General features: G+C 54.4%; 1 protein-coding gene across 1 annotated transcript; it reads right to left on the bottom strand.

Annotated features, from left to right (window-relative positions):
- Positions 1-37366: 37366 nt before the first annotated feature.
- On the bottom strand, positions 37367-84866 carry KHDRBS3 (KH RNA binding domain containing, signal transduction associated 3). Its single transcript, XM_084864741.1, has 9 exons — positions 84357-84866; positions 67152-67270; positions 58600-58716; positions 55456-55602; positions 53180-53319; positions 50726-50921; positions 45170-45252; positions 38192-38250; positions 37367-38024 (listed from the first exon to the last, which is right to left on the bottom strand). The coding sequence occupies exons 1-9, from the start codon at positions 84442-84444 to the stop codon at positions 37933-37935; spliced, it is 1041 nt and encodes a 346-aa protein (XP_084720867.1). The 5' UTR covers positions 84445-84866; the 3' UTR covers positions 37367-37932.
- Between the last annotated feature and the right edge of the window lie 57681 nt (positions 84867-142547).

Below are 142547 nucleotides of genomic sequence, written 5' to 3'. Positions count from 1 at the left end.
CGCCCGGCTGTGGCTGCGGCGGGAGGGGGTCACTACCTCCCCAGAGAGAACAGTGACTCTCCGGGCGGAGGCCGCCTGGAACACCCCCCCACGCCTGGTGCTCCCTCTTCTTCTGTGACATCCTCCCTGCTGCCTTCAAGGACTCCTCTTCCTTCCCGTCATCTCCACTCCAGCCGCTCCCTCCCGCCCAGCGCCCAGTGGCTGCAGAGACAGAGGCACAGGGCGGCGTCACAAAGGGAGCTTTCTCAGGATCCGCTTCCAATCAATTCACATCGGCTTCGCAGGAGTTCCATTCAGAACACGGGAGAACGAAATGGCACTGTTCTCCCTTTCCCTTTCGTGGCTAATGCATACTTCGCTACAGAAAGCCAAAGCTATGCGTGTGAGTAAATAGGAATAATCTCTGAGTTTTATGTTGAGTATGCATTTATACAGAAAAGGAGCGAGAGAAGGATTTGTTACAGAGAAATGTGTTTTAGGTGTAATATAAAAATATGCAGCGGAAAACAACAGAACAATATAAAATATGCAGTGGAAAACAACAGAAATGTATTTTATTCGTAATATAAAAATGTGCAGTGGAAAACAACAAAAGCATGTGTATGCTGGTAGTCAGGTGTAGGAGCCCGGAGAGGCGTGTGACGTGAGTAGACACAGTCCCCGACCTCAAGGCGCTCAGGAAGGGAGAGAGACACACGTGACCACTAAAGAGGTCACACAGAGTCTTAGACCGGGCTCCTGTGAGGGTCAGAGGTCAGACAGAGTCTTAGACCGGCTTCTGTGAGGGTCAGAGGTCAGACAGAGTCTTAGACCGGGCTCCTGTGAGGGTCAGAGGTCAGACAGAGTCTTAGACCGGCTCCTGTGAGGGTCAGAGGTCACACAGAGTCTTAGGCCGGCTCCTGTGAGGGTCAGAGGTCACACAGCTAATGAGTGGGAAGGCCGTCTGGCATTGTCCACTGTGTTGGCCACTGGCTGGTGCAGGGCAGGGTCAGTGTTCCTGAGAGCATGTGAGGATGCTGGGGGATGGGTAACAGCGTAAAGTCAGAGGGTAACGAACGTTTAACAAGAGGAGACAGGATGTGACAAACAGGATGGGAACGTTCTGGTGTTTGTCATGGCATCTTGTTATCAGCCTCTGTCTATAAACAGCCCAACAAGCAGGACTGCAGAGGATCGTCATTTCTCTCTTTCCCTTTGGGCTTCTTCCACCGAGCAATCCAAACTACACACACACACACACACACACACACGAATCATGTGACCTCATGGCCCCTGAGTATGCACTCACCCACGCGCTCCTATCGCAGCCCTGCAGGGGGCGCCGGAGAACAAGCCCCAGAGGACCATGCTCTCAGCCAGGGAAACCCCGTGGATGAAGCTCCTCCAGGCTGAGAGGTCAGAGCGGCCTCTCTCCAGGGTAACACAGTGTGTGTGTGGGGGGGGGGAGGAGCGTGGCCTCCGGGATCACAAAGGACCTTCTACACGGAAGTCGGAGCTGCGTTTCCACCCCAAGTGGCATCGATGCAGGGCCAGGGCCGTGGAGAGCAAGGCCGGCCGTCGGGGCAGATGGTCTGGACACTCGCAGGGCTGGAGGAGGCTGCAGCGGGAGGAGAAAGCCAGTGCTCTGGAGGGGCGATGCCCTCTGCACACGGTCGGCTGTTGCCAGCAGCTTCTGAGTCCCCACCGCCCTGCGGGCAGGCACATGGGGAGCCCGGCCGGCTGGGCTGACTCATTAACAAGGCCAGGAGACGGGCGTCCGAATGAATGGAGTCAGGAAGATCGTCCGTCTGACTCTGTGATGTCTACCGAACAGGGAGCGAGGGACTGTAATGCAGCCATGACGGTCACCATTCCGAGTGTGAGAGTAAGTGTGAGAGTGAGTGTGAGTGTGAGAGTGAGTGTGAGAGTGAGAGTGAGAGTGTGAGAGTGAGTGTGATTGTGAGTGTGAGTGTGAGAGTGAGAGTGTGAGAGTGAGTGTGAGTGTGAGAGTGAGAGTGTGAGTGTGAGAGTGAGAGAGTGTGAGTGTGAGAGTGAGAGTGAGAATGAGTGTGAGAGTGAGAGTGAGAGTGTGAGAGTGAGTGTGATTGTGAGTGTGAGTGTGAGAGTGAGAGTGTGAGAGTGAGTGTGAGTGTGAGAGTGAGAGTGTGAGTGTGAGTGTGATTGTGAGTGTGAGAGTGAGAGTGAGAGTGTGAGAGTGAGTGTGAGTGTGAGAGTGTGAGAGTGAGAGTGAGAGAGTGAGTGTGAGAGTGAGAGTGAGAGTGAGAGAGTGAGTGTGAGAGTGAGTGTGAGAGTGTGAGAGTGAGTGTGAGAGTGAGTGTGAGTGTGAGTGTGAGAGTGAGTGTGAGTGTGAGAGTGAGTGTGAGTGTGAGTGTGAGTGTGAGTGTGAGTGTGAGTGTGAGTGAGAGAGTGAGTGTGAGTGTGAGTGAAAGAGTGAGTGTGAGTGTGAGAGTGAGTGTGAGTGTGAGTGTGAGTGTGAGTGTGAGTGTGAGTGAGAGAGTGAGTGTGAGAGTGAGTGTGAGAGTGAGTGTGAGAGTGTGAGAGTGAGTGTGAGTGTGAGAGTGAGAGTGTGAGTGTGAGAGTGAGAGAGTGTGAGTGTGAGAGTGAGAGTGAGAATGAGTGTGAGAGTGAGAGTGAGAGTGAGAGAGTGAGTGTGAGAGTGAGTGAGAGTGAGAGTGTGAGAGTGAGTGTGAGTGTGAGAGTGAGAGTGTGAGTGTGAGAGTGAGAGAGTGTGAGTGTGAGAGTGAGAGTGAGAATGAGTGTGAGAGTGAGAGTGAGAGTGAGAGAGTGAGTGTGAGAGTGAGTGAGAGTGAGAGTGTGAGAGTGAGTGTGAGTGTGAGTGTGAGTGTGAGTGTGAGAGTGAGTGAGAGTGAGAGTGTGAGTGTGAGAGTGAGAGTGAGAATGAGTGTGAGAGTGAGAGTGAGAGTGAGAGAGTGAGTGAGAGAGTGAGTGTGAGTGTGAGAGTGAGTGTGAGTGTGAGTGTGAGTGTGAGTGTGAGAGTGAGTGAGAGTGAGAGTGTGAGTGTGAGAGTGAGAGTGAGAATGAGTGTGAGAGTGAGAGTGAGAGTGAGAGAGTGAGTGAGAGAGTGAGTGTGAGTGTGAGTGTGAGTGTGAGTGTGAGTGTGAGAGTGAGTGTGAGTGTGAGTGTGAGTGAGAGAGTGAGTGTGAGAGTGAGTGTGAGTGTGAGAGTGAGTGTGAGTGTGAGTGTGAGTGAGGCAAATGCAGAGAGAGACTGGGCAGCCTGATGCGACGGGGCGGGAGGAGGGGCTTTGTGGCCCGTCTGTGCTGTTTAGGGCAGTCAGTCCCGCACTCAGAGGGCCTGGGCTGAGCACCCCAAGGCACCTGTGAGGAGGATGTCAGGAATACACCCAGGGCCAACTGGAAGTGAGGTGGGGAGGGGGGAGGGGGGCGGGCATTGCTTCCGGAGCCGCCCAGGGCCGGGGGAGGCTGAGGGCACGGCCCGGGCAGGAGCGCTTTCTCAGCGGCACGGTGTGGAGTCCGCACCCTCGCCTGGCATCGGCTCTGGAGCGGGCTGAGCAGGGATGAGGGGTGAGGACCGTTTCCGGAGGCCCCGGTAGCGCCCAGTTTCCAGGGAGAAGCGAGCCGTGTCCTAATTGTGGGGGAGCGGGGCGCTTGTTGTCACTCAGCGTCAGCCATGGGTCCGCTAATGAGCTCTGACGATCGGGTATCTATGGCAACAGCTGTGTGTTCATCCTCAAAATAGACAACCACGCAACCGAGTCACAGACATAAGGATGCGAACGCAAGCCCCGTTCGGCGATGCCTGCCACACGTGGCGTGGGAGGAAATGGCCAGAACTTTAAAGGGAAAAAACCAGCAGGAAAGTGAGAGAGGCCCGGCGAGGAGGAGGTTGCCGGAGGCGAGGGGATTTGCTCTCTGGCTCTGAGGACACGTGCACCGGTAGCTCCCTCTGTCCTTTGTGAGGGAGGTGGCCCCTGTGATGCCATATGTGTTCTCGGCCTGCAGGCCTGGGCCTCGCTCTGTTGTCCAACCCCTGCCCCGCAGGAGCCCCGGGTGGCTGGGGAGACAGCTGTCACAGGAGAGGCGTGAGCAAGGCATGCTGGGAGCGGAGGGAAGGGCTCTGTCGATGTGACGGTTGATCTGGGAACCAGAACCACAGGGAGAGGAGAGCTGGCATTGGACCGTGGCCTCGGAGCCCCAGAGCTCACACGGGTGCAGAAGCACAGCCGACTGCAGTGTGATGTCATCCGAGCTGAGGACAGCGGCCGTCATTGTGTTCCCGAGTCAGGTCACAGTCTGAGGTCCGAGGGTAACACGCCAGCCCCTGGGTCTGGGGCACAGCACCGAGAATGAACAATGTGTCCTTCAGGCTCAGCCCCCCAGGCATTGGGAGGGTGAGAGAGGCCCAGACTCCAAGCGCACGGCCATGGCCAGAGCCAGCAGGACCCGGGGACACAGGCACGGGCGTGTCCTGCCGCCTCTGAGAAGCCTTCCCGGGGCCAGCAGCGTGCCCTGTGCTGCTCTGCTGTCCGTTCCGTGTGCCATAGGCCTCCTCCACAGACCATTTACTCCTGCTCTGCGCCCACTTCATAAAGTAAGGCCGAGGCGCCAACGGTTGGCTTCCCTAGAGTCCCACAGCGGTGACCTGGTCTCAAGCACCGTCCCAAACGCCTGATCAGGAGTCAGGACCGAGTGCCTATAACTGGGACAGTCTCCCCTTTGTCAGTCTTCCACCCATGACAACATTGCAGGCCTGTGTCACCTTCTGGGGACTGTTACCCGTCCGTCCCACAGCCTGAGCATGGCCCGTGTAACCTGGCTCCTCTTCCCTCCTGTGGCCACACCCCCTCAGCCTCAGGCCCCCTGAAGCCTGCCTGTGTCAGGGCCTTCCCTGTCTCACCCACTGGAGGGTCTCGGTTCCCTGTCACCCCTTCCAGGTCCCCTGTTGTGGAGCCAATCGTACTCCGTGGCACAGGCCAGTGTCTGCAGGAAGAGAGCGTCTGTTTCACCCACAGCTGCAGCCCCCGCGCTCGGCACCTAGGCCAGGGCGTGGCACCATAGGTGTGCAGAGTGCACGGGTGACAGCGAAGTAATTAAGCTCCGATGCATGCAGGCCGTCCTCTGGGTGTTTATCAGAAACTAGAGGCTCTGTGCATGAAATTCGTGCAAGAGTAGGCCTTCCCTCCCCCAGCCTCCGCCACTGGCTTCCCTCACAGCCCAGTCTCGTCTGGAAGGTCGTCCCAAAGGACATCCAGTCTAATTAGCATATTATGCTTTTATTATTATAGATATAATGTGTCGGCTTCCGTGGGCCCGTGATGTGGATCAAACAGTTTTCAAATTTCAGAGCGGGACACTTGGCAGCCGTTTCTTGAGTGAATTACTGTGTGGGTGGGTGGGTGGATGGAGAGGTAAGAAACAATGAACAAACAAATCAATCATCATTTAACTGATGACAGACAAGCAGACGCTCCCCCGCTCCTCTGTGAGCGCGGCTGAGCAGGCTGCGGCCCGCCCTCTGCCATCACTGTGACAGGAAGGGCTCCGGGTGCCCTGGTCCCTGATAGTCCTCATTATACTGTACCCGCCCCCCCCCCCCCCATCCCCCAGGGCTCCAAACAATGAAGATCCCGCTAACTCTGTCTAGCAGGCAGGTGGGAACTAGGGAAAAAAGGAACTTGAACGTGAACGCTAGGTTGCCATTGAAATAACTATGGTCTCCCCAAACATGAGCTCCTGAATAAACACGGCAAACACATCTATTAGCGGGAAATGAAAAGGACGGTATTTATGAAATGAGTAATTTGAATCTGATTAATGTTTATAGAGGTGTTTACCTATGAATTAGATATTAACCTATAGCTTGAAAGGGTTTAATCAGCCTTGGAATATTGTTTTGGAGCACAATGAAAACTAACCAATTCGCAGAGGGAAAGGGACCGTGTATCTGCATACACAAATGAGGTCAATTAATTAAGCAATTTGCATACATTTGGATGTTATTTTCAGGGCCACTTTTTGTCTGACATCTGCCTCTTCTATTCCCATCGCGTGTTCTATTTATACAGACACATCCATCACTCAGCCATGCGGGCACACGCTGATGGGCCGAGACAGTCATCCCTGACACAGCGCAGACCACCCCTCGTCCAGAGGAGCACGAGTGACGAGCAGGGGTCGGGGTTACCCGGGCTCAGGAGTTTGTTGTAGAACCAGAAAAAAACGGGGTTCACAGCGAAGGGAGGGGGTACAGCAGAGCTGGGTAATCACTTCTTTCAGGAGTGAGGAAGTAGATCTTCAGGAATCATTGAGCGCAGTGGGTTTTAAAGATCACACACAAACAAATAGCCCGAGCAGGTTTGGCTCAGTGGATAGAGCATCGGGCTGGGGACTGAAAGGTTCCGGGTTGGAACCCCTCATTCCCTTAGACAGACTCAGTCAGCATGTCCGCAAATATGAAAACACGGTTGATGGTCTAACTCAGTGGTCGGCAAACTCATTAGTCAACAGAGCCAAATATCCACAGTACAAGGATTAAAATTTATTTTGAGAGCCAAATTTTTTAAACTTAAACTATGTAGGTAGGTACATTATTATTAACTTAATTAGGGTACTCCTAAGCTGGCCTTTGCTAAAAACTCAAGGAGCCAAAGAGCCGCATGAGGCTCACGAGTCGTAGTTTGCCTACCACCGGTCCAACAGGACTGGCGAGATCACCTCACTGAGACAGATTCACCGGGGGGCACTCTCTGGCTACTGGTGATCTTTCCGGTCTCAGTGCGTTAAAAAATGAAGCTCAGATATCCCAAGGTCTCGGGATCCACGCCCCCCAGAGCCAGAGACAGGGCCCTGTTGGCCGGTTCCCTGGCCAGGATTCCTTAAAGAGGCAGATCTCGGGAGTTGTGTGGCGGCTGGGCCTCCTGCTCCCCTCACGTCGGCCACCTCGGAGCCATGCAGGAGCGCGCTTCTGCAGTTACCCGCACAATACTCGGGAGCTGTGTGCTCAGTCCTGGACGTCTCGAGGAAAAGAAGTTGGGAAAACATGCCTCATATTTTCTCCCCCGTGTCAGACAAATTGGTGTTCTGTTGCTCTTGCTTTTGAAATATCTCGCCATTCCGGCCGTTAGAGAGCAGAAGCACTTATTTGTCATCATTTTTCTGATGATGCTTCCATGTGCGCTGTCGGGGTGATTTCTCAGACATGGTGAGGCCTCGGAGAGCCCCATTTGTGTTAGTGTGTGTATGACAGCCGGGGCCTCTCCGAGGGCCGGTCCGCGGGGTGTGGAAGCCAGCAGGGGCGGGTCTGCGTGCGGCCAGCAGGACGGGCGCCGTTTCCTGTCGGAGCTCCAGCCCCGCGTGGATTGTAAGGTGCTCACCCAGACGGGGCGGCGAGTGCTCACGTGGCCAGGCTCCTGTCTCAGGGCCCTTGCAGCCTGTCTCTTCACAGCAACGCCGGGCTTACGTGTCCGAAGGCTCACCATTTCTCACCATTACTCTGCAGTGAACGCTGACCCGCCATGAGGCTCTTCAGTCTTTATTTATTTCGCTGGTGTGAGTGGGTCTGTGGTTTACTACAGCATTCCTCACTTACTGTCTGTCCCTGACCGCTGAGGCCATGGCCTCTCTGAAACAGGAAGGAAAGAAGGCAGGCAGGGAGGGAGGGAGGCAGGAGGCAGGGAGAGAGAGGAAAGGAGGCATGGAGGCAGGGAGGGAGGGAGGGAGGGAGAAAGGAAGGGAAGCCAGGAAGGAAAAGGGAGGGAGGGAGCGAGGCAAGGAGGGAAGGAGGGAAGGAAGGAGGGAGGGAAGAGAAGAAGAACTTTTCAGTCCACAGGCCGACACACTGTCCACTGAGTGACACCAGCCAGGGCCTAACGTGCTCTCTTAAACTTACCGTGTTAGAGATATTTCCGTTGGACATTTTTCTCACGGTCTTAGAACCCGGGGCCGTGGAAGGGTCATAGCTGGTGAGCCAGGCACCGTCACAGTGGGCTTTGCGTGGCGGTCCACCTCGTGTTGCTGCAAACAGTGCCGCAGTGCACACCTGAACCATCATAGGGGGTGCAGCCCCAGCCTTAGCGGGAGCTCCCAGCAGCTCCTCTCACACGGGGCCGGGGGTATCTCCTTAGGGGGCATCTCCCAGGTCTGAGCCTCGTCTCTCCCAGCTCTGCGATCCTCTTACTTCTCTTTTTCCTTCTCTTCTCACCCACGTCCGTCTCTGCCTCCCCAGCCACGGGACACGGAAGGTGGGCATCAGCCCTCCTGGTCTGCTCCTCGCTCAGAGCTGCTCCCCCTGGTGGTGGTACCAATAACACTCCCCTGGAGGGTGAACACACAGGAATCACAGGCCAGGGGCAAGGACACAGACCTCGAGGGTGACATGTTATCTAAATGCACAAATCCCAGCTGATCGGCAGGCATGGGCGGGATGGGGCACTGAGCTGGAATTGAGCCAGAAAGTGAGTCTGGGTCTGGCCCCTGCCGGCACTGCGTCCAGTTAGAAGCAATCATTCGCTTTACACGAAGGTGTCCCATCGAGAGGCTGGAATTTGCAAAGGACTCTGGGAAATCTCGCACGATAATGAACTTGTCTAAAGAGAGTCGCTGAGCTTTGTGGAGGGAAGCATTCTCTGCTGCCGGGCTGCGTGGCAGGAGAGCCGCCGGAGGTGGTGAGTGAGTACAGGTGTCGGAACCCGGGAGCGTGGCAGCGGGCCCGGCCCGACAGGCTGGCAGATGCCAATCACAATGCCGCTCATTAGCATCTCGGTCACAGCTCGGATTCCATGAGGCGCTTTCTATGTCCCAGACATCTCGCTGAGCATCTTACAAACAGCGTCTGATTCCATCCTCTTGATCAAAGGCTGGCAAGCAACCGCCCCAGGGCCAGACCCGGGATGTGAGTTTGCCCGCCTGCTGCTTTCAGGAGCGCAGACCAGAGCGCTGGTCTGCCCGGCACCCTGCCGCCTCCCCGGCCGCCAGCCCTCGCTCTACCCGCTCGCCCGGCCGCTCTCCGCAGCCACAGGCCTCCGATGGGCGGGTTTCTCACTGCGTCTGCCACCGAGGAAACACTCTGTCCGATTTAACCCATTTTCCCCAGAAATAGCTCTTACTGGGGTCGGCCACGGGAAGTGAGGAGGTGAGCATGATACGTAAACGGAGTCATGGGCAGAACTGCCCACCTCCAGGGGCTGAGCCAGTAACACGAGGTCTGCCCCTGGGTGAGATGGAGATGGGAAGAGCTGTCAGCCCGCCATGGGGCGGCGCCTGCGGGAGGCAGAGCAGAGCCGGAGCCTGTAGAAGCCGCCTTCACCATGGAGCGCAGCAGCAGGGATTCCACGGACGGAATGATGGGCATGATGGACTGAGTGACAGGCATGACGAGGGACAGTCTAGGGAGGAAAGGCCCCAATGGCTGCGGCGGAGCCAAAGCAGAGCGGTCCGAGGAGCGTGGAGGTGGTCGGGATGAAAGAATCGGATGCAGATGGAGGCGGCAGTGCTGTGAGGTGCCGGATGCATCGGGGTCCGCAGCAGCGGGTGGCGGAAGGGGTCTGAGGACAGAGTAGGACAGAGGCCCGGCGCTGAGAGCAAGGCCACGGACACGGGAGCACCTGGGGGGGACCAGTGGGCAGGAAGCCAGCAAACAGGGCGGTGTCTGCGGGCAGGGACAGAGTGGGGAGGTGAGCAGGCAGCCCTGTACGGCTGTTGGTAGAGCCTGTGACGGATGCGTAATGGCGTGAGGGTCCTCCCACACATGGAAGGTTCGCTGGTTCAATTCCCTGTCGGGGCACATGCCCAGGTTGTGGGTTTGGTCCCTGTTTGGGTACTAACGGCAACAACCTGTGCCGCGCCGGCACGGCCAAGGTGACCCTGAGAGGGGGCGGCTGAGAGGCTTAGGACAGACAGACAAGGAATGGAAGCTGGGTCTCGGTGGGATGCTGCTTCCTGAGAGACAGCGCCGCCGTCCACGAGCTGTGCCTTTATTTTACAGCCGATGCCCCGAGGCAAAGTGAGGGCGGGCCAAGATGTTCACAACATCCTCGTGGGTTTCAATCCCTCTCCACCACATGCACCTGAACCCTATCAAGCCCACGTCACTCAGGCACGTGGGGCCACACGTTTGGACCACAGGTTCACGCTCACAACCACAGCTGCTGGCTATGAAGGCTATAACCACTGCGCCCTCTTCTCAGTCCGAGGCTGGAACCTGTCCAAACTCTGTAGCTGCGCCCCACAACAACCAATTAATATTTCTTTTTCATATCAATGTTTCCCACAGAGAGTGTTTCTCCCTCTCTGTCTCCCTTTCTCTCTAAAATCAATAAAAACGTGTCTCTTAAATAAAGGATTTGAAGTATTATTCTGTAGACCCCGAAGCAGCTGGTGGAGAGAATTCACAGGATGTGGCATGCCCACATTTGCATTTTGAGGCAATGTCTCACCTCCGGGGGAGAATGGGTGCGGGGAGGGGGGCAGCAAAAAAAAATGCAAAAGCCAAAACCATGCATAAAGGCAGCCAGTGACAAGATATGAGCATGAGAAAATCAAACTCCCTTGATATGAGTTAGATATGGTTTTGTGTTTATAAATTTACATTACTATTCCTTTCTGTCTACACTAATAAAAGAGTGATATGCAGATTGACTTCACAACACCCACCAGCCAATCAAGAGTGAGTATGCAAATTAACCCAACAAATATGTTGGCGGCTCCGCCCCACAGCCGCTCTGGGCCTCTAAGCAGCATGCGTGCAGGTGCAGAGCAGCCTGGCATGGGGGGACCCCTGCTGTGAGCAGGGGGGCTGAGGGAGCTACAGGAGCAAAGACGGAAGGCAGCGGCAGAGCAAAGGCCTGGTTCTCAGGTGCCAGAGGAAAACTGGTGCCAGCAGCCAGGGGAAGGAAGGTCTATTGCATGAATCTTTGTGCAACAGGCCTCTAGTTACAGTTACAGTTGTTATATAGTTGTTCCCAGCCAAACTAAGTATTAAAAGGAGCAGCATGAGATGATCCTTTGGTTGGATAAATGCAATCCAGCACCCAGTCTTGTTGAAGGAAGCTCCTGTCCTGCCCACCTGCTGCTCCCCCTGACCACCTGTCACTCCCCTGCCCACCTACTGCTCCCCCTGCCCACCTGCCCCTTCCTCTGCCCACCTGCCGCTCCCCCTGCCCACCTACTGCTCCCCCTGCCCACCTGCCGCTCCCCCTGCCCACCTGCCGCTCCCCCTGCCCACCTGCCGCTCCCCCTGACCACCTACTGCTCCCCCTGCCCACCTGCCACTCCCCCTGCCCACCTGCCGCTCCCCCTGCCCACCTGCTGCTCCCCCTGCCCACCTGCCGCTCCCCCTGACCACCTACTGCTCCCCCTGCCCACCTGCCACTCCCCCTGCCCACCTGCCGCTCCCCCTGCCCACCTGCTGCTCCTCCTGCCCACCTACTGCTCCCCCTGCCCACCTGCTGCCGAGGCTGCAGTCCTCCCCGGGCAGCACTCTCCGGATTGTGCCAGGGAACAGCTTTGCCATTGATTAAATGCCTCAGCTCACCTGCAGCCGTGAATCAATTTCACCAGCTGTTTATCGCTTTATTTACTACAAAGGAAGCAGGGTAATCCCTGTAAACCTGATACCTCTAAATTAAGTGCATGCTCAGGAGCAGCCTGGGGAGAGTTACTGCTCCTGGCTCCGGGGACAAAGAGGAAGAATGAGCACGGACCTGTGACAGGCTCCGGTTTGCTCTTCCATGTCCGGGAGGGCACCTGCTCGCCCTGGCCTCTGTTAATGAGGCCTGTCCACAGCGAGTCCAGGGACAGCTCTCCACGTGAATCAGCCTTGCCCGCCATGCGTCCGAGTCCCTCTGGCCTTCCTCCCCACCCTCCCCGTCTGCCTCCATGGCCTCCCATTCCCCATCCTGTGTAGGGTGTGTCTCCTTCAGGATGCACATATTCCCCACGCTCCTCCTGTCACTCACAGTTCTGGTCGTGCTGAAACTGCTTATATTTGCTTACTGACCTTACACGCAGCCCAGATCCACTGGGCAGCCCCCGAACACAAGGAAGCCAGTCCTGGTCTATGCCAGGTGGCGCTGGAGCTTGTATGCCCCTGGATGCTCTCTGATCTCCAGGACACAAGCTGTCAGTGCACACACATGGCTTAGTCTAAAGCTAAGGAGGCCCAGCATTGGAGGACGAAATAGTTTGCCTAACACAGTGGTCAGCAAACTCATCAGTCAACAGAGCCAGATATCAACAGTACAAAGATTAAAATTTCTTTTGAGAGCCAAATTTTTAAAACTTAAACTTCTTCTAACGCCACCCAAATGGAGCCCAGGACCCTTCTGTCCACAGGCCGACACTCTATCCACTGAGCCACACTGACCAGGGCTATCTAGAGGTTTCAGTGGGGCTCACTCATGTCCACTGTCCAGAGGGTCTCAGCACCACATTCCTCTCCCCAGGCTGCATCCTGGAGAGCAGCTCTGGCATCAGTGGTCTGCAAACTGCGGCTCGTGAGTTGCATGTGGCTCTGCATAAGGCGTTACCCTTACCCAGAAGTTTTGACTTCAGGTTAAAGACATTAGTACATTGTTAATATGTTTTTTAAGTGTTTTTCCCTAAGGCAGTGGTCGGCAAACTCATTAGTCAACAGAGTGGCAAATCACGGCTCACCAGCTGCAGTTTGCAGACCACTGGGCTATGGGAACGTGGAGAGGGGGAGGAGACTCAGGGTGCCTGGGTCCAGCTTGAGGGTCACCTGGGGGTCAGGTCCTCGGGATGCACCCCCAACACTTCCCCAGGTCCCCCACCTCTGAATCTCCCTCTCCCTCTCTCCTGCTGCTGCTTCCCATTGGCCGAGTTCAATCTAAAGCAGGAGGCAAGCAAGGGCGGTAGACAGCCCTCTGGGGTCAAAGCAGACGGGGGAGTGGGGAGGGTGTGAGGGGGCCATCCAGCACGCAGCCCCTTCAGAGATGCTCCCACCAGTGCCTCCTGCCGTCCAGTAAGTAAGGAAACATCAGAGCCACCGAGTCACTAGCCGGTGCCGAGGTCCTCCGAGTCCTTCAGATGCCCGTGTGTGGGTCGTGTCTTTCCACAGCCCTGCTCTCACGGTGCATCCGGGTCAGCACACCCTTCAGGAGCCCGTGGCTTTATTCTCTCTCATTTCCCCCCCCTCCAAAACAGCAAGTGAAGCAGCACTGACGGAAAGAGGTCCCTGTGCCGCATGTCTGCATTCAGAATCTGTGCTTAGGGACCAGATAGCAAATAAACCGTGTCCAAGCACATTCCCGATGCTCAGCCCAATGCAACCCCCGACCCAGGACAGGCTGAGGGTGGCTGTGTGTCAGGAGGTGAAGGAGCTGCGTGTGACCCCTGCCTGTCACTCAGGGGCATGTGACCCCGGGCAAGCCACTTCCCTCTCTCCATCTGATCCCCTCATCTTCTCACAGAAATCAGCACAGCGACTCTTTCGATGCTGTTATGGATTGTCTATAAGGAAATGGATAGGGATGCACTTTAGAAATTGCAGAGGAGATATGAGGACTTATTGATTGTTGATGGACCATTGAACTTCTTGTAACTGAATAGCAGATTCTGAGAAGTCTCAAATGTATGTACCAGTTTTGATGGGGGTGGGGGAGGCCATTACAAACGTTACCTTGCAAGAATTATTCAAAAACTATAAGCAAGCACCATTGCCTGAGTAGAGTAATGATAATATTGCATTCACACATCTGCCTTTTCACAGCGCTGGGCCATTTTTGCGTGGTTCTCTGAACAATTCGGAGAAGCAGGCAGGTCACATGATTTTTTCCCACTCAGTAGAAGAGAAAACGTGCGGGAAACCTTGTGAACAGAATGCCTCGGGTCCTAAATAAACCCATCCTGTGACGCCACCCAGGAGGATTAGTGTGAAAAGGGAGCTCCCTAGATGTCACCACCACCGCCGTACCCGCCAGCGCAAAGACCCGGCTCAGGCCCTGGGTCTGTCCCCCCCGGATTGGCAGGTTCCACCAAAGCCACGCTCACCGACCGGATAGATTTTTTTTATTTTTTATTTTATTGATTTTTCACAGCGAGGAAGGGAGAAGGATAGAGTGTTAGAAACATCGATGAGAGAGATACATCGACCAGCTGCCTCCTGCACACCCCCCACAGGGGATGTGCCCGCAACCAATGTACATGCCCTTGACCGGAATCAAACCTGGGACCTTTCAAACCACAGGCTAACACTCTATCCACTCAGCCAACTGGTTTCAGACAGATATGAGATTTTTAATGAAGTTGTGTGTAGACACGTGTAGCGCAGTTCCTGGCATGTGCGGGTGATGACCCTCGGGGCCTCTGAGTGAACTCTTACTGTGACCTGAGGATTCTGGGATATTTCCCAGACACCGTGACGGAGCCTCCTGGACGCTGGTCCCACTTTCCTTTGTACTTCTTTCCAAAGATGTTTCCAGCTCAGCCGCCTCTTCGCGGAGGGATGCACGCCAGGCTCTCAGCGGCAGGGAAGGTCGTCATGTGGCCAGAATTGTTCTAAAAGCACCGAGGGCGGAAGCTCCTCTGCTTCTGTGAGTTACTACATCTATCATTGGGCTGAATGACAAATAACCTTCATCCCATTTAACTTAGGAAAGCCTGGCGTGTGTGTTATCACTTCTGGGTGTGACAAGTAATCTGTGAAGTGAACCCATTCAGTCCCTCGCCCCGCGACCCCCATGTGAGCTCAGTGCCGTCCAGCGAGCGATACCGGCCCCATGCGGCTCATGGCCCAGCAGTCTGTCCCCGCCTATGACACAGGTGCGAGGCAGGTCTGGGGCTGAGCCCGAGTTCTCTCCGGACCCAAACGCTGAGCCTCCAACCACTGTGCCTGCGGCCAGTTCTCCCGAGTGACAGACAGCAGGACGGACAGCCCTCCCGTGGAGGCCCACCCAGGTCCAGCCAGGAAGGGGGAAGGAAATGCAGGAGAGGCACTGATGGAGTCAGAAGTGGCTACTTTCCCAAACACTCTGTTGGGTAAAGAGATTTATTTTTATTGGCCTCCTCCCAGATGAGGGAGACGCAGCTTTTAGTTGATGTTGGTTGATTGCTTATACACCTCTCCCCTCCCCCACACCCTACCCTCCAAGTCACCGGGAGGCAGCTGATATTGCTGAAGGAGTATCCTCCTGGGTCCCATCAGCTCTGATGAGGATGTGGATGCTGGTAAAGATCCAGATGATGACACTGATGAAGACAATGAGGAAGGTGATGATGATGAAGGTGATGATGAGGAAGGTGATGATGGTGATGATGAGGAAGGTGGTGATGAAGAAGGTGATGATGAGGAAGGTGATGATGAGGAAGGTGATGGTGGTGATGAAGGTGATGATGAGGAAGGTGATGCTGGTGATGAAGGTGATGATGCGGAAGGTGGTTATGATATTCATGCTCCTGCCATTTATGTCCCTCATCAAATTTGATTCCTCAAGCACCTTCTCCAACCCTCCTCCCCAGGTGTGTACTCTAGCCCAGTGTTTTTCAACCTTTTTTGGGCAAAGGCACACTTGTTTCATGAAAAAAATCACGAGGCACACCACCATTAGAAAATGTTAAAAAATTTAACTCTGTGCCTATATTGACTATATATAAAGTAATTCTCTTGAATAGGAATCAAATAAACACAAAGAAAGTATTTTATAATTACTTTATTATGAAATATTAAGTAAACAAAATAGTGAAAAATTATAAAATTCTTGTCTTGTCTGCACCTACGGCACACCAGGCAACATCTCGCGGCACACTAGTGTGCTGCGGAACAGCGGTTGAAAAACGCTGCTCTAGCCTCCCTGTCCTACTTTATTTATTAGAGGTTGTCCTCCCTACTTGTCTTTGTGCATGTTTTGTTTACGATGCATGTGTCTTATGCTGGGATACAGCCACATGGGGTCAAGGGCTCCCTGTGTCGATGACCCTATAACAACCCTACCCCCAGTGAGGTCACCTCCAGTGCATCTTCCTTGGGGCACAGTCCCGCCGTAGCAGACGGAAGGCAGTCAGCATGGTGGGACAAAGGCTAACGAGGGCGAGTGCAGAGCCAGGAGGCCAAGACGCGGACAGGTGGCTACCTGGAAGGACTGGCTAGGATGACACGGCCGAGGGTGGGGGTGGGGTTGGGGGGCAACTGGGCCAGGCCCCCTGTGCCCTCTCTGGTACCCCCCCACTATCGAGTCCTGGGCAAGGAGAAGGGGACACACTTAGGCACTCGCTCTGGTTGAGGATTCGCTCAGCAGACTTGAAGGTGGAGACGGCCATTTCTAAGGACCGCAGTCATTTCCGGGGTGGAAGGCAGCCATGTCCGAATCCCCATCACTCCGGGGTGCCCAGCGTAGGAGAAAGTCCCAGCACGTGAACAGGGAGGTAGCGCGCCCCTTAAGCAGCACCCCATCAGTCATTTGGACGGGAGTCTGGCCACCCAGATGCTGGGGTCTGTCCTGCATCTGCATCAGGAGAGCTTAGAACCCATGGAAACGCCCTCCCAGGACGGCCACGCAGAGCAGATGTTTGCAGATCACGCGGCCTGCCGGTGATGAATTGGTTTTTAATGGCCTTCCCTGCACTCGCCATAAATCATTAAGCGACCAGCAGACTGTCTCCCGCCTCACAGACGCCATGTGCTCTCCTCAGAGGCCGGCCCCAGTGCGGCCCCATGGTCATGGCGGCCCTTCACGCCTCTCCCTATCCCTGGGCTCTGCCCACTGCCGTCCTCCTCCTCACCTGTCTCCTTCCCCTCCCACCTCATCCTCCCAGCCTCTCCCCCGCCCCTCACACCCTCCCCGCAGCTCTATCTCCTCATCTCTCTCCTCCCTCACTTTCCCCGACTTCTCTTTGTACATCCCCATCTTTTGTCGGCATTAAAAGTAAAAAGCTTATGATAAGCTGAGGGAGAGCCACATGCTGACACAGTGTGATTCTTAACACCAGCAATAAATTCACGGTCAGCTCTGCTGGACGTGCAGGAACTTAGAGTTGGAGTGTGTGTGTGTGGAGGGGGGAGGGGTTTTGGGGAGAAGCGAGCCTGAAAACAGGAAGCTCCCGGCCATTGCCCAGGAGCTCCCGGATGGGAGACGGTGCCCGCTTGGCCCTGGAGCAAGGCCGTGGCCTCCTGCTGGACGGAACCCGCGGGAAGGCTCTCAGCCACGCCTGTGCCACCTGCCAACCAGAGGGGTAGAGGAGAACTCAGGAAATCCGGGGTCTAAGACATGGTCAGTAAAAGATCCCAGCAAGAGGGGTTTTTAAAGAAACTATATCCTTGTCTCTTGTTAGTGTCTACTGGGGAGTTAGGAGAGAGAGGAAAATTTGAGACAAGATGTGCCAAATTCAATGAATGTTGAAAAGAGCCATTGAAATGTGCGGTTGCGTGTTCTCATGCGAGACCCTGGGTTCAAAGCTGTTTGCTTCTGCGCCTGCCCCAGCCTGTCCTGGCCGAGGCCGCTGCTCTGTGAGAGAGCGAGGTGCCAGGCACGCCTGGTCTCACACGTGGGAGGTCCCCCATGCAGACCGAGGGGTGGGGTTCAGACTTCACCCACATTCCATTCAGAGACCCCACGTGGCCCAGGCCCGGCCCTGAGGGGGAAGGAGAGGGGTGCAGGTAAGGCCCAGACTGTAGCCACACTCGTCCATTTTGAAGTGAATCAGATGCTAAGGATGCCCTTGCCCGACCCCACAGCAGACAGGCCTGGCTATCACTCTTGGTTTATTTCTCTGGGGGATTAACTGCTTGGATTCCTTTGAAGTTTAATTAAATTGTCACATAACACACATAATAGCAAATAAAGGAGCCTTTCCCTTTGTCCCAGTGTCAACGTTATGTCATCAAATTGTGTGGCTCGTGAGCCACCCGACTCGGCTGCCCAGGCACCAGGGAAGGCCGAGGCCAGCCCGCCGCCATGCTCCTGCTATTCCCGTCCCGGGGCCATGGCCGACCGTCAGCTCTAACGTGTGCAGATGGAGGCTGGAGGCGTGGGTGGCCATGGTGAGTGACAGCTGGGATGCAAACACCCAGTTCCAGGACCTGGTGTAGACATCACATTAAGGGTTGGCAACCCACCCTCTGCCGGCCAACTGACCCAGTGCCTGCTGTATAAATAAAGCTTTATTGAAACTCGGCCATGCACATGAGCTCACTTGCCATCTGCAGTTGCCTCCACACGACAGTGGCAGGCAGGAGCAGCTGCAGCACGGTTGGTGGGGGTTACACATGTTGACATATCTACCCCCGGAGCCTCCTCCACAGAAATAAAAGGCGAGAGGTGAGGTCAGAGAGGCCGGTTTTATTCCTGTTTCTGCCAGCTGCTCAGCCTGGCCCTGCCTCCTCCTCTGCCCCTCGGCGTCTTTCTCTGAACAACAGGAACAGTCCTATGTTTGCCAGGGCCACGTCCATAGGACAGTGAGCCTTCCCAGCGTGGGGTCCTAACTCCTGGCCCCAGGAGGGAAGGGTGCTTCCGAAAGCCAGAGCTCCCACTTCCTCTCTCCATGAGCTTCCAGGCAGGAGCCGAGTGTCACAGGCACCACGGTGGCTGCCTCCCGGGGACAGTGCATTTGCAGAATGGCACCTGCCCGGCACGGGACTGCCCTCTCTGGCACCCAGGTGCCCCCCTCATGCCCGCCACATCTCAGAGACCTGGTGTCATTCCTCACAACCATCTCGCCCGGGGTTCTTCCACGTGTGGCGTCCGCCTCGGCGCCCCCTCTGCCAGAGATAAGCGAGAAGAGAGAGTCACTGCCCTGGCCACGTGCAGAACAGCCGTCTGGGCGGAGTCTGCAGCCCGGCCCGGTGAACCCCCTGGCCCCGACCATCATGTCTCCGAATAAATCGTCACCACCCGCCTTCTGTGTGCAACATTCTTCCCCATTGACTCCAGGAACACATCTCCGTAAGTCTGAACATTAACATGCAAATGAATGGAAATCAGGCCCAAATGGGGTAACTACAGGGCTGTGAGGGAAGCTGGCTTCTGTATGTGAGCACATAAACGCTCTCTACGAAAACGCAGCTCCTGATTGTTCCTCAGCTCCACGAAGCCCGCCCCGAGGACACCGCCCCCACGGGGAGACCTACCCACCGCGGGCCGGCCTGCTAGCTCCCTCCGCGCAGTGCCAGACACAGGCTGACCGGGCCACTGGAGGATGGTGCCGTGGCTCTGTCGGGTCCCAGTAGCCAGAACACAGACGGTGCTCAGGCATCCGGAAGCCTGACTGCAGGAAAGCAGAAAGGACGTCTGTCAGGAGCTGGCTAAACACATCAAGCCCTTCACTGCCTTCTTCCATACATAAGGGAGCTAAGGCCCTGGCCCTGGCCCTGGCCGGGGTGGCTCAGTTGGGTGAGCGTCGTCCCATACCGAGAGGTCACTGGTTCGATTACCAGTCAGCACACATACCCAGGTTGCGGGTTTGATCTGAGCACCTCTCAGCAATCAGGTGCACGCATGGTCATCGGTGTCCTGGCGTGCGCCTGGCAGCCCCCAGGAGACCGAGAGTGTCCTGCTCACCCTCGTCACCAGCCCCAGCACCACGCCTGGAAAGTCCGGGGCTCAGTGACTTGTAGATGAAGGGGAAATTAGACACGGCGTGCCCTTGAGTGAGTCACATGACCTTTCGGGTCCAGTTCTTGGCCTTTGGAATGAGCGTTTGGGCTGGAAGGCCTCTAAGCTCCGTGGGGTCAGTGGCCTCCTTGTGGCTCTGAGCACATTCCGTTCCTCCTCGTCAGTGAACTTGGGAGATGCCCTCACTGTCATTCAGGCTGGTGCCCCGTTGGCCCGCGAAGAGCTGCGGGAACAGAGCCTCCGGGCGCAGGGACAAGTGAGCACAGATCCGGCCCCGCCTCGCCCTCCGGCTGAATGGCTCCTTCAGGGCTCCGCTCCCATCTGGGTGGCCGGGGCCTCCGCACCAGCTCCGGCCATTCACACAGCACAGCTGCCTGGGCCGTGAGCACCGGGCTTTCTGAGATGCCAAGCGTGTTACGTGGGAAAAAGACTTTCGGGTCAATGTCACCCGATGCTCTCCGGGCTCACAGAGTGTCTCCTGTGCGCACAGCTGGCCGGAGGGAAAGGCGGGTGCAGACCCAGAGGGAGCGCCCTGCAGGAGCCCCGGCCCTGTTCCTTTCCCCAGATTCTCTGGTTCTTGAGTTCTTTCTGCTTCAGTCTCGGGTTGTTTATGGACCGTTTTCCCTCTCGGGGAGAGGAGGGAAAATTCCCTTCTTACTGTGGTAGCCTGTTCAGTGGTACATGAGCTGCTTTCACACAGGTCAGGCAGTGCAAGGCGACACTGTGAGCACAAGAACAGGGTGACGGTTGTGATTGCCACACAAACGCTATCATTTTAACATTCCGATGTGGACCTCGGAGTTTGGGGTGTTCTAAAGCGCCCCGTCCTTAGCAATGATTCCGCGTGCTCCACCCTTGTCCACTCCTTGCTTGACTGGACCGGACAGCTCTAGTCTGTAGAATGGCCCTCGGTCCCATTCAGAATGTGTCCTCACACAGCCTTCTGCGCGTCCAGTTCAGGTCAGCTCTTGTTCTCCAGAAGCTTCTCAGGAAGTTGTTCCTATGCCTTGGCAGCTCGAGGTGCTCCTCAGAGACAGATCCCAGTCCCAGGGGATCGGACTCAGGGCGCTGGGTCCAGGCCCTTTCCTCCTGTGTTATCTGGCATTCCTGGCCGTCTCAATCTTCTCCTGCTCCCTCCTGGCCAGGGACCCTCAAGCTTCGCTGTGGCTGCTGCTCCTCCCAGTCCCGTCCCCAGGGAGGCCCTGGCTCCTTGCAGTGCGGGCTGCCCGCCTCCTGATGGGCACAGGTGACCCGGCCCCGTCCAGGCAGCGTGCTGGATGTTCTTAGACCCAGACTTAAACATGGGAAGGGCAGGAGGGAGCTGACACGCCTTTGGCCCAAGCCCCTACCTTCCCACATGGACACACACGAGACTGTGGGAGCTCATGGGGGTGGCCACGTCTCCGGCAACATTGCCCTGCAGATCAGGGATTAATTACAGAAACGCCCTCCCTCATGGAGACTGAAGTAAATGTGTAAATCCACCTCAACACTCAGCATCTCAGCTGATGACGATTCCCCTGATGTCAGGCCATGGAGTAGAGCAGAAAGCGGCTTCCATAATATTGTCACCCAGTTCCTTTTGGCAAGTCAGCTCGCTCGCTCTCTCTCTCTCTCTCCCTCTCCCTGTCCCCCCTTCCCCTCCCTCCTCTCACCATTGATCCTATTGATTCTGCTTCTCTGGAGAACCCAGACTAATGCAACACTTCCATTAAGGAGGCAATGGTGTAGCTTGATTCCCAGTTAATGAGGCCATCGCCAACTGATACCTCCCTCCGCCATGCCTATCACCTGTTCACACGTGAGATCCTCATTTCCTCTCCCCGGATTATTTCATCTGCCCGTTAATGGTCTCCCTGCTCCCTTTCCCACCCGCTTCTAACCCATCTTCCTTATTGTTATCAAAACTCATTTGTCTAGAACAGTGGTTTGCAACTGGTGTGCCATAAGAGTGTCTAAAACATTTAGTCAGGGGCACTGGCCTCTTTTCCTTTAGATTGTCAACTTAAAAAAAAAAATGACAACAGCCAGCACAATAGCCGTCCGGTGTGAATGCTCTGTCTTGATCATCTATATACTGACATATAGAAGTCTAAGCGACAGTCCAACTGTCCAACTGCTAGCTATGACACACACTGACCACCGGTGAGCAAAAATGTGGGAGATCCGGGTCCTGTCTTCTGCTTCCGGGAATTAGCAAATGTTCTAAAAAGCAGAGAGAGCCACGGACTACACAGGTGGGCGGGCTGAGGGCTGAGTGGGGTTCAGGGTACAGACAACTGTCTCCCGGCTGAGTGTCCCACAGGCAATGCCTGGCCGGTGTCAGAGAGGGAGCTCCAGTCATCAGTAACAAGGAAGCAGGCCGGTGGGGCCTTGGCCTCCACGCTGTTCTGCCCCTGGGTGCTAGGGACGGGACTCCCGCCGAGCCCAGGAGTGGGGACACTGCCCCCAGTGATGCTTCAGGCACCTCTCTGCCTTCCATTGGACACTGTGCCTTTAAGTCACCTCAGTCCAGTGCACCAAGCAAATGCAGTCACAGAACCCCGGCAGCAACATCCATGTAAGTAAAGGATGGCTCTCCTCCTCGCTGCTGTCGGAGAGCTCGTCACACCCCCACTCGCTGAGCCAATTTCACAGGCCGCGCTATCTGGCTGGTAATTAAAGCTCTCGTGTTCCCCAGGCTGAAGTAAGGCATGAGCGGAAAAACTGTGCAAATTGTTCTGGAAATGGCATTCTTTCTAGATTAGTTGTGAAATGTACATGGAGTGTGCGTTTTGAATGAGCGTTATTCTAACTTAATTAGCTATGTGCTAGTCCCAGAAAAAGGTACTAGTCAGGAAAGCAGGGGATGGGACATGCACAGTGTCTGTGTTCAATAACTGCTCAGTGATCGCATCGGACCCTCCATGCCAAGCCACCCCCGCAGCTCCGAAGTCCAACGTGCCGGCTGTCCTCTGCTGGGGACCCACCCAAAGGACAGTCTCAAGATTTCTTTTATTATTTTATTTTTTTAATATATTTTTATTGATTTCAGATTAGGCAGAGAGAGATAGAAACATCAATGATGAGAGAGAATCATGGATCGGCTGCCTCCTGCACACCCCACACTGGGGATCGAGCCCGCAACTCAGCATGTGCACTGACCAGGAATCGAACCATGACCTCCTGGTTCCTAGGATATGCTGGCCAGGCTCTCCTGGACGTCTCCTAAGGGAAACAGGTGGTGAGATTGTGAACGTAGAGGAACCCTGCTGATTCCTGCTCATCCGGCTACAGCTGACTATTCATCCCAGCAGCATCAATACACAGAGATTCCAGTTTCATCCTGAAAAACAACTGTCAGCCAAAACAACCAGAGAAAAAGGCAGATTCGTTCCAGGAAGAGCGAGGAGACCGTCGGCAGACTTCTCGTCAGCAGCTACAGATGCCAGGAAGCGATGAGATGCTGTCTCCGACATCCCGAGGGAAAGAGGGCTGAGGACTCAGAATTCTAGAGGCGGGGCAATCGCCACTCCAGACTGGGGTGTTTATAGATCACGTCACCTGGGTTCCTCCTCGAGAATGCAGCCTCTGAAATGCATCCCGGGATGGGGAGGTGGAGGGGTGGAAGGAGAGAGGGGAGGGCGGTAGGTACAGGTGAGCAGGTAAAATCTGTGCCTCTGCGGGTCTGAACAATGGTTTCTCAGGGGGCCACCTCACTCTAGGGGGGTGAACTCCCCATTTGTCATGTATCTTAGGAAAGCGTCTGAGCCTTGCTGTGACTGTCAACTTGGCAATGTTTGGCTGTTTGCTTGCTTGTCCGTTTTCCAGGTAGCAACCCTCTTTTAAAAGCCCGTGCCCCATGTCAGATACAGTACATTTAAATTGACAGTAATGGTAAGGATTAAAATGTTGAGGATGATCATTTAGATTCATTTAAAAACAAGGTGAAACTTATACACAGTTGATTGCATTATGTGGGAGCATACAAGTTTTGATTCACTTCAGACTTTATAAAGAACGTTTAATTCAATTGAAGAAAGCCATGAAATAATTGTTATATAAGGAAAGGAAATAGATTCAGACAAAATTCAATCTTTCTGGAATAAGGTAGAAAACGAGAGAAACTATGCAATAAAAAAAAAAGTATAAAATGCAAAGTAAGGTATATAAATAAGTCCAAATAGCAGCCTAGTCACAATAAATATTGGATTCTTTGGTTTGATTTAAAGATATGTTGTTTACCCTAATTCATACCCAAAGACAGAATTTCTTGTTTCAATGGGTATTTATTATCCATCTGCAAGCCACTGTGGATACACAGATGAATGCCTTATCTCTGTGGAATTTACAGTATTTTAGTTGCATGCAGTGGTTGTAAACAAACAACCAAATACATAGCATCGAATAAAGTACGTCTGTAGTGGGTTGCAGAGGGTCCCCACAAATTCACCGAACCCCTGGGTGTGACCTTATGTGAAAATAGGGTCTTTGCAGATGCCATGAGTTAAGCTAACGTGGGATCTGGATCAGGATGGGCCCCCAATCCCAGGACTGGTGTCCTTCTACGAAGAGCAGATTGCCCACAGAAACACGCACACAGAGAGGCGGCCACGTGCGAGGGAGGCAGAGACAGTGATGGGTCAACAAGCTCAGGAACAGCGAGGATTGCCAGCAACCCCTGAAGCGAGGACAGAGCACGGAGGGTTCTCTTTGGAGCCTGAGGAATGAGCATGACCCCGAGGACACCCTGATTTCAGAGTCCCAGGGAGGGAGCGTGACCCCCAGGACACCCTGATTTCAGATTCCCAGGGAGTGACCGTGACCCCGAGGACACCCTGATTTCAGATTCCCAGGGAGGGAACGTGACCCCGAGGACACCCTGATTTCAGAGTCCCAGCCTCCAGACTGTGAGCGAACGCAGGCTGTCTCAGCCACTTCAGACAGAGATGTGAGTAAACGTGACTCAGGCCACACAGCTTGTAAACCACACGCTGTGAAAACTACAAGTAATAGCACATATAAATAGCTTAGGAAATGCCTGGCTGTGGAGAGCGGCCACAGTGTTTGGACAGGTTCAAGCCTCGGACTAATGAGCTATAGCTGTAAGCTTGACCTTATGGTCCGAACCTGTGTTCCCATGTGGCTGAGTGATATGAGCTGCGGGAGGTACAGCCAGTAAACAAAGCTTGATCAGGTGCATGTAATTGAGTAGATTCGAAACCCGGGAGAACACTGTAAACATCTTGACCCTGCCCTTACTTTGCCTCATGGGACTTGGCTATACAATAAAGACTCGGCTTGCAGGCCACAGCACTGTCACTCTAGTCAGAGGGCAGCATACCACCTAGCCCCAGCTTTATTCTATTGTCTGTCTTTTCTAATCCTTCAACCCTCTCCCACCATCAGGTTCACCCATGGCCATGATGGTGTGGCACACCTGGCATGTAGCATGTGCAATAATATTTGCATATTGACTTACCATGTACAGGGGTAAGTGTGGTATCACGGGCATGTGCCTATGTGATGGCATCTGTAAAGTGTGTATGATGTGTGTGGTCACTTCGGATAAAAACCAAGTTCTAAAGTAACATCCGAGAAAAAAAAAATGATGGAAGGAAAAGCCAGGAAGTGTTCATGAGGAGTATGAGGTTTGACGAGGAAGGAAAAATTCATTTCATTGTATGTTCTTCAGATAGCTTACATGCTTTAGCACGTGCAGGCGTACTTTTATTAATCAGCAGAGCTCACGTGTTCCTTATTCGCTCTAGATCAGTATGCGGGTTTGAGTCTTTGCTCTAATGCCCTCAGTGGGAAAAGCCGTGACTTATAACTCAGCTGGAGGAGTCTGTGGCCTGGGAGAGAAGGTTACGCCATTGATGAACCGTAAAGCAATTAACCATCGGCTCTGTCCACTCTGAGAGCCTCCACCATCCAGAGCGCAGGCAGGGACCCCGTCTTCCGGGTTCCGTCTCCAGACCCTTCTCTGTAAACAATGGTGGACCGCTGACCTTTCAACCCACCGGTCCTCTTGCCCTGTAGAGTCCGGTTGGCGCCGAGGCCCCCTCAGCTTACAGGGGTCCCCGGGCACGTCTTCTCTGCAGGCTTCCGGGACCCCCCTGGGTACATGGAGATTTGGGGAACGGCTCTCCCGTTGCGCATCAGGTGTGCATGTGATGGCCATGTAGCTCTGTGGGTAGAACTGAGCATATTTAAGGTGAACGCTGTGATGCGTCAGACATAGGCACATGCCCGCGATGCCATCAGCATGGCCCTGACCATGACCTCGCTCCTGCAGCTCGGGGTGCAGGGCTGTGCGGTTGGAAATGTAAGAGGCTGAGAGCTCTCACCACACACACGAACGACACGAGGAAACTCCGGGGGATGTCCGTGTCCGGAAACTCTGACTAAGATCGTGGTCAGCAAACTTCGGCTCGAGAGCCACATGCGGCTCTTTGGCCCCTTGAGTGTGGCTCTTCCACCAAATACCACGGCCTGGGCGAGTCTATGTTGAAGAAGTGGCGTTAGAAGTTTATGTTGAAAAAATTGGGCTCTCGGAAGAAATTTCAATCGTCATCCTATTGATATTTGGCTCTGCTGACTGATGAGTTTGCCGACCACTGGGCTAAGAGATCCTGACACTGAGCATTTCTCTAGCCTGAGGTTAAGTCCTGTTATTGCTCTCAGTTTCAACATATGAAATGGAGGAGGTTTAGGGGATGGCGAGACAGTCAGGGTCCCAGCGCGATCCAGACCCAAGCCCAGTCCTGGCTTCCCGAGGCCATCCTCCATCCCACGCCACCGCCCAGGAACGCGAGCTGTCACCATTTGTAGAGTCGTCAAATCCCCTCCCGTCTGTGGAAAACGTGTCCGTGTCCTCACCCACTTCCCCCGCTCCTCCAATGTCTGCCCTGTCCCTGTAAAGCAGGCCTGGCTACTGCCCTTTCAGCCCTCCTGCCATCTGTGGCCCCCGGGGGGCACCTGCGGACCGTCTCCTGCATCCCCAAGGGGCTCCATGGTGTACATTCTGTGCTCGGCATTGAAATGATGAAGGATGCTCACCCCGAAGGAGCTGACAGTAGTGCCTAACCCTAACCCTCCCCCTCGCGCCTGCCCGGTCTGAAGCCTGGCCAGTCCTCTCCTCTCTGTCTGCACCCAGCAGCTCTCGGCAGCTCCCAGCGTGGCTCCGGCCCAGACTGCATCAGATTCCCCTTCAGCCGGAGCGATGCTTGCTCCTTCTCCGCCATGAGGGCGGTTCCATCCCGAGCAGGGCGCCTGGGGGCCATCTCAATTAAACTTTAATGGGTGTTATTATGCTCCCCGTCATTACCATTATTAATAATGTGCTTTTTGGCAGCGCCTGGAAGCCGTTCCCGCGGTGACATTTGGCTCCCAGGATAATGGATCTTCTGGGGGGCAGCGTGATGACGTGATGCCTGCCACTCTCGCCCCCGAGGCCGCGCTCCTGAGCTGGGGCGAGTCCCGGCTGCGTGGCCAGTGCGACCCAAACCTCCCTGGGCGACCAGGATGCCAGGCTCCCCCATAGTCGCCGATGGGAACAAGGAACCCACGCAAGTACGCATCCATTCATGCAACACAAGGTTGGTGCTCATGTGCGGACCATTCGTTTTATAGTTTTTTAGCCCAGCTGCGGCAGCTCCGTGGTTGAGCGCTGACCTAGGAACCAGGAGGTCATGATCAGATTCCCGGTCCGGGCACAGGCCCGGGTTTCGGGCTCGATCCCCAGTGTGGGGCGTGCAGGGGGCAGCCAGTTCATGATTCTCTCTCCTCATTGATGTTTCCATCTCTCTCTCCCTCTCCCTTTCTCTCTGAAGTCAATAAAAACATAGAAAAAAAAGAAAAAGAAATAAATAAAATTGGGGCCAGTTGCTCAGTGGTTAGAGTGCCGGCCCTCAAGCAACCCCACCCAGAGTTCCGTTTGGGCCTCGGGACAGCATGTGACCCAGGGAGGGCAGTTAGAGGACAGCACTGGCTGTGGTTGGAGGAATCCCAGGTGGGGGAAGTAGAGAGAATGGAGCCTCTGCGGTCAGAACACAGGCCCTGCCCCAGCGGGTCCCCTCACCCCCTCCCTGAGCCGCCCCGGCCGCTGCTTACACCCCGGCTCCTGCATTGACCCCCCAGAGCTGACACTTCAGCCTCCCTCCCCACCGCCCGGTGCTGCGTGCACAGTCTCTTTAGCAGAGTTTGCTGATTGACTGCTCCTGACAGACAATACGGGTCTCAACATTTACACGGAGCTGTCTGTCAGAATGCAGAGGAAAGAGGGCCCTATTTTAGGCCGTCTCTGTGCTTAAAGCGCGGGAGAGAGGAGAAGTCTCAGAGTGCATAACAGCATTATGCCTGGAGGCAGGGCTTGCCGGCGAGGTTGCTAATCAACTGCCTGGTGTGTGTGTGTGTGTGTGTGTGTGTGTGTGTGTGTGTGTGTGTGTGAAGGGGGGTGTTGCGGGGGGTGATGAGGTGGAAAGGCTCCAGGGCCTGGGCACCCAGGACACGCAGCGCCCTTCCCGCAGGACACGCTCCCCGCTCCCCGTCCACGGCAGTGAGGACCCCTCGAGGCTGATGGCGGGGTGAGGTTCCTCTCTGTGGCCTCGAAGCCCATAGGAGAGACCCCACAGCCCATGGGAGAGACCCCCGCAGCCAGGGCACAGCTGGCACAGGGCCCCGCCCCTGGCGTTCAGCCTGCCACCTCCTGGGCGGGCAGCAGACTCAGACGTGGGAGTCCGACAGCGCTCAGTGTCTTCATCCACACGCGTGTTTCCGCTGCAGCACGTCACACCGAGCGCCAGCCTGTCCTCGCCGCGCGTGCCACCGCCGCCGCCATGGTACACGGAATGGGTCTGCGTCTTGTCTACTGTGCCCCTCGGGTGCTCAGCTGGACATTGACCCAGCCCTGGGTTTGCTCACCTGTTCGGTAGCCTGTGGTCGCACCTGAGCCATCAGCCCCTAGGGGGCTCTCCGGGGCTCACCCCTCGCCCTCCAGTGGCTGCTGCTTGGGGCGTGGACCACAGAAGGGGGCTCCTATCTGCCTTTGTAGGAAGTGAGTGGTTCCTTCATCTGCTGTACTGCAGCTCAGTTCCAAGGTGGAGAGGAAGGAGGCCTGTGAAGACCCACTATACACCTTGCCCTGTGAGCCAGCTCCCAGAGGAGGCTTGTGCCCGACAGGGCGAACCCCAGGCTCTAACCAGTGAGCACCGGGTCAGCGAGGGCACCAAACCAGCCACCTCTCACCTCCATGTGACATGCAGACACGGTCAGCAGCGTGTGCTGGCCAGAGGGCGGGGGGAGGGAGGTTCAGGGGGGAGGGGGGTGCAGGGGGGAGTGGGGGATTCTGCACTAGTGTCACCAGTAAAAGTAAAGTGAAACCAGTAGTGACCACAGCGAGGAGTCTTTGGAGGAGGCCGCCTTATCACCTGAGCCAGGACTTAGGACTTAGGACTCCAGACCCCGCTAGGGCAGTGGTCGGCAAGCCTCGGCTTGTGAGCCACAGGTGGCTCTTTTGCCCCCTGAGGCATTGGCAAAGGCCGGCTTAGGAGGACCCTAGCTAAGTCAATAACAATGGACCTCCCTGTACAGTTTAAGTTTAAAAAATGTGGCTCTCAAAGGAAATGTCAGTCGTTGCACTGTGGGTATTTGGCTCTGGTGACTAATGAATGTGCAGGCCACAGCCCTAGGGTAAGGCGACCAGATGTCCCGCTTTGGGCGGGACAGTCCCGATTTTTAACCATTTGTCCCGCGTCCCGCAGCGTTTTAAAAAAGTCCCGATTTTTGGAAAGATTCTTTTAAATCTTTTGGATTTTTTTAAAATGCTGCTGGACTTGGGACAAATGGTTAAAAATCGGGACTGTCCTGCCAAAAGCGGAATGTCTGGTCACCCTACCCTAAGGACATACAGGACAGGGGGTGTGGCCAGTACAGTTCTGTTGAGCCCATAGTCCTGTCTGGCCCGGGGCCACTGCCACTGAGAGCAGGCGGGCTGGGCTGGGCTGGGGGCCCCACCGCTGCTAATTGGGCTTCTTAATCACAGCCCTCCCCCCGCCGCCCTGTGCGGGGAGCAGCAGGGAGTGAGGAGCAGCCCTTTCACTATTTTTAACAGCTGCGTTCTCTGGGGGAAGGGCGGCCCTTTTCCAGCCACACACCGGAGCCAGGGAGCGGGCCGGGGATGAAGTGGAATAAGAGACCGGGCCCTGGAGCCGGGGAGGGCTCTGTGCAGCCCGGGCGGGGAGCGCCCTCCGCCCTCCGTCCCTCCTTCCTCCTCTCAGTGGTAATTAGCGGCAGATAATGTGCCCGCAGCCCATTCCCTGATCACCTGCCAGACAGAGGTGACTGTGCGGTTTCTTTTTGTTGTTGGCTCTCTCTGGCCGCTTCCCGGAGCCCTCCCGGTGTGCGAGGGGCTGGGGGCGCTTTGTCTGGCAGTAACCATGGAAATACATGGAAGGACCCGGGCAGCGGGAGGTCCCCATGGCTTTTAATGACGCCAGGACTCTGGGCACATCAGGCGCCTTCACCTTCCCCAGATGCAGGAGGCGCATCTGGGGGGGAGGGGGCGGGGAGGGAGCCAGTCAGGCCCGGGGAGCCTGTGTCTGGCCTCGCCCTGCCCTTCCCGCGATGGCTTCCTTCTCTGGCATCAGGAAGGGCCCGGTGGGGTCGGTGAGCTCTGGATCCTGTGCGGCTCTGCATGGCCTCATTGAGAGGCAGGTGCTGTCCAGGGTCCTCTCGCCATTAGGACGGTCTTGGTGTCAGATAACTGACGCGGTTCCCAGTGCACCCAGACAATGAGGACTTCTCAAACGGCCGCTAAGAATGTGCGGTGCCGTGTGGCAGCCTCGAGGGGGACAGGAGAGGGAGGCTCTCCCTGCGGCGTCTGGTCTCACTAATGGAGTCTCAGAAACACCACTGGCCTCCTGATCGGTCTCCGGAAACCCCAGCGGCCTCGGGGGTTATCCCGCTGATTGGGAACCACTCTGGGCTCAGGTTCCCCCAGCGCCCCTCCCCCGTCGCCCACAGGGGCCAGCTCTGGGACCCCTCAGGGCTGCTGTGAGGGGCCTTCCTGCTCCAGCCCCCCTTCTCCTCCCCTCCCCGAACCCGTCCCTCCCCGGGAACAGGGTGGCCTTCCTTGGGCCCTGGTGGCTCTGCTCCCTCCCCACTGTGTCCAGAAGGAACCCAAGTCCAGAGTTTTGCAGGAGATCGGTTCCGATTCTTGGCGCCCCTGTGTTGTACACCCCTACATGCACCTTGGCTTGGGCCGTGGCTGTGTGCCTTTCCTAACCAATGGGTGCTAGTGAGGGAGCCCCGGGTGGAAGCTTGGGACGGGCTGGCCCATCTGAGCACGCCCTGGGTGGCTGCTGCTCCAGGAGGGAGAGCCACGTGGCACAGGCTGGGCCCCTCCGCCACCAAACGTGCAGAGCCCTGGAGTTACACATTCCCGTCCCCCAGGGTCAGTGCCCTTCCTCTGAAACACTCCCCCCCCCCCCCCCCCGCCACCCCTCTTATCCCTCACCCCCCCCCCCCAAACTGCTCCTGGGAGGCTCCGTTCCTGGCTGAGCTGACTTAGGCCAGACATTGAGTATCTTCTCCATACGTTCGATGATCCAGTCCTCTAAAGGGGTCAAGGTCTCAGACAGCCCTGTCTTCTCACCAGTCACCACGCCCACTGTGATCGAAGCCTGGGTGTGGTTACCATCTGCTTCTAACTGCCCGGTTAATTTCTCTCGCGTTTGCTTTTTCTCCCCGCGTGTTTCCCATAATCTTTAATGGCATTTCCTTTCATCTCCTTAGCAATAAATTTAGACGATAAAAGGAGGAAGGCTTCATAAACATTGCTTCCAGGAGCCTGTGGTGCATTATTTGTTTTATTTGAAACATCCCAACGCATCTTTTCAATTACAATTGACATGATGTCTTGCAGCTTTATCCACTTCTTAAAAAAGGGTTTTTATTGGTTCCAGAGAGAAGAAGGGAGAGAAGGTCAGAAACATCAATGATGTAGAGAAGCATTGAGCGGCTGCCTCCTGCACACCCCCTCCTGGGGACCGAGCCTGCAACCCGGGCATGAGCCCTGAGTGAAATCGGACCGTGACCTCCTGGGTCATGGTCATGGGTGGACACTCAACCACGGAGCAACACCTGCGGGGCTCAATCAACTTTTCTGTGCGCGTTTCTTTCACGTTTTCTTTGTGCTCAGGTTTCTCTTCTGACCGTCAACAACGTATGTCAGAACCCTTTAAATATCTCCGTGCCATTTGCAGCAACCTGAATGGAACTGGAGAGCATTATGCTGAGTGAAATAAGCCAGTCAATGAGAGAAAAGTACCACATGATCTCACTCACTTATGGATAATAAAGAACATTCTAAACAGATGAACAAAAAGATAGATACAGAGGCAGTAAAGCATCAAACAGACTGTCAAATTACAGCGGGGAGGGTAGGGAGAGGAGAGATCAACCGAAGGACTTGTGTGCATGCATTTAACCAATCGACACAAGACTCTGGGGGGTGAGGGCATGAATGGTAGTGGAGGGGAGGCAATGGTAAGATACGTACACATATAATACCTGAATGAAAAACTGAAAATAAAAATATTGTCTCCGTGCCCACGTGCAAGGCTGGATGGCTTTATAACGGCCAGACCACACGTCACCTCACAATCTTAAAGAGAGAGCTGGCTCGCGTGTGTAGAATGACGCATCTGCAACACAAGCCTGGAGGAAAGCGGTCCATGTCAGATGCGCCTCGCTGGCCAGGACTCAGCTTGGCGGAGGCAGCGCTTCTTCACCGGGATGGAGGGGACCAGACGCTCACAGCGCGGGAGGGGCCGCGGTTCGGTGTTTCCAGAGCCTGAGAGGCCTCGGTTCTCCGGGACGAGTGACGTCTTCACACAACTGAGTGGAACTCAGGGACACGCCACAGTAGTCCACAACGCATCTCACTTGGTTCAGTTACAGTCGCAGAGAGCGGTCAGTTGGCAAAAACACTTAAAATTTTCTCACGGGGTTTTCTGCTACGAGGAGTCCTCACCATCAGGCCGCAGGTCTGTGCGCCCAATTCCAAGTGCAGGCCCCCTGTCCGAATACAGCCAGGAGGTGTGTGTGTGTATGGGGGGGGGGGAGGGGCACACGTGCTGAGGCACAAGCTGCCCCTTTCTCTCCCTGCTGTAGCCAGTGAGCCTGCCTCCCAGGGAGAGAGGCCATCAAGGTGCATCCTGCTGGGCCCAGATCCCTTGGCAGCTGGGGTGGTCACATGACCCGACTCCAGCCAATGAGAGTGAAGGGCAAACACAGGGAGAGGCTCCTGCGGCCTCCTGGGTAAGAAGGTGCAGGTGCACGGGGAGGAGCCCAGCCCCACCTCGGTTTTCATCTTGTTGTGGGAGGAGCCCAGCCACCCGGTGCCGGTGCCAGTGCCAGTGCCAGTGCCAGTGGAGGGGACTTGGCATAGAGGAGACCACACAGGAAGATGACTACAAGAAGCGGCTCCTGGCTCTGCCCCATTAGGACCAGCACACTCCCTTCTGCCTTCCTTCATGCACACAACCAGCACTCAGCCTTCTGTGTGCCGGCAGCAATGGCATCCAGAGGTGACCACACAGTCCCAGCTCTCAGAGCGGCTGAGCTGCCGGGAAGCTGGCGTACAGGGAGAACCTGAGGAACAGCCCGCGTGAGGGGAATGCACCAGCCCACGGCCCTGCCGGTTCCAGAGGGTCAAGGCCGTCAGAATCAGGGGAGACCAGATCTGGGCTCCCTGTGCCCAGGCCTCTTGCCCCACATTGGGGGGCCCTTCCTTCCCCACTGAGCCCCCGACAGCTCAACCCGGTTCCCTTCACGTCCCATGTGCCTCCCGGAGCCACAGAGCCACGGAGCCTCGGACGATACTGTTGCTGAGGGTCACCGCATCCCCAGCGGTGCGAGGTTGCCAGGGGAACCAGAGGAATTACGGTGATCAGGAGGAAAATAATTACTGGGCCGGAGGAGCCGCTAATTGCCAAGTGATTGGAATTTGCAGAGAGCGGGGACTGCGGAGCCGCTAATGGCTCTTCCTGACGAGGCGTGAGGAGGCACCCTGCCCACTCCCGTCCCATCACTGCCATCGGGGGTGGGGGGAGGAGAAAGAGTCTGTGTCATGCCACATACATGTCTCCTGTCCCCACCCGCAGTGAGCGCGGCCAGCAGACAGGCCCCAGCGCGTGCTGGGCACAGAGGTCGCCCTCGGGTGCTGAGCTGGGACGAGGGCTGGCCCTGCTTCCGGGCTGACCCAGCAGCAGGCAGCTGGCACTGATTGCTCCCCCAGCGTAGCGGGGGCACAGCCTGAGGCTCCCGTGGCTCCTCCCATCCTGCAGCCAATCGCCTGGACTTTCCTGGATCGACACAACTGGGTTCTGAGAAGGAGCCTTCCAGGCAGAGAAGCCTCAGTACACACACACATTTAACAAGATGGCGTAGGCAGCCATCTTGTGAGGGCATGAGGGTCAATTTGCATATTACCTCTTTATTATATAGGATCTCCTCCCCTTTACATTCTCCCCTCTTCCTCCCCCCACCCCCATCCAAGGCTCAAATCAAAAATCCTCCTCTGTTTTTGGGTGTATTTTTCTCCATTTGCAACTACAGAAACCTGGTTTAACGCTGACTCAGCTGAGTTCCTTAAGCCCTGCAAGCGGCAACTCACTTGGGGGTGAAATTGAAAAGTCTCTGGAAATTCAGGCCAAAGCTCAGCACCAGAAAGGACGTAGGGCCAGAGTGTGCCGCTGTGTCCACTGCCGTTCCCTTTTGCTGACTGACAGTTACTGACAACCGTGATAGCCAACAGCTGTGGTTGTGAGCTTGAACCTGTGGTCTGAACACGTGGCCCCACGTGCCTGAGTGATAGAGGTTGCAGGTAAACAAGGCTGGATCAGGTGCATGCAGTTGAGTAGGATCGAAACCCATGAGAATGTTGTAAACATCTTAACGACGAACTCACTTTGCCTCGTGGAATCGGCTGTAAAATAAAGATAAGGCTGGTGGTCCGTGGTGCTGTCTCTCAGAGAAGCAGCGTCTCACTGAGACACAGCTTTCTTTCTCTTGTCTGTCTTTTCTCAATCCTTCACCGCCCCCTCTCAGGTTCACCCTTGGCCGTGCTGGCGCAGCACAGAACCCAGTGGCCCTTCACAAGGTCAAGTCTACTTCCTCAGCAGGCAGAGTCAAGGTGCTCCTGGCTTCTCCTCGGGCTTCCCGCTTCCCAGCCTCCTCGCCCCCTCCTCCAGCGATGCATTCCTGCTTGGACCCCCTGCACCAGAACCGAGGGTTCAGATAGGCTTCTGCTGGAGGAGGGAGGGCAGGTTCCAATGGTAAGATGCTCTCCTGCCCTTCTCCAAGGCGGGAGAATCCAGCACTAAGGGATGCTTTATGTTTTACTTGGAACAATGGACTTTCCCTTCCTACCCAAGAGACACTGATCAACATAAACATGTTATTTGCATTAAAAAAGCAAGCCTTATTATAAATATTTGTCACCTATGCCCTAAAAAGTGGCTGAGATGGAGGTTAATTGGACTTTTATCTCCTTTTTTCTTTAAACCTTCAGGGTTAAGTCCTGGGACACCCCTTCCCCCCTACACAGGGACCACAGACAAATCCGGGATCAGCCCAAGGAGTGAGACTGACTGAAGTGTAGCGCTATGACCTAGGAGTGACATTTCTTCTCCTCCTCCTCCCCCTCCTCCTCCTCCTCCTTCTTCTTCTTCTTCTTCTTCTTCTTCTTCTTCCTCCTCCTCCTCCCCCTCCTCCTCCTCCTCCTCCTCCTCCTCCCCCTCCTCCTCCTCCTCCTCCTCCTCCTCCTCCTCCTCCTCCTCCTTCTTTGTCTCTGCTAACTGTCCCACACGGAATAAATATCTGTAGTCAACTCAGAGGCCTCGGCATCACGTTGTCCTGTCCCTTTCCAGGCCACACATCACTCCGGCAACAGAGTCTCATTCATTCCCACAGCATCCACGCGGGACAGGCCTCCTGCTCACAGCGCTGCCCCAGGGCGAGGCCCGCGCAGGGGGCGGAGCCCACACCAAAGCACGTTAAAAAGATCCGACATTTCGGGTCTCAGGAGTGTTTCTGACGCTTGGAGACAAGCCTCTCTGAAAAGTGAGGCCTAATGAATGCCACCAGACACTCAGGTTTTAAAAATTTCATAATATTCGTATAAAAGCAACTATCTGTGTTGCAAATTTTAGAAAGGGTTGAAAATCACACACACACACACACACACACACACACACACAATCTTACTTCCACAAGCCTGAGGTAATGACTGTAAAAAATTCCCACTGTACCTGGCAATTTCTTGCCTACAAAGATATAGAGGACACAATCAGTTTTTTGTTTTTTTTTAAATTAAATTGGGATAATATCATACAGATCTCAAGAACTTGGAAAACTTTTGCATGTTATTGTCTAGGCTAGTTACATATATTTTTAAATATATTTTTATTGACTTCAGAGAGAGGAAGGGAGGAGAGAGAAATAGATCAATGATGAAAGAGAATCATAGATCAGCTGCCTCCTGCACGCTCCACACTGGGGATGAAGCCCGCAACCGGGCATGTGCTCTGACCAGGAATCCAACCATTCATGAGTTGAGGCTCAATCACTGAGCCACGCCGGCCAGGCGAGGCTGTCACATTTCTGTCGGAGGAAGGAACTGAGGGCTTCCACACTGTGATGGCCTCATAAACAAAGCTGGGCCGGTCTGGCTTGTTCACATTCCGAAGTTTCATCTCTGCCTGGACCAGTCAACCTGCTGCAAGCGCCAGCGCTGGAGAGAGGCCCCAGCGAGGGCACCTCCTGTGCGACTAGTGAGCGTGAAGTTGCCTTCATCTTCCGGGCACATCACAGCCGCGGGCACAGAGAGCGCTCACCTGCTCTGCGCTGGGGCCCCAGCCGGTCTTTCGACTTCACATCACGGCCATGTCTCCTGACAAAAAGAGAACACCTTTTCAGTCAGACAGAAGGAGAGCCCTCAAGAAATTTTAATAAAACTTAAACGCTTCACAAGCTACAATTTTAAAGACAACTTATGCCAAAAGATTAAAGAGTAACTTTATGAAATATGTGTGTTAAGTAGTGCCCTCAAGGACTAACCAAAGAATGTATTACAAACAACTAGTTATGACGTTTTTACATTTGTTTAATAGGGTGGTAATCGGCCCCAATGACACTGGCTACGCTAGGGCTTTTTAGATGACTAAGACGAATTAAACTTTTTTAAATGAGCATTTAGGTGAGCTGGCCACCCTGGTGGGTTTCTAGGGAAACTCCCTGCTTTTAGTCTTTCCGTTAAAGGTAACTTAAGTGAGATTAAAACCTTATTGGATTTATTTACCTTTGGCAACGAAGACCGTTTAAGGGCTACACACATCCTTGGCCTTGGCGCGGGCGACCCCGTTTAGTCAGTGTCTTTAAAAGCGTGGGCTCTATGGCTTCCGGCATGGGGCGAGGGGCGCATAAAGGCACCAAAATTCTCATTAAAAAAAAGAAAAATCCAAAGTGGCGCTAGTGAGAAAACGCCCGACAAGATGAAGACGGATCACCTCCTGCTCCCGATGCTCAGTCCTTCGTTTAAAACCAGCGTTTACGCGAGCTCTGGCCCGGACTCTCTACACAGCGGTTAGGTCTACCTACGTGAGTGGCCCTAGCATGGCGTGGTCCATTTTATACCGTTTTTAAAAGAAGTTGTGCGGTGTTTAGTGTGGCCCTCTTATGACGAGCATCATTAGGTGAGTTCTCTCCCTGTTTACGGCTATTTATGAGGGCCTTTTTAGGTCAGAAAAAGCATGAAACTTTTAGCTCACACACACGGGAACATTTCTTTCAAAAGTTTATTTAGCATCAAGCAAGAGGAAAGTTTGCTTAACACTACAGAACATTTCAAGACTGGCGTTACAAAAAGACCACAGTATTGCACTTGTTGTTGGCTTCCCTTTTTATGTAAGGGGGAAAAATAAAAATAAAAAACTGGCATATGGCTGACAGAGAAAATAACTAAACTCTATGGAAACCTTTACAATGAAAGGCGAGGCGTATGTTAAAGGATGGATTAACATGTTTATAAACCTATTTTTTGTTTGTTTAACGCTAGTTAACCAAAGGTGTGCGTGTGTGTGTTTTTTTTCTTTTCGTTTTGATGGCCTATTTTCTTGTTTCATATACAGATTGGAAATAACAAAATTTTACATATCTTTTTTATTTTTTTTTTCTCTTTCTTCCCAGGTTGGTGTCTCCACAAAGCAGTGTTAAGTTCCATCCGTTCCGGTTTTTAGGCATTTTGATTTATTTAAAAAGGGGGTTGTTCATAGAAAAAATTACTTTGCACAGTTTACAGGGCGGGTGGAGGTGGGCTAGTTCACAACATCGGAGAGTCAGTGCCGTCAGTAGCGGCCATACGGCTGGTCCCGGTAGACGCCCTTCGCCGTCCGCGTCGAGGGGGCCTTGTGTCTTGAGTTTGTCCACTCCTCTTGCCCTGAAACCAGCAGACGAACCACAGTTAGACCGCCTGCCACCGGGGCCGCAGGCCTCATCCTGCAGGATCTGACTCGCCCAGCGCCCACTGCAATATCACAGTGGAGATACATGGCCTGACCTACCCAGGAGACTCACTGAGGAAAAAATGGCAGCGGACTCACTCACCGTAGGAATCGAACGTCTCGTCGCTGAGCCCGTGTCCGTAGTCATAGTAGTCAGCGCCGCTGCGGAGACAGACAGAGGGAGAGATGAGTGCGGGGGCTGTGGGTATAAATCGCACCCCGTGAAGCGGTCCACACAGAGACACACAGAGACAGCCTAACGCACAGGCTGGCGACAGAGACCCCCTCCCACGGAGGCCGCAGGCTTCAGGGTGACCAAAGGCCCCGACCTGAACACGTGACAAACGTGCAGGTCTCCTGCAGACGGAGCAGGACTTCCCTTCCTCTGCGGCCTCGCCCGCCGGACGGCTCAGCTGTGCGAGCCGCGGGGACGGCCTCCTCCCACAGGCACCACTCGACCAGTCTCTTAGAAACTCAGCACTCTGCCCGGCGGCGTGGCTCAGTGGGTGTGCGTGGACCCATGAACCAAGAGGTCGCCGGTTCGATTCCCGATTGGGGTACATGACCCGGGACGCAGGCTGGATCCCCAGGGTGGGGCGTGCAGGAGGCAGCCGATGGATGGTTGTCTCTCATCATTGGCATTTCCACCCTCTCTCCCTCTCCCTTCCTCTCTGACATCAACTTTTAAAAAACATAAAAAGAGACTCAGCACCAAGTCAAGAGAACCACAGCCTGCTTGTCAGAGGCCAGAAGCCCCAGCTTGATGGCCCCGAGACAGATCAACCCTGACTTCCTGGGAGACTGATCTTCGTTGCACAAATAGGATGAGAGCAGCCCCTTCACCAAAGTCAAAGTGACGCCTTCCCTGGACAGGCCCCACTGCTCGCCGGGGAGCTGTCAGCGGCCAGCCCGTCCTCAGCCGCCTTCCAGTGTCCTTCACCGAGGAGCGGGCGGTAACGGCTCCGGTCGGCGGGCACCGCGCTCCCGCACAGCTCAGCCCGGAGCAGCGTGCGGACGGACGGCTCTGCCCTGAGCGGGAGGACAGAGGGGCGTCACGTGGCCCGGCCGCGGTTTGCTGATAAGACACTCTCCGTCCTGACAAGGGAAAACTTCCAGCTGACGTTTCCCGTCATTCTGCCCGGTTTCTGATGATTTGCTGCGAGACTGTCATCACGCCAGGAGCTGCGCCCCGCACGCCTGTCAGCCCGTCGGGACGGCTCCCCCCACGTTTCATTCCAGGGACCTCGGGGGTCTGTTAACCAAGGACGTGTCCTATTTCCCAAGGACACGCTGCAGACCCCGCCGTGGCGAAGATGGTGGAAAGCACACCCACCTCCTCACCTAGGCTCACAGCTGTTAGTGCTGATCGGAGGCGAGAAAGCACAGCCGGCCGCATACACCTCAACTCCATCGCGAGGTCAAGGTCAAGGGCGCCCCTCCCTCCACAGGTCAAGAGTGGGCTCCTCGCCAGGCGAGGCCGCGTCTCCTGCGTCTCCTGTCCTTCTCCACGTCCCCCCATGCCCGGGTCTGAGGAAGTCCACACGTTCGGCATAATTCCTGGCTCTCCCAGGGGCCCCGGTTCCCCATCAGAGTCAAGAAACATGCCGAGCATGGGGAGGAGACCAGGTTTACGGAGCAAACGGTGTCCCAGGACTGTCCACGTCTGCCCGGGCCTCCTCCCTCCACACGGTTCAAATTTATGCTCAAAGCATAGTTCAAATTGATTATTTGTTGGACCCATGAACCAACAAATTGTTGGTATTAATGGATTCACCTGGTTTGATGAGATCATAACACCCCACACCTTCCTGATCCCACCACAGGCAGAGCAGTGCCTTCTTTCCGAAGCGATCTGGCCTTCTAGTCGATGTTGATGGTTGACCTGGATCAACCCATAATTTTGTGCTTTTGGGATTCTCAACATAAATCCACCTTTCATCGCCAGTCACCATTCGATGCAAAAAAGACTTTCTTTCGTGCCGTTGAAGCAACATTTTCCTGATGACTTCTCGGTTTTGCGTTTGTCTCCTTCAGTTGAGGTGGCACCATTTTCCTTCAACACCTTTCCCATTGCTTGTAAACGCTCGGAAACTGTTTGCTGAGCAAAATGTTGCTTAAAAGGTTGCAGATGGGCCCTGGCCAGTATGGGTCCAGTGGTTGGGTGTCATCCCAGACATCAGGAAGCGGCGGGTTCGATTCCCGGTCAGGGCACATGCCCAGGTTGCAGGCTCTATCCCCTGTGGAGGGAGGTGCGTGCAGGAAGCAGCTCACAAGGTGTTTCTCTCTCTCTTTCTCTCTCCTCTCCTCTCCTCTCCTCTCCTCTCCTCTCCTCTCCTCTCCTCTCCTCTCCTCTCCCCTCCCCTCCCCTCCCCTCCCCTCCCCTCCCCTCCCCTCTTCTCTCTCTCTTCTCTCTCTCTCTCTCTCTCTCTCTCTCCCCCCCCCCTCTTTCCAAAATCAATTTTTAAAAAGGTTGCAGAAGGTTCTACATAATTTTTAAAAACTGTGGAATTTTTATGAGATTCTCAGAAAAAGGGAAAAGCACAAAGAAGAGTTTTGTTGGCAAGAGCCTCCCATTCGCTGTCCCTGTCTCTTCCCTGAACACAGCTGCCTCCCAGGCAGGGCCTCGGCGGCCCGGGGTCTCACAGCCACGCCCCGGGACTGAGCTGAGCGTCCGCGCAGAGCTAAGCGTGCTTTCCGTACACGGCCGCGCTGTCATTTTTAAGCAGGTTTCCTGTCTTACTGTAATCAGTTTGAAAGACAGGAGAGAATTAATAGTTAAGAATCGGGCTTTGGAGTCAAACAAACGTATTATCAGAATCTGGGCTCCCCGCACTTACTGTGCGCAAGCTTGGGCGAAGTTAATTCAATTTCCCGTAAAACGCTTTTAAAAATAAATCTCCAATAAGACCGTTGCGCGATTTAAATAAGATAGCGTACCACGTTATTAAGCTCTTACTCAAGGAGAGCTGTCATCCATCTCAGGAAAGCCAAGTTTTCGCTAAAGAAGCAGTATTTTGCCCAGAACGCATGCTTGGTGCTATGTAACCCTCTGTGCTTAGCAGGAGCGCCGGCCGCATCTTAGCGACTCACGTCTGACAACACGCAGGAACGGCTCCCTCCGGAGCGCGGGCTCCGCCACGTCATCCTCTTATTTAATGTTCGGGGAGGTGAGTCCTGCTTTGTCCACTCACGCCATCACTTAAACATGAGTTCCCTCGTGCCCTCGGCGAGCTCAAGGTCACATGCACGTGGCAGAGCTGGACCCAAAGGCAGAGGAAGGCCTGCCATTCCACTCTGGCTGCGGGGCAGCTCCTGGGGCGGCCACTCCAACAGCAAACCCATCCCTCAGGAGCACTCACTGCAGAGGACGGCTTCTTGTGAAGAAGCACCAGGGAACGGGTCCAAGTTTGTGACCGTTTTCCGGCAGAAGATGGTTTTTCAAAAGGTGCCGCCATGTGCCAACCACCCAGAGGCAAGTCGTTCCCCGTCAGTAGGTCCTGCTGCCCGACGCCCCCGAGCAGCTCCGGCTGTGCACCCGGGCTGGGCGCCCCCCGTCTTCCCCGATTCCCAGTGCCCCCTGGGACCCTCAGCCCCAGCAGCCCGCACCATGCCAGGCAGACTGCCCATAGTCCAGACTCATCCTGCGGCCACACCACAGCCTGCAGACGCCACCAAGCCCCCACCCCTCTCACCGACAGGACCCGCAGCGCAGGTCCCAGGACCCAGCGGGCTGCCCTGGAGCAGGGGCAGAGCAGGGACCCCTGGGCTTGCTCCGTCCTCGCAGCCGAGTCCATTCAGCCTCCCTGAGGCCTGCTTCCTCGGGGCCATGCCACCCGCCACTGCCCCATCCGTCCGGGACTTGCCGGAAGCGCCGTCTCCTTCTTCATCCACACGGCGGACCAGAGCACCTGTGCGGTCAGCGCGCTCCCCCAGACGCCGGGTCACAGGAACTGCACAGGACAGCCAGCTCCCTTCCCGGGGACAAGCCCAGGGCACCCTGACGCCAGTGTAACCCATCGATCACAAAACCCACGCTCTCCGCACCCCGGGGTTCCGGAGTCTGCACACTTCCCAGGCCTTCTCGGACCCCTGGCCCATACACACCGGGGTCTCAGTGGCACGTGCAGCTGTATTCGGTGCTTCTGGGCTTGGATAATCCACAAGGGACGCAGAGCAGGCGCCGGACCTGCCAGGTTCTCCAAGACGGGCAGCGATGATTCTAATCCCCTCTCTTCAGTCATCTGAAGTGTTTTCATGGAAATCACAGCGATGCAGGAGGATAGAGCTAAAGTAGGTACTTGAACGTCCGGTCAGACCCACAGCGCGGTGGGAAATTAGCTTGTCAGTGTTCCCCATCCAGACGCCAACGCCCCCATCACATGCTCACTCAGGTCCTTCCATGTGGGGGGGAGGTGCGGGGGGAGGGGGCAGGGGGTGGTTAGCACGTCTGTGAAACCCTTTTATTCCACTTTCTTTATGATCACTAGGGGAATCAAATATCTCCTCGGAGAACTTACCCTCTTCAGAAGCACAGACCAAAGTACCGTGATTTGTTAAAAATGAAAACTGTAGGTAAGTGTGAGCAGGGTCGGATTCACAGACAGAGCGGCATGATGGCTGTATGGAAGTGGGGCCATGATGACTCGACACGCAGAGAGCCAAGCTCACCGGCAGGCCTCCTCCCTCCGGCGCCTTTTCCGGTGTGAGAGCCCCCGAACCCCACTCTCTGAGCCCATTTCCAGCCGTCGGCCCCGCGCTCCGTTAACGAGAGCTGTCACGCCGTGAGCGGTGAGCGTCATCGGGGTCACAGATCAGACGGCCAACCGAAATGCACGCCGCTCGGCTTGGCGGGAAGGAGCACCTCGCCGAAGGGTTTGCCGGAGCAGAAACGACGATTTCTGGGAAGGCTCCGGTCCCGTAGGCGCAGGTCAGCGAAGGTGAAGGTTGTTCTCGCCTGCTTGTCCCCGTGTAGAGACCATCTCCACCCGCCTGGCAGGGACCGTGGCCTTGCCTGTCTCATTCAACCTTCAGGCCGCCCTCAGACACAGAACTACGTCACACCATCCACCAGCTGGGGCGTGCAGAGGCGGGGCCACTGCCCAAGGTCACCCCTGCAGTGAGCGTGCAAGTGGGATCAAAGCACAGGTCTGCAGATTCCCACCTCTATGGCGCGGATCCCCAGGCTTTTACACACACACACACACACACACACACACACACACACACACAGGTAAACGTTCATTTAGACACAGAGATAGGAAAAGTGAGCTGGGGAGAAGTGAGCCAGCTGGGCCGCGTGGGCTCAGGACCCAGGTTACAGCGGCAGAAGGGCCTCCGGAGCTCAGGAGAGAGAAAGCCAGTCTAGTGCCAGCCTGGGGGGAGGAAGAAGGAAGGAGAGCCGCAGGTGTGCTCCAGAGAGAGCCTCTGCACCACTTGTGTCTGTGCATCGCAAAGAAGGCTGTGGTTGAGCTGGTAACTGCCACTGTGCATGCGTGACGTGTGTCCTAAACCCTTAACAAGTGACAGCTCCTACACAGAAGGAAACATCAGAACAGAACGTTTGAAAGGCTGAGCAGGACCTGGCATTCCCTAATTCTTCCTGCATCTCGTGAGCTGACCTACCGACCCGAGGGCTTAGTAATCGTATACTCTGTGCCCTTCCTTCACCGATACTGCCACACACTCACCATCAAGCTGCTGGGCCCTCAGTGAGCCATGGATAAGCTCTTATCCAGAAGACACCCGTGTCAGCAGCACGGAGAGTATTAACAACCTCAGGGACACAGGCACCAGGCACCAGGCTTCCAATAAGTGAGTCTATTTTTAAAATTAATATATTTCTATTGATGTCAGAGAGGAAGGGAGAGGGAGAGGGAGAGCAAGAGAAACATCCACGATGAGAGAGAATCATCGATGGGCAGTCTCCTGTACGCCACGCACTGGAGATGGAGCCCACAACCCAGGCATGTGCCCAGACAGGTTCATAGGTCGATGCTCAACCATTGAGCCACACTGACTGGGTGAGACTTCCCCTACAAAAAAGGACCAGCTGACACAGTCTGAAGATACTAAACTGTTACAAATGATGTAAGAAAACAACCTGGAGCAAAATGGAAATACATTCTTAAATCACTGTCCACCTCGGTATCAGAATGAACCCGTCTGCGTCCAAACGTGAATGTACGCCCCATCAGGGTGACCACGTGGCCCCTGGTTTTAATGCTTCACCATGCCAGTGTGGTCTTTTGTGTTTGTCTACCTTTGTTCTCCACTTAGAATTTCAAATACAAAGCGAGAGGTTTCTAGGCATTTAGGAAAACATTCTGAACAGAATAAACACTGCTTTCAAATATCAAGGAGCAACCGGGCATGCCCTTGGAAGAGGACATTTGAAAGCTTTTTTTTTTTTATTTTTGCCTCCAAATAACATGCATTTCTGAATAAATGCTTCTTTAGAAAACGAATGGGAACCCACTCATTACTACCAGGAACCTGAGATTCTTAGAAGCCGGAAGGCGTCTGCTGCGGACGGAAATGTTCCGTGAACACAAACAAAACCTCTGCTCTCCCCCCGGCGCGGACAGAGCGGGTGCGGACACATTTCTCCGTGACCTGGGCCTCAGGACCTGAACAACCGGACTCCGCCGGCACTGCTCCTCCCCAGATTACACCACTTGGCTAAATTCTCAGAGTGAATAAAATACCAAGTTTTATCTCCCAAGCTGCATATTTTTTTAATTGATTTCAGAGAGGAAGGGAGAGGGAGAGAGAGACATCAACGAAGAGAGAGAATCATTAATCATCTGCCTCCTGCACGTCCCACCCTGGGGATGGAGCCCCCAACCCGGGCCTGTGCCCTGAGCAAGAATCCAACTATGATCTCCTGGTTCCTAGGTCAACACTGGACCCCTGAGCCATGCCCACCGGGCCCAACCCACATTGCTTTAAAGCTGCAGCCAGCGGCAGAGGAGGTACTGGTAGACGTGCTGGCTGGTCATCCCCATCCTCTCCCCAGCGCAGACCCGGGGGGAGGGGACGAGGAAGGCAGTGTGGGTTGCGGGTCCCAGAGGCGGGCTCTTACCTCTGGGCCGGGGTCCTGTAGCTGTTGTCATAGGAGTCGTAGTTCTGCTCGTCATACGCGGTGCCATAGCCGTCATCGTAGTCCTGCACGGAACGGGAGGGGGACAGAGACCGTCAGAGGGCGTCGGGAAGAGCGAGGCCTCCTGCGTGCTCTGCGCCTTCCCTCACGCAGCCAGCCCTTCGCCATCGGTCTGCTTAGAGGGCGAAGGGAGGTGTGACAGGGGCATCGATGGAAACCATGTGGCAAAGCCTCCAAACGCAAATGCAGAGAGAAGCTGGCCAAAGTGGCCGGAACCCACACTTTCCCGACGACGGGAGTGAGCCACGGCCTGCGGAGACCTAGGGAGCATTCACTTTTTTTTAAGGCTCCATCTTGGGTATGAACAGGGAGCTCTGTCATATTTTAACTTCCCACCCCTCGCTCCCAGCTCTGTGGGGATCTCACCATCCAACAGCCACCGTCACTATGGAAACCAGGAGGCTGGAGCCAATGGAGGGGGCGCAGCAGGGGGGAGCTGTATCAAAGCCCCATTCTCCAAGGGATGTCTTTCTGTGACATGACTTGGAGCTCATCCCGTGAAAACCCCCTCCTCTCCCGGGGAGTATGAAGAAAATGCTCAGAGGCCGTTATTTAAGGTTCCTGCTGCCTGTGGCGGTGGAAAAAAACCAGAGCCGACATAGGCGGCCAGGAAACAGCCGGGAACAGGTGTCCATGGGGGCTCGGGGAAGCTCTGATCCGTTTCTGGGAGTCTAGACGGCTGTGTGCACGCAGCGACAAGCACGTGCCCAGGAGCCCCGAGCGGGCCCTGAGCTCCCTCCGGGGCTGACCGCGAGGTTCGGCACAGGAAGGAGAGGCGACGCCAATGGCAGAGTCAGTGTAAGCTGGCTGGCTGGGTGGGTGTGGAAAACCCACTCTAACGGGCGCCCAGAGGAAGGGAGAAGGAGAGAGAGAGAAACAAGAACGGGGAGAGGGAACCTTTGATCGCTGCCTCCTGCATGCCCCCTGCTGGGGATTGAGCCGCAACATGGGCCAGTGCCCTGACCAGGAATGGAACCATGACCTCCTAGTTCATGGGTTGACACTCAACCACTGAGCCACACTGGCTGGGCTCCCAGAAGTCTTGATGATAGATCTTAGTTTCAAAAGCCCCACAGAACCAGTCTCCCGTCCCCGCTGAGCCCGCAGTGGGCCAGACACATCCGCCTCTGTCACTGCCCAGAAACGAGGGACACGGCCTCCCCTGCCCCTGGGGACAGGGCCCCGTCCTGCCTCCTCTTCCACACAGTCAGGGCACTGCCCTCTGGGGGCAAAGCCTGCCCAGCCCCAGGCCCGACCAGCATGGCTCTGGGGTTGAGCATCCACCTATGAACCAAGAGGTCACAGTTTGATTCCCAGTCAGGGCACAGGCCCGGGTTGCGGGCTCCATCCCCAGTGTGGGGTGTGCAGGAGGCAGCCGGTCCATGATTCTCTCTCATCATGGATGCTTCTATCTCTCTCCGTCTCCCTTCCTCTCTCTAAAATCAATTTTTTAAAAAAGAGGCATGCAGTAGTGTCTGATAAATGAATGAGTGAACGGGCGAACGAATCAAAAAACAAGTGGCAGGAAAGAGAGCAACAGCTTCTTCGAACGAATGCACATCGAGGGGACGCTGTGCCATGGACGGCCGTGTTCGGAAAGAGTGTCCCTTCCGACCAGCCCTTCCTGAACTCCTCTGCCACACGCTGCCCACCGTGCTCAGGCTCCTGCTCCAGCAGGAAGTTCCCCTTTAAGACGCCGGGTTCTATTTCTGCACATCAGAGCGACATCATTAACAACAGTGGACGAGAAAGAAAAATAGAGGAATACACGTCCCTGCCTCGTTAACAAAGACTCGCTCATGTTTTGCATCAGCTACACCTCTGGGCTGTTCTCGTCGATGAAGGTGTCTAAATGCTATTTCACCCACAGGGCGACCTGGCCACGGGGTCGGTGCCGGGGCGTCAGCAAGGGACACCTGTGCCACCCCCTGCCATTCCGACCCGCACACGCCGGACAGCGGGCAGGCAGGCCTTTGAAAAGAAGAGCTTTTCCAGCATAAAGGAAACAGCGTGACGTTTAATTCTATTTCTGTCCCGGGCAAAAGCAAGCACAGCCTCTCAGCTGGGAAAAACCATTTTACACAGACAGGAGGATTGACAAAAGACGGCGATTTTAAAAAATAAGGGTTCGGCTCTGGGTCCTTTTAAAAAAGACAATTATCCTGGGAAAGCCTCACCTTCATCAGGGAGATGTCTGATCATGGCAAAAGGCACCACGTTTTCAGGGGTAATGCAGCGCTCACCGCTCACGTAGAGCCGGTTTCACAGCGGCTGCTCTGAGTTTATCCAACAAACAGATTAGCTCCTTGGCCTTGGAGACATCCGTTTCTCTCGGGGCTTGGAGTCATAATGTCCTCATTGAGTGTCACCCATGACCATGAACACATCACACCATGTCACCACGTTCTCTCATCATTAAAGACAAATCACACTATTGCTGATCATTCTAAGTAATAATGAAAGCACACGTCCATTCCTTATTGCATATGTTGGACGCTGTGGACAAAGAGGCATGACCGCTGCCATCAACCCTGTGACTGTCATGGGGACCAGAAGACGGGAAGGCATGACCACTCGGCTGCAAGGTGAGCACCTGCCCGGACGTGTGCACACGGAGTCGGACCCCAGAGAAGGACCGCCCACAAGACGCAGAGGCCATGGATGGGGTTCCAGGACGGGACTCGGCTGCCTGGCTTCCTCGATGTGACCCACGTGAAGTCAAGGATGGCGTTCTGTGCTGCTGACCTAATGCTCCCGAGAACGGTAACACCAAGAGTCGGGTTCTTGAGGAAAACCCAGGGCTCTCCGCGTCCCCTGGGGGGCGCTCCACACCCATCACTGCAGCTCAGCTCGAGCGCAGCCACGGCCACGGGGCCGCCTGGGGGGGACCAGCCCGGCCGGGAAAGCAGGGTCTCCCTGTCTCAGGGACACCGACCGCCCAGCCCGCCCTCCCTTCCTGAGCCACTTTTTGGGGTTGTTTTGTTTAAAGTCAGGAGGGAAAAAATAAACTCCTCCATATTCATAGATTTAAATCTGAAATGACTTCCTCAAGTCTTGGGTTTCTAAAATAGGTCAATCTTTCACACGTTCAGAGAAGACATCGGCGTGTGAAGCTCCTGACAGACATTTCGAGTAAATTGCCTGCGACTCTGATTCTTGCTTCTGGTAAAATGAATATTTAAAAAAATAAATAAATAAAACAAAAAATCACAGAACCTTCCTCTTTTTGTCAGAAATAAAAAGGTGTCCCTAGGCTTTTCAATTCACATCTAAAAACGCATTTTCATAAATAACCTTTTCACAATCTGCACTCTGTTTTAATTTGTCGCCATGGACGACAAGGTAATGGGAGCAGCTGGGAGGTTAGGGAACTGTCACAGAGCGAAGCCGGCACCACTGCCGGGAGGTTCCGCCCTCGCTGCGGCCTCCTCAGCGCCGAGTCCCCAAACGGGTCCGGTAATTAAACCTTCAGGGGAGCTCTCCAGAGAACGGGGAGCATCACGTCACAGAATCTTCCCACAGAATCCAGGTTAAAGAACTGCATGTGCCCTGCCGGCGTGGCTCAGTGGCTGAGGGCCAACCTGCGAACCAGGAGGTCACAGTTCGATTCCTAGTCAGGGCACAGGCCCCGTTTGAGGACTTGATCCCCAGTGTGGGGTGTGCAGGAGGCAGCTGATCAATAGTTCTCTCCCATTATTGATGTCTCTCTCTCCCTTTCTCTCTGAAATCAATAATATATATATTTAAAAAGAACTGCATGTACATTTAATACACACACACACACTTTAACACTCAATTCTCACTCCTTTTCAGGCTTAACTGATTTGAAATAATGGGTGAAGTCAGACTAAGTTTGGAACAAAGAAAATTTATCCCAATGTGCAACATAACTTTTTTTTTAATGGTATACATTAAAGATAGAGTTATGGTACAAAACGGGCAACGGCGGACGAGTTGAGGGTGCAACCAAACAAGTGGGTTCTCGATGTTTGCTTGTTTCTGCTCTGAACTTTATCATTTCCTTCCTCCTGCTCACGTTCGGCTTTGTTTGCTGTTCTCTTTCAAGTGTAAAGTCAGGTTATTTGAGATTCTTCCAGTGTCTTGAGGGAGGCCTCTGCTGCTCTGAATTTCCCTCTCAGGACCCTCTCCCTGTGTCCCACAGCTTTCCCAGAGGGAGAGGGAGGAGAGAGGAGGAAGAAGGGCAAAGGGGGGACACACAGTGGTGGAAGGAGACACGACGTGGGGTGAACACACAACACAATGTACAGGTGGTGTGTTACAGAACTGTACACCTGAAACCTACTGTTATTAGCCAATGCCACCCCAACGCATTCAATTAAAAGCAAATACAGAGCAAAACATGAAGACCTATTGGGTCTTGCATCTCAGCCCTGCCACTGCCTCCCTCTCTGACGACAGTCACACGCTCTTCCTTTAAGACTTTCGGCTGCTGATGTGAAACACCGTCCACTGCTAGGTCCCTCCTTCAGGGCAAACCAGGCAGTGACAGCAAGGATTGAGGGGGTTTATTCTTCCTGCCCCCAGGTGCCTCTCAGGGTTCTATTTTCTTCGTTGTCTATTCAGCCAGCCTACAGACCCACCAGGGAATGACTGAATGGGGAACGAGAAAACCTGGTTTGCATGAATTAAGAAAACGGTGAGTTTCTGTTTTCTTCCCTGAGAAGATCGTCGGTGAGGAATCCACACTGGGCAGCAGAGGGTAAGGGGAAGCGCTTCCGTGGAAAGACAGCCTGGTGCGTGCAGGCAGCGCTTTTTTGTTTGTTTGTTTGTTTGTTTTGTTTTTACTATGATTTTATTTTATTTATTTATTTTTATTAAATTATTATCTGTGTACATATCTTACCATTGCTCCCCCCATACATGCCCTCCCTCGCCAGAGTTTTGTGTCCATTGGTTGTACTTATATGCATGTATACAAGTCCTTCGGTTGATCTCTTATCTCCCCTTCCTCTCCCTACCCTCCCCGCTGTAATTTGACAGTCTGCTTGTTGCTTTACTGTCTCTGCATCTATCTTTTGGTTCATCAGTTTATAATGTTCTTTATTACCCATATGTGAGTGAGGTCATGTGGTGTTTCTCTTTCATTGACTGGCTTATCTCACTCAGCATGAGGTTCTCCAATCCCATCCAGGTGGCTCAGGCAGCGCTTTTTAAAGGACTGGGTTGCGAGGAGGGCCCCGAGGTGGAGCGTGGAGGGACGTCACGGGAGCATCCTATGAAAGCGCGGAGACGCGCGCCCTGAGCCTAATCCTGGACTCCAAGCCCACCACCCAAAGTCATCGTCAACGGCTGGGCCTTCAGCCAGTGGGTGAACAGGCCCCTCCTCCTTCAGTGTCTGTGCTTCTAGCATCGGGCACTCATGGGGCACGCACACACCCGGGGGGAGCAGGCAGGAAGGCGCGCGGGGAGAGGGGATGTGGCCGGTACATCGGAGCTGCTGTGCGCCGTGTCACTTACGTAATCGCCGTACGTGTCCTGCGTCGGGGGAGGCGGTGGAGGTCTGTACCCGGATGGGGGGACTCCTCTTGCTCTGGGGGTGAGAAGGCCTTGTCCCCGACTCACCAGCCCTCGGGTGGAGAGGACTCCCCTGGACGCCGACGCCCCTCGGGGGGCCACGACGCCAACAGGCCGGGCGGCGGCGCCTCCCCTGCCCCTGCAAGCGAGAGGGACAGGTTAGCGGTGTCCGTCCGTCACGTTCTCCATCGCCCCCGTCCCCCTGACGCCTCAGAGGAGCGCACGGTCCGGAAAAGAAAGGAGGAGCGATACATGAAGTAGCAAGTGATGCAAGAGAAGAAGGGCGTCCACAGAAAGGGGTCCTCCGGGCAGCGCAACCCGCACCGGAGAACGGGGAACACCAGAGACTCTCGATGTCGCCGAGAACCCAAAACTGCCCTAATCAATAAATCACGTGTGTTTTTTTTAAAACACACACACACACACACAGCAGCATTTACCGAGGCAACCAAAGAAGTGAAAGGAGATGTTTTGGCGCACGGCTAAGAAAATACGTACAGAAACCATGTCAAAAAAACAAAAACAAAAACAAAAAAGAAAAAAAAAAACACGAAACTCTGACGAGAGACATGAAAGGAGAAACAGTCCACACTCATGGTTGTACGAGTCCATGGTGCTACGCTGCCCACTCTTCCCGACTTGACGTGTGGACTCAGTGCAAGCCCCAGCCAAGTCCCAGCAAGCTCTTCTGTAGATGGACCCACATGTTCTAACGTACACCAGGAAAGATTAAAAAAATAACAATGATAAAACAGAAGTGACAATACACCGCTGAAGAAGGAAACTGTTGGAGGACTCCCAATGCCTGACTGCAGGACTCACGTAAAAGCCACCGCAATCCAGAGAGCGAGGACTGAAGGCGAGACTAGACACACAGACCGAGGGGCGAAAACAGAGCCCAGACACAGATCCACAGAGAGTCAGGGATCACCGACAAAGGAGCAAAGACAGGGGAACCATTTTCACAAACGCCCGTCCCTCTGGACTGCACGGAAAGACGCTGTGATTTCTAGCATGCCGTGCTCTTCCTCTACCTCGGGCACACGCCTAGAGAAGTCTTCAATGCGATCAGGAGAAAAACCCAGTTTCCACTTGCAGTGTGTCTAACCCTCCGGTGACATTTCAGTTCATCTGTGTGTATTCCAGCCACCTTATCGAATGCCCCTCCATGGCCATCCTACTATATGGGCCACAAAACAGTCACCATGACTTTTGGATATATAAATGCATGTCTTTCAACGTGGTGAAAGACAGGCAATTATACATCTGAGAAGTTCACAGTTCCTCCCCATCATCATGAACTCTGTTAGATCACCATGGGGCATACGGAGTCACACAGAGGTGTCTGCCACAGAACGTCAGGCAGGTCTTGTGACAGGTGTAGCTCCAGACACTTCTCTGTGAAGGTGCGTTGAAGACTCGTTCTCAAGGGAACGGCCGTGGGAATGGAGTCGAGCAGTAGGAGCACGGCTTTAAGTGATACCTTGAGGAGAGGAAGGCGTGATGCCGAATGACACGGGACCACAAACACCCCATCATACTACAAAGCACTCACTGAATGCTACAGCCAGGCTCCGGGCAGAGCAGCGCTGGGGACTGGGAACGGAAAAGGGCTGTCCAGTGAGATGTACAATGAAAACCTTTTGCTTGAAACATTTATCCACTTGGATAGGATCAGGTGCAGCGCTGCTCTCAATCAGGACACCGAAGAGCAGAAAGGTAACCCCGAGCAGAAGGCTTCATAAGCGGGCGGGTGGGTGGATGGATGTGGTTCTGATGGCTCCTTCTGTTTATGCATTTTCAGCGGAGTGACCAGGGCTTCTGGCTTTGAACCTCCAGCGCCAGACCTGCCCCCGGAGAGCTGAGTCCTCCCTCCGAGGCTGCCGCTGTCTTCCTATTCGGGTGGTCGGCACCTTTCCCCTTTGTGTGTGTGTGTGTATCCAACCAAAAAAGCAGGAAAGGTCTTTATCACTTCCCATGGGGGCTCCGGGGCTCCAGGACTCCGGCACTGGCTTCTCCCTCTCTCCTAACAACCGCAGCGATGACAGAGGAGCCGAGGGAGGCGTGGAGGTCCCTTCAGGTCCGATGACCAGGGACTGCCCAGCATCGATGGGCGTGAGACATTCCATGATGAGTGTGGGGGCCTCTCGAGTGATCAGAAGAGGAACCAGTCCAGAACGGGGCATTTAAAACATGAATCTAGTTTCATCTTAAAAGATCCTGACGACGGTGAATCCCAGCTGGAAGAGTGGTACAGCCAGGCCCGGAAGGACGGCAGCCACGGTAACAGGACACACTGATTGGCCGGGAGAGCTGCCTGGCTGAGTAACGGACATGGGGTGGCTGCACACACCGTGTTCTGACGACAGGAAACACAAGCCCGCGGCGATGGCCTACCTGGCTGCCGTGGGGGTCGGGGCGCCTCTGGTGCGCGAGGCGGACTTCCCTCGGACCGCGGGGGCGTCCGCGCCTTCGGAGCCGCCGTTCAGGTAGGTGAGCTCCTGCAGCTGCGCCTGGCGGATCTCGTCGTTGTAGTCCTGGGGAGGGAGACACAGCGTCACCACCGCGAAGAGGCGGGCGTGGTCAGGGCACCAAGCACACGGGTTTTAACAGATGTTTTTATTGATGTCAGAGAGGAAGGGAGAGGAGAGAGAGGCAGAAACATCAACGATGAGAGAGACTCATGAATTAGCTGCCCCCTGCACGCCCCACACTGGGGATCGAGCCTGCAACCCGGGCATGTGACCTGACTGGGAATCGAACCTTGACCTCCTAGTTCATAGGTGGAAGCTCAACCACTGAGCCACACTGGCCAGGCAGCAAATTTTTTTTTTTTTTAACAGAAATAAAGGGTTAGGAAAATAGTTGACGTCAAAATACAAGAGTTGAGTTGGTTAAAATGAAAATGCATCAGTAAATTTTAAAAAGTGGGAAAGCGCAGTACTGTTCCCCGAGGTAAACTTGTCTACCATCAGCCGTCACTCTTCCCCCTCAGGATGAATTCCAGGTGGGGCATTTATAATGAAATTAAAGCCGCACGTGACAGATCCACTGGCAAGGCCACCACTGGCAAGGCCACCACAGCTCCGCTCCCTGGACGCCGCCAAGCATGTGTGATGGGCCCGCCGGGGAGCAGGAGGCAGACGGCAGCCGCCGGTGCCTGCACGCCCTTGGGTCCATTCCCGCTGGGAAGCCTGCGCTGGTGCGCCTTATGTTCCTGTCCACACGCCCCCTGAGGAATTCTGGGAGTCACCCCTGACTCCCCCCCTTTCCCAACTTCCTGCTCCGTCAACCCCCACAAGAACCATGTGTGCCGAGCAGAGAGCAGTGTGTGTAGCTCCAGTGAAAGGGACGTTCGGACATGCGTGACAGACAGGAGCGGCACCTCACTCAGCTGGAGGAGGAATAGGGATTTCTACAGTATCACCCAAGGGTGAGTGTCAACTACCTGCCAGAGAGGGGGTGCCAGTGTTCCCGACGGGGGGAGGGGGAGAAGGGGAGCGTGTTTTAAGACCAACAGATCGGCGTGTTGAGCTCCCTGCGAGCGGCAGGCGAGCTGAGGAGCAGGCCAGGGGTCACCCTACACACGGACGCTTTCTCCCACGTGTTCATGGTCCTGGGGCCCCAAGAGGCCCACTGGGATCCATCAGTAGCGCGACCTCTCACAGTCAACCTATAAATATGCTTCCCACCATGTGACTACAGCGTGTGAGGCTTAATGAGCTATTTGTAAAGCACACGCTAAATAAAACGTGCCACATGATGTTAAATGCTTGCAAGTGAGAGGCGGGGTGACACAGAATCGTCCGGGCTAAAAAGAGATCCCGGGGAAAGTGGACGCAGGCCCAATGCCCGCACACAGAGGGCACTGGGTCTGGGTCCGAGAGCAACGCACTGCCAGGGCGGGTCCAGGCTCACAACAGGGTGAGTCCCATGGGGACCAGGGACTGTGCTCTTTGACTTCCTTACTCGTGTGACCTCAGCAGCGTGACCTCATCTCTGAAGGCCTGTGGCCTCACAAGGAAAGGGGGAATGATGACCAGGCATTAGTGGGGACAGGGTGAGGTCCCTTGCCATGACGCTGGCAAGGCTCTGGGATAGACAAACAGCCCTGCAAGCACCAATGGCTGCCAACTCACCGAGGCTCTGAGTAAGGGAATGCCCGGCCGGCTGACGTGAGCATCTACCTATGACCAGGAGGTCACGTTCGATTCCCGGTCAGGGCACATGCTGGGTTGCGTGGTGAATCCCCATGTGGGGCGTGCAGGAGGCAGGCGATGTGATTGATGACTTTCTCTCATCATGGAAGTTTCTCTCTCCCTTCTCCCTTCCTCTTGAAAATCAATATAAATACACACTGAGTGGCCAGATGATCTCTGAACGCACAATAATCTGGCAACTCAGTGTATATTCTATATAATAAAAGGCTAATATGGAAATTGTCCCCTTGACCAGGAGTTCGACCAGCAGGCAGGTTGGCCAACCACCAATGTCCCCTCCCCCTGGCCAGGCTGGCTGGACCCCACCCATGCATGAATTCATGCACCGGGCCTCTAATACACACACACACTCTCTATGGGCAGATTATTATGCGTTCAGAGATCATCATAATCTGTCCACTCCGTGAACATTATTAAAAACACCCTGGAAGGAAGAACGGGGACTACGCTCACAGGGATGAGGAACTTCTTGATCTCCTCCAGCGCGTGGCCCATGCGGGCGTAGGCCTCGGCGGGCGGGGCGAACACCTCGATGAGGACGTGGAGGTCGTCGTTGAGGTGGAAGTACTTGGCCTCCCCGCTTTTCCTCAGCTCTTCCTCCTGCGGAAACACAAGGCGCGTGGAGGCTGTGTGGCCAGGAGGAAAGAGGGAGGTGAGAAAATCTGCCCCCAGCTCCTCGCACGCGGCTGTCCCCGAAGATCCTCCACCCCCAGCCAACACCACCTAAGGAAGCGTTTACAGTGTAAGCGGGTCCTGCCGGTCCCCCAGGCTTTTAGGAAAACACGAAGGTATCCAGCCGGCGCTCAGTCTCGGCTTCTGTCTCGGGCCTGGGAGCCTGGCCCCTGCCCTCTGCCCCACGCTGGGCTCCCGCCTCCTCGGGCCCCTCCAGGCTCCACACAGGCCACCTCTATGGAACTGGACCTGCAGCCCAGCTCGCTTCTGCACCGGTCACACTGTGACCCACAGCGCCCTGATCACGCCCTGACCAATCTCCAAAATACCTGTGCGCCCTGTCTGTCCCTCGCCCCTCTCCTGACTTCTCTCACTGCAGGTGCCCGCATGGAGCACAGACTGAGACGGCCTCTCCTGGCGCTGCAACCATCTTGTTCAGGAAAGTGCTTGGCACAGAGCAGAAGCTCAACAGATACTGACTGGGTGACTAATTGTCTCTTCATGTCTCTGTCCATTGGCTGTGGCAGGTGTCACTCAAAAGCACTGCCACATGCCAGGCCCTACACCCTCCCTGAGGACAGGAAGGTGAACACGATAAACGGTGGGCTTCCTTAGCTGACTGTCCGTCACCGTGATGCACGTTTTCTAACTGATCGGTTGTTGTTTGCACAATGAAATAGAGGGGGAAATGAGGAGGGAAAACAGATTGTTCAGGGACCAGTGATTTCACTACATCATCTTTATCTTTTTTTTCTTAAGATTTTTTTTTTATTGTTGATTTTAAAGAAGGAGGAAGGGAGAGGGAGAGAGAGAGAAACATCGATGTGAGAGGAACGCATCACTGGCTGCCTCCTGCGTGTCCCCCTCCTGGGGATCAAGCCACAACCTGGGCCGGGAATCAGACAGGCGACCTCTCCTTCCACAGGACAGAGGAGTCTGGGAAACACAGCATCAGTCAAGACGGGAACGCTCAGTGAGTCCTTCCACTGACTGGCGTGACTGAGAATTATGTCACACGCTGCCTGGAAGTTCACCTTAAGGCTCCGCCCTAAGGAGGCTGGGGTCTGGGGCATCTCCACTGTTAAGCAGCATCCCATGGGTGTCTGATGCAGAGCCATGTTCTCATCACGTAAGAGACAGACCCTCCCTGAGCAAGCAGGCCGTACCCTCAGATGCTCTGAATCAAACTTTTCTTACATTTAAAAGCAAGATTTCGTTTATCCCCCGTCATGTGTCCAAGGATGACATGGAGGAAGGCACACGAGATGTCACAGCGTGTCTGAACCACAGTGACTCCTCAGTAAACGAACGGCGGCTATTTTCACGCGAAAGCTGCTACTGAGACAGACTCTCGGGCGAGGAGGCTGGACTTAGTCTAAGTGACTTTCTTGTCTGACACAGCCATTGTTCCACCCGTCACGGTAAGTGATCACTAAACACAGATTTGGTTCTCAGTCACATCAGCCTTTCAGCAATGACAGAGCGACAGAGCGATGGGGGAGAACATTGGAAACATGAACGTTCTTCTCAGAACTTGTGTATTTTAGAAAGTGATTAGTAAAAATAACAGTAATCTTTGCTTATTAAAAAGGGAAGCATGCTGCCTGTCAGAATGGCTCCCGTCCATAAATCAACAAGCAAAGCGCCACAAGGATCCGGAGGAAGGAACTCTGCACGCAGCTGGGATGTCGGCTGGTGCCGCCGCTGGGGGCAGTATGGCGTTTCCTCCAAAGGTAAGGAGGGAACGGCCTTTGGACCCAGCGATTGTGGGGATTTACCCAAAGAGACCCGGAACAACAATTCAAAAGGATGTATGCACCCCTGTGTTCACTGCAATGCTATTTACAATACCCAACGTCTGGAAGTGCCCGTCAGCAGACGAGTGGCTAGAAGAGCTGTGGTACATTCACACAGGGAATGCCATTGGGCCATGAGCAGGAGGACAGCTCACCTTTTGCAACAGCATGGGTGGCCCGGAGAGTGTGGTGCTGAGGGAAATAAGCCAGTCAGACAAAGACAAGGACCACGTGATGTCACTTACATGTGGCATCTGATGAACAAAATAAACTAACAAGCAAAATAGAAACAGACTCATGGATACAGAGAGCAGACACACTGCTGTCAGAGGGGAGGGGTACAGGGCTGGGTGAAAAGGGGGAAGGAATTAAGCAGAACAAAAAGTAAAAGACAAAAAAAACTCTCAGGCACAGACAACAGTACAGTGATTGCTGGAGGGGAAGGGGGAAGGGGAGAGATCATACAATGGATGATGTAAAGGTAAATGGGGAATGGAAGGAGACTTGACTTGGGTGGCAAACCACAACACCACACACAGATGACGTGTTGTAGAACTGGACCCCTGAAAGCTAAATAATTGTATTGACCAACGTCACTCCAGTAAGTTCAATGAAAGAAATCAATCAATCTTGAAATTCTAAAAATAAAAAAGGAGGCAGTTCACATGAATACATCCAACTAGAATAACTGTGTGCAAGCAATTATTAAAGCTTTTAAAGTCAATAGTATTAACTTGACAAAATGCATAGGTGCCAAAGGAAGGGCAAAAAGGGCAAATAAACGTATCTACTTTATAAAGTCAACGAAGGACAAGACCCCAAGGAGCGTGTCTGAAGGGCAAACAGTCTCGGTGAGAGGACAGACAGCTCCTTGCTCTGCGTGACAATGTCAGTGTCCCTGTGCTTTCTGCAAGGTGACATACCGTTTCCTGAATCAAAACCACAGGTGCCCAGCTGGAGGGGCTCCTGAATTGAATGTCTGCCCAGAGGGCATCTCCTGTATTGAGTGTCTGTCCCCTGGTGGTCATGTGTGTCATAGCAACCAGTTGTTCAGTTGTTTGGTCATTCGGTGGTTCAGTCACTTAGGCTTTTATATATATAGATGTAGGGATACAATGGATGATCTTACCTTTGCCTTGTCTCTCATGGAGCCTTTGCCAAGGATGGACATTTTGGTCAAGGTCTCTTCTTGTAAACGCTTCAGAGAGTTGCCACGTGGACCCAGAAGCTTCCCCACAAAGTTGAACTAGGAAAAACACAGAAAGCAAACTTGTAGCACCCGTATCTGAAAGCAACGTCTTACTCTTGAATGCTAGGAAACACGGTGGTATGCTCCACATATCACTGATTAATCACAAACAGGTCAGTTCCTGCTACATGAATCACATTGCTTCTACACACCACAGGTAACAGGGCTAAACATGGTAAGATAAAATAACAATTAATATGTTTCTCTATACCAATCATGCCCGTGATGGCTGTATTTCACAACCTGTAAATGCAGTTAACTTCCTTGACAACAGTCACACACATTCAACACACACCATGGACGGACGGCGCCAGGGTTAGGACACGGGTGAGGGAAAATGCCGCTACATGCTACATGTCCTGCAATGTCCCCCGGCTGGTCATAGCACTGGGTTCTTCGACCTGGTCAGCGCTCAGCCTTGGCCAGTCAACCAGTGGAGGCTGACTTCCACATCTGGTGGCTGACAAAAGCTTTGCCATGAATCCACCGATCTCTTGGACAACTAGCTATGGCAATGGTTCTCAGCCTTCCTAATCCCTCAACCCTTTAACACAGTTCCTCATGCCGTGGTGATCCCCAACCATAAAATTATTTTCATAACTGTAATTTTGCTACTGTTATGAATCGTAATGTAAATATCTGTGTTTTCAGGTGGTCTTAGGCTTACAGCAGCAGTTCTCAACCTGTGGGTCGCGACTACCTGGGTTTCAAAGCTCGGCTTTGCCACTTGGCATCTGAGGAACTCTGGGCCAGTTATCCAACCTCTGCACCCCTGGGCTTCCTCACCTCTGCATACCTACTGTTCAACGGGACTGTCCTGAGGACTCAGCTGGTCCATATAAATAGACTAGAGGCCCAATGCACAAAATTCATGCAAGGAGCTCGGCCCCCGCAGCTGTAGTGGCTGCCTCTGCCTCGGCCCCCGCCACCACAGCTTTGCTGGAAGGTTGTCCGGAAGGTCATCCAGTTTAATAAGCATAGTACACTTTTATTATTATAGAAGATTAGAACAATGCTTGGTGCAACATAGGCAATAAGTATGTCTTGAGTGAAAGAATTATCCTTAGAAATGTCACACAATGCTTGAAGCCTCACTACAATGAAGCTAAACCATGTATACTTCTCACTCCCCCACAGAAGGGCAGCCTTGTTTGCTACCCAGAGAGCACCTGTCTGTCCTCTTAGGCACGCTTGTTGGTGACAATCTCATGCCTTCACCGCTCCGGTGCCGGCCACCGTACTGGGGCCGTTCCCCGGCCGCACCGCTGCTGTTTTTAAGAGAAAATTGTCCTCCATTTGCCTTGCTATGATAATTGAAGTCATTTTCCTGAAATACCCACTTAAAGGAAAATCAAAGTACTTTTTCCTTGCCCACTTTTCAGCTTATTGGTCTTCAACAAGACTCAAGCATCTATTTTTAATCTTTACATGCAACTTCGTTTTATTTTTAAATGTTATGCAAACCACTTTTCAAACTGTATCAGTAACACAGAGTTGAAAGCTACAAGGCTGGGGGGTCAGTCTCGACCCGGCCACCCCTTCCTGCTTCTCCGCTTTTACCTTCTTGGAAATTCTATTATTTGGATTCCAGAGTCCTGGGTTGGATCTCTAAGTTTCCTCTTTTTCCCCTCTTTCCCTTTCATCTTCTCTCTCTCTAGTTTTGGGGAGACTTCATTCCACTAAGCTGCCACACCTCTTATTCCTTCATTCCCTCAATCAGACGTTAAACTACTGACAGCATTTCCTACTCAATCGGCTGGGCCCCAGCAGCAAGCTAACCTACTAGTCAAAGTGTCTGCCCCCTGGTGGTCAGTGTGCATCACAGCGACTGGTCGAACGGTCAAACGAACAAATGGTCCGACACTTGGCATGCTAGGCTTTTATTAGGTAGGATTTCATTGTGTGCCTCCATGTGTACAGGCAAAAGTGTTCCCATACACACGACCACTGACTTTTCTATTACAAATATATACTACATCATAGGGGTTACCGTTGCAAATAGAAAGTTTTTCTGATGGTTATGAAGACGGCGAATCAGCATACGGTAAGACAGCTGAGCTCCACTGCGTGCTATGTACCGGCCAATTACCAGGCCCTTTGTCGGCGAGGCCCGGTGTCCTGAACCCGCCTCAGTGGATCTAAACTGGATCTGTGACCCGACCCTGCTCCTGGGGGAGCAATTAGCGATGCTGTCATTTCATAAACAACAAAGTCTCCAGAACATGTCACCGTCTCCGTCCAAATGAGTCCCCTAATTGGCTGCTCCCTGGAAGGCTGATTAGCCTGATGGAGGGCTGCCCGGCTGACCTCTGACTCAGCCCTAGAACTGAGCACGTAGCCTCTGCCACCGCGGGCCGAGCACGGGGTCCCGCCAGGGCACCCAGCCCAGCACAGGGCATGGCCGCCCACACCGTGACTCCAGCCAAGGGCCGCACAACTGTTCCGGAGTCACTGCCCCACCACCTGACAGGGCAGGCACTTACTAAATATTCAATGAGTTCATTACAGGTTGGCAGTCTGCATGTGGGCCCCCGCTAACCTCCTGTCTGTCTGATTTTAATGCTGAAAGACTCCGATTCCATAGCTGCACCCTAATGAAGACTGGTTAGGAAAAGACAGCGGAGCAAAGCCACTGGTCCCTTAATCAGGTGTTTTTTCCTCCCGATTTCCCTCCATTTCTGTGCAGCCAGCACAGACACCCTGGGCGGGCGGCTCTGACATACGCCTGCGATCCAGGCGGGGTCACGGTCATGTGTTCGGGCCACTGCGTGCATTTTCCCGCTCACCAGGGCCGAAGTGCGCCCAGAAACAGACCACGTGCAGGGCTGCGAGGCGTGCTGGGCCCGTGCCTGCTCCCAGGGTCCGACGGGCCCTCCACTCCCCTCTGGCACCTCCTGCTGTCTCCCGGGGACACTTTCCAAACCAGACTCCCGCCCATGTCCCTCCGTGTTGGGTTGCCGGGAAGAGGGGATGTGCTTCACACGGGTCTGAAACCTCCCCATCCCACTCCCGTCTCCGTTCTCAGCGCGCTCCGCACAGGCTCACGTGCAAAAGGCACAGCTGTGCTGAGTCAGCCAGAGCTGTGCTGAGTCGGCCAAAGCAGCCGAGTGAACGCACAGGGTGAAAGCAGCAGAGTGAACGCACACCGACTGCTGCTTCACGGTGAGGAAGCCGGAACCCTGCCAACACTATCAAAGCGGAAACCACGCTCTGGCCCGAGAGGCCACAAATGGCAAACGTTAAGCCCTCTGCCTACCCCAGCGCCCACGTGGGAACCCCGTAGGCCCTGGGTCCTGGGTGCACAGGGCCACTGGCCCAGGATCAGAAAACCAGGAACTGAGCAGTGGCACGTTATACTAGTATATATATAAATAATAAATATAAATATAAATACAAATACATAAATATAAATATAAGTACATCCTAGAGGCCCAGTCCATGAAATTCACGCACAGGTAGGGTCCCTAGGGTTGGCCAGTGATCAGGGCCGATCTGCAGGGCGACTGGAGACCCTCGCTGGCACCCGACTTGACTGGCCTGGCACCGCCCACTTGCTGGCCAGCCCCGCCCCCCAGCTGCCACAGCCTGTCACCTCCCTCTGTAGGTCTGTGGTCTGCTGGCTGGGGACAGTTCCTGTGTTAAGTATCTGCCCCCTGGTTTTTCCACCGTTTGGTTGATTTGCATATTAGGCTTTTATTATATATGATTATATATATTTTTAATTGATTTTAGAGATAAAGGAAGAAGGAGAGAGAGAAAGAAACATCAATGATGAGAGAGAATCATTAATTGGCTGGCTCCTGCAAGCCCTCCACTGGGATCCAGCCCACAACCTGGGCATGTGCCCTGGCTGGGAATGGAACCCTGGCCTCCTGGATCATAGGTCACCACTCAACCACTAAGCCATGCTGGCAGGGCCAGTGGCATGTCTTAATGCCACCCTGAATGCTGCAATCTATGCCTCCCCGTAATTAAATCATCCCAGCCAATAATTACTCTACGCCCCCCCCCCCCGCCCCGCCTCTGCGTGTTCACAGCCTGGACTAAAGTTAATTCCCCTGCGACTCTCTCCCCCGAATAACCCTCCTCACACCCGTAACGCCCATGGCGTCATCCCCTCCTGTGAATTCCGCTTTACCTGAATGACTTCGTGACATTCACCGCTTCTCCAGGCAGCGTGTGAATCCTGTGAGAGTCATTAGGACCCGCATTTGATTCATCACTTTTCCCACGTAAGAAAGAGTTTCTCAATAAGTAATCAGGGAACTAAAGTGGGTTTTACCCCCAAATCAAATGGCACCAGTCAGCCTGGTTGTTGATAGGTTCTGTTTGCTGCAGACGTTGTTGCAACGTATTCAAACTATATAGGTAAAGCCTTCTTTGCATTTATTAAGTTTCCCAACCACTCATCTCTAAGATTCCTGGTTGTGGGGGAACTGTTCGTTGTTGCTCTGCTAACAGGAATGTAGCCTCCCTTCCACTTCTGAATGGTCAGCGGCCCACGTCTCTGAGACACCAGCGACCCGGAGCATCAGCAGAGCGTGCAGTGATGCCTCCTGGAGCCGCCACGGCAAGATGAATACCCACGGGGCATATGCAGGGCATGGCCTGAGCTACCCCGCCGCATGTGCTTGCTATCTCTGTTTGCTCACGGCAGGACTACAGTCTCATGGGGCGGGGAGGGGTCAATGGGAAAACAAAGAAAACATGTAGAAGCTGAACGTATAGGGTTAGCATCAAGTCCACACCAAGCCGCCCTGTGCCCTCCGCCGGGCTGCAGAGCCATGCACCACCAGCCCCCCACCCCCAGCCCAGACTTCTACGGCACCAGCAGGAACACCTTTCCTTAGAACTGGTGGAAGTGCACCGTTAGCCTTTGCCCCGGCTGGCGGCCTGAGCCCTCGGTGCTCCATCATGCTAAACAGAGACGCCTCCCTCAGCATCCTGAAAGCAGGGTTTCCAAGCAGCCTGCTTCTAGCATCATAAATACTCGCCGTGGACGCTGTTAGACACGGAAACGACCATCTGTCTTCCCCTGCTCGCATCAAAGCTGACATTGCAAAGTGATGTTGGAGATTTTATCCCATATCCTTTACTGCATGCACTTACTCAGACACAACGGAGTATTAATTATAGACTCATCATCTACGAGGATACTCACTATGTGCTCACTCATACGCAGCAGAGGATTCATTGTAGACTGATTAGCTACGAGGCTCTGAACCATCTGAAGATGGGCAGCGATAAGATTGTCTACGGCACATCAAGCATACAGAGGCTGCTGTATAGTTATCATTTTACGAAGGTCTCCATGAGCCATGCTTCAGGTCATAATGACTCAATGAGAGGGTCCCAACAAATTTTGCTGAAAGGTTCTGTACATATGACTGAACTCCTAGCAGGCTGACTGTCTAGAAATAGGACCTATGACCTCTTAAGCTCCAAACAAAGTATAAAAACCAACTATCTGAAGCCCCAAGGAGACTGGTCAGAAACAAGAAAACTCTGGAAGAGAGTGAGACTTGGGAGAAGGGAATGGCCTGGGCAAATTTGCAGATTTTAGAATGTTTAGCCTCAATAGCAGACTTTCAGGCAACTACAGCGTTGAAATGTCAGAGAGGAGGAATACTAGAAAAGACAAGGTCAGAGCTGAGGAGCCCCAGTTTCATGGACAAAATCCAACGATATATAAAAGGATAATATGTCATTACTAGGTAAGGTTTAACCTAGGAATGCAAAGTTGGTTTAATTTAAACAAATAAAATCAATAAGATTCATCATGTGAAAAATCCAAGGGAGTAAAATCTTGTGTTCATTTCAATAGATGCAGAAAGGGCATTCAATAGCATTCATCACTTGGTCAGGATCAAACCCCTCAGCAAAACCGAAGTAGAAGTAACTTCCTCCAGCTCATAAAGGTCTTCTAATAAAAAACTTATGGCTGTTATCATTCTTAATGGTAAAATATTGAATGTTTCCTACATTAATTGGGATAAGAATGCCTAATCTTCCCATTTGTTTATGTGCTGCCGAAGTGAGCACTAATCTTCCCATTTGTATTTAAATATTATATTAGAGATACTAGCCAATACAATAAAGCAAGCTAAATACATAAAGAGCACACAAATTGGAAAAGAAGAAGTAATCTATTTATACAGATGATATCATTATGTATATTATGTATAATTTGTCATGTCCTAAAGCAGTGGTAGGCAAACTCATTAAAGCAACTTACTAGAATTAACAAGTGAGTTTAGCAAGGTAGCAGCATACAAGGTTGATATATAAAATTTTAATTAGAAGAAAAGAATTTTAAATATCCATTTTACAAGTGTCAAAACATAAAACTTTTAGGAACAAGTTTAACAAAAGACAAATCATCCCTTTATCCTGACAGGTATAAAATCCTGTTGATTGGAAACAAAAATCTAAAATAAATGGAAAGATATACCATGATCAAGGAAGGGCAGTCTCAGTATTTTTAAGATGTCAAATCTCCCTAATCTGATCAACAGGTTCAATGCAAATCCCTACATTATGATTGTTTAGGAACAATTCATATAATACTTAATTAACTTATATAAAATTGCAAAGGATCTATATCCAAGAAATCCTGAGAAGGAAAGACAAAGTTGAAGGGACTAAGTTACCTAATTTGATGTCTCACTACAGAAAGCTACCGTAATGAAGACAGTAGGGTAGTAGCATCAGGGTCCGTAAACAGAAAGTGTGAAAACAGACCTCGCATTCACAGTCATCTCATTGTCACCAGAGGTACACAATCCGTGGGAAGGAAATATCTTCCAACAAGTGGTACTGAAAAACTGAGTATCGGTATGAAGAAAAAATGACTTTTTGACCTTCTATTTCACACCACCCACAAAAATTAATTTCAGAAGCATCGTAGACCAAAAAGTAAAAGCTACAATGAAATACAGGAGACTGTCTTTATATTTAACAAAAGACTTTAAAATTTCCTTGAGCTTGGCAAAGATTTCCTAATCGGTAAAAGGTAACAATCAGAAAAGGAAATCCTGATACATCAGACGTGATTAAAATCGAAAACATCTGCTTATCACAAGGCTCCATGAAGAAAATAGTAGAGGAGTCACAGACTGGTCCAAGTATTCACAAATCACGTGTCTAACAAATATGTGTCCAGGATATATAAAAGCTCCTACAATTCAATGACAAGAAGGCATCCATCCCCTTTAGAATAGGCCAAAAATCTAAAGACACTCACAACAGGAGAGAAATGAATAGCCAATTAAAAAAAGCAGGCAAAACCGTTACTCACCAGGAAAATGCAAATTATTACCATAAGGAATGCCACCATATAATGCACCAGCAGACTGGCTGAAATGGACGTGATTGATAACATCAAAAGTTGACGAAGACCTGGAGCAATCACGACTGTGGGCACTGTCCCTGGAAATGTCACACGGTACATACAGCCACTTTGGGGAGGAAAGCGGGAGGGGAGTAGTATGGCAATTTAAAACTAAATGCACAGCAATTAAATGCCTAAGCATTTACTCAACATAAATGAATACATATGCTCACAACATGATTTGTATGAAAGCGTGTGTGCACTTTGATTTATAATAAGCCGCACTATAAACTGCCCAGGCAAATGGACAACTTGTGGTGTACTCAGGAAATGGATTATTATTCAGCAATCTAAAAAAAAAAACCACTACCGAGATCTACAAAATGTGCAGGAATCGTGTACATGGACTCACCAAAGAAAGAAAAACAAAAATAGCATCACTTTGGGCCAAATCTGAGGCCAAGATTTTAGCATTAGATACAAACTCGAAAGCACCTGATAGCACAAAACAACACTTGTGCAATGAATGAAAAACAGAACCTTGTCTATAGAACGGATAAACAGAATAAATAGTATTTTGAACACTGCTGTGCTGAAACCCCTCATTTCGTTTTTAATCCAGCCCTCCTCTGACACATAAAGAAACTAAAGTGGCACGAAGTTCAATGAGCTGGTCCTCACATCGCAGTGTACCCCGTAAGCGTGCTTTTAGGGCTCCACACCTTAGACTAGGGGTGTCGAACTCAATCAGAGAAGGGGCCAAAATCTAAAATCCAGCCTAAATCACGGGCCGAATGGTTTACTGAACAGTCATAAACTGACAATGTCATAAACTGACAGCGGAGTGCAGTGATGACAGCGCGGTGCGGGCCACATTGCAAGGCCTGGCGGGCTGGATTTGGCCTGCGGGCCTTGTGTTTGACACATGTGCCTTAGACAGTAAGGACAGGGCCACTAGGTCTGGACTTCGTGTGAGTCTGTGTGTGCCAGGGCGGGGCGGGCCGTGCTAAGGGAATGACTCCACGGGGAAAAGATCACACACAACAGAGACGCCGCTCCCTGCAAGCAAGCTCCGCGCCTGCCATGGGCCTCACTGTCTTACCTTAGGGAACTGTTTTACGGGGATTAACACTTTCTGTCCCAGCTTCATGTTCTTATTAATCACCACATCAATGTACTTCTCTTCGTCCTTTCCTTCTCCTTTCTGAAACTTTTCTATTTCTGTGGAGGAAAAAAGATAGCCATGAAGCGTGTGACTCAGAACGCCAGGGGTCGGGAGCCCTGGGCAGCTCTGCGGTGGCAAACGCAGGAAGGCGGGCTACCAGGTGTCTCCGTCGCCTCCATAATTCACCGCCAGGGCCGTGGGGAAATGCGCAGGCCACGTTAGACCTCAACTGCCCGTGCTAATGGAAGCTCGCAGACCGACACGGGCATCAGGAGAAGTTCCCTGGGGCCTTCTGGAACCCGGGAGCAAGGCTGAGCCAACAGCAGCGAGCAGCCAGGAAGGGTTCTAGGGCGGGGTTCATTGGCACCCTGCCCGGCTCTCCCAGGCCCCTCCCCTCAGGCACTTATTCTTCAGGTGCCTTTCAAAGCCCCAGACAACCTCCATCAGAGGCCTGCCCCCAGCCAATCTTCCCTCCTCTCTGGGTCCAAGATCAACGATAGCCCCGTCTTTGCCAATGCTCTCCTCTCCACCTGGGATGGCATCTGCTGCAGGACTTCAGCTCCACACACACCAGCATCTCCTTCAAGGTCCGACCACGGCAGCCGCCACTCTGCACGCACCTCCGGCCCTGTCCTCCTGGGGCAGTGGGAGCTGGAGAATGGCTCCCTCCCGCCCTGACACACACAAAGCACCTCACACACAGCGGCGCTGGCGCCTTCCGCTGCAGACAGCGTGTCCACCGAACCCTCCCCCCCCTGCCCAACTCATACACAGAGATCCTTACCCTCCACCCCAGATTGGATGCGATTTGGAGGTGGGGCCTCTGGGAGGGGATAGGTCATGAGGGTGGAGCCCTTGCGAGTGAAATTAGTGCCCTTACAAAACAGACCCCCTGCGAGGACACAGCCAGAACACCGCCATCTGTGAACCTGGACGCACCCGCACCGGACACCACACCTGTTCCCCGAGGACTCGCAGCCTCCAGCTCCGTGAGAAAGAGCTTTCGGCTGTCGGTGGTCTGTTACAGGAGTCTTCGCTGACTCAGATGCTCTCCCAGTGGAACCCACATTTCTCTTAGGGAACATCTGTTTCTTCATGCAACAAACATCCACTACTAAGCACCTACTATGTGCACGCTCCAGATCTTGGAAAACGTTCAGTATCATTTCCTTGAGATATTGCACATAGCATCTGGCTGTACCAGAGGCACACAGTAGGTGCTTGGATGGCTGCTGAATGGAGTGCACATGGGAGGATTCCTCCACAGACTGACCACCAGGTACCCAGGCTCTGAGGAAAACAGTGAAGAAACACAAGGGAGTCACGACGATTGAGCGGCTCGATTACAAAAACCAGCATACGCAGGCGCGGGGAGATGACCTGCCCTTGTTGGAGCCAGCCTGAGCACTGCGACCTGAAAGCTCTGGAATTATGCCTGCAGATCTAACATGCATGTACACATACACACACACACTGAGTGGCCAGGTTACTATGACCGCCCCATCACTACTTCGTTGGGCCACCTTTTGCCTTTAATACTGCGGCGATTCTTCTTGGCATCGACTCCCTGAGATGTTGAAAGGTGATGCGAGGAATTGGACACCATGCCTGATGAGTAGCCCTGTCTGGTTCTGTGAGATTTGATGGTTGTGGAACCAGCTGCCTGGTGGCTCTTAACTTCGTCCCACAAATGCTCAATTGGATTGAGATCTAGTGATTGTGGGGGCCACCTAAGCAAGGTAAAGTCTCCCTCATGATCTTGAAACCACTCCTGCACAATAGGAGCACCGCGGCATGGCGCATTGTCTTGCTGGAAGAAGCCATCTCCATTGGGTTACGCCATCAACATGATAGGGTGAACTTGATCAGCAATGATACTTAGGTATGTTGTGCTATTCAGACGTTGTTCCACACGGATTAAAGGGCCCAAATCATGCCAGGAAAACATGCCCGTCTGACAGATCACTGACTGTTCCCGGGTGGCTGGTCGGAAAGGACGCTTCTTACCCTCCACCATGACAGGTGCATTCACTAAGGAATTGTCTCATCTAAGCAATCCAAACCTAACTAACTCCTATTAGATTCAGCTGGAGCTGAAGCCACCAAAACCTGCCCAGACCAGAGGCACACAGCTCTCGGCTGCACTGTGCCCTTCCATGGACAGGAAAACATGGCAGAGGAGACACGCGTGTCGGTGTGTAATAAAGACCCATCAGCTCATCATAAACACACAGGCATGTGCCATCAGGGAGCAGGCAATGGTCTATTAAGGATGCCCAGAAGTGAACTTTGTTTTTTTTTTGTGTGTGTGTGTGTGTTTTTAAATATATTTTTATTGATTCCAGAGAGGAAGGGAGAGAGGGAGAGAGATCCAAACATCAATGCGGAGAGAGAATCACTGATAGGCTGCCTCCTGCACGCCCCCTACTGGGGAATGAAACCATGTGCCCTGTCCAGGAATTGAATCTCGACCTCTCGGCTCCTAAGGTTGATGTTCAACCACTAGGATTATCCCTAATATAACTCAACACATGGGTCACGTGAAGATTCGGCAAACCCACAGATTTAATCAGGAAAATGGAGCATTAGGTTAATTCAAGTTAAGGATGACTTAAGCCAGTAACTACTGGGAGTAGGGATGAGAATAACCATCAAAGGTTGGAAGGAGGAAAAATCGAATTTTTCATGGTAGCGCCCAAGGGTTAAAAACCACATTTCTCACTTTTAATTGAGAACATCGTTAAGCATCCAGCAAAAGACCAGCTATCTTCGACAATTATCGGGCTCCGGAGGTCACCAATTAGAACCCTGCAAGGATTCGAATTAAGGAAAGTTTGTGATTAGGTGAAGTAATGATCCAAGGGAGAGATTAGTCCTGTTCGGGCTGCGCTCATTATAAAACCCATTTCCTGCGTGTGGCGCTCGGAGTGTCCCGCGTGCCCTGCCGACGGGACGCCAGCACGCCCCAGGGCCGCTCGAGGGCTGTGCCGACGATGTCCTACCACTGCCGTGGGACACACACGCTCGGCTCTCCTGCGACGCCGAGCGAATATGTGCCATGCATGGATTAGACAGACAGACAGCAACACAGGCTGGAGGGTGTGAGGACAGCCCCAGTGACCCCCAGGAGGTCACGGTGCCACGGCTGCTCTCCATTTCCAGGCCGCCTCCATCGCCACAGTCATTCCTTATCTACGTGCAGAGCGTCAGAGCAATAATCCTTAAGACAATAAACCACAGTGTTCATCTGATGGTGATCCACAGGGTCACTTCCATGAAAAGAATTCCAAAAAGCAAAGAGCAAGACCACGGATAACAGAAAGGTCCCAGAGAGCACACCTACTCCACACACCTCTCCGCAGCCCCGGCCTGTGTGGCTCGATGGGCTGGACACCGTCCTGTGCCGTGCACGGAGAGGTCGCAGGTTCAGTTCCCGGTCAGGGCACATGCCCGGGCTGCCAGATCGATCCCCAGTAGGGGGCTTGCAGGAGGCAGCCAAGGGTGATTCTCTCTCATTATGGATGTTTCTCTCTCTCTCTCTCCCTCTCTCTCTCTCTCCCTCTCTCTCTCTCTCTCTCTCTCTCTCTCTCTCTCTCTCTCTCTCTCTCTCTCTCTCTCTCTCTCTCTCCCTCTCCCCCTCGCCCTTCCTCTCTCAACTAAAAGTCAACAAAAACATTTTAAAGATAAATGAATAAATAATAAAAGGCTTGTCAACAACACCATAAAAGACATGCTAGAATAATAAACACGGCCAGAAAAATGCAGCTTAGCGATAACAGTACAAAAACGTACAAGATGTCCCCAAACTATCATTATTTCCCTTATAACGCAATATCCTAAGCTTCCTGGAAATTGCCGAAGAGGCATAAAAACACCGTTTCCAAACAAAACTCAACTGCAACAGAGACACCTGTGTCTTCCCTCGGATCTAGCCACCCTAGAAAGTTAGGACTCTGATAAGATGCCATTTGCACTGCGTTCAATAGTCACAGCTTCTGAGGACACATCCAGCCACTGACGTGGGCGCACGGCCGTGCCCCTGACAGCACAGGAGCTCCGCGGACCCACTCAGGCTGCAGCACCTGTCCTAGGTCGCTTCTCCTCAGGAGCCTGACACTCTCTCTCGGGGCCATGCCCAGGGGGGTTCTTAGAGGGATCTGACAGGTGGGGTTCGGATCTTCCCATTCCGGAGCACGCTGTGCATGGGAACCATCCAGGCTCTTAGGAGAAGGGAGTACATGGAAGCCAGCCCATGGCATCTGCCTCTTTATGTCTTGTCCTTTGACCACGATGCGTTCAGTTAGCAGCGACGCACACCAGTGGGTTCTGAGTGTCACAGCGACCGACAGCTGATGGCTCTGTTTTGAGGCTGACGACACAGATAACAGTTACTTTATGCAACTGCCCCGCACAGGCAAATGAGACAGAACAAAAGGGCAAGGAAGGGCGTTCCTTTGGCTAAAACTTTGACCACAACTAACAATACGCATCTTGGGTTGATGCCTGACTCCCTCTGTTCTCTTGTCTCAAACACAGGAGGCTGCCCTGGCCAGTGTGGCTCAGTTGGTTGGGCACTGTCCTGTGCACGGAGAGTTCACCGATTCAGTTCCGGTCTGGGCACATGCCTGAGTGGTGGGCTCGATCCCCAGTAGGTGACATGCAAGAGGCAGCAGATCGACGTTTCTCTCTCTCTCCTTCTCCCTTCTTCTCTCTTTAAAATCAATAAGAACACACTTAAAAAAAAAAAAAAAGTAGAATAGTTTGTTGACCAATTCTAGGAAAGAGTAACAAACTAGGATGAGAACACTAAGACTAGGAATTTAGGGAAGTGTCTGGAGACCAGTTTCAAATATTTACCGACTGTTATGGCAACAATGGAGGTCCCACACCGCCCCCACCTCCTAGGGCAGCAGCACAAACAGACACACGGCAGACCTGAAGAATTACTATTTCATGAGAGAGTGTGGCTGCACGACTGGGGGGATTGTCTAAAAAGGCGCTGTGAGGGAGGAAGTCATGGGGAAAGGTTGGAAAGCACGAAGAGAAGCAACTGAAATAGCTGAGAGCGCTCGTCCTAACGGATAAATAATTCAGGAGAGAGCAGGACGTCAAAACAAACACTTGTGTGTGTCACCCAGGAGGGACGGCCCCTGGCTCCGTCGGGAAGAGGCCGGCGGCAGAGCCTGCAGGAAAGGGGCTGCCACCCCCAGGACAGTTCCTGGCACCGCGTTTCCCAGGGAGGACCTGGCGGCCTGGAGAGGAGGCTCCTGCGGAGAGCCCCGCCCAGCCCGGCCGCCCGCTCCTGGGGACCTGTCACAGCGAGCTCTTCCACACAAAAGGGTAAGTGAGTGTTAGCCCCACTTCCCCGGACCCAGCTCTGCACCAGGAATGCCACATGCACTCTCAGCATGGTTACTGAGCCCTGGTCCTGGGGCTCAGCTGCTTGAGCATCCGTCCCCAGCAGGACGGCCGGGAGGATGGAGGTGATACCACTGTGGGGCGCGGCTACAGTGTCTGGACAGGTTCAAGCCTCGGACTGAGGAGAGGGCGCAGTCCTCTTGTGGCAAAGCCACGTGCAGGTCCCAGCGTGGAGGGCAGAGCCTCCCAGCACAGCGATAGCCAACAGCTGTGGTTGTGAGTGTGGACCTGTGGTCCGAACACTGGCCCCACGTGCCTGAGTGCTGTGGGATTGATCGAGTTCAGGTGCAAGTAACTGAGTAGGCTCTAAGGCAGTGTTTCCCAACCTTCTCTCATGATGAGAATCACCTGGCGGAGTTGTTAAAATACAGATTCCTGAATCCCAACTAAGAAGTGCTAAACTAGAATTTTTGGGAACACATAGGTAAAATTGTATACTTAACTAGTGCTCTAACACAGATGTTATATACAGAGCACTAAGTTAGGTATGCAATTTTACCTATATGTTCTCAAAAATTCTAGTTTAGCACTTCTTAGTTGGGATTCAGGAATCTGTGTTTTAACAACTCCACCAGGTGATTCTCATCATGAGAGAAGTTTGGGAAACACTGCTCTAAACCCACGAGAATGATGTAAACATCTTGACCACGGCCTTCCTTTGCCTCGTGGCATCGGCTATAAAATAAAGACACGGCTTGTAGTCCATGGCGCTGTCTCTCTATCCGGGAGCACTGTCCCACCCAGGCCCAGCTTTCTTCTTTTGTCTGTCTTTTCCCAACCCTTCACCGCCCCCTCAGGCTCACCGAACCTGGCTGAGCCGGCGGGCACATACGGTGCCCTGGGCTGAGTGTGCCATGGCCACGCACCACCACGTCTGGCTTCTGAGCATGTGAAACGCGGCTGGTGTGTGTGTCTGACTGAGAAGTGAACTTCTAGTTCTAGTTCAGTTTAATTAATTACATTTAAAAGCTTCACGTGGCCAGAAGCTATGGCAGCACAGATCTGGAGCATAGCCAACAACTGAAGCGCGAAGGAAGAGGCGGGCGGGTGAGCTGCAGAGAGAGGCGGTGAAACAGGTCTTTTTTCATCCAGCCATTGACCGAGGCCTGCGGGATCCCGCCATGGCTCGCTAACGGGCCCCCGTGGCTCTGAGCAGGGGCCAAAAGGGGCGGACCAGCATGCGGTCCTCGGAGGCAGGTGGCCACGGCTCCATAAACGGTGGGTCCATCACCGCCTGATATGGGGACATGGACCCTGTGCTCAGGAAAGGCCACCTGCGGATGCTCTCAGCACAAAATTTAAACTTTGAGCTTTTTAAAAATTATTATTGACATCAGAGGGGAGGGAGGGAGGGAGGGAGAGAGGGAGAGAGAGAGAAAGAGAGAGAGAGAGAGAGAGAGAGAGAGAGAGAGAGAGAGAGAGAGAGAGAGAGAGAGAGAAACATCCATGATGAGAATCACTGCTCCTCTGCCTCCCCCATATCCCCCGCTGGGGATGGAGCCTGCAACATGGGCCTGTGGCCTGACCGGGAATGGAACCCTGATCGCCTGGTACCTGGGTTCATGCTCTATAAGCTTCACGCTCTATAAGACACACACACACACACACACACACACACACACACACACAGACACACGCATGGAGGATTACAAAACATAAAAGAGGCATGGAACGCCCACGGCCAAAGCTCAGGAGAACCTCGGGGTGGGTGTGTCTCCGGTGTGAGCTGAGGTGAAGGAGGGGGCGTGGCTCTGAGAAGGCGCCCAGTGCAGGGGTGGGCGGGAGGTTAGGGGGCAGAAGGATGCTCTGGAGACAGATCCCTGATAATGTCATCAGAGACCAGGGGCCGCAGCAGCAAGAGCCTCGGGCGCTCTGAGAAGGCAGTGAGGCTGCACGGAGGGAGGGACTGGCCCTGGGGGCACACCTGCAGCTCCTCTGAGCAGAGCTGGGAGGCAGCTGGAGCCAGAGGCCTGGCCCAGGCTGTGGCAGGGAGATGCCCAGCTCAGGGAGGGAGCAGAGTGCCGGGATGGCACTGCCCACGCTCTCTGTCCCAGGGGAGATTTAGTGTCCTGCATCGGGCTGAAGGCTCAACTGCTTTCAAAAACAAAGGTGCCACATACAGGCGGCACAGGGACAGAAAATGAGATTTTTTAAGTGGTTTGAGACCCTCAAAGGCCCCTGTAACGACTTATGTCAGGAGAGTGAAGCAAGATTAAACACCGCAGCAGTTCAGGCAAAGCGGCTGCGTAGACTAGAGCAGTGTTTCCCAACCTTCTCTCATGATGAGAATCACCTGGTGGAGCTGTTAAAACACAGATTCCTGAATCCCAACTAAGAAGTGCTAAACTAGAATTTTTGAGAACATATAGGTAAAATTGCATACCTAACTTAGTGCTCTGTATATAAAATCTGTGTTAGAGCACTAGTTAAGTATACAATTTTACCTATATGTTCCCAAAAATTCTAGTTTAGCACTTCTTAGTTGGGATTCAGGAATCTGTGTTTTAACAACTCCACCAGGTGATTCTCATCATGAGAGAAGGTTGGGAAACACTGGACTAGAGCATCAACCTGGACACGGAAAGGTGGGGGTTCGATCCCCATTCGTGGCGAGCACGGGAGGCAACCCATCAAGCTTCCCTTCCCAGACCCTTCCCCTTCAGCGTTGGGAAACCTACTTCTAGAATCTTCCATCCAGCCTGTCACGCCTCAAATCCTGACAAATTCAAGGTCTGCTGGTTACTCAGGGTCCCTTTTTATTCTTCGCAACAAAGGACCGTGAGCGGCACAGTGGGAAGCACCCAGGGAGTGCCCCAGTGTTCCTCCTTGTCACCTCAGCCCTTTCTGGACAAAAGAAAGAGGACGATGGCCACCCCGCTGCCCGGCCGGGGCGTGTGACGCCTCACAATGGACGGCGCCTCCCCGCCGGCCGCCGAGCCGCTCAGAGCTGCCTGCTGCCCGGGAGCCTTTGTCCACGTAGTCAGGCCCGAGTCTGCCGCCCTCAGCAGCGGTGGCAGCGGTGGGGGTGGGTGAGACCTGGGCTCTACAATTAAATAGCAAGACCCAGCGTCGTTCATATGAAAACAGGACTTACGATTAAACACCCTCAAGGACTTACGATTAAACACACTGGCCAGTGTGGCTCAGTGGGTGAGGTCGACCTATGACCCAGAAGGTCACAGTTTGATTCCCGGTCAGAGCACATGCCCAGGTTCCCGGCTCCATCCCCAGTCAGGGGCGTGCAGGAGGCAGCGGGTCAATGATTCCCTCTCATCACTGATGTTTCTATCTTTCCTTCCTCTCTCTTCCTAATGGAGCCCGTGGTCCTCCTTGAAGCCATTCATGGATACAGAGCCCTCAGGTTTCCCTCTAGGAGCACAGGACTCGAACCCTGGACCGCAGGGCAGCCCGGAGGAGAGGAAAGAAGTGGCCTCCCACCGCTGAGACTTAGCGCAAAGGGACAGGATGCTTCCCGCTCGGCCGTCACGGGGATATCAGCCGGCCGTGGCCCAGTTATGCAGAATAATAACCTATTTTCTGCGAAGCCAGATGAATAGGCCAAAAAGCACAGTCAATTTCCAGCCTTCTGGCCTTGGATGTTATTTATTCCCTAAGTCACGCCTCCCTCGCTTGTAAATGGAGAAAATACCGCTTACGTTTCACGGCTGAGGAAACAGGCTGAATGCAGAGCGGACGCCTGCCGAGCGCTGCCCCGGACGCTAAGCGGATGCGGGTAAGCGGGGCCTGCTTTGGGACACGTTGGCGTGAAAACACACCGGGGTCTCCTGGGACTCTCTCTTTATGGAGACCTGGCCTAAGGGTGGGCTGTTCGCCCCTTCCCAGCCCAAGAAAGAAGCCTTCGGGGTGCTGGGCTCCTCTGGGTGAAAGACAGAGAGACGGCCAGGCCGAGTAGCTGAGCATCGACCCAGGAACCAAGAGGTCACGGTTCGATTCCCAGTCAGGGCACGTGCCCGGGTTGCCCGCTCCATCCCCAGTAGGGGGCGTGCAGGAGGCAGCCAATGGATGTTGTTTCCCATCGATGTTTCTATCTCTCTCTGTTCCTCCCTCTCTCTCTCAAAATCAATAACAAGTATTTTTTTTATAAAAAAGACAGAAGAAGGTAATATGGTCAAAGGTAATATGGTCAACTTCATGCAGAAAATAAACATCTACAAGCCCGGAGCGCCTTCAGCACAGCCACGCAGACGCCGCAGGAAGGGGGAGAGAGATGCATGGGCGATGTGCCCGGGTCAGGAGTCCTCTGGGTGTGTGGTTTGGTGGGCACCCTGTCTTCTGAAGCCTCCATAGGGCACTCAGTCAGGATGGGAGGACTAGGGGTGGCAGGGAGGACTGAGGGTGACAGGGAGGACTGGGGATGACAGGGAGGACTGGGGGTGACAGGGAGGACTGGGGATCACAGGGAGGACTAGGAGTGGCAGGGAGGACTAGGGGTGACAGGGAGGACTGGGGATCACAGGGAGGACTAGGGGTGACAGGGAGGACTGGGGGTGACAGGGAGGACTGGGGATCACAGGGAGGACTAGGAGTGGCAGGGAGGACTAGGGGTGACAGGGAGGACTGGGGGTGACAGGGAGGACTAGGAGTGACAGGGAGGACTGGGGGTGACAGGGAGGACTGGGGGTGACAGGGAGGACTGGGGATCACAGGGAGGACTAGGAGTGGCAGGGAGGACTAGAGGTGACAGGGAGGACTGGGGATCACAGGGAGGACTAGGAGTGACAGGGAGGACTGGGGGTGACAGGGAGGACTGGGGGTGACAGGGAGGCGGGGAGGGGGCATATGGGAGAGGAGGGGCTAACTGCACTGTGAAATAATGAAACCTTGAAACATGGTACTGCTTCAGCCTCAGTAACACAAACATCTAGGGCAGGATTTCCCAAACTTCTCTCATGATGAGAATCACCTGGTGGAGTTGTTAAAATACAGATTCCTGAATCCCAACTAAGAAGTGCTAAACTAGAATTTTGGGGAACAGCAGCCCAGCGCTGAGGCAGGGGGCAACGGCGCTACGTGCAGCGCCACCTGGTGGCAAGAAGAGCGGCGTTCACGTGACATCCATCCTGAAACATGAACAAGGGAACAGGATGGGAGGGAACACTGCCCCTTCTTTCCCGCCGTTATAATTTCTCCTGGAGCCTGAACCAGCAGTGACCCCAGATGTGAGATGTCTATCAGCAGGAGAGCCCCAGGAGGGTGTCCTGGCATGCTCGGACTTTTTCCCGCGCCAGGAGTGTGCCGGGACTGTCATGTGAAGCCTGGAAACAGCAGCTGGGCCGGCTGGTGAGAGACTGCGGGAAGGGACGGCTCCCCAGGGCGCGGGAGCAGGTCTGTGTCTGGGGAGGCGCTGAGTGTCCGCACCCGTTCACAGGGGCGCCCAGAGGCCGGCTCTGACAGCCATGGGTTAACTGCAGCCTCAGGTGCTGCCTCCACGGGAAGCATCCTAAAATAAGGTGACCAGACGCCCCGCTTTTGGCGGGACAGTCCTGATTTTTAACAATCTGTCCCGCGTCCCGCAGTGTTTAAAAAAAAAAAGTCCTGAATGGGACTTCTTTAAAACGCCGAGGGGCGCGGGACAGATTGTGAAAAAATGGGGACTGCCCCGCCAAAGGCAGGATGTCTGGTCACTTTATCCTAAAAGCCCATCAGAGCTCTGCTACGTCTGCACCCCACATTCACACGAGGCACGTCCTCAAGAACGCGTTTCTCCCCGGCCGGCCGCTGTGGCTCAGTGGTTGAGCATCGACCTATCCAGCCAGTTTTCCCACTTCCTCCTGGACCCCGGACATCGCCGCAATGAAGACCCCGGCCTGGGACACACACTCAGGCAGAAGGCATCGCTGGGAGCGCAGGGGGAGAGCCAGCCCGCCTCCGGGTAAAACACACGTGCGGGAACCGCTTTTAAAAATCCATCCTCCCCGCCCCGGCCCTGTGGCTCAGCCGGTTGGGCATCTTCCTGTGCCCTGAAAGGCTGCCTGCAGGTTCGAGTCCCACATGCCCAGGTTGTGGGCTCGATCTCCAGTAGGGGGTGTGCAGGAGGCAGCTGATGGATGTTTTGCTGTCACATCAATGTTTCTCTCTCTCTCCCTCTCCCTCTCTTTTCCTCTCCCTCTCTGAAAATCAATAGAAAATCTTTAACACATGAAGCGCCCAGTCACTCATCGGCGACTGACACCATACTTTCCGTCCGAAGACTAGACAGGCTGGCGCTCACTGTGTGCCATGACGAAGGACTGGCAGTGAGCTTCCCTGGACATCTCCATAAAGGCTTACTTACGGAATTAGGCAAAAGGCAAGCCTTACTTTACGGGGAGCCATGGCAAACGATTCTTTAAAAGTAATAACAGTATTAAATAATTCACCATCCCCAATGGAAACCCTAACCGGCTTCCACCAGACACCTCCCAGGAAGCACTGGCACTGAGGGCCGGGACCTGGCAGCTGCTGTTAGGATGTTCATCCCCAATGCTAAGGAGCGCTCGACTTCCTTCTTCCTGGTTAAAAAAAACACACCACATAACGCGTTCTCACTCCCCGTGGGGAGGACCCCGAGCCCCGGGGCCCTGGTACCCAGGCTGCTGCGGGCACTGCACTGCTCTCTCCCCTGCCCCTCTGGTCCGGGGTGTCCGTGTGGCACCCGGACGGCAGGCCGCTCCTGCAGGTCAGAAGGTTCCCGTGGCCTGGGACAAGGCCCCCAAGTTCTGGTTCTGATCCGCCCTCAGCACCCTCATCGGGGCGCCAGGAAGGAGAGCTGATTGCATTAGCGGCACCAGCTCCCGCTCCCCGGGACAGGATAAAAGGAAACAGACCTCTGAGTCAAAGCAGACCTGACGGCCGCTCCTCAGTCCCTCCCGGAGAAGGGCCACCCCCCGCGGGGCTCACGCTGCACCTCACGTAGGACCTGCTGGCACCTGTGCCTGGGAGCCAAGCAGAGCCACCCCCTCCCGCTCCCCCCAACTCAGGTGCTCCACCTTCCGAAGGGGCAAGGCTCCCCTGAGGGCTGGACTCGCAGGGCACTGAGTCCTCTTCCTCTATGCTAATGAGGCAGTCAGCTGACAGGGCCACAGACAGGACACAGGGCGAGGCCCTGCCTCCGGCAGCGCCCTCTGTCCCGGGGAGACAAGAGGTGCCAGAAACAGCCCGGCCAGTGTGGCTCGGTGGTTGGGCATCTACCTATGAACCTGAGTGCGGGCCTATGAACCTTGGGATCTCAGTTTGATTCCCTGTCTAGGCACATGGCCGGGTTTCAGGCTCGATCCCCTGTGTGGGGAATTCAGGAGGCAGCCCATCACTGATTCTCTCTCATCGTTGATGTTTCTATCTCTCTCCCTCTCCCTTCCTCTCTGAAAGCAATAAAAACATATTTAAAAACAAACAGAAAACCTTAAGAAGCTCAATGAAAAACGGGACCACCACGCCCTCCTCCGGAGATAGCAGAGGCTCACACTCTGGTATGAAAGAGCCCCACTGAGATAGAATCCTGCAACTTTCCTTCTCACTCTTCTCTCGTACTTTGCACACCTGAGGACATCCAAGCAAGCCCAAAGCGTTTTCCAGAAGGGGTCCTCAGAAAAAGAAAAAAAAAAAACGAAGCCGGGGTTGGTGGCACAGAGATGCGCGCAGGGCCCCTCACGTGCACCACACATCACACGGAGTCCCAACACCAGAGGAGCGGGTGCAAGCTGACACAGGCCCCATCACTGGGCGCACAGGGACCGCCTTCCCCGCCACGCCTCTGCCCCACGGTCCCCACCACCCACCACTGTGCCTCCGCTGGCAGGGAGCCAGCCGCCAATCCATACGTTACATCCGATAATTAAACATACAGCGTTCCGTAATCTTATTTAATGGTTCCTTGGCTTGTACTGGAACCGATCCACGGCGCGGCCGGAGTGCCGGATTGGATTATAATGCGTCAGGCCTTTCTGAGACGCCCGGAGTCCGCGTCAGCACTGGCCTCCGAGCACACACGGCCCCGAGCAGCACTACCATCGCCAATCGGCCTCCTGGCACGGAAGGCCGCGGCCAGCGCACCCGGCAGGCGCCTGCGTCGGGGGGAGAGGGGGCGGTGGAGGGGGAGGGAACAGCAAAGCCCTTTTTCTTCCATTTGGTTTTATATCAAGTAAACATTACGTTACCCGTTACTTTTGGGAAAGGAACAAAAGTATGCAATATTGGGGGAAGGGGAGACGGGCGGGAGAACCAGTTATCCTGAGAAAATAAAAAATGAGAGTCAGCAGCAAAGGCCCATCATAAACCACCAGCTGGGCAGAGTCTAGAAGCCAACTCGGCCCTGGCCGAGTTGGCTCCATGGACAGAGCATATCGGCCTGTGGACTGAAGGGTCCCGGGTTTGATTCCCGTTGAGGGCACCTCATTGGGCTGCAGACCGCACCTCCAGCCCTGGTTGGGGCACGTGCGAGAGGCAGCCCATCCATGTCTCTCTCTCTCTCTCTCTCTCTCTCTCTCTCTCTCGCATGGATGTTTCTCTTCGTCTCTTCCCCTTCCCTCTGGCTCTCTCCAAAAACCAAGGGAGCACTATCCCAGGGTGAGGACACACAGAATACAAACAAACACATAAAGGCACCTCTGCTCTGAGGTCCGCCCCGCCCAGTGTTCCCTTACAGAGGACTGGGAAAAGAGGGATTCATTCAGCTAGAGCTGGTCGACGTGGACGGAGCCCTCCTCGTTACAAAGCAGGCTGTCCCGTTACCACACCGCGCTGACTGCCGACGTGAGGGCGTGCTCGTGGGAGGACTGTTTTCCAAAGAGAAAACCCTGCCAGAGAAGTCAGCCGCTTCGGAGGAGACCAGGAGACAAGCCCGGGGAGAGGGTGTGCTTGGGAAACCCAGGTAAGCCAGCCGGGAGGGAGCCGGCGTGTGAATGCAATGACCTCGGAGGGCCTCAGGGAACGCGAGCACAGCCTTCTGCTCCATCTCTCCGGGGAGGCGTGTGCAGCGAGAACAAGGCCCTAAGAGAGGCCCGAGTTCTGGCCGCGTCCCTCTGGGTCACTATGGGCGTGCAGAGCTGGTGGGTCCTGGCTCCTCCCCGGGAACGTGGGGACCCCAGAGCCGGCCCACACGGGGTGCAAGCCTGAGAACGGGACTCAGGAGCGGGTGCGGGGCAGAGCGCTGGAAACTTCCAGGCGCCACGCGGACACAGGCAGGGGCCGCCCTGGGAGACCTTCACCGTCAGAGGTCCCTGTGCCCGCCTCCCCACGGGGCAGTGACCCCACCATCACCCTGCGAGTTGGAGCCGGAGACGGAGTCCGGGGTCGGGGAGCAGAAGGACCTCGGAGGGAAGTTTCCTTGGCAGACAAAGAGAAACACAGCTCATTGAGAATTAAAATGCATCCCCCCCCGCCCCCGCCCCTCAGCCCGCCGATACCAAGAGAGAGAGATAGATGGCCGTCGGACTGAAAACCACAGCTGCCCGGCCAGGGAGCTCAGACCTCAGGCAGATTCAGAGACAAACGCCAGGCAGGCGGGGGTTACGTAACAGCACCGTGCACGTTCCGGGGACCGCCTGCGGGGGCGGGCGGGGGGGGGGGGGGCAGCCTGTGGCCGAGGGGAGCCTGTGGCCGAGGGGAGCCTGCGTCTGCAGGAAGGAAATCGGCGATGAGCACACACGCGCCCACACACACACACACACACACACACACACTGCACCTCCTCCCGCCGCCCAGCTGCTCGGTGAGAGATGTGCTTCCAGCAAGAGCTGCGTCTTCAATGGAGAAGCGAGCTCTCACGCTGGTTGTCAAGGTTCCCCCGGTGGCCACGCCGCCCGGGATCTGTCTCACGGAACCGGAGGGCGTAGCACTAGCAACTCACGGTGCAGGAACCAAAGGAGCTCTGAATGGAGGGGCCACACGGCGCTATGGCAACACGGCGCCGGAGAGGGGACTTCCGCGCAACTCACTGGCTCCACTCCGCTCCTTCCCGGGGCCCGGCACCTCCGGAGCCGGCCTCTCTGTGCGGAGAAGCCACCCCGAGCCCACAGACAGAGCACCCCTAACCCTGCCCGTCTCCCAGCGCGGACGGGGACGTGCCCTCCACAGCACAAGACGTGGGTGCGCCCTGAGGAGCAGGGGTGCCGCCCCCCGCAGACCCCACTGTGCAGGGAGAGTGGGCACCCCACTCCGGTTCCTCCCCTCACACGGGGTCGCACGCTGCTGCTCTCTCCCCAGCCCCTGCCTCTCACGCAGCACAAGCCTGAGATGAAAACGCCCCGGGAGTGCTCTGCACACCCATCCCTGTCCCACCACCCCACTCCAGCCGGACTCCGGGAGGCAGGGGTTCGCCCTGGGCTGCTGCCATCGGGGCACACACAGCCCCGCCTCGGAGGATAGGCTGCACGTGGCCAGCACGGGGGTCACGGCTTTAACATGCAGACACCCGGACACACAGAACATGTCTGCTTATCTCGCACTTCCAGCAGGGAAGCAGCCGGCGTGGAGGCCGGCGGACGGGGTTTGTCTCGGGAACTATCCGGGCTGACGCTGCCGAGTGAGCCACCGGGGGGGGGTAACAGGTCTGCCCGTGACAGAACGGGGCCCTGAGGGAAAGCAGACCCGTGGCCCCCGCACCCCTCTTCCTCTGAAAGGCGATCCCAGACCCCGGAGGAGCCCAGAGCAGCTGCTGGGGAAGGGAGGCTTCCCGGGCAGCGGGAGGAGGGACCAGCCGGGATGCTGTCCAGGGGCACGCCTCCCTGTGCCCCTCACCGCCCCCCACCTCCCAGGCTGCCCGCCCTGAGCTGGCCAGGGTGGTGCTGATGGCACGGGCTTACGTGGCTGATGTTCCCGACCCTGAGCCAGCCACCCCTGAGGGTCACCCAGCTCTTCTCCAAAAGAGGGCAGGCCAGCCACCAGGGGCAAGATCCTGCACCTGCCTCTTCACTCCTGCCCCCTCCAACGGCCAGTCTCAGGGTTGTCCTGACTGGCTCACCCCAAGGAGGGCAGACTGCCCCCTTGCCCTCCCACTCTGATCCCCAGGGCTGCCAGAGACTCGGGAGAAACAGGGAGAGGAGAGGGCCTCTGCGCCCTCCTCTAAGCTCCTGGGGTCTGCCCCCAGCCTCCTCCAAGGTCCTCAAACTTCCCAGCACCCCGAGGAGCACCTGTTCCCGTCCCCTCTCTGCATCTGCGCCCCTCGATCTTCCATCTCCCTCCAGCTCTCTCTCTCCAGTTCTCTGGGCAAACCAAGCACCAGCTCCCTGCCTCCCCCTCCTCTCCAAGAGCTTCCCCACCCCCCACCCAGCAGAGCCCCCAGAGGAGCCTGTCCCCCCGCCCCCAAGTTCCCCTCCAGTCTCCTCAGTCCCCAAGGACTCCCTCCAAGTCTCATCGGAACCAGAACGCCCAGCCTCTTCCCTCCAGAGTCTCCCGATTGGCACCCGGGCTTTCCCTGGGTGTCCCACATCCTCCCAGGTCCCCCCAAACGCCCCCAGTTGGCTACCTGGGCCCCTCCAGTCCCCCAGGGCTATTTGGAGCGCGGTCCCCCCTCCCCTGGCCCCTGGTCCCTGGCCATCACCCGCAGACCCCGGCCATCACCCCCAGCCCCCGGGCCCGGCCATCACCCCCAGCCCCCGGGCCCGGCCATCACCCCAGACCCCCGGCCATCACCCCCCAGGCCCCCGGCCATCACCCCCCAGGCCCCCGGCCATCACCCCCAGCCCCCGGCCCCCGGGCGGCGGTTGGGAGCCCCGGTGCGCTCACCTCGGTTCACCAGCCGCAGGGCGTGCGTGAAGGAGGGGTCCAGCGAGTCCTTCTCGGCCATGAGCTCCGGCAGGTACTTGTCCTCCATGCTCGCCGCCGCCGGCCCGGGACGCCGACTCCGGGCGGGAGGGCGGGCGGGCCGGCAGCCGCGGCGCCGCAGCCCCCGACCGCGCCCGCGCCCCAGCCCCAGCGGCGCGGGACCCCGGGAGGGCGCGGCCGAGCCCCGGCGCACGCAGCCCGCGGGCAGGGCAGGCAGCTCCCGGCGACCGCCCGCCCAGTGCCCCGCACCGGGGACCGGACCGCGCTCCGCCCCGGGCGCAGGGGAGCGCGCGGCCGGCGCGATGGGGCCCCGGGGACGGCGGGCGGCTCCGATCGCAGGCGGCGCGCTCCGCACACCCGGCGGACAGTCCCGGGGACCCGCTCCGCTCCGCCGCCACCGCGCTCCGCGCCGCCCGCCTCTGAGCCGCCGCCGCCCCGCCCGCCGCGCCTGCGCGCTGTCCCCGCGCCCCGCGCCCCCGGTTTCGCCGCCGCCGCCGCCGGGTGGGGCCGCCCGTCCGCACGGAGGCGGCGCCGTAGCTCCTCCCGCCGGCCCCGCCCCGTCTCCCGCCCCCGGGGCCTCCCAGACGCGGGGACCCAGACACTGAGGCCCAGGGAGGTCCGGCGGTCGGGCCAAGGTCACCCGGGAGCGATCTCCGGAGAGAGCGGTGCGCCCGGAGCCCCGGGGCGGGGGCCAGGCCAGGGGAGGGGACCGGAGCGGCCGGGACCCCCTGCGCGCCCCGGGGACGGCCACCGCGCAGGCTCCCTGCCCGGGCGCCCAGGACTTGCTAACTTATTTCTCTTTGCCGCCCCCTCCATGGGCACGGAAAAGCCACCACGGGCTAGGCGCTCCCGGGCGCCGGCTCAGAGCGCCCATCCCTGACCCTCGGTGCCCAGGCCGGTTCATTACATCTCAGCGCGCGCCCGCCCTTCAGGGCGCCTTTGTCCTCCGGAGTCATCCCGGCTGTCGCTCTCTGTGCCCGGAAGCCTGCTGTGCCCTGGGCCCGGAGGCAGAGGAGGCAGTCCCCAGGGTGCCTGTCCGCCCGCGGGGAGAGCGCCTGGGTGCCTATGTCCTCTGTCCGCCTCAGCCCCAACCCCGCTGCCCCCACCCCCAACAAGCCATTTTCCAGGTTTTTCCTGAGCCTGTGGAATAACCATCCCCCAGCAGGCCGAGGACTCCAGTCTATTCTGCCTGCCCCCGCCCCCACCCCCCAAGTCCTGGCCTCCATGCCACCTTCCCTGGACAGCCTTCCGAGAACCCCCTTCCCGCCCCTGAGTGCTGCTTGCAGGACTTCGTTCCTTTTTCCCCTGCTTGGCTGGTCTCCGGGACCTCCCTGCCCCTCAGCTGTAGCTCCGCCCCCTCACAACTCCCCCCACCCACACTGCCCAGCAGACCCAGTGAAGGGCCTGGGAGAAGATGGCTCTGTGGATCACCTGGGGCCCAGGGTGGGCTGCCAGGACCCCAGCGTGGGCTGCCAGGACCCCAGCGTGGGCGGCTCCAGTCCCAGCTCCTCCCTGACCCGCTGCCACCTCAGCCAATCCCCCTGTGAGCTGAGCTTCCCACACATCTGCACATGCTAAGCCAGGTCCTGCCCTGGAAGGCAGGGAGAGGGGCCAGCTGGGAGGCCGTGGGCAGTGCTTCGCGTGCACATCCCTCTGGCTTCCATTCCTCCATCGCGGGCCTTACCCTCTATCCCAGGGGTCTTCAAACTACGGCCCGCGGGCCACATGCAGCCCCCAGGGGAGTCTGATCCTGCCCGCCAGGTTTTTTGGGCAGTGAGCGCAGCCAAGGTGTTACAGTAGGAATTAGTAGTTCATATAGTCCGGCCCTCCAGCTCTCTGAGGGACCGTGATCTGGCCCCCACTTTAAAAAGTTTGAGGACCCCTGCTCTAGGGCTTGCATCCTGGGCGGCCACCTGCAAACGGAGGACTGGAGAAGGGCAGGTCTGGGACAAGGAGGAGCCCCAGGAGAGGAGCACGGGGACCTAGGCCGGCTGCTCCCTCACCACGTGGCCCCTCACTCTCCTTCCCACGTCAGCCTGTGTCCCAGAGACAGCCCTGGCCGGGTGGCCATCTTCATTCAGCATTTACTAAGTGCCAGGTGCGTGCCAGCGGCTCTGCACTCACTGCTCTCCCTTCTCTCCGCACCCTGGAGGGGGGATACCATTCCTCATCGCATACCAGTGAGGAGACCGGCCCCGGAGCAGCCTGGTGCTCCACCCAAGCCCCACCGCCGTCCATGAGGGACCCTCCAGCTCCCTCTCCCTCCTCCCCTGTCCCAGCCTCCCGGTGAGCAGCCGAAGACACTCCTGCCTGGCTCAGCCCTTCCTCCCTCCCTCCTGCATCAGAACAGTTGGCAGAGGTGCCCACCAGCAGCTGGGGAGGAGGGCTGCACACCAGGAGGCCGCCAGCAGGGGCACTGAATCTTCCCTCGGACCCTCCTCCTCGCACAGCCTTCCAGGAGGGCAGGTGCCCACCGCCGCGCATGCCCACGTGGGATCCCGCGGGGAGGACAGAGACGATGTCTGTGTGAGGTGTCAGGAAATTGGCCCCACCCTCCCACCGCTGAGCCGCTGGCTGGGGGGGGGGGGGGGGGGGGGCATCCTCCAGGCCTCACTGCAGAGTCTGCTGGCCATCCTGTGGGCTCCGGCGCTCCGGTCCCTTTGAAGATGGAAAGTCACGTTGGAGAAAAGTGGTCGTTTTTCTGCAGGGAGGTCTCCCACGCCAGCCTCCGAGCAGGGAACAGGCAGCAGCTCCGACCCATAAGGGCCTCACAGGGTTTAACGGAAGCGCTGAGTTCATCCTGGCACCAGAGGCCTGCATTTAACGCATCCGACGCTCTCCCCTCGCCCTCCACTAGCACTTGTTCCTGCTCCTCCCATGCTTCACCCATCGGTGCCCTGCCTCCCGGCCGTCCTCAGAGCCCGGTCCCCTCCACGCCCAGGTCTGTGCCGGCCAGGCAGTCGGTTCGCGGCGAGCCCTCAGCTCTCCTTTGCATCCCTCTGCCCCGAAGGTGGAATCCTCACGGCCCGGCTCCCCGGCTCCCTGAGACAAATGAGTGTGTCATGTAAGACAAGCGCCCAAAGATGGCTCGGCCTCACCTCCGTGCCGGGAGACACCAAGGATGCTGGCTCAGATCCCCGGCCGCTGCCAGTTACCGTGGGGACTGCACTGCCCACCTGGAGCTGATGGGGAAGGCCTGACCCGCGCAGGGAGCAGGGCCTGGAAACCTCCGAGCCAGCCGGGCCTCCGGAGGACCAGGGGGCTGTCCGTGGTCCTCTTCTGTTCACTCAACCGCCTTCCCAAACCTCCTGCCTTCCGGGAAACGCCCCTGGAAGGGACCGTCCAGAGCAGCTGGGTCCCAGGCCACTGGTTCTGAGAGGTGAAGACACTGCTGCTCAGACACCTGAGCGACCTAAAGGCAGTAATGAGACCATTGCACACGCGGCACACGCCACCCATGCCCATGTCTGGGTGACATCGGACCCTGCAGGCCCGTCACTCACCTTCCTCAAGACACCTGCCCATCTGCACCCATGTTCCCTACACGTCTGTTCCCTCCTCACACTATTTGGCGGGTGGAAACCCCAAGCCTTCTAGGCACACACACCCTCTTCCTTCCCCAGGAAAAGAGCCCTCAGGGTCCCTGCAGCTCCTAAAACCACAGCTATTGCGCACGCACCCCCTCGTGGCCAAGTGTGGAAGTGCAAGCTCCCAAAAGTGGAGCCAGATTGATAACCCTTGGGTTGGACCTGGTCCCCAGGCCTTCGAGAGCCTCTCTCAGAGCCGAAGCCAAGGCCACCGGGGCTGTGAGTGGCGGCCCTGGAGACAGAATGGTTGGGTTCCGAGCCCAGCTCTGCTGTTTTACACCCTGTTTCCTTGGACTGAGGAGGACGTAACCTCTTCTGCCTCCGATGTCTCATCCGCCTGATGAAGGAAAGTCGTCCCTGCGACGTAAGGTTGCTGTGGGAAGTAAATGAGCTATTACACGAACAGGGGGTACACCCTGTTACCAGCCCCGAGACCCAGGCTGTGTGCTGAACACACAGTGAGCTCCCTCCGTCCCTCCTGCAGGGAAGCCCACGGGGAGATCAGCACCGGCAGCGTGGACAGCGCCCTCCGGCCCTAAAAGCATAACCTGCAGAGCCAGCTTCCCTCTAGCGGTGGGACCTTGAGCTAGTTAAGTCACAGCTCTATGCCTGTCACCTCTAACGGGACTACAGGGGCACCTGTATCCCTGAGCTGTTCTGAGGACAGATCTTCCTCTTCAAGAGGCTGGAATTGTGCCTTCCCTCCCTTTCCTCCTTTCTCCCTTCTCTCCTTCTCTCCATCACTCTCCTCGTCCAGCTGGCTAGATAAACAAATGACTCATGGCTCTGTGGCCATGAGTGTGTGGAGAGTCTTTCCATGTAATCAGCTAAAAAGTGCATCTCAATATGTGCTTCGTAAGCCACCTGCCCCAGCTCATTGCCGGCTCATTGGCTGGGCTGGGCTGCCCAGGGAACGGGCAGTTTCCCAGGCAAAGGGGCAAGGAAGCGGGTGTGGAGAGCCAGTCTCAGTGCTGAGGGAAACACGCCTAGAGCTGTGATCTGGAGGATTGTCTAGAGAGATGATGGGGGGATGTTTGAGGAGGTGGGGAGGGGGCTGCAAACACGGGGCTCTCTTTTCCTGTGCTCATGAGAAGCATCAAGTTCCCAGAGTTTAGCAGCTGAGAGTGTGAAAAAGAGTGTTAACTTACTTAATAGTTTGTTACATATCAAGTCTAAAGAGCCAATTATGCAAAAGGAAAAAAAAATTTAACGCATCCATTTCAATTACATTAAAATCTACGTGAGCCAAAAAAGCTTCAGTTGTGATATATATATATATATAGATATATATATATAGATATATAATATATATATATATATATATATATATATTACTGTAACTGGTAATGGAGAAATTCAAGTTCCAGTCTCTCCCTCCAAGATGGTCAGCCCATCTTTCAGCAGGTCTTTCATTTCTCCACTGAGTGCACCATCGAGTGCCATGTGCCCTCTCATCCATTTCTCCATTCAGCACACACCATCCATCGCGTACCACGTGGGGAGCACGCCATGGAGTACCCCGTGGAGCCCTGGGGAGCTACGGCAGGAGCTATGGCTACATCCTCACCAAGCTCTGGTCCCGCTCCTACCCTGGGGAGACAGATAGTAGCCAAGCACGCTCACGTCCATGTGGAAATTACAAATGGCGGGTGCACGCTGTGAAGGAAGAAGGGTGAGCAGCCGGCTTAAACCAGGGGGTCAGGAGACTCGCAGCAAGAGGGGGTCACTCTGTCCTGAGTCCCCACGTGCAGATGCCGAGCAGGAGTCCCAGGCTGTGAGAGAGAGGACATTCCAAAGTCCCAGCTTTCTCCACTTGCTCCACGAGTTACTTGCTTAACGGCCTCATCTTCACCACCATGGACTGAGCTAAGTCATTCCTAAAGTCTTTCTACCTCTAACAGTCCGTTAGCTCATTTCCTTAGATCACTCAAATAGACATATGCCTCTTTTTTTCCAATTCCGTTATGAATCATTGGTGAAGACCAATTGTAATAATTCCATTGGGGGAATTATTTTTTATCCCCATACCCCTCCCCCTTTTTAAATGTTGTCTCGTTATGTCTGAACACGACTGTCTTTCTTACATAATTTCTCTCTGAAATGGAGCTACAGGTTAACATGGACAGACACAACGCGATTGACCACAGGACCGTGAGGGGAAGGGGTGATCTGGCCAGGCAATCCCTGCTTGTTCTGGTAGCCATGTAATCAGGATCTACACGCAGACGACATTTTCTGAAATCGTCTAAAATAATCTGTGTTTCATTAGATGGCAGTGTCACCAGAACAGAGTCTTGTCACAGAATATGTTCTCTGCAATCTGCAACTAATTAAGCAAAGGGACACATTGTGCTTAAAGGTCTGTTGAAAGGATATCAACACCATTATTTTTCTAACACAAAGTGCTTTTCCCATGATGCATGTGACCCCTCTGTTTCGTGATTGCAAAGGAATTCCTAAAATAGGCAGAGCCCTCATCACGGAACGCTCGTAATCTCTGGAATGTGTCTCGGGTCCCTGAATCCCACCTCCTCCCACTGACTGTTCCTTGAGATGGTTTCACGCTGTCTAGCAGAAGCTTTGTGCTAAGTGGAACAGAAATACCTGGGTAGAGGCAGCTCCCCTCTTTCTTCCTCCCTCCCTCCCCCTCTTCTTCTTCTCCTTCTATCTCTTCATCCTGCTGGCCCTGCCTCCTTCCCACCCAAAATATCAAAAGACCTCAACACTGCTGGCTGAAGTGGAGGAAGGGAACTTGAGGGACCATGAGCATCCTCAACCGCCCCTTGCCCACTCAGAGCTAGCAAAGCAGCTATAGGTTCAGGGCCACTCTGGGGCTTCCAGTGACCCCAATGATAGGGCAGCCATGGCAGATGGGAGCCTTCCTCACCATTGCACAGCGCAGGGGACAGTGCGACGCCCCTCATGGCTCCAGCTGGGAAGTCAGTCCACAACAGCTGGCTGTCAATTACGGAATCAGAATCTGAATCTGGCTCCGCTGTGCTGAGCTGGCTGAAGAGGAAATATTCCTTCAAGTGGGAATAAGGGCTTTGGAGTGGGGGGAGGAGGCTGGGGGGGGGGCGGGGGTTGACCCTTGCACGGTAGACTGCATTCTCATCTCTGCCGCCAGGGGGGACTCTTGCAAACAGGCTTCCAGTGTGTCCATCTCCAATGGCTCCTGCCTCCTATGGTTGCTGAATGAACAAGTTAGCAGAGATGTTTTTGCAAATAAAATACAATGCATTACTTACAAATTCCTTTTGTCCCAAGCTTTGCAGATGCACAGCTGTCTGGACGGTTGGCATTTCAACTGCATTTTGCTTTCTCTGTGTGGCCTCTATGAAGTGGGCAGTGGCAGGAATAGAAGGAAGCTAATCAGGGTAGAAATCGAAATGGGATTATCCAAGCAGATGCTGACCCTCGCGGGTAAGATGTGGTTGGCACTACCCAGGACAGGCGAAGAGGCAGCGTGGTCCAACCGAGGCCCCGTGACACACCCCCAACTTTGAGTCTTAACTCTGCCCCTCTGATCTCTGTGACCTTGGCAGGAATCACATTCTTCATCTGTCATGTGAGTGATGTCATATCCACCTCCAAGCAGGTGAGGCTCACGAGTGATGGTGTGCATAGGTAAGTGGGCCACTCAGTAGGGTTACTCTAAGTCCAGGGAATGCTCTTACCTTCGAATCTTCCATCGCTGTGCCCAGGAGGTGGAGATGGGGGAGTTGCTTGAGGAATCAGCTTCCTACTTGGAATCCCAGTGCCGAGCACAGTGGGAGACTGGACGCGACCTGGCTTCCATCCAAACCCGTGGCCCAGAATTCATCCCGATTCAATAGGAAGCCTGAAACAATATTTAATGTCAGCCCCTGGTGCCGTGAGTTCTGCCTAATCCATTTTCAGATTTGCTGAAGTCTTCTTTCCTATTTTATCAGCAATTATTTCCAATGACACTGGCAGCAGACAATCCGATTACCGAATCGTTGACTCTCACATCCTGGTGGACGGCAAGAAGCAAATGTGGTTTTGGCTGGTTACCTGTCAGCCTCTGGATGTTGGCTCAGGGAAAAGCAGCTTTGGCCTGGGGAGACAGGGAAGGATCTGAGCTGATGAGAACCGGGGAGTCGAGCTCTCACTACAGGCATTCTTTATGTTTGCAAGACAAGATTCGGCTCCTTGCCGAAACCGGTTTGGCTCAGTGGATAGAGCGTCGGCCTGTGGACTGAAAGGTCCCAGGTTCGATTCCAGTTAAGGGCATGTACCTTGGTTGCGGGCACATCCCCAGTATGGGATGTGCAAGAGGCAGCCGATCAATGATTCTCTCTCATCAATGTTTCTAACTCTCTATCCCTCTCTCTTCCTCTCTGTAAAATATCAATAAAGTATATTAAAAAAAAAAAAAAGAAAGAAAAGAAAAGAAAAGAAAAGAGAAAGAAAGAAAGAAAGAAAGATAGAAAGAAAGAAAGAAAGAAAGAAAGAAAGAAAGAAAGAAAGGAAAGCTGGAAGGAAGGAAGGAAAGCTGGAAGGAAGGAAGGAAAGCTGGAAGGAAGGAAGGAAAGCTGGAAGGAAGGCCCGGTCTTCCTTGGTTTCCTCCCAGTGAGACCCAAGTCAGACCTCTGGCCCCCAGCGCTGTGAGATAATAGATTTGCACTAGAGGCCGGGTGCATGAAACTCAGGCACTCGGGAGGGGGGATCCCTCAGCCTGGCCTGTGCTTTCGCAGTCCGGGAGCCCTCGAGGGATGTTGGACATCCTTAGCACTGCCACAGAGATGGGAGAGGCTCCCACCACCACCACTGCGCTCACCAGCCGTCAGCCTGGCTTCCGGCTGAGCGGCGCTCCCCTTGTAGGAGTGCACTGACCACCGTGGGGCAGCTTCTGCATTGAGCATCTGTCCCCTGGTGGTCAGTGCACAACATAGTGACTGGTTGTTCTGCTGTTTGGCCCATTTGCATATTAGCCTTTTATTATATAGGGTATTTTTTTTATTGATTTCAGAGAGAAAGGGAGAGGGAGAGAGAGAAACATCAATGATGAGAGAGAATCATGGATCGGCTGCCCCCTGCACATCCCACATTGGGGACCAAGCCCACAACCCAGCAGGTGCCCTGACTGGGAATTGAACCCTGATCTCCTGGTTCATCGGGCAATGCTCCACCACTGAGCCTTGGGGGCCAGGTGGTGCTGCCTTTTGTAGAGGAATCTCAGCAGAGCCCGCAGGTGACACTCCCTCCCTCCATCGCTGGAGGAGCCTCCACGGGCCCCGCAGGGCAGCCTTGGGCTGGCGCTCCCAGGCCCCTCCGACTTCGGGACAGTGAGGTGGGGATATGACCTTTAAGCCTTGGACTGCGTCTTCCCCTGGACCTGCAGTCCCTTTTACAAACTGGCAGGAGCAGCTTTCCACTGGGCATGCTGTCCCCGAGCCTCTGTTCCCCTCTCCCTCCCAGGCTGAGGGGAGGCGACCTGTCTCCCTTCAAAGGGCCCAGGCAGGCGAAGGGCACACAGGAGGGGGCAGCGCATCTGAGAGCAGCCCTCTCTGAGGTTCCGCCTGGCGGCCTGGCTCGCCCCGCTCCGGCTGGAGCCCTGCAGCTCGGGGCCAGCCCGCTGCTCTGTCCTCACCCTCTGCCCGCAGCCCCCGCCTCTCTCTTCCCAGAAGAAAGGCTGGGGGCGGCCCCGTGCTGTGAGGACAGAGCTCAGTGGTCACCGCCTCTGAAGGCGGCAGGTGGCCTGCAGCCTCTGTGATGTCCCTGCCCGGAGCAGGAAGCATCGGGACCCGGGAACCTATGGGGACCAGGCGATGAGCAGCACCTCCACCCTGCCCGGCCCTGGCCCATCACCCTGCCCCCGAACGCCTGTGCCACCTTTAGGGTGCTGCCCTCGCCCGGGAAAACAGCCACTAGGATCTCATCGCCTTCTTTTTCTCCCAGAGGAATTCTTTGGTGGGGTGGAAGGAGGAAGGAGGGAGGGGAAGGACCCCACTTGGGAAGGAGGTCGCTGTCCCGGCTTTGATGCAGTGTGTCTGCTGCTGGTCTGCACCCGGGGCCTCTCCCCACGGAAGGGGCGCCCTCCCCTCCGTCCTCTCTCGCTTCGGCCCCTGCAGGAGGGAAGAGCAGGCAGCACCGGGGCACCCAGCGGCTCTCTCCCTTCTTATTCCCGAACAGACTCTCCGCAGCCCTTTCCGGATGTGTCCACGGCACGTGGGGAAGGGAGACGTGGTGGGAAGGCATGCGGGCAGGGTGCTGTTTCCCAGAAAATAATAGCAAGGCTGACCTCACTCATGACACAGCCGGGGGTGGGACACAGGACTCCTGACGCACAAAAGCAGGTTCGGTCGGTTTGATGGAACCGGCCTTGTTAGCCATCGGCGGCCAGGTTCACGGCAGCAGCCCGTCTGCTCGGAGGAAGGGCGTGTGGTGAGTGAGACGGCAGACAGAGCGGCCCGCGCAGAGGCCCCCTGGAAGGGGAGCGGCAATCACGGCGCCAAAAGCACCGTCTAGTGTGAAAGCGGCCCAGGAAAATGAAACACTTCCTTGGCTTCCATCGCGTTACCTGCGGAGACGTGTCGTGCCTGGCATTTGGACTGACACGAAGCCGGTTTCTGGCTCCGGCGCGGCTCCCACTCTCACACGTGGCCTCGCTAGCGCGCTCCCCACGGCTGGCCCGGTGCCCGCGGATGGCGAGGGAGCGGATGGCGGGGGAACATGGGCCCGAGCCCCCCGCCTTTCTCCCTGCACATGCCCTGAACTCGGAGTTCCCTTTGCTGTTTCTCCTCCCAGGTGCCAGTGGGATACAGGATCTGGAATGCCGGCCCTTACGAGAGGCTCCGGCCCTGGCCATGTGGCTCAGGGTCAGAGTTTTCCCCGCACACTGAGGGGTCACAGGTTCAATTCCTGGGTTGCAAGTTTGATCCCCACCCAGGTTGGGCCACATGATGAAGGCAACCAATCAATGTCTCTCTCTTATCTCTCTCCCTCTCTTCCTCTCATCCTCCCTTCCACTCCCTCTAAACATGAATGGAGAAATATGCTCAGGTGAGGATTAACAATAACAACAAAGAGAACCAGCGCCCATATAGGCAGAGAACGTAAGTGGAACCACCGAGAGCTGTGGCCCCCAGGGCCCGTCGGTGCTCACAGCACATCTGACACTGGAAGCAAATGGAGAGTGGGGACCAGTTTGCATTTTGTCTGATATGTTTGGACAATCGCCACATTGCCAGGAGCCTGGCTGGCGTGGCTCAGTGGTTGAGCATTGACCCATGCACCAGGAGGTCACGGTTCGATTCCCGATCAGGGCACAGGCCCTGGTTGCAGGCTCCATCTCTGGTGGGGAGCGTGCAGGAGGCAGCCCATCCATGATCCTCTCATTATTAATGTTTCTCTCTCTCTCTTTCCCTCTCTCTTCCTCTCTGAAATCAATAAAAACAAAAAAATTAAATATATTTTATTGATTTTTTTTACAGAGAGGAAGGGAGAGGGATAGAGAGTTAGAAACATCGATGAGAGAGAAACATGGATCAGCTGCCTCCTGCACACACCCCACTGGGGATGTGCCCTCAACTAAAGTGCATGCCCTTGACCGGAATCAAACCCGGGACCCTTCAGTCCGCAGGCCGACGCTCTATCCACTGAGCCACACCATTTAGGGCAAAATGTTTGTTTTTAAAAAACACATGTTGCCGGGAAACGGTTCACAATGCCTCCCTGGGATCGGTGTGGTTTCTGCAAACAAAGGTGCCCACACCTCTCCTAGGCTGGCAGGCTGTGGGCCTCCTGCCGGAGCGCTGAGGTCAGCAGCGCAGACAAAGCGGCCGGTCCTCTGAGGAGAAGCCCCTCCCGCAGCCGCCGCTTCCCCAGCACAAAGGTGCCTCCTCCCTGCCCGCCAGGCGGTGTGTCCCCGTGACCTCTGCTTTCAGCCCATCAGGGCTGTGCCTGGTGACAGTGTGGGACGGGCGGAGGGGACGCTGCTCTGGGCGCAGAGGAGAGCAGCAGAGGCCTGGGCCACTGAATCAGCGGCTCTTCAGTCTCACTGGCCACGTGTCCAGGCCAGCTTGGGTGGCCGTCCTGTGTCAGCCTAGAGCCATAGTTGGCAAACCGCGGCTCGAGAGCCACACGCGGCTTGTTGGCCCCTTGCATGTGGCTCTTCCACAAAACACCACGGCCTGGGAGAGTCCATGTTGAAGAAGCGGCGTTAGAAGAAGTTTACGTTTAAAAATTTTGGCTCTCCAAAGAGATTTCAATGGTTGTGCTGTTGGTATTTGGCTCTGTGGACTGATGAGTTTGCCGACCACTGGGCTAGAGGGACCGTCTGCGGTGCACTTCAGGGGCTTTGATGAGCCACCGGAGGCCGACCACAGGGGTGGATGCCAGACGGACCGTGTGGCTGGTCCTTCTGGAAAAAGAGGCCATGGGGCAGGAAGGAGTCCGGGCAGACACGTGTCCTCACGCCCTCCTGCCGCTCTGGGTCATCGGGTCCCCGCAGCCTGAGCTGGCCGCCAGTTCAGACCTCGGAAATGCCTGTGACTTCCTCGGGAGCCACACACTGTAAAGAACACGCATTTCCTTTGATTCCCGGAGACGGCGGGGTGGGAAAGCCTGCAACAGCTCTGGGCTTCACGCCTGCCCTGCCGCTCACTATTCCTGCAAGCACTCCCTCCGTCACGTTTGGTGTTAATTTGGGCTAGTTAGCCCTGAAGAGATAAACGAGATAATGCACTCCATTCTCTGGGCACAGTGCTCAGGGCACAGTAAGTGTGCAAGCAATGACTACTCTTCACAGGACACAGCACTTCTAAGGAGGCAGAGCCCTAGGTGGTTTGACTCAATGGAGGTGTCCCAGGTTGGATTCCAGGGAAGGGCTCATGCCTGGGTTGTGGGCTTGATCCTCACTAGGGGGCGTGCAGGAGGCAGCCAATCAATGATTCTCTCTCATCATTGATGTTTCTATCTTTCTCTCCCTCTCCCTTCCTCTCTGAAATCAATAAAATATATTAAAAAATAAAGAAGAAGAAGGAGGCAGAGCCCTGGCAATTCTTGCTGCCCTGAGCCCCGTGGGAGGGAACAGCATTTGGTTGTGACAGAAATGGCACAGATGTGGGACTTGGGCCTGTATCCTGTCCCCGGTTCTCAGTCCTTGGCTACCTCTCTTTATCTTTCTGCCATCAAGTTCCCCGAGAGACACTTCTTCCTCCTTGTAGTTCGTGGCCTGTAAGGTGGGCAGGGGCAGGGTGGGGGCAGGGTGGGGGGAGGGGGAAGGAAAAGAGATGCACCTTGCAATGTGCAGATGATGTCTTATTAGGTTGTATGCTTGAAATCTGTATGATCTTGTGAACCAATGTCACCCCAATAAACTTAACTTTAAAAACAAATTAAAAATATATAAATAAGCTTAGACTATGATGAAAAGGCATCTAAATGAAACGGGTGGAGACGGGGGAGGGGGGGTAGAGTCTTCCCAGGGTGCACCAAAAGACCTGAATCTCAAAGACAACGGGACAAGTTAAAATGCAGCTCCCCCCCCACCCCCACCCTCGCACCCAAACTGTGGTCCAAGGGAAAACGGATTATCTATGAACGTGCTTGGTAAACAAATGCTTTCTAGAACATCACCGCTGCCGGTGACCTCCGCTCAAGGGGGCGCACCGCCCTTGCTTCCGGAGCTCGGTGCATTTCAGGCCGGTCTGTGTCTTTTCTCCGGAGCCTGTAAACACACAGCAGAACGAGGGTAGGAGGGGGGCTTGAAGAGCGAGGAGTCGGCCGGGGCACAGGCCTGGAGAGCTGCTGTCACACCAGAAAGCCGAGTCCCAGGGCCGCCGCGCCCGCCAGCCCTCTCAGGGCCGTCAGGGGACCCGCTGGCGGAGGCTCGCACAGAGAACACACACAAGAGTAATTGCTGCTGGAAACGCTGTGACACGTCAGATGGAGCGCCGAGGGAGCGTCCTGCGTTTCTCCGGAGCGAGGCCGCTGTGCCCGCGGCCATGAAAGTACCTTGGTGAGCAAGGACAGTGAACGCAGTAACAGCCGCAGACATGTGGTCCGCGCTCACGGAGGAGGAGGGAGACCGTGTGCTCACAGTCCCTCATAAAACCCTTCACCGCGGGAGAGGGAGAGAACTGGGTCAGCCTCCATCACGCCTGCTCGCCCAGACAAGGTCGGCCGGCTGAAGAGCAGGGCCCGTCATTGTTGTTCTGATGAACCCGGACGGGCCTTGGGGGAGGGACTGTCATGTCAGATTCAGCACAAGGGACGTTGTCAACAGAATGCCTGCTCGCTGGGCCAGGATGCCTGAGCTCTGGGCCTGCTTTTGTCTGGGTTGCTGGGGGACTTGAGGTAGTCACTCCATGTACTTGTCAGGACAATTAGCTCAAGATGCTGTAACAAATAACCCCATCGTGTTGACATCCTAACACATGATGCGTTGGTTTCTCCCTGGCACAGCCCTGTAGTTGATATTTGGCTCTGTCTGCTAATGAGTTTGCCGACCACTGGGTTAGACAATCCTTACAGAACCTTAGTAGATGTTTGGTCTTTTTTTCTTCCAGTCAGTTCAATGAACCAACAGCCATTCCCTAAGGTCTTTCCTGGACACATTTTTCATACCCACCTTCTCCCTTCTCCTTTGCTTCCTCATCCCCATGTCTGACACTCTCTCTCTCTCTCTCTCTCTCTCTCTCTCTCTCTCTCTCTCTCATTTGCATGGTACCTACCTCGGTCAGGGTTCAATAGAAAGACCACATTCTCAATCTGATCTCCATGGCAGGGTCTGCTCATTTAGATACAGACTCTCGGTTTTGTTTTCTGCCACCTGGGTCTTGAATCAGTCCGTGTTTCTGATCCTTCAAGGGTCTGCATTCCCGGACTCTCTCTGTTCCCTTTCATTTTTTGCTTAGAAACCGGCTAATGGTCCCCTGAGTGCCTCTCGTGTTCTGTAAGGCCTTGTCAACCAGCCAGGACTTGCCAGGCGCTCCCAATATTCGATCTTCCGCCGGAGATGAGGCCATTACCACCTTCAAATCGAACCCACATCAGAGGCCCGTTCTCGGCTCCGGCCTGTGCTGAAAACTGACGTGTTTCCGAATGCGCTGAGCAGTCCTGTTTCAGGAAGAGAGAACCCCCTCCCCCAGGTCTTCAGAGCAGGAAGGGGGTGAAGGCAGGCAATCAGAGTCGGGCTCAGTCACTGGAAGTGCAGGGAGGACAGGCCCGGGATGCACCGCGCCCTCCGCCAAGCCCTCAGTGGGGGAGACAGTCAGGAACCTGAAGTGTCTTTATTTATTTATGTTATGACGCTTGGTAAATAGGAGGTTCTGGAGAGCCCCAGGAACGGACAACGGGGACCCAGCATAAGCTGGTGGGTACTAGAGGCTGCAGTTATTGTTGAATGTGGAGAGTTTTCCTTTTGGAAATGAAAGAATTTTGGAGGCGAGTATTGCTGATTATCGCACAAGAATGTGAATGAATACCTAAAAATGGTTAAATAGTAACTTTTATATGCTACATATATTTTACCACGATTTTTTAAAGGGACAAAAGATCTGTAGAGACGCCTCACCCAAGAAGCTATGCAGAAGGCAAACACATAAGCGTTGGGGGTGGAGGGATTACCAATGCCATTCCTCCTCAGGGAATTTCAAATCCCAAATCAGGTGCCACTCCAGGCCGAGAGGGTGGTTAAAACCCAATCAAAGCCTGACAGTACCAATTCCCGGCAACAAGCACGCCTCCCACTCTATGTTGTTTGCTAACACCATTCTCCAAGAAAAGAAACTAGGCTTCTCGGGAGAAAGAGATACATGCTGAGACAGGGCCACAAAATACACAAGACAAGCCTTGTAATGCCCAAAAGTAAAGGAGTGTTAAAAAAAAAAAAAAATAGTTAGCCCATTGGCGTGGCTCCGTGGTTGAGTGTCAACCGGTGAACCAGAAGGTCACAGTTCGATTCCCCGCCAGGTTACATGTCCAGGTTGCAGGCTCGATGCCCAGTGCAGGAGGCAGCTGATCAATGCTTCTCTCTCATCATTGATGTTTCTCTCTTTCTCTCTCTTTCCCTCTCTCTTCCTCTCTGAAATAAAAAAAATTAAATTAAATTTTAAAAAAAGTCACAACGAGGAAGGAGAGCTACCAAAGGGACACAGGAGCACATCAAAGAACTGCCAGTGGCCAAAGCAGGAACGACTCAATGAATCAAGCCAAACAAGTAAAGATTATTGGGTTATTCCCGAAGCATTAAGTAAATACTCATGGGTCCATACTGATCTAAATAAACAGTGAAATAAATAAATAGAGAACATGACAATTGTGTTTTGTTTTGTTTTCTTGTTAATTCTCATGTGAGGATATTTTTCCATTCATTTTTAGAAAGAGAGGGGGCGGGGGGAGACAGAAAGAGAGAAACATCCATGTGAGAAAGACACATCAATTGGTTGTCTCCTTCATGCATCCCGAAGGAATTCAAACAAGAGTGAGTGAAGGCTCTTCACCTCCCGGTTTGGCGAAGATGAGAGACGGGTCCTGGGCTGGGGAGACAGGTGGAGGTAGGAGGCTGCACACATTGCTGAGGGAGAAACTTTCAAATGGGTGAAGAACCTTCTGGAAAGGACATGTGACCATAGCTGTCAACACTTCCAAGGCGCCCAGGCCCGGGGTTCTACCGCCCTGAGAGCGTCCCCAGGAAGAGGCATTCCGGGCTCAGGCCTGTTCCTCGTAGGATGGGAACTGAATGTGCTTTTAGCACAGACCGTGGAAGCACCAAAACGCCCATTAGCAGGGGCGAGGACAAACAACCCTCAGCACCCCGAGACAAGGCCATCCCTCCACAGAGTCAGGCGCTGCGGGGGACATCGTAAGCGAAAACAGCCATTTTCACAGCCACCATGGTGTTGTCTCCTGGGTGTGTGTTCGCAGAGCTGGGTGTGTGTTTGGGCCTTAGAGAAGGAACTTGAAGGACATGCAACAGGAGGTCAGCTCTGCCTGGGGAAGGGGAATGGGGAGGAGGCAGGGGAAGGATTAGAGACACTGCCTTGCCTTTTGATATATACGTTGGTATCACTGGAAATTATTCCAGTGGAAATGCACTCACGTTTCTTGTGGCATTAAGAATAAGAAGGGGAAAAAAGGCAAATAAGAAGGAAGGAGGGAAGGAAAGAAGGGAGGGAGGGAGGGAGGGAGGGAGGGAGGGAAGAGGGAGGGAAGAAGGAAGGAAAGAAGGAAGGAAGGAAGGAAGGAAGGAAGGAAGGAAGGAAGGAAGAAAGAAAGAAAGAAAGAAAGAAAGAAAGAAAGAAAGAAAGAAAGAAAAGCTGAAAGGAAGGAAGGAAAGCTGGAAGGAAGGAAGGAAAGCTGGAAGGAAGGCCCGGTCTGTGTCCATTTTGCTCTCCCTGAAGCTCTCCAGAGCCTCAGTTAGTCACCACCCCCTCTGGCGCAGGTTTTAGAAGTCACAGGCGTCTGAAGCACAATGGACCTCTGTTATGGTGGCTTCCTGGAACCATTGACCATTCAGCTTCAAACGGCGACCATACATTTAAAAAGACAGCATCTCCCCAAATCCGCGGAATTAGGGGGTGGGGAGCTCACACACACACACACACACACACACACACACTGTACACCTCACTGTGCCAGCAATGCTAACACAAACCACGGTGGGCAGTCAGAGACCTCAGAAAAGCCAAATATATATATTCTTTGAGATCTTCCTGCTACATCAGATTCCAAAGTCTGAGCACCCAGGGGCAGGTGCAGGACTGTGGGCACAGCACCCTTGCTGAGAGCCACAACCACGGCAGCATGACGGACGGCCAGCTCCCTCGGCACGGACGGTGAGCTCCCCTCGCTACGGTGACCAGGAACCAGCTTGGCTCCGGACCGCACTTCACGAGCCATCAGAAAGGGGGTGGGCCGCATCCACAGGAGAAAGGCCTCTGGCCTGAAGGGTGGGGAGTCTGAATTTTATCCCCGCTTTGCCACCAGGCGGGTCATGTCACTGGTCAGCTCACCAGTCACTCACTAGTCAGCTCACCAGTCACTGGTCAGCTCACCAGTCAAGACAGGAAGGACAGGACCAGCCTCCACTGACACACAAGCACAGGGTGAGGCCGAAACACACAGATGAACTGAGAGTAAAACACGCAGGAACATGAGTGAGGGACCGGCTGTCAGACACAGCGATGAGGATGGCCTGGTGGAGGTCACCCTGTTTGGGTCCTTCCTCCAGACCCGCAGTCACCCGCGGGGGGGGGGGGGGGTGCTGGGCACGGCTCTCCGCTAGCGCCCCCCCCCCCCCCCCCCCCGCCAGCGGCCTCCGGGCAGGGCTGCCTCCGAGCCCCTCGGCGCCCTTGCCTCTCCTGCAGAGTCAGATGTGAGCGCACCGGCTCCTTTGTGCTCCTGTGAATAGAAGTCCTTCTCTTTCAGCTGTGGCCTTGCCTGCTGTCATCGGAACGGGACACGTGGGGACGTTTCACATCACTCCGGTGACAGGCTGGAGATGCGTCCCCTCCCTCCTCCCCACTCCCTGGCCTTGGGCTCCCTTTCTGGGGAGAGCAGCTCTCAGCAGGGGCCTCGGGCCTTGCCCCCCACTGCCCCCTCCTCCATCACGCCGCCCCGGCACATACTGACGTCTGCCGGACGAATGTCACTCTCCCATCAACGGTGGCGAGGACAAAGACCAGGGACCACGTCCCGAACTCTGCCCAGAGCCCACCTGAGCGCCTCTCCCGCTCCGCCAGCTGTGAGGCGAGGACACCAGCAGGCCATCCACCGAGGGGGGAGCCAGACCCACGCTCACACACTCAGGAGCTTCGGGGGTGGGACTTAGACACGGACGTTCCTGGAGTCCAACAAATGGGCTCTCACCCCCTAAAACACATTAGATGCCTCCGGAAAGAAAAAGGATGAGCTGCTTTGAAACTAACCCCTCCCTCCCCCGTAGCTGCAGAGCCTTCTTGAAGGAGGCCAAGCACCGGGACCTTGGGAGGAAGGGCTGAGCGTGAGGAGGCACCCTGCTCGCCGGGCCCAGAGACCTGCCCTGGTCCGGATCTGAAGACACTGGCCCGGAAGGATCCCGTGAACAGGGTGCGAAGTGACCACGCCGGGTGAGGAGGGAGGACCTCAGCAGAAGTTGTCTGTCTGTGCCGGAGGCAGAGGTGTCTGTTTGTCCCGGGGCCCTGAAGTCGGATCTTTCCCACAGGGAAGCCGATTTGTCAGGAACAGGTGGACAGGAAGGTGCAACCTGCAAGCTTGTTACACCCCTGTCCCTCTCCCAGGGAAGCGGGGGGCCTGTGGGACAGCCGTCACTTCCCCCTCATCAGCCTGTCTCCAGGTGATGGTGCTCCTCCCGCTGACACTGGGAGGAAGGAGAGGAAGGGCTGGGGCGGAGGCCTGCAGGGTGCTGGGTGCTCTCCTTCTGCTTCTCTTTGCCTGTCAGCCCCTCCCTGACTACCACCCCCTGGACTCCCCCTGAGGCCAGGCAGGTGCGGGAGCTGGGCCTGGGCCATCTCTGAGCTGGCGCCTGGGCCCGGGGTTGCATGCTGAGCCCACAGGAGGGCAGAGCGGGCAGGTGCCCAGGCTGAGGTCTCGGTGTCGGGGACCCCGCAGGGCTGGTGTTTTAGGTGGGAGTGTCGGAGGCTGAGCCAGGAACCGGAAGCAGCGGGCCGCCTCCTCACTCTAAGGAGGCCCCCAGGGCAGGCAGTGATTTGTTGCATTTTCTCGTTTTCTTTAAACGCCTCTGACAGCCCCGCTCCATTCACTCCCAAGCCGGTCCCTGCTCAGGAGGCGCCGGGGATGCTGGAACCAAAGGCCCCCCACCCTGAGGTGGCGAGGAGAGTCGTTAACAAAACCCATTTCTTCATAAACCGGACAGCACTCCTCACCCTTCCCACCTCCCTTTGCTCTGTTTAATAGAGAAATGGAGTCTGAGATGAGCTTTTAATTAAAAATCTCATCATCATATACAAAATCCAGGAGATAAGGAGATTAAATATTAAATGTGGACCTTTTTCCTTCTGCCCTCCCCCCCCCCCCCCACATCTCCTGCTGCTCGGCGAGTCCCACGTTCACAGAACACCAAGAGGGAGAAGGACTTTGGACAGCAAGAAAGACGAAGCGGCAGAGGGTCACGTCGGTGGTGAAGGGCCCATGGCCTTGAACTCACGGGTCCAGAATCAGAGCCCGGGATGGACAGGCGGCCTTGCCACTCAATCTCAGGCAAACTCCGCCAGCAGTCACCTGTCACCACAGAGCCCACCCAGCCCTGTGCCCGCCCGCCCACCCAGACTAGGTGTCCTCGGGAACTTTCTGCTGACTATTTTCTTTTTTCTTTTTTTAATATATTTTATTGATTTTTCACAGAGAGGAAGAGAGAGGGATAGAGTTAAAAACATCGATGAGAGAGAATCATCAATCAGCTGCCTCTTGCACACCCCCTACTGGGGATGTGCCAGCAACCAAGGTACATGCCCTAGACCGGAATCGAACCCAGGACCTTTCAGTCCGCAGGCTGACGCTCTATCCATTGAGCCAAACTGGTCCCGGCTCTGCTGACTATTTTCATAGGAATTACCTCCCAACACACACAGGTGCCCATGCTGCAGACTCTCCTAGTGCACACGGCTTGACGACCCCCCAGCATGTGGCTGTTCCTGATGAGCAAGCAGGAAGCACACGGCTGGGCTCGGTGAGGGGAGCGGGCCCAGGGACATAGCAGTGAGCCCATCCCTGACTCCACATAAGCACCCATCAGTGTCCTCACCATTACAGTCATAGCCCTGGAGCCACAGGCACTCACAGCAGTGTTCAAGGCTCACCTTCCTGGCTGGCCAGCAAGCTCCATGAGAGCAGGGACCCTCGGCCCACACACCCCGACACCTCACACTCAGAAGATGTTTCAGAGACGTGCACTGAAGGAGCACATTTGGATAAAGTCTGTGTGGCTGATGAGGCAGGATTAAAAATCAGAGATCCAATAAAAAATCATAGATCCTGTTGACTTCCTATTATTTTATTTTATTTTATTTTAGAGGAAGAGAGAGATAGAAACATCAGTGATGAGAGCGAATCATTGATCGGCTGCCTCCTGCACACCCCCTTCTGGAGATGGAGCCCACAACCCAGGCATGTGCCTTGACTGGAATCCAACTGTGACCTCCTGGTTCCTAAGTCGGTGCTCAACCTCTGAGCCATACCAGCCAGGTGACTTCCATGTTTATAGATGAGCACGGGGACCCGGAGAGGTCGAAGGGCATGCTGAGGGCCCCGGGGCTGGTTCTGAAACCCGCTTACTCCTTGGTGCATCCATTTGTCCAACAGCATTGGGCAGCATGTGCGGCCGGCTCTGTCCTCAGATAGCCCTGTTCGAGGGTGTCCAGGCTGGGGCCTGGAGGAGGAGGCATTCATACCTGAACACGCAGGACGGAGGGGGGAGGGGCACAGCAGGGGAGCCTGTCACAGGCAGAGACACGGACACGGACCCGCCTGTCCGGTGGTTCTAGGTGCTGTGTTAGCACCATCTCAGCTAGAAGCCCATGGGCCTGGGGCCTCGCCTCCCCGTCTCCCCCACCAGGCCAGGCAGCGCTCACACAGTTATGGGGCGGCGGTGGAGGGGACGGGATATGACCACTTCTGGGAGGAGCTGGGAACTGGAGAGGCCACTCGGGAGGAGGGAGACAGCCTGGCAGGGACCCGGCCCAGCCGGACACGGAGCCTCCTGTTTGCCTGACTTCCTTCCCGGAGCAGGAGAGCGTCTCCCGTCCAGGCATGCAGCGAGCAGACGCGGTTATAAATAACGTGACAGATACCATAGCAACAGGGGGGCGAGATGAAACGCACCGGCTTCCTGCAGAGGACGGAGCCCACGCTCTGTGTATGAGCGAGCAGCGAGCGCGCTCCTCTCCCGCCGCCTCCCGACCCGCTTCCCGCAGGAACGTCTCGGGCTCCTCATGCGCCGGCCGCTCTGCAGACAGGCGCCGGGCACTGACCTCACACACAGATCTGTGGGCCGGCACCTCTGTGCCAAGGTGCCTCTAGTAAGGGGCAATAAGGAGCACCTCGTGTCCTCGGAGTTTGGGACAAATCAGGAAACGCCAGGCGGGAATAAGGGAAACGGAAGTGAAATACCGGCTCAGTCCGGACCGGGCTGGTCTGGAGACTGGATCAGGGGTGCGGCCACAGCCTGAGCCGTTCACTGCCCACTCCTCCGCCTCTGGGACCCTCCTGGTCTCCCCCTCCTGGAGTCCATCACAGGCAGAAAACCTGAGTGTCTGAGGCTGCCAGGTTCCAGAGGCTCCTCCCCACGTGACCCCTCAGGTCACTGACTTCCATCCTGAGTTCCCTACAGGAGGGGTGAGTGTGGGGTGGGGGGGTGGGGGGTGTCAGGAAGATGCCTGGAGTAGGAAGTCCAAGGATGGGAGTGAGGTTCCCCAGCACTGGTCCCCAAGGCTTGCCTCTGCCCGGATTCAATCCCAGGTCTGCGCTCACGGCTCAGCCGAGCCCGTGAAAAGTTCCAGATTCCTGCAGTGAATAGTAAGTTGAGCAACAGGCAGAGAAGCAGAAAGAGTTCAGAGGTGAAAGCTTTCTGACTCACACACCTGAGCTTGTGCTCACACCGCAGGCTCCTCTGTCTGCTATGTTCCGCCAGAGCAGCCTGTGCAGGACTCCAGAGGATGGCCACCTCTGGCTGGGAGATCAAGAGGACGGACAAATGACCTGGCTGGTGTTTCTCAGTGGTTAGAGTGTCAGCCTGAGCACAGAGGGTCTCCAGTTGGATTCCTGGTGAAGGGCACATATCTGGGTTGCAGGTTCCATCCTTGGCCCGGTCAGGGTACATGCAAGAGGCAACCTATCAATGTGTTTCTCTCGTATCCATGTTTTCCTCTCTCTTTCTCAAACTCTCTTCCCCTCCCTCTCTCCTTGCCATTCTCTAAAAATCAATAGAAAAATATCCTCAGGTGAGGATTAACAACAACAAAAGGAGGCTGGAGAAAGCTGGGGTGGGGGGATGGGGAGGACTTCGGTGGGTCTCGCAGGTTGAGAATAGGGATGGGAGGCATGGGGGAGGGTTTGAGACGGAGACTCATTCTCTGCTAGAGCAGCAGACTCGCTTTGTTGACCAGATGGGCATCTACAATAGTAGGCTTACTGGACCCATTGCAAGAATCCTTGTTTTGTAGATGAGAAAACAGAGACCTGTTGAGGTACAGGAAGTTGGCCAAGGTCACACGCTGGCTGAGCTAGGACTGGAACCCTTGCTCCTGATGCCGACGCCCTTGCTCACTGGTAGCAGGAGGCCTCTTTGAGCTACACTTGGCAAAGCCCCAGGAGGCTTCGTACCCTCCCTGCACACAGAGAGGCCCTCGGGCAGCCCTGCCCCCTGCGGGGCTCCAGGGCTGACACGCACATCATCCCCTGCCCGCATGCGGAGCGGCAGCACATGCTCTTAAAGAGCACACACACTTATACACAAACACTCCCCCACGCTGGGAGTAGGTAGGAATCCTTCTGGCACGCGCTCACAGGGAATAAACAAATAGATGACATATAACATCATCAGCGGTGGGAAAACAAATTCTGCGCTGGACTGGAGAGGAACAGAACCTCAGAACAGGAAGCAGAGCCCCGTGAAGAAAATGTCCTGAAAACAGCACCTGTCGGCTGCTGGCTGCTTTCACTCCTCCCCCGAAGCTTGGCCTGCCACAGCTCTGGCCCCCAGGCCCTTCTCCGACCCTCTCCTCTCAGGCCCTCAGCCCTGGGCCCCCCGGGACTGCAGGTCCTCGACTTTGCTCCTTCCTGGTCAGCCATGTTTTACATTTAAATTTCATCCGAGCGGACATCGCTGCCTGTGCAGAAACAGCCTGGACACACGCAGAGGAAGTGGCCATCCCCGGGAGCCACGTGACCCCACGCCAGGTAACTTTCCATGGCGGGTGCTGTTACTGCAATGAAACGAACGGGCTGATCACAAACCGCTTGCAAAGGCAGCCCTGACCCACAATGCACCGAGGCAGCATCTCCTTTAAAACATCTGACAGGCACAGGCGTGGAGCTGGATGGACATCCGTGCCCCCGAGTCCTGACGGGTTCATCTCGCCCGGAGCGAGCAGCCTCCTGGGGCGTGCTCCGGCCACGGCCCAGCTGGAGGCGCAGGAAAAACGCTTATGTTGGCCCAGAGCTGAGCGGACTAGGTCAGATGCTTGGTGCGGGAGCGAGCTGAAGGGCATCAGGCAGTGGTGAGGGGCTCGCCAGCAAGACTTACATTTAATAGGGACACAAGGGTCACCCAACGTCCTCAAAGAACACAGGCACACAAACTCCCATGTGGAGGGGAGGACATGGGGGACCTGGTGAGACAGCACCCCGAAGGCAACACATTGGAAGAAGTTTATTTTTTAAAATGTATTTTTTATTGATTTCAGAGAGGAAGGGAGAGGGAGAGAGAGATAGAAACACCAGTGATGATAGAGAACCATTGATCGGCTGCCTCCTGCACACCCTCCACTGGGGATCGAGCCCACAACCTGGGCATGTGCCCTGACCGAGATCGAACCGTGACCTCCTGGTTCATAGGTCAGCATTCCACCACTGAGCCACACTGGCTTCTGCCCTTTCCTGGAGCACATCCAATACAGCACCCTTGGAAGGCCCAGCAGCTGGCTGGTCCCCAACCTTCTAACAGTTGGGGAAGGGGATAGGAGGCGTGAGATTCAGATATGTATGTCATTTTTCATTTTTAACAATTGCTGCCAGTTCCAGGGGTCCCACACCCCGGCCAGCTCCTGCCCCTGTGCTTTAGGCCCTGCTCCTTGCTACAGATGTAGGGCTGGGGGATGGGAGTCGAGGGAGCAATGGCTGGAAGGACATACATGGGCAAACGGCACCAGACCGGAGATGCGGGGAGAACATTCTTGAGCAACGTTTGCTGCTTGGCTCCGATGCTTGCTTTTTCAGGCTGATGCAATTTTGGTGAGAATGAGTGGTTTTTGGCTGCTCCTCAAGAACAGAGCGTGTTGATGAGGAGGACTTGGGACCGTGTGCTCTGCCTCTCTCTGCAGACTTGCTGTCCTCGCTCCCAGGTCTGTCCACTCCGGCTCAGGAAGGAACACGGAGTCTGACACGTGTGTGTCAGGCGTGCGGCGCTGCGTCTGCATCAGTGGGGGCACCTACAGGGGCCGGACCTGCCAGTGGTCACCGGGCAGGGAAATCTGTTTCACAGCCTCCCCCCACATACGGGCTGGGGTTCTCTTTTCTCGGATGAAGCTTTCTAGGGGGGCTGTGACCAAAGTAGCTGTATCTGTAGTTAGGGGTGAGAATCACTGTGTCAATGGTCATCCCTTTGTGTGAGTTGGAAATGTGCTGAGGATCACACACCCACAGCAGGGGCAATCCCTCTGCCTGGCAGGGATTTGCCCCTGGGAGTGTCCCAGCGCATGCGGCCTCACCCGCCCTCAGAGCTCCCGGATAACCTGTGCAGGGAGCTCCTGGGCATCCCGCTGAAGTGACGACTTTGAGGCAGCAGCCAGGCTGGGCCAAAGCTCATTCATTTCTTCTAGGCTCCAGGGCAGGGGTGCTGCTGGTCTGCAGACCACTCTGTGAGTGTCAAGGCTCTAGGTTAGAATACCCTTCACCTGGAATAGAGCTCAGAACACAGATTCAAGACTCACCTCGAGTCTCCCTTGAATCTCAAAGACCTTCTTGGCTATGTATGCCATTTCCATGCCCACTTGGTAGAAGTGGCCAACATTTATCTATATATCTATCTATGTAACCATCCGTCCATCCATCCATCCATCCATCCATCCATCTATCCATCCATCTGTATAGTTTGGTAAATGTTCAACAATAGGTTTTTCTTTCAGTAAGGGAGTCCACTGATATTGTCTGTTCAATTGTTAAGTACAACACATATATAAAAGAAATATCTCCCTCTTTGCTGAGTGAAAAATATAACTTCCAAGATCAATCAGAAAAATATGCTCTAAAGGTCAAACACACAGAAGCAATTTCACTCTTGTCTATATCCTCCCATCAGCCTTAGCACAGACATACATATCCCTGTTTGTTATGAATCAGAGTCCATCAGAAATGAAATGCGTTGCCCTTGGCAGAACTCATCTTGGGGTTTTCTTAGGCAGAGGGGGAGGCGAGGGGAATCAGAGAAAGGAGAGTCGGGGCCCTGTAGAGAGGTGATATTGACGAGATGGTTACACAAGGTCCTGCTAGAAGTAGGGCTGGAGGGGATTCAGAAGGACGAGGCTTCACCACACGATCATTCTGTATTGCTCACGGGTCCGAAATTGCTCCCTGAGGTGTCTTTCCAGTTACTTGTCCAGATTTCTATGATCTTAGATTGCTACTGGTGGAAAACAGAGTGACTTACCCAAGCTCTTGCAACCCTTACTCCGTCCTTGTTAATTCTCTTGCAGCCTGTGTGGCTTCCAGAGGGGGACACACTCATCTGCTGTCTGGTTCAGGGGCTGACTCCCCAGGATTGCCCGAGGAGCTGTACTCGGGAATCGTAATGAGCAGAGTGGCTGGAGGCTGAGCCTATGGAGGAAGGTGAGGCCTTGCTGATGGCATCTCCGAGGGATGGCCCAGTCCACGCAGCTTCACCCACAGAAGCTGGCGGCCCCGGAGGAGAATGGGGGGACCAAGGAACGACAGTTGAGCCTTGTTAGGGGAGAGGACTTTGCAGCTTCCAACAGTCAGGAGGTGGGGGCTGGGCCCACCTCCATCCCCCTTCCCCACCATTCACAGACGTCTTTATGTGTTCCTAAAAATTCCTACCCTCTTCCATTAAAGAGCCTGTTTGATCATGCTGACTGTCGAGACAGAGAAACTGAAAGCTTGCTTTTGCTCCGTCACTAACCAGTGATCAAGATCTGCTAAGTCCTATGCCTGCTGGTGTGGCTCAGTGGTTGAACATCAACTTATGAACCAGGAGGTCACAGTTTGACTCCGGGTCAGGGCACAGGCCCTGGTTGCAGGTTTGATCCCCAGTAGGGGGCATGCAGGAGGCAGCTGATCAATGATTCTGTCTCATCATTAATGTTTCTCTCCCTCCCTCACTGAAATCAACACACACACATACACACACACACACACACACACACACACACACATATATATATATATATATATATATATATATATTTTTTTTTTTTTTTTTTTCTTTAAAGCAATAAAAGGTGCAGGGTCAGCTCATCCTCAGCATTGCTCCTGTAACTGGGCATTTCTGGCTCCGGAATCCCCAGTCTGAAAGGCAGAGCAGTGCTGCGGGGGGAGACTGGCTGGCTGGTTGGCTGGGGATGTCAAGCCATTTGCCTGCTGGGGTGGAAGGCAGGCTGGCTGAGCTCACTCGGCTGACTCTCTGCAGCGGTCCCCCCGGATGGTGTCACTGCCCACAGTAATGAGCGCGGCACTCCGAGAGCTTGTAAACAAGCTGTGATTCCCGGCCCTGCGTGAACTACAGCTCCGGTGGGGCGGCCGGGAGGCTGGGGATCTGGAAGGAGCCAGAGTTATGATGCTCCGGGGTGACGTACGAGCCTCTTTCCTGGCAGCTCCAGGGCCACCCAATTAGCAGTCCCCTTCGTGCCTTCCATTTCCTCTCCCAAGTGCTGCTCCCACCTGTGACCTTGTCTGACCCTCTCAGCGCCCCTCGCTAGCTGAAGGGCAGAGTGAAATGTCCCCATTTTGAGGATAAGGAAGCGGGCCTGGGTGAGCGCACAGCCAGGAGCATGAGGCCGGTTGGGAATCTGTGGCCGAGGGCTCGTTTTGTGGGAGTCTCATGCTCTACAAACAATGGTTCTCTGTCTCTTCATTCAAATGGGTGTGGTTTTAGGGTGCACTCCTGTGAGGCAGGTGATGGGGTTACAGCAGGCCTTTCTGCCTCCACAGAGTCATAGCCCCTCCGAGTTCAGGGAGACCTAAGACAGCGAAGAGTCCAACTACCTGGCCCCACGGATGGGGACCTGGGATCTCGAAACGGCTGAGCCAATGGCTGACGCTCTGTGGCATGTCCGAGGCACCTGCTTGCTGCCCGGTGCTCACCTGCCCCTCACCCCTGCTGCTCCGGGAGAGCCCCCTGGCCTCTGGCTTCATGAGATCCAAGTAAACAAGACGGTGACAGCTTCGGGCCGGAGCTCACCCCCCACAGAGGCTGTGGGCGGGGACAGGCCACCTCTGGAATCGGCCCTTGTGAGGAGGCGCCGGGAGACGCCCCATCGGTACCAGGGTTTTGTCCGTTTCTCTAACCTTAAGCCGAGTCAAGCTGTATCGATCAGAGCCTGTTGGGAAATGAATTAGGGAGGCTGATCTATAGAGAAATCCAATCTGGAGACGGAACAAACTGCGGTCAGGAGTCCTGGCCGGGCGCCCGCACCGCCAGCGAAATAAAGCAAACAGGGGCGCGCACACAAAGGCGAGTTTTCGGGGGATGGAAATGACCCGGCCGCCGCGGTTGGGGAATACTGGTCCAGCTAATACCGTTGTAATTGGCCATGTTTTAATAACCAGCACATCGATTTCTCGCTAACAATGCTTCCGAGAAGCGAGGACAAGAGGGGCCGGGTGAACAAAGAGCGATGGAAACGAAGTTAAGCCCGAGAGGGACTTGTTTGGTACCGTGAGCCTGGGAGACCAGACGGTTGTGCTGGAAGCAGCATTCTACAGGAATCCAAACGGGTTTCCTCATGAAGCAGGAGGGGAAGGGTGGGGAGGGGGGAGGCTTCTGGGGAGGGGAACACCTGCAAGGAGATCGAACCCTCCATTTCAAAAACTGCTTAGCAAAAGCGATTTTAATTGCTGCCTTTGTTATAAGAGATTAAAGGTAGTTTTGGCCCCCTGTACCTCACTTTAAGCGATTGATCCGTTCCTGAATAGTTTCGTGCAAGTCACAGTTTTGTAAATCCAATCCAATGTTCAGTGCCCCCAGAGAGCTCGCTGTTTCAAGGAGCCTCTTTGCTGGGTCCTTTTCCACGGCCTAAAACAATCCCCTAATTTATTGGGTGGGCAGATTTCAATATTGTTAGATGATGATAAAAATCGGGTCAATCAAATGTCCTCTCTCCCATATTCAGAAGAAAGGGCTTGGACCTAGAGCAGAAATAAGATGACTTAATGGCCCACTATACCAACGAACGGTGCCTCACTTGGTAAAGGCTGAGATTGCTTCTAGCATCTTCTATTTGTGGCTGCGACACGGAGCACTGGTGACTAATGTTTAGCATGAGAACATGGAGACTATCCAAAAGGGTTAGCTTTAAGAATTATCTGGTCCAACTCCTTCCAAAATAGATATTTCTCTTTGCAACATCCCAGAACGATCACTCTTTAGCTCTGCTTACCACTGCTTGCATGCCCTGTGAAAGTCACTCATAAATCTATGATGTATTTATGGAGCATTCTGGGGAACCAGGTCTGGGACAATGGGAGGAGAAATCTAGCTACAGTGCTCTTGCTCCACATGATTTAATTTAACCGAGAGAGCAGATGGTCAATAAAATGGTAACACAATAATTGGTACATTCCAGTGCTGATAAACATTATGATGATTAAATATAGAATTCTATGAAAGTGGTCAGGGACCTGAGGACACTGCATTTAAGCTAAGACTTAAAGGATGACTAGGGGCTGAGACAAAGGGAGGAATTGGAGGACACTGTGTGTGGGATTGACACAATTCAACATGTTCTTAGAAGTGATGGCTCTGGTTGCTATGTGAGACATGGACGAGTGCAGCAAGAATGGAAACAGGTAGACCTGATGACCTGACTTGACATCCCTGACTTAACTGCTTCTGAATCGCATCTACTTTTGATTTGCAATTTACATGGTCCCAGACAGTCTATTTTCCATCTAAACAAGTTCGGGTGGAAGATTTTGTCACTCCAAACTAAAATCATTCTGGCCAATTCCATGCCAGCGGTGTGATTACTTTACTTTAGTCATGGGCTCGTCACTCCTTGGAGCTCTCCTTGTCTGATTTCCCAGGGATGAGTGTGCCAATCCTGTGGTCACACTGAAACCGGGAGCTGGAGGAGGATGGGTTTCCAGAATTGGCATTTCCAAAAAGAATGACATGGGAAGGGGGAGGGACAATGCAAGAGAGAAGATGCTACACCCAGGACTCCGGCAGGAAGGGTGTATCAGCTGAAGCCCTTACCTAACCGGGGGGCCTCTGTCTGTGGGAACGAGGGGTATGTCTCGAGCAGCGTGCTTCCTCCCCAGAGAACGGAACACCAAGATCACGCAGGCTTTTTAGAGCAAAGGAAACACCGGCACCACCAACACTTAGAGATTTTCTAGGTGCCAAAAGGCCTGTTTGGAGCATATAAATGACAGGAAGACTGTTTAGGTAGACCTAAAACATCTAATGCGGATGCTCGCATAATGTGCCCATCCCCTTCAAAGTTCCTCAGCAATCTGAATTAAGCAAAAACAAGCAAACAAAACAAACAAAAACAGAGATGACCTAGCAGTCCTAGCTGATTGGATGACCTTTTCTAGACTTTCTCAGAAGCCTTCCACCTGAGGCCAGTGCAAGCTGCGTGTTCAAGGTGAGGGAAGTCCATGGCCCTTGCTGCCGGGGAGGGAAGGAAGACAGAAGCTGGAAGCCAGGGACGCCTGGCAGAGGGGACAGGGAACCAGCAACGGAAGAGTCCAAAACCACTGTTTATTTCATGTTTTGGGATTCCCATTGGCCTGCTGATCTTCTCATGGTGGCCACCTTTTGTATATTACTAATCACGGAGAATGCAAAAATAATACCCACTGCAGAAAGCCAGCCCTGAAGTCAAGTTCTCCAACACGTCATATCTCCCTTCCTTCCTGCCACTTGTCTTTTATCGCATCTCACCAGAGCTATTTCGGTCGATGGAGAGTTAGCAGTAAGATCACATATTGTAGAGAGAGTGGGGTGTTAAATTTATGCAAAGGGAAGGAATGTGTTATGGCAAAAAAAATTATTTCTTGTGTGGCATCTCCCTCGAGGGTTAGTCTCTTGTGTGAGTTTTAGGGACAGCAGTCTATATCTGTCGCATGGCAGCGCCACGCTCCTGCCCGCCTCCTGCCGTCCGAGCCAAGAGCTGTGATGCCAGCCTGCACCTCTCGGAGGCACGATCTGCTCCAGCACCACGCGTCCTGCCTCAGAGCCGCCTGTGTTCTGAGAGGAGTGAGTCTCCGCTGGCGAGAAGGAGGAAAGACGGGAACGGAAAGGTGGTGGGTATCCTGGACCTGGGCCATTTTCGTGGCCGAACACCTACATAAACCAGTGGAGCATGGTATTGAACTCAGCACATTTGAGAAGGCGGCGCACTGTGGTCTAGCATCAAGCACCCATAAAACCTGCACCCTGTCTCCACATTTACTAGCTATGGACCTCAGGAGAAGGTAGTTGGCATCTCTGAGTCTTCATTTTCTTCTTTTTAAAATACATTTTTATTGATTTCAGAGAGGATGAGAAAGAGAGAGAGAGAGAAAGAGATGGAAACATCAATGAGGAAAGAGAACCATTGATTGGCTGCCTCCTGCACGCCCTTACTGGGGATCAAGCCCACAAGCCCTTTACCAGAATCAAACTCAGGACCCTTCAGTCCATAGGCCAATGCTCTATCCACTGAGCAAAACTAGCCAGGGCTAAGTCTTCATCTTCTTGACTGTGAAATGGGAACATGAATACCCATTTACATTGTCGTGTAAGGAGCAGCTAAGTAAGTATATGCCCAGTAGTAGGTGCTAAAACAATATTAGTTTTCTCATGACTTTTTATGGAATCAAATGTAGTTTAGCATTTTTCCAGGAAGCTCTGACCCTTGGGTCACGGGGTGGTTTTGCCTAGTACAGGATGACAAGTGCTTGGGAGGCACAGAACAGCCTTCCCCTCAGCTTCTTCAAACAGATGCTGCTTATTGATTACGCACTTTCCTAAGGACCCCTCAGGATCCTTCTCAACGCAGCCCCCAAGGTGGTCATTTATGAAACATCAGCGCTAATATATAAAGTGAAACATGTTTTCCATCGGTGACCCAGATCGTGTCCATAAATTACTCTGCTGGTTATTGCTCCCCGCATGCACAGATGGTGCTAATGCACATTAAATGCACAAATGGACCTCCAGGTGCTTGGAGGACACAGCCCTTCGGAGAGATGTGCCAACACATTCTTACCCCGGCATCAAGCGTAGAATCACAGAATTTCTCTCTCTCTCTCTTGGACATTCATGCCCCTCAGCATATGTTCTTAAGACTAGAAAGGTGCGGGTTTCTCCTCAGCATCTCACAGGTGCCTGGGGAACAGAGCCACGCCGGGAGGTAGTGTGTGCATTAGAAGTTAAGAGCTGAGCTCTACCATCAACCAGCCTCCACCACGTACCTGCTCCGTGAACCTGAATAAGTTATGAAGCTTTCTGAGCCTCAGTTTCTCCATCTCCACATTTGCACAGGAGTATAACAATGTCTGTCCCTGAGGCTGTGCTGATGACTATAAGAGATACCGGTAAAGAGCAACACACAGCCGTAGGTTTCTATTTGCCAGGTGCTGCTGTTTTATTATTATTGCTGATTAGTAACTGGGGCATGGTCAGGGATGGGAGGTTCCAGATGACCCACGCCATGTCACAGAAGAACAGCAAAGGAGTTCGTCCAGATTACACTTTCTGATAAGTTTGTTTGGGTCCAGAACTCAGTTCTCCCCACACACCAAGAACTACTGACTTTCAGAAGCCTTACGACCCTGTCTAATGCTGGAAACAAGGATGTAGTCAGCTTGTTTTGAATACGTCCTTGTTAAGGAATTCGCTCCTGAGCAGGGCAGCTGTCTGTGCTTACACACTTTCATGGACAGAGACTTCTTTGTATATTAGAAGGGAATGTTGCATCTTCTACCCACTGGCACCAACTCTGCCCCATGGGGTGATGAAGAAAGTCTTACCCTGCGTGACTTACACTGCAACAACCAATGACTCCAGATTTTAGCAGCTGACAACAAGGAGCATTGTGTGTTCCTGCACATGTAACCATCAGCTCCAGGTGAGCTGCGTCTGCTCTTTGATCTTCTTCATTCCAGGGCACAGGCTGAAGGAACACCCTTGTCTTGGTTTTGGAGCCAAGGAAAAAGTGTCTGAGGGACCACACATGGATCTTTCTCTCATGTTTCATTGGTCAAAGGAAGTCACATGACCCAGCCAATTATCAAAGAGGATGACAAAGTAAGCTCCTCCCATGGAGAGGGTGGCCAATATTCGGGAACTATAATGCAATCAATCATATAATCAAGGGACTTGGGGCTTAGGAGCCCTTACTAACAGATGTGGAAGGAATGAGGTCGTGAAGGAAGAGAAGGGAGGTGAGGTAAATGGCAGAGAAGGACTGGTGTTTCCCAAAAGGCTTTAGATTCTGGAAGTGAGCGGGCTTTCTTTTCCATGAGAGTGAAATCTACACCCTCCCCTGGAGAATGGGGGGCCATGTTTCCCAAACCCCCTTTGCTATGTGGTTCTGGTTTTTGATGAGTCGAGAGAGGAAGCTGAGGGGAAAGAAAAGTAGGCACGCTCTCAGAGGCTTTGTCAGCACAAGTGGCAACGGGCAGGCACACAGAAAGCTGAGGACCCCACCTGTCGGCGCTTTCCTTTGCGACCAGCTCAGCTCTGGGCTGACCACACCCAGGCGCTGGGCTCGGGCCCTGGGGCTGCAGTTGGACAAACTCAACAGCTTCTTGGAGACGACAGTTCACAGATCCCCCTCCCAAGCTCCTCTCGCAGCCTCACTGTGGGGACCTGACCTGCTGTGACTTCAGGTGTCCTCACAGCTCTGACATGTCCATCCTTCAACTCCCCCCACGCAGACAGCCACTTCCCAGCACCTCCCACATGTAAGGTCCAGTTCCGATAGTAAACCCATTTCTATGCCATGTGCAGGGCCCCAGCCTCCCTGGCTGAACCCTGAAGGCACCCCTGGCCCATGGAGCCCCCAACAGCCAGCGCTCAGCCTCACTCTGAGCCATTCCCCATCTCCCTCCATCCCACTCCCTGGTACACGCCACAGTTTTTTTCAGCTTAAACTCTCTCATGTTGAGACGGACTTTCTATTTTTGGACATTCCTTGGGCTTGTTCCTTGAGAACAAGAAGATGGCAGGATAAAGATAAGAGCTCGGTCAGTGACAGGACCCTTCTTTCCATCCTTCAGATTTCAGCCTCCATGTCCCACCCTCAGAAGGTCTTTCCTACCTCGCTGGGTGTAGATGCTTCTCCTACTTCCCATCATAGCACTATTTCTTCCCTCGTCCACGTATGCATTATTCTACTGATGTGGGTGTTTTAAATTGCTAGTTTCCATGCACAAGAATATGAGATCCATGTAGATGTATTCTCTTTACCCTTGTATGAATGACAGCAGAGAGGAAGGCTCTCAAAATAATGTTTGTTTACTAAATTAATAAATTAACACATCTGGGCCACGGAACCAGCTCCAAGTATTATGGGATACTGTTGTCTCATCTTAATGGCGATGAGGGTGGTGATCCCAGGTGGGCAGAACTGGGTCAGAATGGTCTTTGTTCTTCTACCTTGTGGTTTTCATGGGCTGTTGTCAAAATTGAGGGGAGGGGAGTTTTACTGAGAAAGATAAAGGATTCAGGAGGAGAGGGCTGTGCTGTTCTGGGTGACGAAGGCAGGATGAATCTGAAGGACCTGAGAGCGTAGGGCAGAGAGAGAGGGGGAGGACCCGGGGAGCCAGAACATGCTGGGAGGAAATTCGAGAGGGACAGAATGCCCAGGGAGCCTGTGGAGAAGGGAATTTGGGGAAGATAAATGTCCAACAGGGGATACATATATTTTCTTAATTTTGCTGAGGGTGGTGCTATGTAAATTTTCTCCCTTCCGTAATTGTCAGTTAATCCACATTGCTCACTGATGCTTTGGTACAAGTGGATTCTTTAGGGGAAAGTGAACAGCTGTTGAAGTCTGCAGCCAGGTGGGTAATAAGATAAACTCAGAGACAGGACATGTGGGCAGTGGACTTGAAGGATGGGCTTCTCCCTGGCATATGGCTTACCCCCAGAACGCTGTGTACTGGGGAGAAGTTTGGAGAAAGCTCATAATGACACACACTGAGACTTCCACTCTAATGATATGCCAAAGAGCACACATTAGCCAAGGTTACGCATTGCTTTCCCAGTCTAAGCATCCTGTTTACTTTGAATCTCTGAACCCAAGAAGCCTGAGAGTTGGGAGCCATCAGACCCCAGTGGTGAGAGGAGGAGCCAAGGACTCTTTTTCCGACCATTGTTACTGGCGCCTACAACGCCCTGATGGTCCTCCTCAGACTGATGCTTCAGGGAGACTACAAATGCAAACTCTGTAAGTAGTGTGTATGCTTAGAAGCCAGCCACCAGGACTCTTGGCCTAGAGTCCTCACTGATGAGAGACCATCAGGTCAGAAAGAGATGCCTGGTAGAGATGAAGGAAGGCTCCCAGCTAATCACCAGCACCAACGCTCCAGATGTGTGAGTGAGAGTGTCTTGGATGCTCCAGCCCCAGACAAGCTGCCTGCACTGACACCGCGTGGAGAAGAAATGAACCATCCCTGCTGAGCCCTGCCTGACCTCCTGACCTACAGAAGCATAAGCAAGAACATGGCTGATGTTTAAACAACTAAAACAAAAAAAGTTACACAATAACAACAAATGCCATAGGTCATATATGCCTCTTCCCTAAGCATCTTATATTGTTCTGAGTTCCTTCCTACCAACTCATCTGGCGATCATTTGTCCTTGGAGTGGAGGGCTCTAAGAAGTTTACTGGAAATCGAGTGTTCTGTTCCGCCTGGGCTCAGTGAACCCACAGTTTATAGGTTCCTCCCGATAACGAGCTCGAGGAAATTGAAATAACAAAAGACCAGCTCCGGAGAGTTGACCTAGATTGTAGAACCAGCTGCTGGCCGGGTCTCTCCTCTTCCCTCCAGAGGGTAATTAGCATGGGTAGCTGTGATGTGCCCTGCACACAAGGATGCCAGGCGAGAGCATTCCTCAAGACATCACAGAGGGGGCGGTCTCCAAGGAAGTCCGATTACAAACGTGTGTGGTTGTAAAAGCGGCCAGGACTCAGTCATTAGGATGCCTGTCAACACCTGAGACTCGTCTTCCTCACGGATCCCTCATCAGGAAGACTGCTCACAGCATCAGGACGTGGGGTTGCAGGTGACCTTCAGGTGCAAATACCTAGAGATGGATGGCTCCTGGTGAGGACACTGGGGACCGCAGTTCTAAGCCGGAAGGGAGCACAGGATGGTGAGAAGACACTGCAATGGCCGAAGTGTTTTAAACCAAAGAAGGTGTTCTTCTTTGAATTTAAAAGCCGGTTTGCCACGGGAGGCATTTTCAGCTATTGACTCAGGGATGCCCAGGCCACCTCTGGAGAGGTCCCTGGAGGAAAGTTTGGAGAAAGGTTCTGAGGTACCAATGGGCTTGCGGGGAAAGAGTGCTCTGACTGAAAGAGGATGTCTTTCTTTGGAATGAGGGGACAAATGTAGGGGTGCAGGCATCCATCTACTAGTGCCATCGTTTCTCTTGTACCAGCGCTTTACAAATGGGCAGACTGAACCCAGTTTGTGGAAAAGACTTGCCGAATGCCACGCGGAATTAGTGGGAGGGCCAGGTCTTGCCTGAAGGATCATTTCTGATTTCTTTGGAGTAGTTTTCCCATTCACATGTTGCACGGGGCTCAGATTCCTGACCCCACACTTGCCTGTTACTCTGAGATGGACATCCTGGGCTGTGACTTATGGTGCATTTTAAGGCTCTTGGCTCAGAATCTCCTCGAGTCTTGGGAGCAGGGAAGGTAGCTTACTCTCTCTCCAACTTCTGTTACCATCTTGCAGACCACAGCCTCCCCAGGGCTTTGAAAGGGGACTCTGGGCCAGTTTCGGTGTGATGCTGTTTCGTTGATGCCCTTAGCATTTGGAAGCATCGTCACTGTTCCAGTCGCGCACAGGTTGCTGGGTTATTCTCTACAACTGTGTCTGCCAGGTCACCTCGGAGAGGCTTCAGAATAGCGGAGGCTGAGCTGCTTCGTCCAAGGGCTCTGTCTCACCCGGAGCTGAGCTGTCTCCATGCGGAGGGACCAGACCCAGAGCGAGAGGACATAGAACAGGCTTCTCGGGGACCCAGGCAGCCTCTGGGGAAGGGAGGATTCCTTCTCCTTTTCTCGTCTGAGCCCTGAACCACCGCACTGATGCAGTCCTGCCTACCTCTGGGCTGTTGACTCGCTCTGAGCCTTTGGGAACCTGCTTCCCATTCTAGAGGGAATCACTCTGCTGAGCAGAGAACCCCAAGCTGCTCCCCTGACAAGCTTCCTCCCTCTCAACCTCGCTGCTCAGCAGCTTCGTACACTCACCTAAGCTCTTGCAATAGGTTACTTTTCAACACACACTCACATACACACCCACATACACACATACACACACACACACACACACACACACACAAACAAACACGGTGTATGTGCGTGTAGGGATGTTCCTATAGAGCATGCTAAGGCTAGAGACTTCACAGAATAGAGTATCCCCAAGTCAGTCTCGGCTTTAGGCCTCTCTCATTTATTTGGAGCATCTGCCACTGGCTGCCGTGGGCGCTGTGCCAGGGTCCACTAGGACAGTGCCCGGCAGAGAGCGAGAGAACAGAGACGGCAGCTGGTATCGCCAGACAAAAGCATCAGAGCCACGCGGGGTGGAGGTGTTCTCGCCCCCTCGCCACATGTCTCAGGGACCTTCTTAGCGTAAACACCAGACTGACTCAGAACGGCTCAGCCGCCAGGAAAGGAACCGAGGCCCGTAGGTTCGTCTCGGCCCTACGTCACACCCCTCCGACCCAGCCAGGTCCGGGTCCAGGGCGCCTGAGTCTCAGCTCGCCCCACACGTCCACTCCCCTGACCGCTTCTCAGGGCTGAAATGTGATTCCCGGGGCCTGAGGTTCACACACTACCAATCGCTGTATACATGATGGCGAATCATGATGGTCACACGAAGGAAGGTGTGAGATTAAAGCTGAGGGACCAACCATCAGAACTTGCCAGGCGAGTTGCGCATTCAATATTTATGGTGATTGAGATGATCACAGTCACGGGTCGGTAGCTCATCCCGGCCAGCAGTCCCGGTTTCCCAGTGTGCCTCTCACCAGACATCCCATCGGAAGAGGGTTCTGTGGTCAAACGCCATTAGGAGGCACTCTAAGTGGCCACTGGAAACTCACCGCACTCTTGAGCGTCGGTTGTGCAAGAGTTGTGTGACACTGAGGCGAGACGCTGTGTTCTCTGACCTCGATTTTCCGCACCTGCGTCTGCAGGCGCCCCTCCCTCCCTCGGGTCTCTGTGCAAACCGAACAAGGTATAATAAAATGTGTCCAAGAGCCTTGCGCAGGAGGAGAGAACCGTAAGGGGTTCATTATCCTGCCCATTACTCTCCTCGCTGCCATGTTGGGCTTTGATTCCAGGGCCTCGTCCTCCGTCTTCTGGGAGGCTCTGCTCTGCCCAGGAAAACTCATTCATTAGGCGTGAGGGTAATTCCCGGGCGGACAGCGGAGGCAAAGCCGCCAGATCGGCTAAATTGGAAACATTTAAATTTTTCATCTATTCCCTTGTCTGCTCTCTGGTCAATAGCTTATTCTGACAAGTTCATTACGGCCTAATTACTCTGGTTCCTTTGCTCCTTCGCGTGATGAGAAGCCCAGCCCAGGTCCAGGGCTGCCGCCCAGGACTCAGCCCCTGACTGGCAGCCACGCCTCCCTGCTCCCCAGAGGCTCTCTTCCTTGTCAGGGCACAGTGCAAAGCCCGGCCTGTGCCTGCAGGCTGGTCGCCCATCCCGTTCTCCACACCCTTCTCCTTCCATGGCAGAGGGGTCCATGTCTCTCTCCGGGCACAGCGGACGCGTCCTCCGCCCATAAATCCTGGAGCTCCTTCAAGCAAATGAGCCCTCGGCTCATCTCTTCCAGAAACTTCATCTGGCGGCGTCCGTGAGAGGTCCCTTAGAAGGGCCAGGCCTTTCCGAGCCAGGCGCGGTTCTGGGAATGTGATCGCTTTCTCAGTGTCTCCTGAGGCTGCCCGCAGAACACGGGACCCGGAGGAGGCCCTCGGGGTCCCCCCGCCTCCCGGGTGCCCAACCCAAGGCTCCTGCAACCCCAGCGCCGCATGTGAGACACAGATTTCCAGCAGCAGCGCAATTCTTCCTTGCAACGGAGCATCGGGGCCCGCCTCATCCTGGGAGGCTCAGTGGCCTACCGGGCCAAGCGGGGATCGCTGCTCCATACAGCACAGTTTGGGGGCTTCACTGGGAAAGCACGTGGCATGGCACCCGCACCGGTAGGCATGGGACCCCTCCCCTTTTTCCATCTCAGATGGTCTGACCTCGTGGTCAGCAAACTCATTAGTCAACAAAGCCAAATATCAACAATTTCTTTGAAGAGTCAAATTTTTTTAAACTTAAACTTCTTCTAATGTCACTTCTTCAAAATAGACTCGCCCAGGCCATGGTATTTTGTGGAAGAGCCACACTCAAGGGGCCAAAGAGCCGCATGTGGCTTGCGAGCGCAGTTTGCTGACCCCGGGTCTAACCCAAAGTGAGCTGGGCTCTTACTGATGCTCCTTGGTCACCGTCCACACAGCCCCTGCCTCAGCCCTCCCAGCACCACTGCGAGGCAGCACAGCTCCGATCTCCACCTACAGACCAGGGTATGAGCACTAACGCCCTCCCCACGGGCCGGAACCAGGACGAGGGTGTGGGAGCACGGAGCTGAGTGCTCCGTTTAAGGAGGGCCACACTCTCCCTGCATGAGGGGCCTCCCTCGGCCCCGGAGGGGGAGTGCCTCCTTAAACTGTGAGACCGGAGCCTCCGCACTGGGATCCACCCGAGCAGGAGGAATATGGCTTCCTCAGGGCTCACAATGCAGGGGGGGGGGGGGGGGGGGCAGACATTAGTCAAACAATCACAGCCATGCGCCCCAGGCAGAGGGGATAAGGGTGCAAAGTCACAGAGGCTCCTGATCACGGTCCTTTCTCCGGGATCCTGGAGCCCCCGTGGCCGGATCTCACATCCGAGGGGACCCGCTCTGAGCTCTCCGTGCTGTTCGTGTGGAAGCTGGAGTTCAGAGCGGAGGAGCCCTAGGCCAGCACCAGGTCAGGGCCGGGTGCCCGTCTCTCACTCCTGGCATGGCGTCTCCCACTCCCCTCACCGCCTCGGGAGGAGGAAACAAATCTCTTTCGCTGTACGCAGCCTCTCCGGAGGCTCAGCAAGCAGCAGAGAAGAAACCGGTTTTTGTCTGGAGAGAGGAAACAATACAGACCTTACGGGAGAAATAAACTTGAGTGCTGAGTGCTTGGCGGAGAGAAAATTGAAGAAAAACCTCTGGCTGCTGGCAAGAAAGGAAGGGCCGTGTGGGCCGTGGGAGCAGCAGGTGAGGAAAGTAAGACAGGGCACGCCAGGGAGCTGCTCGGTCAGGAATGTCTCACTGTGACCAGGCCAGTCTCCTCCTCAAAAACCATCAACGGCTTCCCATGGCCTGGAGGGCAAGGTTTGAGGACAACAGAAGTCTGTCTAGTTGGTATATATATATATATATATATATATATATATATATATATATATATATCCACTTGTAGTTTAATTTTAAAATATTGTTAATACAAAACAGAAACAGACTCATGGATACCCAAAGTGAACGACTGGTTGCCAAAGGGAAGAGGGCTCGGGGAACTGGGTGAAAAAGAAGCACAGATTGGCAATAATAAAATAGTCCTGGGGATATACAGTACAGCGTGGAATATAGTCAGTGATACCATAATAACTATGGAGGGTGCCAGGTTGGGGGACACTTGTAAACTATATAAATGTCTTACCACTATGCTGTACATCTGAAATGAATATAATATTGAATGTCAAGTGTAATTGGAAAAGAAGAAAAAAATAACAAAAATCATTTAAGTGAAGAAATACGCGGTAGTTATAGAGAAATCCAAATCCTTCCTAAGTAAAATTTCACATCTTCAACGCTCCCCATTCCCCAAAAGCAAGCCCTGTGACAGTCCCTGCGGGTCCTCAGAGATGGGCTGAGGGGCCTGGAGAGTCAGAGGACAAGAGTTAGTGAACAGCTCTCTCTACAGGCTCTGCAGCTGCAAATAAGATCTGCTACCCCTCCCCCAACAACAACAACAAAAAAAACACAAAACTACAACAACAACAAAACAGCCCCGGGCCCTATTTTCACAGCGAGGCACAGTGAGTCTGCGCTTCCTAGTACCATGGCGGTCACTCGGCTGCAATGATGCTGATGCTGCAGGGCCAGGGGTCAGCGGGCACAGCGCCGCCTGGATGTATGATGTGACGATGCAGAAATGGACCTTCTATTTCCTTAGTTTCGTCTTTACTTTGATGAGTGTAATAGGCATTTCCTCTCTGGTGTTCCTTTTGCTTTGTGTTTTTTCCTACCCACCTTTCAATCTGCTCTCTGAGGTTAGCACCCTGCTCTCCCTCCTGGGGGTCTCCCATTCCGTGCTGCCTGGGGGTCACTGGCCACCTAGGGGAGTCGAAGGGACGGACTAGCCTTGCATTCTCCCCACCTCGTCCCATTTAGGCAGCGTCCAGGTGTGACTTGGGTCTGGCCACCAGGTGCTCTCCCAGGACTTTAAATATGAGCAGACACACAGTGATGGCTGGAGGTGGCTAACGGTCATGTCTGTGCAGTGGCTGTGGCATGGCGGTGGTGTTTTGCAGAGACCAGGCTGGACGTGCTGTAGGCCCATGGCCATGGTCCTGTCGCCTGGTCAGCCAACATCCTGGATCCCGCTGCCTTCAAGCCGATCTTCTGGCTCCTCGGAAGTCCTCAGAGGCCCCGGATCCCTCCAGCAAACACTGCCTTTGCCCAAGTGGCCAGAATTATTTCTAATTGCTTTCAGCCGAGGACTTTCTAAGGGATACCATGTGTGAAAACACGTCATTGCAAATGAAACCCGTGATTTTATGGATATTATTCCTGGGGAAATGGCAAAGCTTTAAAATTGGATTCAGTTAAATGAAAAGGAAAACATTAAATCGGAAAACAAGTGATGTGTGAATGCATTGTAGCTGTGGCGATTAGGGAGACAGTGAAGGGTTCCATCTCCTTGTCTCTGGAGCAGACCTGAGTCCCCTCGGGGCTCCGCTGCAGACCTGACCGGACCCAGGAGCCCTGGCCCCGACGGTCACCACGCTCCGCTCCCGAGGGGGCGGCAGGGCCCGGCCACACTCAGGGTCCGTGTCCATCGGCAGCAGGGGTGTTGTGCTCTCCATCCCCAGGGGCCAGGCCAGCACCAGCGTTTCCATACTTCATCGCGTGGTCCAGACAAGCTCTTTTCTGGGTGTGTTTTGTCCTGAAACTTGGTGCCTGCATGGTGCGCCATCCCGCATCCTCCTGTCTTTATGGAGCCACTGCCCGCGGAGAATGAATGGAGCTGACCTCAGATTCCCAAGGGGCGGTGGGCTTACTGCAACCATCGGCCTCCAGGGGGCACAGGGCTCTGCCGCCTCCTGCATGTGCGGGGATCAGGACCCAGGCCCAGAAAACGTGGTTTCCGGGGCCGGACCACTGACCCCGTGGTCCACTGCCCTGTTCCTTCATCGTTCGGCCCAGGTGGCATCTCTCTGAGGAGCCGTCCTTGGCTTTCTTGGCCAGGGCTGGTCCCCCGGATGCTCCCCGAGTCCTCACTGGCCGTGTTGGCACCCCTGGTATTGCATGGTGTGCTTCTGTGCACCCCTTTCTCACCAGCCTGGGAGGCCCCATTAGACCACGCCACCCTGCCCAGGAACGGACCAGACGGGGAGCTTAGGGAAACTGAGGAGCCTCCAGGCTCTCAGAGCCAGTGGGCAGAAGAACCAGGATGTAAGCCACCTCCCTGCGCCTCCTTCCAAAGCTTTTCCTCTTCCCACGTCAAACTGTTTCTGAAGTAGATTTCTGAAGCAACCCCGAAGAAAATGTGTTTTCTCTCACATGAATCTTGACTGGACACTCGAGAGGGTCCCCAGGTCCCCAGGAGATGAGACAGTCGCCTTTCAGAGAGAATGATCTTCTAGTTCGCAAGCCGGCCTTTCAATTAACGGAGGGCTGTGGCTCTTCACTTAATGCCATTTCTCCGTCGTCTGATTCTCGCCGCAGATGAACGGTCAGCAAACTGCAAACCCGAGGACCTAGCTCTGAATTTCTGAGTCCTTAGCTCGGGGTGCTGATTGAGCCTTCATTTCCACGTCTTAGTGCAGATCTGTACCAAGACCATTGGTGTGCGAGGAGGAACTTCACTCTTTTCTTCCTAGTGTCCCCGATCCAAATGTTCCGGGCCTTTATGGTTTTCTGACTCAGTATCTGAGACAGATTTCCTAAGTCACAAGATGGAATGACTCATGCCTGTGTGCACGGTCCCTGAAGCCCATCGCATGCAGATGGCCACGCGAAAGGGAGTCTGGACAGTCTGCAGTTCCAAGCAGAGGGGCTCGGAATAGAGAGAGGACTCCGTGTGCTGAGAAGCAGAGGACTCCGCATGCTGAGAGGCAAAGGGAGAGGCTTGTTCCGGAGAGGTGGTGACGAGATCGGGGAAAAGTGCTTAAAGAATGAAGGTGGGAGTAGGATGTGTACACATATAATACCTTAATAAAAAAAGAAAATGGGGGGGGGGGGAGAATGAATGTGGCACACGAAGTTGCCTACTGGGGACTGCCACGTCCTGCATGCACAGCTTGTCGCCTCATCCTCAGAGAATTGTGCGTTTCCCAACCAGCATCCCCCTCAGGCTCTGACTCCATGTTACTTTCTCTGGGAAGGCGTCACTCACCTCCAACTCTATTGAATGCTCCGGCTCCACTCTCCCAAAGCAAACTGCCCTTGAGTATGCATCACACTGCATGGTAACTGTGTCATTATTTCTCTACTTCACCATTAGCCAAGTGGAAACCAAAATCCTTGTCATCGTGTGCCCCAACGGCTTGTGTAAAGACAGCAATAGCAAGTGTTGAACAAACGGTTTACCCATGTATCAGTTAGCATAAGTCAGGGATTTAGTTGAAACTCTTGAGTTGCCACCATCTACAATGAAGTCTTCTCTCACCACATAAGCATCAATAAAAACAAACCAACATTCACATACACAAACACTCATACCCACCCCTCTCTACCTCCTCCTCTGCCAAAGCACAAATCAGGTCCTAAGACCTGAGAGAGAAAGGCAGTTTGTTGCCTGTAAGTATTCTTTCCGGAGGCTGTTTAAGGTTACAAAGGAGAGGAATAAATCACACACACCAATGCCCAGGCCTGAATGTCTTCTCTAAGTATTTTTTGCTTTTCTCAAATGTTCCTTTCTCAAGGCAGCTGTCATCTCTCTCCATTGGAACCCTCCTCCCACCCACAGCCCATCTGCTCACACACCCTGTGCCTGAATCAACCGAACCAAGGCCCAGCCTTAGCCAAACCCTGACCAGCTGCCCTGGGCTTGCCCTGGGCCCCCCAAATTCCTCAGGTAACCCCAGTACATTGGGTGGGAGCGGGGACTAGGGGTGGAGTCATGAGCATCCATATGGCTGAGGTGCTTTAACCCCTTCCTCCCTAGGACTGGATTGCACAGCTGCTCTGACCTTTCCTGGGAGTGCCCACCCCTGCAACCCTGTCCTGGGACTGGCCGGCTGGACTGAAGGGACTGGACTTTGTGGCTCAGTGACCTTGAGCAAGTACTCCCCACCCTGAAATTCAACTTCCTCAACTGTAACAAGAAGCATAGTATCAGGACTCCCTCTGACCGGTGGAGCTGAATGAGAGAAGGGCGTTCTGCAGTAAGAAGCCAGTCTCTGCCTGCCGTCATTTCATCTCCGCCTGTGCAGGGGTGAGGGAGGTGGGGTCTTTAGCGGCTGGAAGACTGGAGAGCTCTCATTTTCTGTTAGAGGAAGGTAAGGACCACCGGCCTGCCTGGTCCTCAAAGCAAAGAAAGCAGCCTGAGTTCTTGGGGAGCTTGGAGGGTGATGGACAGGAGTGGAGTTTGGCTCTCACGCCGTCACTTAGGAAGCCTACCCACCCTTCCTTTCTCATCTCCAGGCCCTGCTTCATAACGACTCGAAGCTCTAGCCATCCCTGCATTGCGCTCCCGTCCACCCATTTCTCCGAGCACGTGCCCAGGCTGTTCCTGCAGAAGTGCTCATCACCCAGCTGACCTCACGGCACGGCTGAGCCGGCCCCTCCCCAGGAGCCTTTGTGTGTCCTCCTCCTTTTCACCTGACATCTCTCTGGACCAGGTTTCCCTTCTCTACTCACCCACACCCTCTCTGCCGGCCCCCTCACAGAGCTCAGCACACATGTCTCCCTGATCCCAAACACATTCCTTGCATACAGATCTATGTACTTTTTCTATTGTTGGTCCTCATCTGAGGATATATTCCCATCGATTTTTAGAGCGAGTGGAAGGGAGGGGGAGAGACAGAGAAATAGCCATATGAGAGAGACACATCGATTGGATGCCTCCCGCACATGTCCCAGAATCTAACCCAGGACCCTCCAGACCATGGGCCAACACTCTATCCACTGAGCCAAACCGGCTAGGGCTATTCCTTGCATATATTGAGTGGTAACTACATGTTGGCTGAATGATAACATTCCCATAAAAAATGAGATTCAACTCAGCAGTAAGTAAACACTACTCTGTGTAGCTGTATAATTGATCTAGGGCCATTATTTCTACTTTTTTTTTTTTTTTCCTGTGAGTTAGACCTGATGTGTTTATCACCTCCACCGGAAATTTTTTTTCCAAAAGCCACTGCTTTATTGCTATAGGAGAGAAAATAGGCTGCCACCACCTTACTTGAGTGAGACCGTGCAAAGAAACACAACATATGTTTAGAAATCAGAAAAACTACAATTAATAATTCATGAGTGATAGCAGAGATCATAATGGGAATCTAGAAGTGAATGATGATGAAGGCACCGCATATTAAAACCTGTGCAAGGCAATTAAAAGGATGCTCAGAGGGAGATCTATTGCCCTACACGGAAGTCTTAGAAAACAATGAATCTCAGGAAGCTACATATTTAATTCAAAAGCTAGAAAAAGAAGCAGAATAAACTGAAAGAAACTTACAAAAGATAAAATAAAAAAGCAATGAATTAGAAAATAAGGGCACTGTGAAGATGTTTATTTTTAAAAGGTGGCTCATTGAAAAGGTTCATAAAATAGCTCTCTGAAAACGCTGCTCAAGAAAAAAAAAAAAGACAAGACACAAATAAACAATATTAAGAACAACAGAGGAACATAATTCTGGTTTCAGGAGAAATTTTAGCAAGCCTTAAACAATAGTGTAACAATGATTTTCATTGCTAGAATGAAATGAATACTTTCAGAAAAATAAAAATTACCAAAATTGACTCAAGAAGAAATAGAAAACCTAAGTTAACCATTCAGTAAATTGAATTGCTGGTCAAAAATCTTTTCCCCACCCCCCAAAGGAAAGCAATAGAACTAGATAACGTCAAGTTATACTAAACCTCCGAGGAATGAAAAGTTCCTGTTTGGGACAAGCTCTTCCTGAGGCTAGAAAGAGGGAGAGTAGCTGACAGGAAAAGGTTAAAGCAAAATCCCCCGTGGGTGGTCCCTGGACACCTGATAAAAGTGTCATGTCAGCTCAGTTCCAACCATCGTCACTTCCAGTTAAGGAAGAAAAACAAGCCCATGACTGGCGACCTCTACTCCCATGTGTGTCTGTCTCAGTCACTGTGCTCGCACTATGTAGCCTGTGTGTGTCGCCCACGAGGCTGCCATCCCCTTAAGCTCAGTGCATGGGTTTTATGCACCTGGAATGTTTCAGCACCTAGGACAGCGCCGGGCACTCAGCGGACCTCCTTCCTGTGGACAGCTGGGCCTAAGGATGCAAATCCCCGGATGTGCCTCTATCCTAGAGCCCACAGCGTGGGTCTTCTTTGCTTTGATACTTCTTGCATTTGGGCAGTTCTTTCGTGTGGTTCTTGGACAGTGGATTTGAGGGGAGACAATAGCGTGTTCTAACCCTCCTGCTTCCCATCACCAACAACCCATATGTCATCTTCTTAAACCTCAGAAACGTGGGGATAATACCACCATCTGGGGAGTTCATGAATGTAAGATTCGGTGAGCTAACACATGTGCAAGCTTCTTGCATCCGATAAATCTGATCTATGTCATTAATGTGGGCGTGGCTGGCGCTCACTGCCGGGGGGTGAGTGGACGTAAGGTCTAACGCTGAGGTTTTGATGGGTCTGGGACGAACAGATCAAAGAGGAAAGAGCTGGATGTTTGAGTAATTTTATAGAAAGAAGATGCTCACGTTTGAGAAAAGCCCGAAGGATTTCCGTAGCATTTATAGAAGTCTGGTCGGTAGGAGCCAAGGAGTTGACACAGATTTACTTGTCTCCTCTCTGGTTCTGAGCACACTGGTAAGCAGCTCTGCCTTGGGAAGGGGCGGGAGCAGGGGATGCCTGTGGGTCCGTGCTAGATTCTAGGGCCAATGTGTGCACGCACACACACCCCGCCTTGCAGCCAGAGTGGGAAATGGGGAGATGGTCAGGGGCAGTGGCCTGAAACAGGAGACCTTTCTCTCTGACCCTCAGTGCCTTCTTCCTAAAATGGAAACAAATCGTCTCATGTAATTGCCAGGAGTTCAGAGATCACATTTTTAAGGGGCCAACCCCAGTGCCTGACCCCGTGGGCAGTTTAATAATTGGTGTCTAGTGTGACGATGACTAGGACCGCCACGGCTCCATTGGACAGCATGGTGTGGTTTCAGCGTTCTGACCATTTCCCATATAAATGAGGGATCTGGACCTCGGTCCCCATAGCCCCTAAGTTTCCTTACTCCTAAGCTCCATGGGTCCCAGTCAGAGCTGAGGTCATCAGAGAGAAGCATCGGAGGACCACCTGGCTCAGTTCCCCTGGAGAGCATCCGGCAGCTTCCAGTTCCCGGGATGAGCCTTTCCCTCCCGACTTGAACAGATGTGCCTGAGGCTCCGGTGAGTCGACCCCCTGTGCCTGGCAGGATGCCGGCAGGCGGTGACTTCCTCCAGGGAAGACCACCACGGTGCCAAGGGTGGTGACAAAATGATCTTTTTCCCTCCAACCCTTCATCCGGACCTGCTTTCTCCTGGGATCTCCGCTGGCAGCAGGCTCTGGGGTGCCTCGCTGAGGAGGCGCTTGGCAAATCATGAAAGAGCACGGACTCCCCTGAGAGGATGTTCCTCCCCCTCCCCGCCCCCAGGAGCAGAGCCTTCCAAACAGCAGGAGGAGAGGACTGCGGGCGGGCATGCCATCAGCTCCTCCCAGCAGAGAGGACACAGGAATGGATTCTCACCTTCAGCCACAGGACTTTCCGTCCCCGTCCCGCTGCAGGGAGATTGGACTCAGAGGTCATCGTGTTCTCCAAGCAGCCTTTCCTGGCCGCCCCCACCCCCAAGGCGGGGCTCCTCCTCCTGTATCCCCATCTCTCCTAGGTGGCAAGTTCTCCCGTGTGTGCTGTTATAAAGATGCTGTTTGATCAAGAACACGCTCCACGCACCTTGGTCTGGGCTTTCTCACAAGGAGATCTTGGGGCAAGGACTCGGAGGAAGGCCACTCATGGGGAAGGTGACCCAGGAAGCATGAGTGGGAGGGGAGAAGGTGAGGGAGGAAGGTCAGCAGAGCATGCTGGCCCCGTCCCACGGGCCCTCTGAAGAGCCTGTGCACCCGCTGGGGGTGCCTGCACGGCTGCAGCATGCTCCTGTGGACCCTTCTCCCTATTGGCTGGGAGTTTCCCTTGGGGACATTAAATGCCCTGCGATTTAGGGCTGAGTTCCTAAGGAGCTTGCCCAACTGAGTGTTTGATGTGATGCCACCTGTCTCTTGGGGGCCGGGCTGGTCCCCATCCCTGCTTGCCCATGGGCCTTCGCCCTGTGCTGAGCCTGCTCCGTGGTCTTTCCTGCAGAAGCCACAGCTTCGAGTGGGACTCCATGCAGAGTCCTGGGGTGAGCCTTCCAGGGAATCATCAGTCCAGGGGGGACCCCGCTGCAGAGAAGGAGAGGGGCTTAGACACGCTCTGTAATTTTCCAAGGTCACGGAGCGAGGGGGAGAATGAGGGCCAGGATCCAAGGACCAGCTTTTCCATTATAACACCAAGGGCCAGTATACGAGCTGTGTGTTACCACATTAACATGCATTCATAGAAGGAAATCTCACCTTAGTACTATCTTTTTTTAAAATATATTTTTCTTGATTTGCGAGAGGGAGAGAGAAATATCAATAGAAACATCAGTGATGAGAATCATTGACCGGCTGCCTCCTGCATGTCTCCCACTGGGGATTAAGCACAACCCGGACACGTGCTCTCACCAGGAATCAAACTGTGACCTCCTGGTTCACAGGCTGATGCTCCACCACTGAGCCACGCCGCCCAGACTGGTACTATCGTTTAAGCGCCTCCCTCACGGGATGTTTTCACGTCTGGGAAGTGATGGGTGATGGCCGTCCTGCTGGTCCAGTAGGTGGTGGGAAGCAGATAGGGTCCAGGTCAGCCATTTTGTTGTTCCTGAGCTCAACGTGACCCAGCTGCTCAGAACCCCAGACCCAGACCCCCGGGGCCCCCCCCCCCCACTGTCTCCCTCCGGCCACACTGCTCCGCCCCCTTAAAAAACTATGACTATTGCAAGCAAATGGCCCACATCTTGTCCTAAAACCGCTCCAGGAGGCGGGCCGCTCGAGGAGACACGGCAGCAGTGACCTTTAGCTGGGTGTCCTCTGAACGAGGCCCCCTCAGGCATCCTGAGCCCCGAACGGGCCTGGAACGGCCCTCTCCTCCCGGCCTCCCCTCTCCCGGCCTCTCTCGGCGTTCTAGCAGGAGGCTGTTTTTCCTTCTGCACTCATTTATATTTAGCCTGAGCATCCTGTTAATTACAGAGCAGTTACGGGAGGATGAGGGGCACTATATATAAATTTGCCATTTATGCAAATTGCAAAGAGGGAACAAAGAAAAATTAGCTTAATTAACGCAATTGCTTAAAAAGCGGGAGGTGAGGCAAACCCGGCTCTAATCAAGAAGAGGTGACGGAGGTCTCCAGGCAATGGCGACCCGGGCCAGCACGGAGCGGAGGCTCTGACCTGTCACGGTTTGAGACCTTCCCGAGAGACACGGGATGACAGGAGGCCATGCAGGCAGGAGCAGAGAACACTCGGTGAAAAGACGCCATGTGGCCCTGGCTGGCTGCTCAGTGGTTAGCGCATCAGCTCACAGCCTGAAGGGTCCAGGGTTCAATTCCAGTCAAGGGCACGTATCTGGGTTGCAGGCTCGACCCCCGGCCCCAGTCGAGGTCTGTGAGGGAGGCAATCAATCAATGTGTCTCTCTTACATGGATGTTTCTCTCTGTGTGTCTCTTTCACTCTCTCTAAAAACCAATGAAAAAAATATCCTCAGGTAAGGACTAACAAAAATAAATAAAATAAAATAAAATGCCACGTGGCTGCTTAAGGAATGAAATGCAGTCCCTGCATGTGGGGAGCAGTGCATGCACGTGTGAGGACCTGGGGTTCAGGGAGGGCAAGATGCTCTTTGCTTCTTTCATCGGCAAACACGCTGCTGAGCGCCCTCTCAGCGCTGGGACTGCTTGGAGGCTGGGACCACAGACAACAGCACAGCATGCAGTACTGCCCTCAAGGGCCGGGAGGCAGGGAGGGGCAGGCAACAAACAAATGACGAGTTAAGAGGGAAATGGAAGGGCGTGAAGGACAGGCTTCCCAGACTTAGCAAACGAAAATACAGAATGCTCAGTTCCATCTTCATTTTAGAGAAACAACAAGTGTATTTTTAGTGAAAGTATGCCCCGTGAAATATTTGGGATATATTTATGCTAAAACAATGTACGCTATTGTTCATTTGAAATTCAAATGAATGAGCACCCTGTGTTTTCCCGGCAGCCCTCCTGGGGAGTTGGTTACCCAGGAGAGGGATTCCCGTGGCTCCCCCAGGACCATGGAAAAGCCCGGGGCTTCCGCTGGGGAGCAGAGAACTGTCCCCCGGGCACGCAGGTCCCCCCAGCCCGAAGTCACATCAGTGGAGAGGTGGGGAGGGACAGGCCATGAGAGGAACGGAGCCAGGGCAGCATGGAGCCAGTGGCTCAGGAATGCCAGGCTCCCGAGTCTTCCGTAAAACACCTGTCACACAGACGCCAGTGGACCTCTGGCATCTGGGTCCCCTAGGGGGCAGAGCCCTACGTCTGGACACATGTGCCATGCCCTGTTCTAAGGTAGTGCATGCCTTCACTCACTGGATCCTCACGACGACGCACCTGAGGCAGATCATGTGGTCCCATTTCACAGACGCAGAGACTGAGGGGCTGCAGGCAGGGTGGCTCATGAGCATTAGAGCTGGAATCTGAGGCTGACATCCTCTGCTCTGCTTCCCTCTCTTCATTAAGGATGTCTTTTTGTGTTTTTGTTTTGTTTTGTTTGTTCTTTATTAATCCTTACCTGAGGATTAGCATGCCTTTCATATACACCATGACTGGGGATAGAACCCACAACCTGGGTATGTGCCCTCGACCAGGAATCGAACCTGTGACCTCTTGATGTACGAGATGATGCTCCAACCAAGGACATTGAGGCTCAGGGGCTCTACCCACCCTCCATCGCTCTGTCAGTACGTGGCCCCGCTGGGATTTGAACCCTGTGCTGGCCTGACCCCAAATCAGAGACACCTCCCTGCCCCCTCTTGAGGACGCTGCCTTGGGATTCCTTGGGCAGGCAGTGCTTCCTCATGCCGACCCTTCCCCAGGAACGCAGAGGAGCGTTCTTGTTCTCCTGGCTCCTTTCTTCAGCCAGGCCCACTCCCCTCCAGCCTCCTTTCTCCTGTCATCAAAGCTCCTCTTGCACTTGAGTTTGCATTTCAAAGCACTAAGGTCCCACCATTTTTCTGAGTTGCTGAGTTTTTGCTGCAAAGCGGTTGATGTCAGTCCAAGAGCAAACGCCAGTGCTCTCGGCTTCTCGGAAAAGGGCTGTGGCTGCCCTTTTTCATCTCCAGGTCCCCAGAGCACCGGAGAAGCACAGCCATGTCACCCCTCGTCCTCGCTGGGGTGGACCGGCGTGGCAGCTGGTGACAAGAGCGCTGTCGAGCGGCCCACCAAACGCCCCCATACTGCAAGTCCTGCTGACTCAGGAAGCGGCGGCCAGCAGCCTGAGGAGACCACCTGCCGGACTCCCTGACCCTGGTCCCGGGTCCACCTGCGCCTCTGAACTCCGGATCACCCGCCTTGACAAATGGCTCTTATTACGGGTAATTTCCCTCTTGGCACGACTTCAGCCCGCGACGTGTGCTTAATGGTAACATGCCCTTAAACTACTCTGTGGAGGTTAGCGGGATGGATGGATGCCCCAGGGGTCTGAGCGCGAATGCTGATGAATACAAATGCTAGGTGACTTCATAACGTTCACACCCCAGCCCCACGCCACCGCACGCCTCGGCCAGAGCCGGAGTCCTGACTAACCGTGTAGGTGGTCGGGGGGGAGGGGAACAGAAGGAGCGAGGCTTGCCACCCACATTCCTCTAGCTTACCTCCTCGCCCAGGTCTCAGTCAACCCCTCCCTCCACTGCTCTCTGGAAGTGTCTCATTTCTATTGCTGTTGGTATCTATAACAGTAGCTATTCACTGTGGAAGGTAAAAGGGTTTTCCTGGTTGATTTTACCCGCTTTTCACACACACATATCTGCAGTCCTTGATGGCCATGGTCTAGTTACCGGAAAGATTTTAGAGAGTGAAATACTAGAGCCTCCGGTTTCACTGAATCCCCGAGGCGTTTTCAGGTTACAAACCCTTCCCCCGTGTGCACACCCCCTACTCACTCAGTCCCTCTCCCTTCGAGGGGGGAGCTGACCTGCGGGTCCCAGGGGCACTGGCAGCAGGTGGTGCCCCCGGATATGAAGCCTTCTCTTCCCTCTGCCGTCAGAACAAGGCCCTCAGCGTGGGGAAGGGTCACCTCCCTCCTCTTCCTAAGGGGGCCAGTGTCCTTAAAGCAGTTTTATCACTCCCTTTCCCCGGGTTTTTTAAAAATATTTTTTATTGATTTCAGAGAGAGGAAAGGAGAGGGCTAATTTCCCCTAGTTTGTATCATCCTTCTCCTAGTCTCCTAGGATACACGCATGCGTGTATCCATCCATCCCGCTGTCCAACCATCTTCTAACGCACACGCTCGCCATTTCCCACCTCTTCCATAACTAGCCATGAGGCCCGGGATGTCCCATGCTTGGCGTGGACTTCAAACTACAGGAGAAGGAAATGCCTCGCAGGCGGGTGCGGGTAGGAGTGCCGAGTGTGAGGTTTTGACTTTCATGTTGTTAATGGCCAGCACTGACGGGAACTACAAGGCCAGCCGCTTCTTTCATTTAGTTGGATTCTCTCCCGCTCTCCGCAGTACAGCCCGCATCCAGGTGAGGAGAAAGACAGGGTGGCGTGACCTCCGCTCGCCCGAGAGGCTTCCCGTAGCCCCTCTCTCTGGCTCCAAGCTGTGCTTCCAGGCCGACTCTGATTCTTTCCCCAGAAAAGCTCCGACAACGGCTGTGGGTTTCAGAGATCCGGAGTGTGGCTCCCATCACCGTGATTCCGTGGAGTCCATCGGTGGAGAAATGAAGAGAATGGGATCCTTAACACAGCGAGGTCCTTATACCATCTTCCCGGATCGATCGTTAGCCCATCATCACTCATTCATTCATTCATTTAATGAACAACTTACTTAATACCTAGACTAGACAAGGCACGGTGTTTGAACTGAGAGGAGAGTGATGAATAAAATGCCATTCAAGCAGCTCCTAACACAGAGCAGAGAAAAGGAAAAGGTAAATCACAGCACAGAATGGCAGCTGCTGGGAGCAGTCATAAGTGAAGGGTTTATGAGGGGACAGAGGGGATGGCATCTGAGCTGAATCCTAAGGGACGAAGGGAGGCATGGGACAGGGGAGGGGGGAGGAAGGGGCGATAGAAGGAGCCAGGTCAGAGGCTGGAAGAGTGTGGCAGGTTCAGGGACTTCCAGGTGTGCAACGGGAAGTGCCAGGTGCTGAGCTGGGGGGGGGGGGGGTGCCCACAGGCAGAGCGCGGTGAGCACCAGGTGCCAGGCTAAGACATCTGGACTCCACCCCGAAGAGAACCATGGTCTCCTAAAGGCCTCCATGGAGAGCTGAGGAGTTTCTAACTCCTGCTGCCGGCTCTCCGGGGAGGAGCTCTGGTCACCAGTCGTCCGGCTCACAGCAGCATGGCCAGCCCTCCGCCCAGCAGCTGCTCCAGGTGTCATCTCGGACAATGGCCCTCCCCCAGTCCCGGGGCATTGGGTCGGGGTTACAGGTGACGGCACTGCTCTGACAGAGCATCATTAACCACCGTTTTTCTGGGTGCGCTTATGACTGTGTCTCGGACCCATTTCCTGATTCTGCTCAGCCCTCTGCCTGCTGGATTCCCAGACATCCTGCAAAACGGAGCTCCCCCATGACCCCCAGGCAGGCCCTTCCTGCTCTTACCCCAGGGAGCCAACCCCCGCCTCCCCAGGGGCCTGCCGCCCCCGCTGCGGGCTCCCACGCGGTGGCCTTCTGCTGAGTAGCCGTATCCAGGGGCAGCTCGTTGCTGTTGTAATTTGCATGTATCTGAGCAACTCATCAGACGCTCGGGTCTCACTGGCCTTGCAGGTTGTTATCTCTTTAATTACTTATTTATACTCTTTTCCCAATGTTCAGGGAGAACGTCTGGGGTGCCTGACATTTTCTTGCAGATTTTCAGAATTTAGATATTAAAAATGAAATTGATGGTCTGTTATGTACTTTGAAAATATATTCTCTCAGTCTTTTATGAGCTTGTGTGTGTGTGTTTTTAAACTTTGGCTATGGTTTCACTCACTGCAATCTTTTGCATGATGTAGTCAAATTCACTTATTTTTTCCTTTGGTAGTTTCTTTCAGGGATTTTTTTTAAAGAAACCTTCCAGACAATGGCCCACATGTTTCACTGTATTTATGGTTCTGCCTGTCATATTTAGGTCTTAGGAAAACAGAAGTTTCCCGTGCCCTATGAGATAGGGATCTAATTTCATTCCATAATATATAGTGAGCCAATTCTCCCCACATCTTTATTAAATAATTCATCCTTTTAACAGATTTGATTCCACCTCTCCCACATGTGGGATGCTTCCCATGCTAATGGCCGTTCACCGCTCGCGGAGGAGGGGGTTGATTCGGGGCTGAGAGAACTTCTCCGGCTGCACATCTTGGGGTCTCAGCAGCAGGAGGCTGCCAAGTGCCCCCTTTCCTTTGCTTTGTGGCACCTGTTACTCCAGGTTCCCCTCCCACACCTCTGGGCGTTCCTCCTCCTCAGTCTCCTTCCCTGCCCCCCCTCTTTCCAGCCTCGAAATGTTGGGCTATCCCAGGGCTCCGCCGCCGGTCAGCTTCTCTTCCTTCCTGACGCCTCCTCCTCAGCACCCAGCAAGCCCTCTGCCTTTCCAAACGTACAGCCCCGGGGAGAACTCTTCATGGAACTCACAGAGCCATTATCTACTGCACATCTCGACACCGAGGCCGTGTGACTTGAGTAGACCGCACTTTCAGCCACGATGCTCCATCCCTTCTTGACACGTGCCTCCTGTCACGTGACTTGACACGACCTCCCACTAAAGGAAGCAGGTTCCCCAATCCTTCACTTGGCTTGGCCGTTGACGTCTGTGGGCCAACAGTGAGACTTCCCTGCCCCTGCCCCAAGTCTAGACTCTTCCGTCTCTACCGTCACCGTGAGAAGAACATGCCCAGGACGAGAATGACTGACGCCTAGGGCAGAGCCCTGAGACCCAGTCTAAGCCAGCTGATCCACAGCCTACGCACAGACCAGTGAACTCAGTAAGCGCTCCTTGTGGTAGGCCACTGAGTGTTGGGTTGCGTGTTCTACACTGCAATCGAGAGGGATGTGGAATGCAATGAACGTGGACAGTTCCCATCCACCTCTCTAAGCATCCGTTTCCTCCTCTGCTAAACAGAGATAATCATTACTGCTCAGGGGACTCTTCATCACAACAGGTGTACAATGTTAAGCGCCCGTGGACTCCTGCTTGTCAGTAGGAAAGCTGTGCATGTGTGTCTGCCTGCTGTGAAGAGCTGACTGGAGCCTGAGTGGTGGGCTAGGGAGCGGGCAGGAGGTCTCTCCTGGGGTGGACATGCGCTTCACAGTAGCATCTGATCACTGACCACCAAGGCCAAGGCTGGAACTTCCTGGGCCCTGCTCCTCTGCCTCATGCCAGGTCAGGCCTGGGCGGGTGCTGGCTGCTTGCCACAGAGGCCGGGAAGGGCTGGGAGGACGCGGGCATTGGAGTCCGCAGCCTGGCTTCACACTCCGGCTCCACCCCTTGTGCGACGTGGAGGGCTGAGCGAGAGCCACTCTGCGCGCCATCAGGCTGTCAGGACGGGAGGGTGATGTCTGCCTGGGGGAGGTAAGCATAAGAAGAAAAGGGGAAAATGCCGGCACCTGCCTACAGAGTTAGAGCTCCTGGTTCACAGTGGCTTCCCAGTCAATTCCCCCCAAGGCCCCCGACGTGGCGTCCGCAGCGAGGGAGCTGCTGGGCCCCTGATCTCCTGGCATTGCCCCAGGGAGAGAGGTCTTTGCTCACAAGGACTGAGCACCCACAGCCGAGTCCGAACGAGCAGGAAACACGCCTGGTGGTAAGCAGTGCCCGGTGGGCTGAAGGGCCCTGCTCGCTCCGCTGTGCAGAGAGCGGGAGGGCTTCGCTGGGAGGACGGTTGCCTGGGGGGAGGTGACACAGGACAGGGCCAGACCGGGAGCACCTGGCTCAGAGCTCACTAACGGGAGCCTGTCACATCCTCAGGGACACTTATCGTCGTCACGTGGGCACTGGGCTCAGGTTCCCATGGGGCCTCTGGGCAGCCCCCCGGCCACGGCTCAGTGAGGATGTCCCTCTCACATTGAAATGACCAGGAAAAGCCAAATACGGGCTCACACACATCCTGGCCTGTTTGACATGTTGGCTTTTGATGCGTTGCCACTTCCGGCTACAAGAATGCGAAGCAAAGTCATGGTGACACACAGGATCATTGCACGACGTATTTTAAAGCATCGGCTCGGTGTGCGCTCCCAGCACAGGGAGTGTGGGGGTTCGTGTGGGGAAACTGGCTGTCAGTCCTGGGGAGACGTCCCTGGAATGTTCTCACAGCTCAAGGCGGGGGAGAGGGGAGGGCTACCCGTGAGGCCTTCGTGAAGGTGAGGAAGAGCAGGTACCCCGCTTCCCTCCCCCCATAGTCATCCTTCCCCTGCCCCCCCTCTTCACCAGACCCCTCGGGCCCTCTGTGTGGTGTGTGCTCTCTTTATGTCTCTCACTCTTTGTTTCTCTCTGAATCTGTCTCTGTCACACACATGTGCCTGGGATCAGGGTTCCCGCCAGCCCGTCCCTGTGCTCGGAGCTCAGCCTAGCTTTAATGGTACACACAGCAAGCACACATGTGAGCCGTTCCCCTCTCCTGACACCGAATTAAACTTGCACAAAGGCCCAGGCGGCGGTGGCAGCCGGCTGCTCCCCATGGGCCGCGCCGAGCAGGCCCGGGGCTGGACGCGATGCTGGCAAAGCCCGTGTTTACCAGCTCCCACCAGGGGTTCCTTCCCCAACGACCTCGCTGGAGGCCAGAGCTCTGCCCTCTTAACATCATTTCCTGCGCTCAGACAGCCTTTTCTTCCCACAGAACGTCTTCGGGGAGCAAATTAGCTTGTTACAGACTCCAAACATCTGAGCGAAAGCTCCCCTCGGTTTTCAACATGCGGCATGCCCCCCCCCCCACCCCAACCCCATGCCCCTGAGAGAGGCGGTGAGGGTGCTGATACCTCAATCACCTGAACGGCCTCCCTCCTCCCTCCGCTGCTCCCCGCCCCACGCTGCTCCCCGCTGAGGGCCAGGGCATGCAGGGGGAGCTCGTACTCGTGGTTGCTCTAAGGCAGTGTTTCCCAAACTTCTCTCATGAGAATCACCTGGTGGAGTTGTTAAAATACAGATTCCTGAATCCCAGCTAAGAAGTGCTACACTAGAATTTTCCTATATGTACATTTTAATCAGACATTTTTGAGAGCATATTCCTTTTGAGGGCAAAATCATTCTGAGAACAATTGGCTCATCTTATATGATAAAAGCCCAGCGACCATAACGGCAGAATGACGGCTCAACCAGTCACTGTAAGGTGCACAGACCACCTCTTGGTCCCTTTCCCTAACCGGCAGGCTCCCATCGCCTGGTGGCAAATGGGAACCAGGGGTGGGTGGCGAGGAATGCGGGTGGCACCAGGCCAAGGCCCCCACCCCTCTGATCGCCCCACACACAGAGGGTGAGGGCAGGGCCACGGAGCGGGCAGGACCAGCTGACCTCTCGGTACCTCCCCCCCAGCATCAGTCTCTGATGGCCCGATGGCAAACGGAAAGCTGGGTGGCTGCCAGTAGCCAGAAAGATGGCCTAGGGACCGTACCCACACACGAGTTTCATGTGCCAGGCCTCTAGTTAATAATAAGTTGAAAGAGACTTTGTCGGCCAACAGTAATT

This window comes from Pipistrellus hanaki (genome assembly GCF_964339955.1).
Source record: "Pipistrellus hanaki genome assembly, chromosome: 17".
In the NCBI taxonomy this organism is placed as follows: domain Eukaryota; kingdom Metazoa; phylum Chordata; class Mammalia; order Chiroptera; family Vespertilionidae; genus Pipistrellus; species Pipistrellus hanaki.
Note: the sequence above shows the minus strand (reverse complement) of the source record. Positions and strands in the feature narration are given on the sequence as shown.

Excerpts from the sequence above, each read along its gene's own strand:
- KHDRBS3 (XM_084864741.1), bottom strand. The coding sequence starts at position 84,444 with ATGGAGGACAAGTACCTGCCGGAGCTCATGGCCGAGAAGGACTCGCTG. Across the intron at positions 50,922-53,179 it reads CCGACCCCCACGGCAGCCAG|GGGCAGGGGAGGCGCCGCCG; the intron begins GTAGGCCATCGC and ends TCTCGCTTGCAG. Across the intron at positions 45,253-50,725 it reads AGGACACGTACGGCGATTAC|GACTACGATGACGGCTATGG; the intron begins GTAAGTGACACG and ends CGTTCCGTGCAG.